The sequence below is a fragment of the Coccinella septempunctata genome, chromosome 7, assembly GCF_907165205.1.
Source record: "Coccinella septempunctata chromosome 7, icCocSept1.1, whole genome shotgun sequence".
NCBI lineage: Eukaryota > Metazoa > Arthropoda > Insecta > Coleoptera > Coccinellidae > Coccinella > Coccinella septempunctata.
This window is the reverse complement of record NC_058195.1, coordinates 6032976-6176643: the sequence shown is the minus strand read 5'-3', so window position 1 is coordinate 6176643 and position 143668 is coordinate 6032976. Positions and strand designations below refer to the sequence as shown.

General features: G+C 35.7%; 13 protein-coding genes, 1 long non-coding RNA gene and 2 other non-coding genes across 22 annotated transcripts; 4 read left to right on the top strand and 12 right to left on the bottom strand.

Moving 5' to 3' along the window:
• Positions 1 to 4787: 4787 nt before the first annotated feature.
• Positions 4788 to 4859, bottom strand: Trnam-cau. The gene has a single exon. It is a non-coding gene; the product is annotated as a tRNA-Met (tRNA).
• A 3058-nt stretch (positions 4860 to 7917) lies between these two features.
• Trnam-cau lies at positions 7918 to 7989 on the bottom strand. Its single transcript has one exon. It is a non-coding gene; the product is annotated as a tRNA-Met (tRNA).
• Positions 7990 to 11050: 3061 nt separating this feature from the next.
• LOC123317230 (ornithine carbamoyltransferase, mitochondrial-like) lies at positions 11051 to 12313 on the top strand. The gene has a single exon (XM_044903649.1). The coding sequence runs from the start codon at positions 11174 to 11176 to the stop codon at positions 12185 to 12187; it is 1014 nt and encodes a 337-aa protein (XP_044759584.1). The 5' UTR covers positions 11051 to 11173; the 3' UTR covers positions 12188 to 12313.
• A 31037-nt stretch (positions 12314 to 43350) lies between these two features.
• On the bottom strand, positions 43351 to 45000 carry LOC123316522 (39S ribosomal protein L38, mitochondrial). Its single transcript, XM_044902636.1, has 2 exons — positions 44751 to 45000; positions 43351 to 44695 (listed from the first exon to the last, which is right to left on the bottom strand). Exons 1-2 carry the CDS (start codon positions 44896 to 44898, stop codon positions 43623 to 43625), a joined length of 1221 nt encoding a protein of 406 aa, XP_044758571.1. The 5' UTR covers positions 44899 to 45000; the 3' UTR covers positions 43351 to 43622.
• Positions 45001 to 46118: 1118 nt separating this feature from the next.
• Positions 46119 to 52901, top strand: LOC123316906 (major royal jelly protein 1-like). The gene is made up of 7 exons (XM_044903181.1): positions 46119 to 46303; positions 49879 to 50014; positions 50281 to 50530; positions 51599 to 51821; positions 52068 to 52254; positions 52317 to 52511; positions 52660 to 52901. Exons 2-7 carry the CDS (start codon positions 49884 to 49886, stop codon positions 52850 to 52852), a joined length of 1179 nt encoding a protein of 392 aa, XP_044759116.1. The 5' UTR covers positions 46119 to 46303; positions 49879 to 49883; the 3' UTR covers positions 52853 to 52901.
• Positions 52902 to 53689: 788 nt separating this feature from the next.
• Positions 53690 to 72838, bottom strand: LOC123316651 (glutathione hydrolase 1 proenzyme-like). 6 transcript variants are annotated; one of them, XM_044902838.1, is made up of 11 exons: positions 72677 to 72838; positions 69464 to 69552; positions 61996 to 62220; positions 57173 to 57393; positions 56794 to 56980; positions 56521 to 56718; positions 56213 to 56462; positions 55103 to 55293; positions 54774 to 55014; positions 54362 to 54475; positions 53690 to 54235 (listed from the first exon to the last, which is right to left on the bottom strand). In XM_044902838.1, the coding sequence occupies exons 2-11, from the start codon at positions 69514 to 69516 to the stop codon at positions 54086 to 54088; spliced, it is 1830 nt and encodes a 609-aa protein (XP_044758773.1). In that variant the 5' UTR covers positions 69517 to 69552; positions 72677 to 72838; the 3' UTR covers positions 53690 to 54085. The 6 variants fall into 6 exon arrangements, with proteins under 6 accessions (XP_044758773.1, XP_044758771.1, XP_044758774.1 ...); XM_044902836.1 differs by lacking the exon at positions 72677 to 72838 and adding an exon at positions 70946 to 71088; XM_044902839.1 differs by lacking the exon at positions 72677 to 72838 and adding an exon at positions 70812 to 70860.
• Positions 59381 to 59964, bottom strand: LOC123316652 (nuclear protein 1). The gene has a single exon (XM_044902841.1). The coding sequence runs from the start codon at positions 59852 to 59854 to the stop codon at positions 59654 to 59656; it is 201 nt and encodes a 66-aa protein (XP_044758776.1). The 5' UTR covers positions 59855 to 59964; the 3' UTR covers positions 59381 to 59653.
• LOC123316654 lies at positions 69561 to 71462 on the top strand. Its single transcript, XR_006538094.1, has 2 exons — positions 69561 to 70040; positions 71005 to 71462. It is a non-coding gene; the product is annotated as an uncharacterized LOC123316654 (long non-coding RNA).
• Positions 72839 to 74589: 1751 nt separating the features above from the next.
• On the bottom strand, positions 74590 to 93784 carry LOC123316304. Its single transcript, XM_044902311.1, has 5 exons — positions 93568 to 93784; positions 83792 to 83996; positions 79784 to 80041; positions 77334 to 77543; positions 74590 to 76059 (listed from the first exon to the last, which is right to left on the bottom strand). Exons 2-5 carry the CDS (start codon positions 83888 to 83890, stop codon positions 74731 to 74733), a joined length of 1896 nt encoding a protein of 631 aa, XP_044758246.1. The 5' UTR covers positions 83891 to 83996; positions 93568 to 93784; the 3' UTR covers positions 74590 to 74730.
• A 149-nt stretch (positions 93785 to 93933) lies between these two features.
• LOC123316306 lies at positions 93934 to 116918 on the top strand. The gene is made up of 9 exons (XM_044902313.1): positions 93934 to 94252; positions 94819 to 94916; positions 98505 to 98690; positions 100716 to 100830; positions 102148 to 102208; positions 107996 to 108128; positions 113914 to 114196; positions 114251 to 114411; positions 116650 to 116918. Exons 1-9 carry the CDS (start codon positions 94154 to 94156, stop codon positions 116855 to 116857), a joined length of 1344 nt encoding a protein of 447 aa, XP_044758248.1. The 5' UTR covers positions 93934 to 94153; the 3' UTR covers positions 116858 to 116918.
• A 197-nt stretch (positions 116919 to 117115) lies between these two features.
• LOC123316309 (procathepsin L-like) lies at positions 117116 to 128253 on the bottom strand. Of its 2 annotated transcripts, none has more exons than XM_044902316.1 (4): positions 127955 to 128253; positions 127750 to 127860; positions 120336 to 120677; positions 117116 to 117717 (listed from the first exon to the last, which is right to left on the bottom strand). In XM_044902316.1, the coding sequence occupies exons 1-4, from the start codon at positions 127997 to 127999 to the stop codon at positions 117154 to 117156; spliced, it is 1062 nt and encodes a 353-aa protein (XP_044758251.1). In that variant the 5' UTR covers positions 128000 to 128253; the 3' UTR covers positions 117116 to 117153. The 2 variants fall into 2 exon arrangements, with proteins under 2 accessions (XP_044758251.1, XP_044758250.1); XM_044902315.1 differs by lacking the exons at positions 127750 to 127860; positions 127955 to 128253 and adding exons at positions 121056 to 121166; positions 121257 to 121568.
• On the bottom strand, positions 123318 to 124584 carry LOC123316313 (procathepsin L-like). The gene is made up of 3 exons (XM_044902321.1): positions 124421 to 124584; positions 123996 to 124331; positions 123318 to 123931 (listed from the first exon to the last, which is right to left on the bottom strand). The coding sequence occupies exons 1-3, from the start codon at positions 124511 to 124513 to the stop codon at positions 123377 to 123379; spliced, it is 984 nt and encodes a 327-aa protein (XP_044758256.1). The 5' UTR covers positions 124514 to 124584; the 3' UTR covers positions 123318 to 123376.
• A 1193-nt stretch (positions 128254 to 129446) lies between the features above and the next one.
• LOC123316745 (cathepsin L-like) lies at positions 129447 to 130365 on the bottom strand. The gene is given in 2 exon segments (XM_044902961.1): positions 129447 to 129989; positions 130345 to 130365. Coding segments are annotated over 2 exon segments (510 nt in total). The 3' UTR covers positions 129447 to 129500.
• Positions 130366 to 130488: 123 nt separating this feature from the next.
• LOC123316312 (procathepsin L-like) lies at positions 130489 to 131760 on the bottom strand. The gene is made up of 3 exons (XM_044902320.1): positions 131599 to 131760; positions 131173 to 131508; positions 130489 to 131108 (listed from the first exon to the last, which is right to left on the bottom strand). Exons 1-3 carry the CDS (start codon positions 131689 to 131691, stop codon positions 130548 to 130550), a joined length of 990 nt encoding a protein of 329 aa, XP_044758255.1. The 5' UTR covers positions 131692 to 131760; the 3' UTR covers positions 130489 to 130547.
• Positions 131761 to 136187: 4427 nt separating this feature from the next.
• LOC123316744 lies at positions 136188 to 140670 on the bottom strand. The gene is made up of 7 exons (XM_044902959.1): positions 140508 to 140670; positions 140091 to 140426; positions 138554 to 139102; positions 138420 to 138466; positions 137437 to 137539; positions 136850 to 137185; positions 136188 to 136785 (listed from the first exon to the last, which is right to left on the bottom strand). The coding sequence occupies exons 1-7, from the start codon at positions 140598 to 140600 to the stop codon at positions 136234 to 136236; spliced, it is 2016 nt and encodes a 671-aa protein (XP_044758894.1). The 5' UTR covers positions 140601 to 140670; the 3' UTR covers positions 136188 to 136233.
• Positions 140671 to 141881: 1211 nt separating this feature from the next.
• On the bottom strand, positions 141882 to 143150 carry LOC123316315 (procathepsin L-like). Its single transcript, XM_044902323.1, has 3 exons — positions 143081 to 143150; positions 142687 to 143022; positions 141882 to 142511 (listed from the first exon to the last, which is right to left on the bottom strand). The coding sequence occupies exons 2-3, from the start codon at positions 142897 to 142899 to the stop codon at positions 141966 to 141968; spliced, it is 759 nt and encodes a 252-aa protein (XP_044758258.1). The 5' UTR covers positions 142900 to 143022; positions 143081 to 143150; the 3' UTR covers positions 141882 to 141965.
• Positions 143151 to 143668: the final 518 nt, after the last annotated feature.

Here is a 143668-nt window from a genome sequence, read left to right as displayed (position 1 = left end):
AACGGGCCTTACTTATTCTGAAATGAAGATAGCATAAATGGCAGATTAATTTGTTGATATTTACCTACATTGAATGGCTTGATCCAAAAGTATAGGTTATAATACATAATTTTGAATGTTGTCTCCGTAAAATTCTCAATATGGTGTGGGTAAAAAGTAACGTACAAAATTCATATCTTCATTATTTACCATTTCGTAGAAAAATGCTGGAAGAAGTCAATTTTTAACAACAAAGACGCTCTTTTTCATCTTTAATTGGGGTGTTTGTCCTTCACCTTTCACCGAGGGTGGAGGGTTTGTGCCAAAAATGGATAGACCATAAGTTGCTCCAGAAGATTGGACGATACCGAAGATATGAATTGTGTGAGTTACTTTTCAACCTCTCTGTGTATCTCCACCCTGTAAATAGTTTCGGAGAGGTGAATTGCACTCCTGAAAGCTTCGTAGTCACGATCGCGATCTAAAATCTCCACCAAGACGCGAACTAAACGATCTGCAACGCTCTGGACGCCCTGAGCTAGAGATGCTCTTCTTCCTACGTGCTTGAGTTTTGCACGACTGGCACTTTTAATCGGGGTATTTCCGTGTACGGTGCTGCGAATAATGGTAACCTGATGATTTCTGCACGTCGAAATAATTGTGAAACGAGAACTGAATTATGTTTCTCATGTTTTGCTCTGGACCATTAGGAGAGGGGTGGAATCTGAGGTCTATGCCATCTAGTTTTGGTATAAGTAGTTAGAAATAATGAATGATTGAATGTATTGTTTAACTGAATAACTTAGAAAACATAAAAGCCAGTAATGATGAATTCGTTAGGAAGAATTTCTAGGAATATTTTTTTTAAGTCAGGACAAGAAACGATCATCTATAGAGTGGTTTTTGTGTTAACGCCTGTTCTCACAGACAATTAAGTAACTATGGGATGAAATTCTGCACCGAATGATACTTACGTGAAGCAAACTATCGCAGAACCTATATTTCCCAGAAAAGACCACACAGTAAAATCAGATAGATGATATCTATACAGTCTATTCAACAAATTTCCAGAGAAAAATTCAGGTAGGTTTGAGTACCGAAAGGACTTCTCTGTTACCACCCTCGTTGTCACAATAAAAGGCAAATATTTACAGAGGCCATTTGGGGTAATTATTCACCTTAACAACCCTAGACACCGCGTTTGAGAATTGGATGGCAATGGTGTCACTAAACGCCTATTCATTTGTTGTTATTGCTTTGCAAACACGCCTTTTGTAGCCTCCACTGTGTTATTCACACTCTACTTTAGGACTTACTGATGACACTGATGTCGGATGATTTCAAGGTTGTTGTGGATAGAGTTGAAATCAGCTCAATACTGAATGAATATGAATGAACTCTCAATTTTTGTCTTTCTTTTTTTGGACCTGTCTACCTGTCCATATACCACAGTCGAAAAGATCCAATTTCTCCTTTGGTCTTGATGATTCGAGGATATATTGAAAAATTCTTAGCCTTACTATAGAACCAAACAAAACTTCAACATCAAAATTTTTTTATTACTCAACATATTCTCCTATTAATTGGATATATTTATTACAGCGAACCTGCAACGTCTCTATACTTTTCAAAAAAAAATGTTTCTTTTTGCTCTGCAAACCAGACCTCCACTGCTTTTATTACCTCCCCGTTGGAAGAAAATTTACGACCTTTTAAACTTTTTTTCAGTTGAGGAAAGAGATTATAGTCGGATGGATAATCTGGTGAATAAGGGGAATGTTTCAGTAATTCAAACCCTAAATCACGAATTATTTGCATGGCAACATAGGATTTTGTTGTGCAGGGGCGTTGTCCTGCAAAATCAAAACACCTTTGGATAGCTTTCCGCGTCTTTTCTCTTCAATTGTTTCCCATAGAGTGGTCAGTAATGTCGAATAGTAATCTCCAGTTATTGTTCTACCCTTATCCAAAAAATCAATCATGATAACTCCATGGCAATCCCAAAAAACTGAAGCAAGAACTTTTCCAGCAGATTTTTGGACACGAAACTTCTCAGGTCTTGGAGAACCAGAGTGTCACCATCGATTGTTGCTTCGTTTCTGTATCGTAGAAATGTACCCAAGTCTCATCCATCATCAATCTTTCAGGAAATCTAGGAAAAATCACAAAACGGTGATCATATTTCTTCGTCCGGTTATAGATCAGGATGGAACCAATCCATTTGGGAGTGTACAACACAATTTCATTTCTCATTCCAGTGAATCATGAATTCCGACACGATCCTATTTCGGCCCATTGTCGATTGTTCGAACAACAAACTCAGAATTACCTTTACCGATAATGACAGAGTCGGTCATATATCCTCAGAGACCGCTCCGACCTTGTCCAAAGTTGGTGTTATGACTAATTTCTTGTATTGTGTTAGGTACTAGGTATTGGGAGTTATTGAATCAAAGCATGATGTATTTCGGAATAGGCGCTGATTGCTGGCAGCCCAGTGAGATAACTGTTGGTATGAATGAAAATGATTAGTTGGCAATATTGAGAAGCTCCAGTAATTTGTCTGAGTTCCTTCTATACAAAGGTATGAAAACATAGTGAAGACAATGGGATAGATTCGAGCTGTTGTTCGTAATTGACTATGATGAAATGGGTAGTTTGAAAAGAATATTATTTTCAGCACCACACACATCGTGAATATGTTCATTCTACAGTACGTATGGCAAGTGAAAATTCATGTGGTGTTGCAGTGTACCTAAAGTTTTCGATAAATCATCACAATACCTGATGTACCGGTAGATTAGGGTAACTTGGGACAGTCCTGTAACTTGGGACAATTACCCTCCTTGCAGATTTCTTTGTTTCTTACCATTTATGAGTGAAGGGACAAACTTATAAGATTGTGTAGCGTCTTTTCGGTTAGTTTAACAAATAATTCCTGTTGAGTTTGCCGTGACCAGAGCGTTTGAATTGACAGGAAAAATTAACGAATTCAGGAGAGTAAAAGGGCGTTTTTTTATGGCCCTTATACTTTCTAGTGTCCTGTACATTTGTTTCACTTTGTGCATGTGTAATTTTTTTCCTGGATACGTGGGATATTGGGATATTAGATATGTCATGAAACAAGGTTGTTTACAAATCATACGACAACACGGATCTCATTCATTTATTTTGTTGTTTCATAGGGTGACTTGGGACAATGCCAAATAGATACAAGCGGAGCATTGGCAGCAGGAAATATGCCCTGATTTTTCGCAGGATATTACTATTTACGTCATTTCTACAAAGAAATCACCAAAGAATGAAAGAAATCAAAGTTCCCTTGTTTTGTTTAGTTTTTTTACATTTGAGTTGCAATATATTTACTTTCGCTGTAATAGGGGTGTATCATTTAAGTTCCTTACCGAATTTTAACTCTATAATCACAAATTCTAATTTTTCAAAACTATACACCGCCCCAAGTCACCTATTTCATTTTAGAGTTGAGAAATATATGGATTTTTCAAGTAGAATCCACTGACCAGCTCAAAATATTTTTTCATTTCGAACAATAACTTAACCGAAGGAGAATCATGAAGATCAGACAAATTGTGAAAGACAAGGATCTTCAAATCTTTCGAGCATGTACAAACAAGCCAAGGACCATTCCGCCACTTAATCCACGATCAAGTCAATCCTATTAGCGAGCCAGGTGTACGTATTCATTATATTTTTATCTGATGTCGCCAACGGTGGTGCTCTTAGCACAGGGTATTCCTGATTAATAATGATGATGTCAACATCTTTCACAATACTAATAACGCGGTTTTGTGCTCATTATTGTGGCGTGGATTATTTGGGATGGACTTTTTTTAAATATTCGGTCAGCAGTAGCGTCCGTTGAATGTTATTAATCAGGGGAGATCAATTAATCAAAATGGATTATCCTGCTGTCACAATATCATCTGGTGGGGGTTTAGAGATTCAGAAAGAATATAGATGGAAATCGGGATTAAATATAGAGTGGGCTCTGTAAGTCTCCAGAACAGAATTATAAAAAAACACGTCAATTTTTGATTCCATAGAGACAATTCGAAACCGTATCGCTTCAACCCCAACCCCTATATTTTGAATAGGGTATATGGGGTAAGTGATACCTCATTTGAAAGGCCTTCCTATTCTGAATTCAGAATATTCAATTTTTGTCATTCGTACAAAAATTTTGGAGATCATAGTTCATTTATTTCATATTTTTCACTGTGTTGGCAATTTTAACCCCTTATTAGTGAAGACTCTATTAGGGGTTGTGAAGAATTGGTTGAGTGCTTCAATGTTTATATTATATAAGGAAATATTCCCATTTTTGGTCAAGGAATCCACTCATAACATCTGGAGATCTATTTGTGAACCATCCTGTAAAAAAAATTATCTTTCATCTGTCATTAAAATATGTATAGCGTTCCACTCATCAATATACGGGTGTATACAGAAAGAAATGAATAATTCATGTTCTTAAATCCTTTTCAAAATTCAGATTAATTATTTCTCTGAAAGTCTCAACGTTTATTAGTACTATTCAAATAACCTTCACAAAGATTGTATAATGTTAGTTATTTGTCACACAACAGGGGTGCCATCGTATTTCTATTGGAACCCTGCTATTTTCGGGTTCTACTAATGCTTCCTATACATGAATTCATCATAGAGAGGTGATAGAATAGCAAGTTGGAGATCCATATATTATATAACGAACGTTCATCAAAATTCGAAGTCAAGTACTCTATTGAATTTTGGTATTTTGTTTTCGAAATTATTTATAAAAAAATGTTTAGCAGAGCGTGGTTTCGATCCACGGACCTCTGGGTTATGGGCCCAGCACGCTTCCACTGCGCCACTCTGCTGTGCTGAAAATAGGGGAAGAAATCACCCTTATAAGTATTCCAATTCTGCTAGGGTAAATATTTATACGATATCAATTATTAAAAAATGGCATGAGTTTATACCTAAAATGAGAACCTATATATGTCACGTGTTGAGTTTGAGTATTTTATCCACATAATCATTTAAAAAAAATTTCACATGATAGACATATGGATTTTCACTATTGAGTGAATTTTATAACTTTATAATTTGGGACAGTGCTTTTATGTTTTTTTTTTCAAATAATATCTATTATTAGAAAACTGTTTACCTTAGATCATGTAGTTTCATATCATGTTTTCATACTTATACATATTTTTGAAAATTATCGAGAGCTTGAAGGAGGAAATTAGTGTTGTAATTTTTAAACAGACTGATTCTTGAAATACTGTTATTTCTGTCGAAAAGAGCAGCATTTAGGTACCACATTCTCGAAATTTTTTTCAAACAGTAGAAAGTGTTTACCCATATACTTCAAATATATACTTTTTATAATTTTTATTTTCAAAATTTTTTATTTACATACAAATTTACATCGTATTATCAAAACTGGTGTCTTCATTCAGCAGAAAAATTCTGACACTTATGTATTTTTAAGTAAAAAAATAGACTGCAAGCTACTCAGCTAGAATAATCTACTCTAGGGATGAGAAGCTGTAACTTCAAAACCACCAAGGGTGCGGCAGTGACATACATAAAAATTTAAAAAAAGGGAACACCCACGAAATCCTTATCTTATATTCCTTAAAAACACCGCCCCAATAAATACCAGGCAGACTTCAAGATAAGACAAAAGTAAAAAGTGCGACCGAACAGGTACTATAATTTGAAGTGCCATAAATATCCTGGCAATGACAAATTCAGGGACAGAGATCTCAATCTGAAACCGCAAACAACCATTTCAGAGAAGAGAAACAATAAATCGATTAACATAAGTATTTAGCGATAAATACCGAGCTGTATAGCCCCCATGTATCATCTATCGATTTTTTATCGGTGGTCACAGAACATTTGCACCAGATAGTAGTTCTTAGAGGTCTGAACTTTCCCATACTCAAAGATATGAGGATTCCGAAACATTGAGTCTATTGTATTTTATACGGCTATAATATCGTTTAACTGTTTGAGAATCAAAATTATAGTATATTCTTTGTTTAGGATTGCATTACTGTATCTGATACTGTAATGAAATGATTACTCAATTACCGGCTATTGAAAATAGCAATACAGGATGAGACTTTGAGTCTCACTAATATTTTAACAGTAGATCCTTGAGGTCAGATGAAACACTTTTTTCTTATACAATTTTTTTAGATTCGCCCTGATAAAAAGATATAGCCATTTTAAGTTTTCATAATGAGCTGTGCCACCATTGGAAAAACAGAATTACCTTCAGAATAACTAGATAAATCTGTGACACTACACATCTGTGGATCTTTAAACAGTGTTGTATTCAGCTAATTTTTCAAATTTCACAGACACTTTTTAATTTTTGAACATCAAATTACTCGAAAACGTGAGTGATATCTTGTGGTCGAAAAAAAAATCATCAAATAAATGAATAACTATACTTCATTCAAATTTATTTTAGCAGTCGGTTGGCCATGAAATAATTTTCTCAAGTTTTTGTAACTAGAACGAAGTTAGGTTGGCACTCATGAAATGTCGTTGATGTCATAACGCCGTTGCCACAACTTATATCAATTTTTATTACGAAAATTCGAATATGCCGAAAGTGATTGAAAAAAGAGACAGGGTTTCAGGAAGTGCAATTTAGAATTCAGGTCCGCTCATTCAAATAGTTATACCCTGATATTCTAAAATCCACAATACGTCAGAAGGTAGCGAACATATTCAATGTAAGAGAATTTATATAATGTTTCATCTGAATCTAAAAGACTTATATTTCAGCTGAATATTTTCACAATCAGAAAGATTGTGAATGAAGAGGATGACAAAGAATTTCCTTCCATTGGGAGACCCAAAAAAGTGGTGGCATTTGAGAATTTTTTATTTGAGTGAAGTAATGCGAAAAATTTACTATAGGATTTTCGATAAATATCATCGGAGAATAAGTTCCCTGAAATGGATTTTTCTATTTTTCATTAGACTTGTCCTATACAATGTAAATGTCTTAAGGTACTAATAAATACGTAATTATTATTTTTACATCAATGTATTAAGATGAATAGCTACAAATACGCGCAAGTTGCCCTGTTACCTACTTGTTTATTCATGTGAAATTTTTGTTCAACGGTGAAGTTTTGCATCTTAACTTGAAACTGCCTTTAATTCCTTTTACTTATATATTGATGCAAGATGATTTTTGTTGAAGAATTTAACATTTTGTAATTATCTGTTAATTCCTTCGGGAGATACCAATTCCCAACAACTGCATCATATGCATTTCATCTTCGGGTTAATATTTTTGAAATTTACAAATACAACTGATGTAAGCCAAAGAAGATGACGAACATTAACTCTCCTCAAGCTAGTGCATATTATGATATTATACTGATCTCTTGTATTTTCCATGCAAATAACTGGATTTGGTATGCCTTCAATCAGTTTGTATTAACTTCAATTATGCTCGTCACATATTTTCCGAAGAGATTCGACATTGTGATAAAATACGTAATAATAGAAACTTTCACGTAGAACGGGCAACAAAGCGTTGATTTAAAACCCAAAAATGTTTTGACAAGCTTCATAACCCCACATTTTCGTACTATACAGAGTGAAATGTGTCAAATTTCCATGGCCAACCGACTGCTAAAATAAAATTGAATGAAGTACCTATATTCCGAAATTCGTTTCATTCGATAAAACCGTTTGTGAGATAAAAATAAAAATAACATTTTTTTAAGGTTTTTCAACAGCCTGTATCTTTTAAACTGACTCTATTCGGAAAAAAATGGTGAGAGAAAAGCGTTTCTTTTGACTTCAAGAATGGTGCATGAAGTATTTGTAGGAGGCACAGGCTCACCCTGTATATTATCACAGAATAATCGGGTAAAATGGTCAAGGAAAAAAGTATTTTAGCAGAGCGTGGTTTCGATCCACGGACCTCTGGGTTATGGGCCCAGCACGCTTCCACTGCGCCACTCTGCTTCGTTGAAGAGGGTAGAAATCACCCCCTTTTTATTTGACGCTGCAGAAATGTGCACTACCTGAGGTAGATTCCTAATTTTAACAGTTTGTTTATGAAAATATATCGAGAACTGACCTACCTATACTTGTATGACTTGATTTGAAATCATGTATTGATATTTAAACAATTTTATGTTTCCCGAAAAATTCTAATACGTTTCTAGATCAACCATTATTGAAATATTTGCATGACGGCGGAGTTGACCTTGTAATTTCAATAGGAGGATGGTCCCCATTATACTCCCCCGCAAATATCGTGCTCAATCTAGGTATGTTGAGCTCGAGATACCGAAAGACTAATCTGCATACAATACAATAATAAATGAACCATTAGAGTGAGTTACGAGGATTATAATAGAATAAGCGACAGACATCGATTCAGAGGATGTATTATAGATTTCGAATTAGTAGGTATAATGGGTCCAAAAAAATTTGAAGAGAGCGTGACGAAATCAGTCTGAATACGTGTATCATTCAGGATGAAACAACGTTCATCATCTCAAAAGATTTATTGAAGGAAATTCCCTTTAAGAATAAACCAGCTTCTTCCACAATAGGCGATGTAGCTACAAATTAGAACTCCCTTTAACATTTGGTGTTTATGAAAAAATGACAAATTCTGGATCGATTTTTTTACTTAATTGAATCTGTGGAATGAAATATACCTACTGGTTGAAATGAATGCTTGGAGAATTACTCATGTTGTTCATGATGGATATGAATAATAAACAATCTATTAATATGGAACATTCGTAACCAAATACTTGTGCTGAGTGTCATTTGTGGCTTGTGACACGAGGGAAATTACTTTATTCGTGATCGGCTTGGAAACATTTCTGGCATTATAGTACAAGTCATAATCATTATAAAGGAAATATCAGAGTATATTCGAGAAAATTATGAAAAACTTGATGAGTATTGATACAGTTATTAAAGACTACGAAAACATACTTCATTTGTTGTACCTAGGTTCAGATTTTTTTTTAATTTTTCTTACTACTCCTGAAGCCGAACTTTTGTTCTTTATATACCTTGAATTCAGCATTATCAATGGATCTAGTAAATACAGCTTATACAGGGTGTCTGTAAACAAATGCGAAGAACTTAGGGAGATGATTCCTCGATGAAAATAAATAGGGGTAGTTCCTATAAATTTTTTCGAAATCGACCTCCCTTCCAAGATACCTTTGGAAAGCGATGACGAGTTGACAGTTTTTAATTTTTTCACAGGTTCTAAAAAACACTGAGTCATAAAACTATACATAAAAAGAAGCACTGAGTAGATGTTACTAACACAATTTTCTTAGATCTCATAACCTTATTATTAGGAGTTGAAAATAACAACCCCTTATGATTTTCCTTCAGAAATTGTTTTCGTGGGATATATTTTCGAAAAATAAAATTCTCTTCAGTTGAAAATTCGTCAAGACCGAACGGTTGCACCTAGATAGATGAAATTCTCAGATTTATTACTATATAGAAGGGTAACTCTTTCTAAATAAGTCCTTCGCATTTGTTCACAGACACCCTGTATAACTGCAAAACATTTTTTTTTTCATTATTTTTAGTGATGATGTACAATCTTCTTTACAATGAGTCACATCGACAAGTGTCTTCGAAAAAGAATAACTACAATTCTTTCAAATCACCAAAAAAAGGGTGAAGCTCTCCTTACCATCAATTCATCAAAACCTGACACTTTTCCAGACCGCGGGCTCTGGATAATGGGCACTTTCAATTGTTTGATAGCCATAATAAATAATTCGAACTTTTCTAAGCACGGGCTACAATTAACGTGTCAACCATTCCTCGGATATACACCTAACCAACACCCGAAAAATGCCAGGACGATTTGTGAGTAAGAATTTAACCGAAATTAAGAGAGCGAAATTACGATGTGAATAATTTTTTTTGGTCAGGACGAATCATTAGATTTTATGGAAACCTATAATTAGGGTAATTGTGGGAATAGGAAATACCGATGGGTAATTAAACAATTAAGAGCATTTTTCAGGGTAACAGAGGGTATTTTATCCTCTGGTATACTGGGTTTGTTCAGCTCAGAAAAATCTCCTATTAGCCACCAGGTAACCTCATAATCCAAGCAGCGTTCTAGATGGGCAATCGTCCATGCCTTTCTCAATTTTCAAATCCCAGAATATGTTCATTGTAGTCCAGCTCAAATGACCATTTATAAAAAGATAAAGTCATTTTAAGTTTTCATAATGAGCTGAGCCATACCTGGAAAAACAAAATTACCTTCAGAATAGCTAGCTAAATCTTTGAGATATTTTTGAAATATATTGAAGGATGTAATATATGTCATGTCTATCTGTGTTTAGAACAGGACAACGCATTGGTAAATTCCACTTAGTGATGTTTTTCTTGGAGGTTCGAAAGTAGTCATTTGTACTAGTTCTCGGATACGAACTGAATAAACAAAATACGATTAGTATTCTTTTAGCATCGTCTACCGGAAATTTTTTCAAGCGTTGCTTACTGCACCTTCCAATGATTCTACTACGTCGTCACGAATTTTCATCGGTAAAACGGTCGCATTTACACCTATTCATGATTTTTGTCACGTAAAAGGATTTACTGAAGAATATTTCTGCAAATGCCAATACATCATTCTTTTTCCGGTTATGAAAGCTCGAGATGACTAATGAAAAATTTTCACAAGGATGAGGATCATTCATAAGAAACACGGTGGAAAATAATTGTTACTACTGATGTCATGAATTCACCTCCAGAAAAAATAATCTATATCGTGCGGACTTATCAGAAGAACCCTTTTCTCCCATAGACAGCCTAAGTTCAAGTTGTTGACATTGGAAACTGTATGTGAGGAACATAAGACTTGACTACCTCGATGACCTGGAATACCTCATGAAGTTCTCATACCCTATCTTAGAACGTTATTGTAGGAATTGTTTGAGATGTCAATAATGTCAGTTCTTCTTTATCGAATGATTGAGTATGGAAATCCTTCTTCCATATCTCCCTTCTTATTTACGACTTGAGAGGAAGAATTTCACAACAGTAAAAAATCAAATGAAAAAGTCTATGTCATTACTGAATTTCTCAGAATAAAAAGAAGAGCCTCAACCGTTCATCACTTTGACAAACAGTTTTGACATTGAGTATGAGACGAAGCATTGTCAACAGACTAAAAACTACCCTTTCACGATGCTGCAGCACCGTAGAGAAAACAGAACATCAACTTTCCCTAGTTGGAAGAAACTATTTAGAACCTATAGATTTCACCGAAAGTGAAATCAAATCACTCTTCTGGACCGCTTCAGAGTTCAAGGCGTTATCAGATAACGAATACAACATCAGAGATTTGGAGAATAAGACAGGAACTCTTTTACTCAGCGAACCAAACATACACTTCCAAAGTTCCTTACAGTTAGCTTCGAAGGACCTCAAAATACCTATGAATGTTATTATCGATTCAACGTGGGAGCAGTGGCAGTTTCCCGAAGATGCTGGTAGAATATTGGGTAAAACTTGCGATGTCCTATTCATAAAGAGCAAGTTTTATCTTAAGGCTAAAGCCTTGGCTACTGGAGCCAAAATTCCTGTCATAATAATTTCCGATACAAGGTATGCCAACCTGAGGGCTCTTTCTGATATTTTCACGTTGAGGGAGAAGTTTGGTTACCTAGAAAACCTTCACGTGTGTTGGATTGGGTCACCCACGTCTCTGATCAACACTTACCTATTAAGTATGCCACGGTTTGGGATCAAGATTAAGTTCTTCTGCTGCCATTTCTTAGGGGAAAAAGTCAGTCCTATTGCCATGTCTAAAGTTAGAACTTTGGGGAAAGAATTTGTGGAAAACTGTCAGGAAGCGTCCAGTGTAGAGGAAGCTCTGAGCCACAGCAAAATTTTGGCTATGGGGTCCAACCTGGGTGGGCAGAAGCAGATCAATCAGGAGAATTGTAAGGAGGCGGACCATGATTTTTTCATTTTGCACAGTATGCCAAGAACGAGGGTGGAAATTTGCCCTACGTTGTTCGAAAGTGAAAGGAATCTCACATGGGCGTCTTATAGAAATTGCCAATGGATTCTGACTGCTTTTCTTGTGAGGTGTTTATCAGATCATAAGCATATAACGAAGGAACCGAATTTTTCTGAAATAAAGGCGAAGTGAGTGTCTAGTAGTTTCTTACTTTGAATATCATGTTTCAGGTTCAAATTTATCGGTTATTTTTTAGTGTTTTGTTGTGTATTTTGCCTTCTTCATTTCTGCATATCTGAGATATCCTTTTCATGGTGCAACACCCTGGCATAAGGTCTTTTAATAAAGCCTGCCAAATAATAATGTTTGTTTCATTAAGAAATACTGAGTTAGTGTTTGTCTCATACAAGTCAAGGACTCACCCTGTAGGGTATATATAAATTCACAAGTTCTCATAAAAACGCAATAAATAATTCTAGGTGGTACATCTTTGCTGGTGAGTTATAAATTTATCGCATCATCTTCGAGGAGCTGAGGTTGAATCACAGTGTAACAATGGCAAAAATATCCAAGGTAAAAAAGGCCGGTTTTATTGGTCTGCTAATCGATCTACAAGTTCGGAATACCTGATTGCTTTACTCGGAATTGATCTAGCGAAAACTGTGTTTTTTACTGGATGCGGTTTCTTAATGAATTGGTCTCGACCATGCAGAGCGCAATGCTTTCTTTTTTCGGCGTTTTTAGAACTTGAGACGTAGGAACTTGCTGTATGAAATTAACTGATTTATGTGGATGTAATATTTTTCCCTACAGGTTTATAATACATACGAGGATGTATTGATATCTAGTTAGCCTAGACCAGTTCCATAGCGACCAAAAATAACTCATTAGAAGTGTCATCAGTGTGAAGTTCGAGGTCAAAAAAGTAAACCAGAATTACGCAATAAATTAAAAGAAAGAAGATGTCCACCGAAATTGTGAAAATCGAAAAATTGGAGTATCGACCCATCATCAAGTACATGTATTTAAAATGGTTAAGAGGTGAGCAGATTTACGAAAATATGCTTAATACCCTTGGTGATCAATGTCCTTCGTATGCGACCGTGAAAAATTGGACTGCAAGCTTCAAAAGAGGTAAATTTTCCATTGAAGATGATGACCGATCGGGATTTTATCAGACCGTCGAATTGGGCTAAAACGGATATCTGAAGCATTGAATATTTCATACGAATGCGTTGATCATATAGTTCACGTCAATTTGGACATGAGAAAAATTGCTGCAAAATGGATCCCCAAATGTTTGAATGTTGACCAAAAGCGTGCAAGTGTAGAAGCATCGCGTTAGATCTTTGTTCGATTTAAAAACGATGTAGACTTCTTAAACCGAATTGTTACTATGGATGAGACTTGGGTACATTTCTACGATCCAGAAACAAATCAACAATCGATGGAATGGATACACTGTGATTCTCCAAGACCTAAGAAGTTTCGTGTCCAAAATTTGATGGAAAAGTTCTTGCTTCAGTTTTTTGGGATTGCCATGGAGAAATCATGATTGATTTTTTGTATAAGGGTAGAACAATAACCGGAGATTACTATTCGATATTACTGACCATTCTACTGGAAAAAATTAAAGAGAAAAGACGCGATAAGCTATCCAAAGGTGTTTTGTTTTTGCAGGACAACGCCCCTGCACACAAATCTAACGTTGCCATGCAAAAAATTCGTGATTTAGGGTTTGAATTACTAGAACACCCCCCTTATTCACCAGATTTGGCTCCATCCGACTATCATCTCCTTCCTCAAAAGAAGTAAAGTTTAAAAGGTCGTAAATTTTCTTCCAACGAGGAGGTAATAAAAGCTGTGAAGGTCTGGTTTGCACAGTAAGAAGAAACATTTTTTTTTGAAAGGTCTAGAGACGTTGCCGGTTCGCTGTAATAAATGTATCCAATTAAGAAGAGAATATGCTGAGTAATGAAATATTTTGACATTGAAATTTACTTTGGTTCTATAGTAAGCTAAGAATTTTTCCATATATCCTCGTATATGGAAAAATTATCAGGATGAACTGATTTGTTTTCACGAAATAAATAAATATCGTCAAAATCTCATAATCGTTTCATGATGAAACTTACAGGTTTATATTTCATCGTGTGATACAATGCGGGGGAACGGAAAAGGAATAGCTTATGCACGGTCCAGCGAGCCGACATCTTTGATGTTACTCTTGAAACTCTTGAACCTTAATGCTATTACCCCATATGCACATTCATAATATAAGGTAAGGATGTCGGTTAGCAGACAAGGTACATCTGCCGGTTACGTTTGCGTATTCATCTCTGGGCCTCTTTAATACGATTATCCACTTCAAAGACGTAGTTTTCAGGTTAGCTCCAGTGGTTTTTGAGTTTTACGTAATGGAAGTCGTAATGAAGTGGAAATTTTGCGGTCTGAAGAGCTTTAAGGTTGTCGATCATTGTGCTTCCAGTAATCTTCTCAGCATGGGCGTGGGATTAAAACTTAGACAAAAAGGGCATTAGGATTTTGTGGGCGAAGAGAAGAACTTTGCCTATGTTGAGCAACGAAAGTGATTGAACCATTTAGGTAATTGCATTGGGTCAGTAATCTGGTTGAGACCTAATACTGACCGACAGATGTTTGGAGTTGTTGTCGCTTTTTGAAGCAAATTCAAAATAGAAGAAGAAAAAACACTGCTTGAACACTTGAGTTGAAATTTACTTCAACTTTCCTACAACTCTATATATTATCATTTCTTTCATTGTGGATCGTTAATTAATCTGTGCAATTTGAAAAATTGGGTACTTCGGCTGAATACAACTCTGTTCAAAGATCCATTGACGTTTATCAAACGAAAATGTAAACAGATATACGTCAGTCGTCAGTCTGTCAATATTGACAAAAGTGAGGTTAGTACCGACCACAGACAAGGGTGGGTAGTATCAACTCTTATACTCTTTGGTTGTACCTTCACTCTGCTCCTGACGCACTTTTTCTACTAGCTACAATCTCCTTCTACGAAAAAGAAACGGTATGCAAATCATCCAGAGATCTTCGTAATCTTCTATATCATCTTCGGGAACCGTTCACCACTGCCCACCTCGAATAACAACCGTGGCGTCATGAAATTTATTGTCATGCAAAATATCAACGTTAATATTCAACAGACTAGAAGTGTGGAAGAACAATCGAAGGTTGGGTGCGAAATTTGTCGTAGGTGGTTTTTCCTTCGAGCCTAACCTACCGAACAATGTCGTGTTTTACATGTTGGCCGTGTTGCTGTCTGGATTTATAATCAATTATTCTTGGTGTATACTGGCTGCCACGGAAAAATTGTTAGCTACGGAGAGGCAGTTTTTTGGAGCATTGTGGAAGATCTGGGATATTTTCTGCTTTTGGATCTCCACACTGATTGCAATTGTGATAATTGCAAAGCTGAAAAATGCACACAGGGAAAAATTCACCCCTGCACTTTGTCATGTAGAAATGGATGAGAAAAACATCGGGATGTTTCAGACGAACTGTTAAAGAATGCTTTTTAATGTGCTTATATGCATTACATTCCATTAGCTTCAATTTTTCCTGACTCCCAATTTTCAGCAGTTATTTGTAGGTACGAGGAAGTATTGATATCTAGTTAGCCTAGACCAGTTCCATGCGTAAAAAAAATTAGAAGTGTCAGTGTGAAGTTTCAGGTCAAAAAAGTGAACTGGAGTTACGCAATAAATTAAAAGAAAGAAGATGTCCACCGAAATTGTGAAAATCGAAAAATTTGACTATCGTGCCATCATCAAGTACCTGTATTTAAAAGGGTTAAGAGGTAAGCAGATTCACGAAGATATGCTAAATACCCTTAGTGGTTAATGTCCTTCGTATGCGACCGTGAAAAATTGGACTGCAAGCTTCAAAAGAGATGCATTTTCCATTGAAGAAGATGACTGATCGGGAAGGCCAGTTTCTGTGTCAGTCCCCGAAAATATCGATGCAGTTCATGACATGATTTTAGCAGAGCGTCGAATTGGGCTAAAACGGATATCTGAAGCACTGAATATTTCATACGAACGCGTTCATCATATAGTTCACGTCAATTTGGACATGAGAAAAATTGCTGCAAAATGGATCCCCAAATGTTTGAATGTTGACCAAAAGCGTGCATCGCGTTAGATCTGAGCTCGATTTGAAAAAGATGTAGACTTCTTAAACCGAATTGTAACTATGGATGAGACTTGTGTACATTTCTACGATCCAGAAACAAAGCAACAATCGATGGAATGGCGACACTCTGGTTCTGCAAGACCTAAGAAGTTTTGTGTCCAAAAATCTGCTGGAAAATTTCTTTCTTTTGCTGTAATGAATGTATCCAATTGAGGAGAATATGTTGAGTACTGAAATATTTTGACATCGAAATTTTTTTGGTAACAGGCTAAGAATTTTTCAATAATATATCCTCGTATAAGACACAAAAATGCTAGTCTAGCTGAAAGGTCTGCCAAATATTCTTTGAAAGTCAGGGCAGAATCAATAGTTGATAAAGCCCATCAGAGTTATGGGAAATAATACCAACAATAAAAAATAAATAAGAATGAATCAAGCAAGAAGAAAAAACTCTTCAACAAAACAGACTAATCGCAATATAGAAAAATCGATATCCACAAGATATCAATGTCGTATGTACGTTTTAATGGAGTTCACCGCATTCAATATACTTCTATAAATCGACTTCGTTTATCGTTTAGCAGTGTTGCTTCGATGGCGAGAATGAATTGTAGCCATTGTCTTCCGCGGTTCGGACCGACTGGGAACAAAACCTTTTAAATGGGATAAATGAAATGTGGTAAAGGCTTTGACCGCATTCTACCGTTTCTCACGCCGAAAATGTGTCTCTTCATTCTACCCGTTGTCCATAGAGTCTTCGAGCCTGATAGCTTTATCCGCAACAGTTTTTTCTTCGGGGAAAATGGAGTTGAAGCCAATAATCCAATCTGGATATACTTTTATTTTCTTTTCGTTATTGATGCCCTGAATAAAGGAGTGATTTGTTGAGAATAGATGATATTTCATTGGCTAGTGATAGGAGTGTGTATCTTGAAACGTAAACTGCCAAAAGTTAGGAGATCTTTCAATTTTTTTCCATCTACAAATGGCACAAAAGTTAAAAGAACGTTAATCATATCAAAAACGTGTTTACCAATCCAACGAAAGTGTTGGTTTCACTCTCCACTGGACGTTTGGCCTGGGGACAAAGTCGATCTGTTCAGGTTCATGGCTCCACCTCCGTGATTTCAATTTTTTTCAGTCTCTTCTTGTCCATGATCAGCCCCCCAGACTGTTGTTAGTACAATTAGCGTATTTTTCTTCCAGTTAATCGCATTGCTTTCGGTCAATCGTGAGTCGTTGCGGAGGAGTAGATGTTGATTATAGTTGATGTTTGGTCAATGCGTGAAATTAACGATTCTTTTTTACTTGTTCGCTGCGGGATTCATTTGAATGTACGGTAGATGCCTTCAAAAACGAAAAAACGTTGAAGCAAAATGGAGATAATAAAAATAATGCCTTCATATTTCAACGCGGATAAAGAATAATCTGAATTAATTCAAATACAAAAAAAGTACAAGGATATATTGAGAAATTCTTAGCCTACTATAGAACCAAACAAAATTTTAATGTCAAAATATTTTATTACTCAACATATTCTCCTCTCAATTGGATACATTTATTACAGCGAACCTGCAACGCCTTTACACCTTTTTGAAAAAATGTTTCTTCTTGCTTTGCAAACCAGACCTCCACAGTTTTTATTACCTCCCCGTTGGAAGAAAATTTACGACCTTTTAAACTTGTTTTCAGTTGAGGAGAGAGATGATAGTCGGATGGAGCCAAATCTGGTGAATAAGGGGGGGTGTTCTAGTAATTCAAACCCTAAATCACGAATTTTTTGCAAGGCAACATGAGATTTGTGTGCAGGGGCGTTGTCCTGCAAAAACAAAACATCTTTGGATAGCTTTCCGCGTCTTTTCTCTTTAATTTTTTCCCGTAGAGTGGTCAGTAATGTCGAATAGTAATCTCCGGTTATTGTTCTACCCTTATCCAAAAATTCAATCATGATTACCCCATGGCAATCCCAAAAAACTGAAGCAAGAACTTTTCCAGCAGATTTTTGGACACGAAACTTCTTAGGTCTTGGGGAACCAGAGTGTCGCCATTCCATCGATGGTTGCTTCGTTTCTAGATTGTAGAAATGTACCCAAGTCTCATCCTTAGTAACAATTCGGTTTAAGAAGTCTACATCGTTATTAAATCGAGCACAGATCGAACGCGATGCTTCTACCCATGCACGGTTTTGGTCAACATTCAAATATTTGGCTATCCATTTTGCAGCAATTTTTCTCATGTCCAAATTGACGTGAACTATATGATGAACGGGTTGGTATGAAATATTCAGTGCTTCAGATATCCGTTTCAGCCCAATTCGACGGTTAGATAAAATCATGTCATGAACTGCATCGATATTTTCGGGGTCTGACACAGAAACTGGCCTTCCCAATCGGTCATCATCTTCAATCAAAAATTTACCTCTTTTGAAGCTTGCAGTCCAATTTTTCACGGTCGCATACGAAGGATATTGATCACCAAGGGTATAAAGCATATATTCGTGAATGTGCTTACCTCTGAACCCTTTTAACTTTACTCTTTTGACCTCAAATTTCACACTGACACTTCCAATGAGTTATTGTTCATTGCCATGGTAAAGCAAAATTTTTTATGCATGGAACTGGTCTAGGCTAACTAGATATCAATACATCCTCGTAATTGATGGTGGATGTCCAGATATGACAAAACCGTTTATTCAACGATGAATAATAGTAGCGTTACTTAAAAAATGCTGTGATTATCGGATTTGAAAGTGTAGAAATGCAACGACTGTCGAATAGAATACGTAGGTACTTCGAAGATTTTCATCATAGAACTGATTTTCACTCCACCAGTCGAAGCAGAAAGAACAGGGCTAGTAATCTGAAACTTTGAGGGTATTTTCAACATTATTTCCATAGCTTGCAGCATGTCGTCTCTCCCAAGTTCCACTTGAAAAGGTATGTTTCGCTACCCATGTTCAAACCAGAGGATCGCTTGGCTGTGTTCAATATCGGTTACGATTGTCCGAAGCTAGGTGAAAGAGCTTCCTCTGAATCACGAACTCAAGTTCCCACGAGTCCCCTCTCTGCCCCGTCAAGATTCGATCTCTAATAGTCCAGCGTTTAACCCATCAACCACCGACCAGACCCAACTCACTGCAGGCTTGGCAAGTGTAAAGTTTACGACTCTGCTGGCACTCGATAATGTAATTAGTTTTTTTGGTGTTTACTCTTCGTTTGTGTGGATACGAAGGTACTTGATGGAATGAATAGAATCTATGCCAGTACGGTGATTTTGAATTAAAAAGTGCCACAATGTAACTTTATGATTAGGTTCATTGAGGTCCTATAAGAGACAATAATGTGGTTTTGGAGGAATGTGTATTGTTTCAACTTTGGAAATTTCTTTTTGCGCTGAATGTGCCACACAAAATAAAATTCCAAATGTAAAATTCTGACTTGCAAGTCGGAATTCTGAGATACAAGTCGGAATTCTGAGATACAAATAGGAATTCTGAGATACAAGTCGGAATTCTGAGATACAAGTCGGAATTCTGAGATACAAGTCGTAATTCCGACTTGTGAGTCGGAATTTTGAGATGCAAGTCGGAATTCTGAGATACATGCCAGAATTCTGACTTGCAAGTCGGAATTCTGAGATACAAGTCGGAATTCCGACTTGTAAGTCGTAATTTTGAGATTCAAGTCGGAATTCTGAGATACAAGTCGGAATACTGAGATACAAGTCGAAATTCTGAGATACAAGGCAGGAGGAGGGCTAAAATAGGTCTAATGACTTCTGTTTTTTTGCTTTTGATCCGTGAATGTGTTTTTGGCTTCTTGGAGGAATTTTGGATGAATGAAATGATATTCTATTTTTCTCTTCGATTGCACCATAGCTGAGCTGTCCCAAAGCTTCGTGCTCAGTGCTTGTGAAAGCACTTGGAGTATTTTTGTACTCCCGAGAATTATGCTCCTTGGAACTTTTCAAAACCTTTCTGAGTGCTTAGTGATTCGGGCACTTCATCGAAATTTCTACATCCAGTTTCATAATCAAGTTCAAAGTCACTTTAAGTTTCGTTTAGTGTCAGTTTCGGTAGGGTTCAAGAAAAGCTTTAAAATTGAAGGGGCTTTAAGTTTGATTATTAAACTGGCCGTTTGTCCTTAGTAATCCCTATATAGTACTCGCGAGAGGCCTTCGGAAATCGTGTCAAGACACGAAGAAGCGATCGACTTATTGTCACCCTACGAGCATATATGAATACTACAGACATATTATATATTATCATATTATCCTGATTCCCCGTAGGTAACGACGAACCCCTCAGAAGCTCTGTGAGCTTGTCGGAATCAATAACGTCCGTTAAAACTTTTGAAAGAAAAGAAATAGGGTAGGCATAGGTTAAGGGTCCAAATGTGCCTATACATGCCTTAAATGAGACAAATCATCTCTACAGAGGGCATTTTGCTCACATGATTTGGCAACAATCGAATGCAACAAAGCAAATGTCATTCGACCAATTCTTTCCTCACTACTGTCTTGCATCTCAGAATTCTGACTTGTAACTCAGAATTCCGACTTGTATCTCAGAATTCCGACTCGTAACTCAGAATTCCGACTTATATCTCCGAATTCCGACTTGTAACTCAGAATTCCGACTTGAAACTCAGAATTCCGACTTGTAACTCAGAATTCCGACTTGAAACTCAGAATTCCGACTTGTAACTCAGAATTCCGACTTGAAACTCAGAATTCCAACTTGTATCTCAGAATTCCGATTTGTATCTCAGAATTCCGACTTGTATCTCAGAATTCCGACTTGTATCTCAGAATTCTGACTTGTAACTCAGAATTCCGACTTGTATCTCAGAATTCCGACTCGTAACTCAGAATTCCGACTTGTATCTCCGAATTCCGACTTGTAACTCAGAATTCCGACTTGTAACTCAGAATTCCGACTTGTAACTCAGAATTCCGACTTGTAACTCAAGTCGGAATTCCGACTTGTATCTCAGAATTCCGACTTGTAACTCAGAATTCTGACTTACAAATCGGAATTCCGACTAGTAACTCAAAATTCTGACTAAGCAAGTCGAAATTTGGATTTTTTTTTGTGTGGCCCGCCAGCGCTTTCGTAGGATACACTAATCAATACAAAAAAAGGATATTTGAACTATTTGATGATAACTATTTTTTTATTGACCTCCTCCACCAATTTCAAGGAAGAGTGAGCAGAGAACGATCTCAAAGATTTCATTTCTATAAGATTTCTGCACCTTTTCATCGGAAAAACGTTATCCGGAGATTGTTCGAAGCAGCAGCCTGATATGAAATATCTATAAACTCTCCTTTCACCGACCAAGAAAGGGATAGAATGAAAATGTTTCTGGATGCATAGCTTGGACCGAAATCTTTTCAAACACCCGCTCCTCGGGCGACAGCTAAGCCTCTCTTTCAATCTTACGCGCATCGCTATGTGACTACATATTCTTTTTTATGGGCCCATGAAAGAAAGGGGGATGCCCCATGAAAGGACCCTGAAAGATGTTCTCATTCTTCTTAGCTTTTAATCGGTTAAAGGGTGGTACACCGTTAAACTAGATTTCTTTGTGTCGGGGAATGGACTGTTTTTTATTCCTAATCTGGCTATTGATGTAATTTGAATGGTCAATACAATTCCCTGAACATCTGACTCGCTTTTGTTGTAGATTTTCGAAGAAGAGAAGATAAAGTTGGAGTTTGAGTTGATAAATGGAGTGGAGACAGGAAAAATTCCATCATCCCAATAAGGGTTGATTATTTCTCTTGAACAAAATCTAGTAATCTGGTCAAAGTTGACATCCTGTGTTACGTCGAGAATGTTAGGTTGCCTAACTCGAGTTTGTGAGGCATTTTTGTCCCTAGAGCTGGCGGCGCCTTTCGGGGAAAAAAAGTAAACAAATATTTCGACTGTCAATCACCAAAACAATAATAGTTTAATCGTAGTATGCTCTAAAAGGTTTTTATAAAATAAGGTGGTCCTCTGATATATCGCACCATGTTTAATCTATATTATTGTTTGTCAATATCTTTATGAGATAATAATGAAGAGTTTCATGGAACAAAACTTCTTATTACAAATTATAAATATTCCAGGTTCAAAAAAATTAAAGGAGGAAAAAAGTTTTGGTAAAACCAGTAGCTGGATGGTGCTCAAACATTCTACACTTCCAGGCATACTTTCGATGAGACTATTTATGATATTTTGAAAGGAACTGGTCCAAATGTCCAGCAGAGCGTTAAAAAATTGCTCCAGATTGTTCATCTGTTGTTCAAGGGAGGTCAATAATTGTCTAGACATCTCTGTCCAGACATGTTCCATGCAATTCATGTCTGGATAGCAAGCTGGCCAGTCCATCCTTTCAAACACTAGCTACAGCGCTTCAATAATCAGAAGAAGGGTCAAAATTTATCCGAAACTGTAGCGGAATGAATCATTTAAGTGAACTCTTTTGTCTATAAGCTAAAGTTACATTAATCTAAGGCAATTTTTCCACAGCACGCGTGAAACAGATATATCTTCATGGATATTCAGAAAGAGCTCGATCAGCTATGGACAATTGGACAATTCTCCTTCATCACGATGAAAACACCCTGTCTAATTCTTCGGAGACCTTAGCCAGTCTCTCAGTCAAGCATAAACGCATGCATAATTCCACAACGAACCGTAAAGTTCATTTCATATTTCTTCCTTCCATTTAATTACCACCGCTCCATTCTAAACAAGATTCATTAGGTTTTAACAGCGCTTCTTTATGTGATATTTTTACACTTCAGTTCGTCCAAAGCGTGTACGGTTATGGAAAAATTGAAGTGAAGCGGCAATTACTTGACTCGTCCATATTCCTTTGTGTCTCGGATGAATCGATTTAACAGGTTGGGTGAAGGATGGTGGATTCATGACGAGGCACCCATTAAGCCAGTAAATGATACTATGGGAATCACATCTAATCCTTTCGCTACAATATTTAAGAATAACTCAGAGGCACACCAAGACAAATCCCCAAGCGGTGTCACTATAAGTACATCAGAAGAGGTCAGAATTCTTCGGACAGTGTCGAAGCAAAATAAATTCAAACTCTTGGATGATTTATTGCCAAAACTCAGTAATGCTATGCTTTCAGCATTCCTCAATTTCGAATAAAGGGAAAGCTCGAAGGAAATCACTCAGTTTTTGAACCATTTTTGACAAAAATAGTCAGATATTACCAATTTCTGCTGGTTCCTCAGAAGTACTTCGCCAATAACGAATTTTTCAGTCGAAATCAGACAGTGGTTTCACTAAAATGCCCAAATTGCCATAAAAACCCAGAAATTCATCCCGCAGCGCTGGTTTCTATAAGTACACCCAAGATTTCAAAAAAAAATCGAACAAAAGTTCATCCGAATCATCCCTTTCATTCTTGGGTCTCATTTATCTCCCTCCGATGTTCTTTCATATCCACAATACCGTGAATTCAAAGATCATACGCTTCTCTCAAGTATAATGCAGAGATTATCTATCCTTTGTGCCTGCATTATTCCATTATTTCGATAGTTATTCTCAGACCCAAACCACATGCTGACTGCTGAAAGATCCTAGAGGAAGTTCCTTGTGTTTGTGTTTTTTTATCTGTTTTATTTTTCAGTCTGATACCTCCTTGAAGGAGAGTAGAAATTGCATTTGGCGTGTTTGAAGTTCCGCATGAACGGAAAGGTTTCGGATTAGGATTTGGGAAGTGATATGTTTGGATTTGTCATAATATTTTCGGTCTAGATAAAGGAGGTGTGAATTTGGTTTAAGCAATATAATCGATGGAATAAATCAGACGTTGAATTTTATGGTTCACTGCTAGGAGACAAATTTTTAGCGTAATCCGTACTTCCTAACTTTACGTTTATAAATAAACGGTCGAAGGACCAAAATATCGTCATTTTTATCAGTTAGTCTAATGGTTTTGGTTTTCTAATCCTAGTGCTGCATGCTGCATGAGAAATGAAAATTTGTTGGTATCTAAGCAGGAGCTCTTAAAAGGAAAATTATACACTGCGCAAAATAATTAACGCACATTCTGAAAATCTCAATTTTAATGAAAGTTAATTGTACACTGACTTTATAACTTATTTTTTATGTTTTCTCGGGAAGGTTTTGAATGAAACAAGACACATTAAATGGAAGAAAAATTCAGGATTTTATCGAATCTTCCGTGAAAGAAGAGAAATGAACAATTTTCAAAATACTGAAATGCTGATAAGTGATTTACTACTTGGTATTTCCACCCCTTGTGTTAATTACAGCTCGGAAACGACGGTTCATACTCAAAATGAGTGATCTTAAAATGTTCTGATCTAATCCTTCCCAGATTTCTCCGAGTTGGATTCCTAAGTCATTAAGAGTAGCTGGATGATTTTCTGAACTTCTCAGCCTTCTATTGAGGTTATCCCAAACCTGCTCAATCGGATTGAGATCTGGACTTCTTGCTGGCCATTCCATTCCAGAGACTTCAACCTCTTCAAGGTACTCCTGAACGATACGCGCACGATGCGGTCTGGCATTATTATCCATAAAAATGAGATTTTCACCAATGTATGGGGCAAAATGGCACTACATGCTCTTCAAGAATGTTCCTTATATACTTATCAGCATTCATAGCTCCATTACCAACGACCACTAGGTCTGTGCGAGCAGTCAAAGATATTCCACCCCATACCATAATCGATCCTCCCCCGAAACCAGTAGTATTCAGGAAATTGCACTGAGCATATCTTTCATGTGGACGTCTGTATACAAGGGAACGTCGATCACAATGGTAGAGGCAGAATCTAGACTCATCTGTGAAGAGAACTCTTTCCCAATCGGCCTCTTCCCAATGGATATGCTCTCTCGCAAAATTCAATCGCGCCCTTCGATGTGCTGGGGTAAGAGCTGAGCCTCTTGCCGCGACACAAGGCCTTAAATCATATTCTCTGAGGCGATTTCTTATTGTCTGAGTGCTAATTTGCACCTCATGAGTTTGCTCAAGCTGAATTTGAAGGAGGCGAGCGGTTGCAAACCGTTGTCTCAACGAAGAAACTCTCAAGTAACGTTCTTGAATGGCAGTTGTTACCCGTGGTCTACCCTGTCCTGGTCTTCGGACATTCATACCTGTCTCCCTGAATCGCTGCAACATTCTGGACACACTTGTATGGAAAACTCCAAACCTTTCTGCAATTCTTGTGTATGTCCACCCTTCTTCTCGCAAAACTACCGCTTGGGCACATTCCTCTTGGGTCAAACTGCATGTTTCGCGTTGCATAGCGATCGAGTGTAGAAAATCAAACGAAAGAAAAACTATTGATCACTAGAATTGATCGTGAATAACTGATTTTAGAATGGAGCCAATACATTCAAAATCTGATAATATCATCTTTTTTGATTCCTGCTAGGAAAAAACATCTGTATTGAAGAAAACCGTTGAAAGTGGATAACATATGCATGCATAATTCTGATAAAAATAATTATCATTGAGAACACCTTCAGCTGTACAATAAATTTGTGATTTCCATAATGTGCGTTAATTTTTTTGCGCAGTGTATAAAAGATTGGCACCATTTTTGGCAGAGAATTACTGCTTTTCTCGCAACTATTCATTTACACTGAATATTCATTGAATCTCGAAAGTATGACCCCACTCATACAGAATAGCTCTTTTTTCACTGAGTCGTTGACTCGTACAAATATTTTTACAGTAGATTCTGATTTCTTGAGGTCAAAAAAAACACTTTTTCCTATACCATTTTTCGAATCGACCTTGATAAAAAGATTCAGCCATTTCAAGTTTTTAAAATGTTACTGTGCCACCCCTAGATAAACAAAATTACCTTCAGAATAACTAGCTCAATCTAGCTGCCACAGTACACATCTGTGGATCTTTTAAACAGAGTTGTGTTCAGCCAAAGTAACCAATTTTTCAAATTTCCCAGATACTAGAACTAGAAATAACTTATTAATAGTTTTTCAACAGCCTGTATCTTTTAAACCGAGCCAATTCGGGAAAAATTTTAAAGAAAAAAAGTGTTTCTTTTGTCCCCAAGAATCTACTGTTGAAATATTCGTACGAGTCAAGGACTCACCCTGTATAATAATGGTCAAATAAACTTCAGAGGATAAACTGGCCACACTGGAATGTAATTTTGCAGGCTTTGGACTCGACTCTGGATTCAGACCAATGTCAAGTGCTGTGGCGCCCAACTCATAAAGCAGAGATAACAAACAGCCCTTGGGAATTCGGAAACCACGCCAAATAACGAAAGGGTCTTCCGGTGTGCCCTCACCGAGGTCCACTTGTTTTGTTGACCGTCGCCGGCCCTCCTAGCTACCCTGGAAGTCAATTAGCACGCGACAAATCTCCGATTTTTATCTTTGTGGAGACAGTCTGGTTTGTTTCCATGAAAGACTGATTGATACGCCACAGACTCTTTTCCTGAATGGAGCCTTGCTATTTATGCTACCTGTCTTGACTTTATGGCACACTTAAATAGCTTTCGACAGGAGCTGTCTACGAAGACAAGTACCTATTGATTGGGAATTTGTATTCTATTTCAAGTTTTTATGAATGAAGGTGATATCAGAGGTCAATTTCTTGTGTCAATACATTTCTGAATTTCTTACCATCATCATATCAGAATAATTGAGTACACATAATCAAAGATGACGAATAAAAAATACCCAAAGCTTATAAAACAAAGAGGTATCATATTGGGTCCTCTATTCCCCTACATATCTCACTCACCATGTATCTATCTATCTGAGAGCATGTATCTTGACAGACATGTTTATATGCTAAAGCCCTAGCTGCACCTGAAATATAACAACTTATTACACTCAACACATGGTAACCATTGAGCGTATTGTTTTCAAGTACTTATATATGGTAGAGTGGGTCATAACCTAAAATAAATACTAATATACTTTGAAGCATTTCTTCGTAAATGTTTCATTGAATTGCGTCAAAACAGCAGACAACTTTTGTGAGTGCTCTATCTATAATTCGACATCATCTTCCTGTTTCTTACTGTTAACATAATAATTCCTTAAAATAGAAATCACTTTTGGAAAATTCATCAGATATTTCTCAACGTAGGTAATATTGATGTTCTCTCGCTTGTGACGACAAGTTAACATCAAAAAGCTTTCAGGAAAATGAACTGGGGAAGAAGGAATAATATAACATAACAGCAACATTCAATTTAGAAATATTGAATTAAAATAAACTTTTCACTACGAGAGTTGTTATGCCTGGTTATTCAAACTGAAAGGGAAATCGTGAAACACATATTATAGAAATCATCGAATGCATTCTTTCCTGGTGGGTACTCATGTAAGATGTGACAAGAACTCAAATAGAATGACAGTATACTTTACATTGGTTCTCGAATATTTCAAAAACATTGCTATAAAACAGTTACTCCTGTGAATGCTCCATAATTTGACATGATCTACACTTTTCAGCTTCTCCAGATTGCTACACTCAACTTAATTCCTAAAAATAGGAATGAACCAACGTGGAAGAATCCATCAAATATTTCACAACGTAATAAGAATGTTTTCTCTCATGTGTCGACGAGTTCACATCAAAAAGCTTTCAGGAAAATGAACTGCTGAATTATATTATAACAAAATAGATATTTAATTTCGAAATATTGAATTGAAAGTTCATTTCATTCCAATGCTGTGAGATAAAGATATGTCAGTATATCTCAGTAAAGATATGTACACCTAACTCAATCAAAACGAAGAAACCAAATATTTGATATTGTTAAACAAAAGAAATGCTACAGGAATACAGGTTCTCCACATTGTATGCTGTATTTCACTCTTCATTTGATTCAAATTTTATCGAATAATGAATCAATACATACACTTGTTCTGAAGAGGAAAACAGAAGCAATCTATGTGGTTCAATAGTTCCTCAACTCAGAAAACGTTATCCCGATCCATTTTATGTCCGGGGCAACGGTATCTACAATGAATTCGAACTCTCTATATCTGCTTGATTAAGGCGATTATGCGGTTTCTGCAATGTAAGAATTCCAGGAGCTGCCATCTTCATTCTGAGAATGAGGGGAATGAATTGAATGGCCCTTCGCTTCCTGCCAGATGGCACTGAGGTATATCCATGTATCGTAGCGACTACTGGAATCGAATAAAGTGGCCATCAATTCGTTTTTCTCGAGATGGGAGTTGTGTGGCACTGACGAGGTCAAATATGAGCGAAACCTTGGTCAGCACCTACTCTTCCACGAGGGAATGGTCTTTCTGATGATACTCTGAAAGATGTTAGTTGGCTAGTTATTATCCGAAAGGTATTAAGTACCTATTTTCTTAAAAGGATTTCATTTATCCCAATGATTTATCTCACATACAAGGAAGGAAATACTTTCCAAACTAATCTTGTACAGAACGCGTCAATGTGTGATGACTCTGTATATTTGGGATGACAAAGGAGAGTATGTGGACAAAATCTTGACGATACCACCAACCTCAACCGACCAATATTATGATGGATTTCCATAGCCAGACTGGTAGGTTGACTGAACCGTAATCCTCTTCATGCATGAATTTGGTAAGCTTTGGCTATTTCATCTTTTAATGCGGTATTTCAGGTTCAATATATCAACGTTCAAAAATCTTCCTAAGCTTCCTTGGGCGTGTAAGCGGCTTAGACAGATGATGGAATTTTCGGTATGGGAATCAATCGGGAAAGAATGAAGATTGGTGACAACAGAAGATAAAAAAGGTTTAACTCCAAGGTCGGAAAGGATACTGATTTTCAGTCAGGTTTCATATCTCAAAAAAGACGAAATATTTCGTCTGGAGGATAACAAAAATCAGGAATTTCATCGATACCTTTTTTTAATTCCAGAATTCACTATACTTGACTAGTACAGATATTTTAACAGTAGTCAAATTTTTCCAATTTTTCCAATTCGGCCCTCTGGATTACCTTCAGAATAACTAGCTAAATCTGTGACACTACACATCTGTGGATGTTTTGGAGAGAGTTGTATTCAGCCAAAGTAACCAGTTTGTCAAATTTCAAAGATACTTTTCGATTTTTGAACTTCAAATTACTCGAAAATGACGCATTATACGAGGAAATATGAGGAATACTTTTATGTTACATTACAACACTTTCAAATATTCATTAGATACTGTCGAACGTAGTTTCAAGAGTTGGGTTCTTTGAATTTTTGGTATTTTTATGGTACGTAATGGTCCTAATGAGAAAACTGGAAGACGTATCACCCACGTCTTCCAGTTTTCTTGTGTTCGAAATACACTGCGCAAAAAAATTAACGCACATTATGGAAATCTCAAATATATTCTACAACTGAAGGTGTTCTCAATGATAATTATTTTTATCAGAATTATGCATGCATATGTTATCCACTTTCAACGGTTTTCTTCAATACAGATGTTTTTTCCCAGCAGGAATAAAAAAAGATGATATTATCAGATTTTGAATGTATTGGCTCCATTCTAAAATCAGTTGTTCTCGATCAATTCTAGTGATCAATAGTTTTTCTTTCGTTTGATTTTCTACACTCGATCGCTATGCAACGCGAAACATGCAATTTGACCCGAGAGGAACATGCCCAAGCGGTAGTTTTGCGAGAAGAAGGGTGGAAATACACAAGAATTGCAGAAAGGTTTGGAGTTTCCCATACAAGTGTGTCCAGAATGTTGCAGCGATTCAGGGAGACAGGTATGAATGTCCGAAGACCAGGATTGGGTAGACCACGGGTAACAACTGCCATTCAAGAACGTTACTTGAGAGTTTCTTCGTTGAGACAACGGTTTGCAACCGCTCGCCTTCTTCAAATTCAGCTTGAGCAAACTCATGAGGTGCAAATTAGCACTCAGACAATAAGAAATCGCCTCAGACAATATGATTTGAGGCCTCGTGCCGCGGCAAGAGGCCCAGCTCTTACCCCAGCCCATCGAAGGGCGCGTTTGGATTTTGCGAGAGAGCATATCCATTGGGAAGAGGCCGATTGGGAAAGAGTTCTCTTCACAGATGAGTCTAGATTTTGCCTCTTCCATTGTGGTCGACGTTCCCTTGTATACAGACGTCCACATGAAAGATATGCTCAGTGCAATTTCCTGAATACTGCTGGTTTCGGGGGAGGATCGATTATGGTATGGGATGGAATATCTTTGACTGCTCGCACAGACCTAGTGGTCGTTGATAATGGAGCTATGAAGGCTGATAAGTATAAAAAGAACATTTTTGAAGAGCATGTAGTGCCATTTGACCCACACATTGGTGAAAATTTCATTTTTATGGACGATAATGCCAGACCTCATCGTGCGCGCATCGTGCGTTAATTTTTTTGCGCAGTGTGGATTCATCAAGTAAATGAAAAACTATATACCGAAATTCATTTCATTCGATGAAACCGTTTGGGAGATAGAACTGAAAATTATTTTTTTATGGTTTTTCAACAGCCTGTATCTTTTAAACAGAGCTGATTGGGAAAAAATGGTGAAAGATAAAAGTGTTCCTTTTGTCCTCAAAAATATACTCTCTAAAAGTAATTGTTTGAGTCAAAGACTCACCCTGTATAGAAAAAAATTTCATGGAACGATTAGAAAAGTGACAAACCATTTTAAAACCCGAAAGGACAAAATTTTCATTTATCAACCCATGTGATATATGAAGGTCCATAACAGAAGAGATATCCATTCTCAAAGAAGCAGTCACTCAAACCTTCAAGAATTATTGGCGAACATGTGATTCCCATCAGTGATGGTTGGATTTATCCAGCAAAAAGACACCTCTACACATATTGAATAACTCAAAGCGTATTACTTCCAAGTCTCAATGTTTTCAAATCAGTTCAACCCTTGTTTCTTGTTTCTTTGGGTCGCATCGTAAATCTTCGAGTAATTTGTTTGGTACTCCATTTGATTCGTTCAATTTCACGCCGCAGTAGGTACCCAATAAGGTGGTATTTGTTCACCAAACAAAACCGAGAAATAGAATTTGCCTTGAGCTTATATTACTCCTCAAGTATGATTTATTTGTATGGTCAGTAGAGACGTTGATTTCACGCCAAGTTGGGCGTTTATGTTTCGTCACGTTTCAAATTTGCAGGACAAATAAACGTTGAATTTATGTTGGGGGGTTGGAAATTGATTGTTCATTATATTTTGGAGATTTGTTGATTGAGTTTATTCATTATATTCGAATTGATTTCAATTCCTGTTAAAGGAAAGTGCAGCTTCAATAAAACAAAGACAGTTTTTTGTTGTGAATTTAACTCTTTTTGTTTGACATTCCATTTGTCCATGCTGTGACCCAAATATGCTCATTACTGATATTGGAAAAACAATCCATTCATTCACAATCATCAATTGATTGCCCCCAATTCTAAATCTGACCCTTTGACTGTTAATTCGAATCCTCTGGACCATTTTATCTCAACGTTCAATTGGTTCACTGAGCACATCCACTCCATATATAATGAGGCCATTAGAAAATTAAAAATTTTATGTTTGGTCCCATCCACTGCGGGATGCTTGTAAACGACAAACAATATAATCATTGTGTAAACTTTAATTGAACATGCGCTCGGTTTTATAGAGGTTTCATTATGTCCTGGATGGATAGACGTCAAACAGTTCTTTCATTAACTAAATTAGGCGGTATCAAGTTGTTGGCTTAATGGAAATCGGTAATCTTTCATATCATAAATATGATATGAGGAGGGAAAGAGAAGAAATGAACGTTTGTGTGAAGATATTTTGAGTAAACCACATTCAGACTCTTCGCGAATGGTCATGGAACATATCGTTCTTTTTCTCTGAGGAGGAATGAACTCTAAATCGTTTTGTTGCTGCCATTTTCTTAATTATATGGCAATATCTACTTTAAACTGTTGAGGAGAATAATATGCAGAATAGAGTTGTCTCAAAGAAACCATTTTAAAAAGCATTCATTTGATATTTCTCGTTCTTTTTAAGTGAAATTAAGTGGTGTCCAAAGGTATGACATATTATTAAAATAAACAAAAAGCTCGAGTTGAAGCTGAAGAACTCAAAACTGCATCGACTAAAAAAACTTGAAATAAGGATGAATAATCACATTAAACTAGACCAAAAATATCTTAAGAGAAAAACGAAAGTCCCATATGCTTGTATTAAGTAAATATGAGAAAACAGAAGAGACTCCTGTAGTACCTACGTAGCGCCTGGCTGCCAGTCATCGATAAGGTGAATATTACACCACATAATTTTCGGGTGGAACCTACTTGACTCTAAACATACCTACTTGAACTTAGATAGATGGTAAATCAGTTTCCTCGGGATTTTTTCCCTAAAATAGATAATAATAATATCTTTAAACCTATCAGAATCATATTCTACGCCAGAGTGGATTTCAATTAACGAATTTTTAGTGCTTCGAATGACTTAATCTTTTCTTGACCCTCGTATCAATATTGTGTAGAAGCGATTTACCAATTCCTATCTCATATGGATAATCGTAACGTATATTTCCGAAGAGCCCCATCCATTTCTAAGAGTTCACGAGCTTAATTTCCTAATATTTTAATCAATAGAAACCTCACAACATCGAATTGAAAACGAGTTCACAAGGGCTTAGGGTTATTGGTCGGAACAAGTCTATGTGAAATTCGTCATCGATTGATAACAATTGACCGAATTGTGTTTGAGTTTGTATGGAATGTCTCCCAACACAAATCAATCAGATATATTATTATACTGCCATTTGAAAATTATCTCCGACTCGTAAAAATATTTTAACAGTAAATTCTTGAGGTCAAAAGAAACACTTTTGTCCTTTACCATTTTTCCCGAAGCGGCTCGGTTTAAAAGATACAGGCTGTTGAAAAATCATAAAAAAATATTATTTTCAGTTCTTTCTCACAAACGGTTTTATCGAATGAAATGAATTTCGGAATATAGTTTTTCATTTACTTGATGAATCTTTTTCGAACACAAGATATGACCTACGTCTTTCAGTTTTCCCATTATGGCCATCACATACCATAAAAATACCAAAAATTCAAAGAACCCAATTGTTGAAACTAGGTTGGATGTTATCTAATGAATATTTGAACGTTTTGTAAAATAAAAGTATTCTTCATATTTTCTCGTATAATGCGCCGTTTTCGAATAATTTGATATTCAAAAATTTAAAAGTATCTGTGAAATTTGAAGAATTGGGTACTTTGGCTGAGTACAGCTCTGTTTAAAAGATCCACAGATGTGTAGTGGCACAGATTTAGCTAGTTATACTGAAGGTAACTTTGTTTTTTCAGGGGTGGCACAGCTCTTAATGAAAACTCACAATGGCTACATTTTTTGATCAGGGCCGAATCAGAAAAAATGGTATAGGAAAAAAGTGTTTCTTTTGAACTCCAGAATCTACTGTTAAAATATTTGTACGAGTCAAAGACTCAAACCTGTATTATGGTTATGTGTAAGGGATACGATAACGTTGAGTTATTTAGCACGAATTTTTCTCATTGTTTTTGGCTTCAGACTTGGCACAAAAAATTTTCTTCTTCACCTCACCAAATGTATCATTTTCATTTCTCCAAACCCTATGAATTTCTCACTACCTTTCGACAAAGGATTCAAGGATTCCAGTTGGTAGCCCATTCATTCATTGTTTGCTGACAGTTGAATGGAACCGTCAAACACTCTCACATGTTTTCGGATAGGAATGGAATCGCTTTAATAAATCGTTCGATGAGTTATGTCAGCTAGGTCGTTTTTTGTTATATTATGAACTCGAAAGTTTTTCGCTATTATTATATCGAATCTCAGACGATTAAATTTGAACACAATGCGTTTTTTCGAAATCGGGGCATAAAAAAGTATAACGAAATATGGTCCTCGCATGCTGGATCCTAGATTTGGCGATAAGGGTTGTTTGCAGGTTGAAAGGAGGAGATTTAGGGTTAGGGGTACCTGGTTCAATTCAAGAAATCTGACGTAGAGTGTTTATCAGTGGGTGAGAGATGTTGGAATTGAAAACGTTTGTGTATATTGTATATATGAGGATACGTTCAAAGGGATCACTTTTGTCGTATTACTTTTTTATTCGGGATGGTAGAAAATTGTACCTTTTTAGCTGAAAGTGAAATTCCTGATGTGGGAGGATCTGATTTTATCAAAAAAATTAAAAAAAGAGGGTAAAAAAGGTGAAAGTAAGCTGTCCTTAGAAATATCCGTTGTTGAGGAATATGAAGACGGATGATATTATGTTTTTCGTTATATATTACGGTGTGTAGCTTCTACTGGAAAAATCTTGTAAAATTTGCAACTTTCAAATAAAGTAAAGAAGGCATTCAACAGTGCAAAACTCTTATCCAAAAGCATCACACAGAATCTGTACTCATCTTTTCTTACCAGAACTTTGCTTAAGGTGCTTCCTGCCCTTCAGAGAAAGGCAGTAGCGCACATTTTCTAGCAAGTAACGCTATAATATTGCTGATGATTGTTTGTCTCTAACCTTCAAGAATTCATAGATAAAAAATTTAATTGCTCTTGCTTTCACCACTTCCAATATTTCCCATCAAGATCGAAGATGAAGAAGCGATTGTAGATCCATTTTCTCAATAGCAATAGCGCCTGTAATGTTAACCTTCGCCAGATCCAATACTTTCAAATTGCAAATGCATTTACGCTAAAATATTCAAATCTAACAGGCGAAGAAGTGCTATGCACCTAATGGGTTAGAGACCGTCTTCGTGACCGTTGGTTCGAGCGTTTCTTAGAAGGCCAAGGTTCAGCTAACCGTTGGTTCCAACATGCAACAAAAATGCAGGCACGACTGCTCATCTTCTGTAATGTTTACCGTGCAAGAGGAGATATCTGATCTTTGCGCAAACCTTTGAGTTCAAAATTGCCAATTCAATATGCAAGGAGATTCAATGAATACATTTTTGATTTAAAGTATCTGATATTATTTTATTATGTACGAATTACCTATACATCCTTGTCCTTGTAAAAAATACTGTGGGTCTTTCATTCTTAAATTCATTTCCACTATTTTCGTTCAGTTTAGAACAAGAAGTTTCGGCGGTTGTTCCCTAGGATGCACCACTTATCAGCAAAAATGTAATAAATGCGATATGCAATGAATTTTACTGTATCATAGAGCATTTCAAACTACAAAAATTGTTAAAAATGGTCGACAACAGCTAAGCTAAAATAGTCTAGTCTCTCTATACAGATTTCCGAATTTGGATAGTCTCTTATTGTTGGAAATATGTAAGGCCCTGTATCTTGAAAATGAAACATGAATTTTTTCGAAATATTTATGAATTACCCTGTATATTATATTTTAAAACATGTGACCATTCTTTGCCTTCCCACAAGACCCTATTTTCATTTATTCGATTTTTTCTTACCGAATCATCTTTTAATTAAAGATTGATAAATAACCTTTGCCTTCAAGAATTGTCGTGAAAATTTTATTTCAATTTGTTTTTCCCGTAGCTACTCAACTCCTCGATCTATTCCAGTTCGTATAATAAATGCCTTCGATAAGAAAATCCAGAAAAACATGGTGAACGAAAAGCATCACTCATAATTAAGATGATGACTTGACAACAGACCCTTCTATTTCTGGTTTCCACGTTAATTGTTCAAAAAATAGGTCTTATGATTTATGTGGAATAAAGTTGGCTTATCACTGACTGATGGTAGGCTATTTTTCTCCGACAGAAGATAATCAGTCTCTATGAAGATGACGAATTAAGTCTTCCGCTATCTTTACCATTTTGGAACCCTAATCCATATCGAAAATCTTTTTTAAATGATTACTTTTAAGGATATATTATCTATTTTATTCGATAGTAATGGTTTCATCCGTTTTTATGCATGATTGTCATACTTCATCACCACTAACGGTTTAGATTTTATAATTTTTTCCACGAAGGTACAAAATTTGCGATTTTCTATAACTAAAAAACGAAACCTTTCATCAACAATTTTTTTGCATATTCGTAATCTACGGTGAGATATCAAACAATTTTCAAATTCTCCATACATTATATGGAAAAATTACGATTTTTTGAAAATTATTTTTGATTGGATTTAATACTAATGGTGGTAGTCATATCGAACCAGGGAGAATTCATGATTTTGTTTGAATGCATACAGATGGAAATTATCGTGAACCTCAAGAATTGTCCTCGGAATAAATGTAACTGATGCATGTTGTTAAAGGTTCTGCTTGCTGTTAAAATTAACATTTGTTTTTTAGCAGCAGGTTAATGGAGTTCAAGACGTTGAACTATTTGTCTCATGTTTATAGTCTAAATTAAATTGCTTTCGTATTTTCTTGCAATGATCTATATCGTAAACGAGACCGTCATAAAATTGGGCTCGCTAACTGAACGGCCCATCAAAAAGCATGCTCTTCAGACTGCTTCGAAATGAATACTTGGAGTGTTAATTCGAATTGTTTTTATGGTAGTTGCGGTATGAAGATTGCTAAGAAATTGAGGGTGTTTGTTGGTATATAGGAGGATGTATCGATATCTAGTCAGTCTAGACCAGTTTCATGCATAAACCATAGCAACGAACAATAACTTATTAGAAGTGTCAGGTCAAAAAACTAAACCAGAGTTACGCAATAAATTAGAAGAAAGAAGATGTCCACCGAAATTGTGAAAATCGAAAAATTGGACTATCGTGCCATCATCAAGTACCTGTATTTGAAAGGGTTAAGAGGTAAACAGATTTACGAAGATATGCTTGATACCCTTAGTGATTAATGTCCTTCGTATGCGACCGTGAAAAATTGGACTGCAAGCTTCAAAAGAGGTAAATTTTCCATTGAAGATGATGACCGATCGGTGAGGCCAGTTTCTGTGTCAGTCCCCGAAAATATCGATGCAGTTCATGACATGATTTTATCAGACCGTCGAATTGGGCTGAAACGGATATCTGAAGCACTGAATATTTCATACGAACGAGTTCATCATATAGTTCACGTCAATTTGGACATGAGAAAAATTGCTGGAAAATACATCCCCAAATGTTTGAATGTTGACCAAAATCGTGCAAGGGTAGAAGCATCGCGTTCGATCTCTGCTCGACTTGAAAATGATGTAGACTTCTTGAACCGAATTGTTACTATGGATGAGACTTGGGTACATTTCTACGATCCAGAAACAAAGCAACAATTGATGGAATAGCGACACTCTGGTTCTCCAAGACCTAAGAAGTTTCGTGTCCAAAAATCTGCTGGATAATTCTTGCTTCAGTTTTTTGTGATTGCCATGAAGTAATCATGATTGATTTTTTGGATAAGGTTAGAAAGAGATGATTCTCTTTCCTCAACTGAAAAAAGTTAAAAGGTCGTAAATTTTCTTCCAACGAGGAGATAATAAAAGCCTGGGAGGTCTGGTTTGCAGAGCAAGAAGAAACACTTTTTTTGAAAGGTCTAGAGACGTTGCAGGTTCGCTGTAATGACTGTATCCAATTAAGAGGAGTGTTTGTTGAGTGAAAAATATTTTGACATTGAAATTTTGTTAGGTTCTATAGTAGGCTGAGAATTTTTCAATATATCCTCGTATTTTCTAGAAGAGCAACTTTTCATGTAATAAATCTCGAAATTTCATCAGTGGAACCGTTTCTTTAGTAGACCTTATATTTTCTTTTGTGAAATTTCAATAATTGGTGCACAAATTCAAAGCAACTATTCGTAATTGCCCCAAATCTATCATCATTTCCTCTCCAAGAGATCCATTAAACATGATTGACAGCTCTGGGCTTGTGCCGGCTCACCATATGTACGAAAAAATTCAAAATACAATGGGGATAACGTAATTATAACGATTATCGAAATTGTAGGGTTGAGGCTTCGGCCTCAGGCCACAGGCACTGTATCGTTACAATACCTGAACGTAACGGCCAATTGGAATCTTTTTCACGATCTAAATCGTTCAGAAAACGTGTTCGACGTCCAGGAAAACGCGCCCGTTCTGGATCTGATAAAATTGGAACAAGGTGTGATTTTTCGATCGGATTTTATGGTGCATGCGGAGTGCGATAGGATATTTTCTTAGTGGGAACTATTCATTTTCGAGATGAAGAAGGTGAGATACAAAGCAGGCTATAGAATCCTCAACATCTGCTTCTTTTGTTTTACTAGCTCAAGAATCTAACCGTAGGAGTGATTTTTCTCTGAGAAAGTTGAAGGGTTATCCGAGAAATTTCATGAATTCGAGATATATTGAAAAATTCTTACGCTACTGTAGAAACAAACAAAATTTCAATGTCAAAATATTTAATTACTCAACATGTTCCCCTCTTAATTGGATACATTTATTACAGCGAACCTGCAACGTGTCTTTTTTTCAAAAAAAATGTTTCTTCTTGCTCTGCAAACCAGACCTCCACAGCTTTTATTACCTCCTCGTTGGAAGAAAATTGACGACCTTTTAAACTTTTTTTCAGTTGAGGAAAGAGATGATAGTCGGATGGAGCCAAATCTGGTGAACAAAGGAGGTGTTCTAATAATTCAAACCCTAAATCACGAATTTCTTGCATGGCAACATGAGATTTGTGTGCATGAGCTTTCCGTGTCTTTTCTATTTAATTTTTTCCCTTACAGTGGTCAGTAATGTCGAACAGTAATCTCTGGTTATTGTTCTACCCTTATCCAAAAAATTAATCATGGTTACTCCATGACAATCCCAAAAAACTGAAGCAAGAACTTTTCCAGCAGATTTTTGGACACGAAACTTCTTAGGTCTTGGAGAACCAGATGTGTCCCTTTCTTAGGTCTTAGTAACTCTGCATAATCTCCACCATACCGGAAAGCCAAAATGATTTGGGAAAGGGTCATAAGAAAACTATTATTCTGCCGATAGAGAAGTGGTACAAAAAGGGTAGCAGACTATGCTAAACTTTTTCTACAAACATAAAGGAAGAAAGTTGAGTGGAGAAACAACCGCCTGGTATCAGAATACCCATCTAGTTTTCAAACGTTTCAAGAAACGATCATTTTTATCTGGACGACCGGCACATACCATATTGTTGGAGATAGCGGCTTCGCGCTAGGTTCAAAGGGACCCATAAAAATTATATCATGATCTGGAGAGCGGCCTGCTTTTTCTCATTCAAAAATAGTTGTTGTCTCCCCGCTCACGATCAGGGGATATGACACTATTCATAAGCGCTTGGCAGATACCATTTTTCAAAGGCTGATCTAGATACCTAGGGATTTGTAGAATTTTATCTGGAGTCCGTGTTCGAGATCATTAATTTGGTTGTTAAGCTGGTACCAGATGGAGGCAACAAAAAGTTACTATTTATAAGGACCTCATGAACACGTGATGACAGGGGAATTAGTTGATGTTTGTCAGGAATTATATCAACATAGCGGCCTCCATTGAAGAAATTGCATGAAATGGAATTTATATTCACTAAACTAAAGTTGATAGACAGTACGGTAGATTCGGGTAACTTGGGACAGTCCTGTAACTTGGGACAATTACCCCCTTGCAGATTTCTTTGTTTCTTACCATTTATGAGTGAACGTACAAACTTATAAGATTGTGTAGCGTCTTTTCGGTTAGTTTAACAATTAATTCCTGTTGAGTTTGCCGTGACCAGAGCGTTTGAATTGACAGGAAAAATTAACGAATTCAGGAGAGTAAAAGCGCGTTTTTTTATGGCCCTTATATACTTTGTAGTGTCCTATACTTTGTGCATGTGTAATTTTTTTTCTGTATACGTGGGATATTGGGATATTAGATATGTCATAGAAAAAGGTTGTTTACAAATCAAACGGCAACACGGATCTCATTAATTTATTTTGTTGTTTCATAGGGTGACTTGGGACAATGCCGAATATATACAAGCGACGCATTGGCAGCAGGAAATATGCCCATTTTTGGCAGGATATTATTATTTACGTCATTTCCACAAAGAAATCACCAAAGAATGAAAGAAATCAAAGTTTCCTCGTTTAGTTTAGTTTTTTTTATATTTGAGGTACAATATATTTACTTTCGCTGTAATAAGGGTTTATCATTTAATTTCCTTACCGAATTTCAACTATATAATCACAAATTCTATTTTCAAAACTATACACCGTCTCAAGTCACCTATTTCATTTGAGAGTTGAGAAATCAAATGATTTTAAATTGTGTCCCAAGCCTCCCAAATCGGTGAGTGACTTGAGACAAGTATATTTTATTTTTTTTTAATTTATATCCGAATTCTGAAGCTTGGTATATATCCTAATCAATAGTCTGAGTCATTAAGCATATTCTTATCTCTTTTTCATATAAAAATAGGTCACCGTTTTGAAAATATGACAAGTTGAATTCAACAAACGTCCCAAGTCGACCGAATCTTCGTTTGAATACTTTTTCGAATTGATTTTAGAGCCAAACATCTGAAAACCAGCAAAACTTTTGAAAGAGTCAAATTTCAAACAGTCAAAATAACATCCAAGTGTACAAACTACCTATCTTCCTATATTGAACTACTTTATGCCACCATGAATATTGTTGAACCCACGAACCTTGATACCTGAAGGACCATTCACACTGGGAACCGCAACTTTTACATTCAAACTTCGAGGATACAACAACTGATCTACCATTCCTATTTTTCATGCGAAAGACCGTCTACAGGTGATACGCCTGGTATATTTCAGGCATAATGAAAAGGTCCTATGCGAAATTAGAGACAGTAGCATTTCTCACGATACTTTTCAGACACACTATACGTGCTAGTCAACCCTTCGTTTACCCCGATTTGTACGGGATGCTGAAAACAGGTGAACTTGTGGGAGGGTGAGAAAGTCTTCCTTGAACATTTCTCATATTTGTTTAGGTATATCTGAAGTGGGTCATACCTAAGAGTTCTACTTCAGAAGGTTGAATGGGAATGGGGTACAGTTAATAAATCAGCGTTTGAGTTGCTGGTTAGCTTTGTTTTAAATGCACTTGTTATGAAATATTGAAAATAAAAGAATGTAACACTTGCATTTTACACTGAGGTTGGCTTATTTGAAACAATATTTACTATAAGAATGACTACAAGAAATCATTATGGGACTCTTATCATTTTCTAGCGCATATTTAAGGCACTTTGTGATGTGCCAAACAAAAAAACAGATATGCTAGTTGGTTGAAAAGAATTTAAAATTATTTTTTCAGGTCATTTTAATTTGGAGCGTTTATTGTTTGAAGTTGCTGTACCAGTTATTGGAACTTTTCTCAAAACCTATATAGTTTATAATGAGATAATTTTCAATTCATGATTAATAGAAATAACCAGAGTAAAATTACAGGAAATAGCAGAGAAAAATTGTGAGAACATTACAGACTATTATGCATTATCATTCATCATTGAACATTAATAAAATCATTGGTATTATCAATAGTGATCGACTTCTTTTTCATAACGCAACTGAGTTGCTTGAAAACACCACGAATCCTATAAAGACTCTAACAGCCAATATACACCTAGAATAGACCTAGATTAACTGGCATTAAGAAAAGAAACTCGCAGATTTATGATTACTCATCTTAGATACATTCACTTAAAATTGAGTGTTTCAAACCCCTTCTTACTTCACTCCATAGACAAAGCAGAAGTCAGGGTTAGAAAGAGTTTGTCTGAATTTTGATCAGAGTTTAAGGTGAAATTGGGCCTTGTTTTCGTTTTCATATATATAGCTACCTCCGTTACTGAGCAGCCTGTAAGAGTGTGAACTATTACCTGAAAGTGAAAAATATCAAAAAAACGTGTGAGTGTCACAAAAGCTGTTATATTTCTCTCTCCTTATTGAGAGACGTAAATCATAATTATATTAGGTCCAAAACCATAGTACCATTTCTGTTTCCATTGACTATAACAGAAAGTCATAGTACACATTGGACTGGAGACTGAACTCAAAAGTTTCTCATTCTTGTTGAAACGTTGGCATCTTCACGCTTCTCTGCAACCTTTCATGATTTCATTCAGAAACGCATACTTATAGGAATGCAAAACAACTTGAAATTCTTGCTTGAGTGATCCAAGTGATAAATCAATATTTTCGACAATACTTATAAAGATATCTAGATCTGCATTCACTTTTCGCTCCCCTGGAAAGGTTGCTTTATTTGACTATGACAAAGGTGAGGGTCTATTAAGGGTTTTAGGAGTCACTTTGGCTATTCAACCTCGAATCATTAAACTAATTCGATTGTAACGCCCGATAAAACATGTGTGACATGGGACGTTATGGTTTTTTGAGAGCGTTCGTGAATATCCCTTGTTCTCTTGCAGTTTGAAAGGAATGTGTAGTTTTGGATGAAAAAGATATCAGACATTCGATGTCATAGTCCGAAAAATGATGAATCAATTCGTTTCATGTTGACTTAACCGCCGAGTGTTGTAAGATCTAGGTCCAGCTCTATTCCATTTTGCCGTTTAAAGATGACATTATTCAACCAATAGCAACAAGGGTGAGTTGAGATTTATCCACTCAGAGAATTAAGTCGACTATTTGTGATTGGAAATATTTTTTGTCACACTTTTCGTCCGTAAACACTTTTCTTCCGCTGTTTGTCGCTTAGATACAAATAGAAGAGTTGTCCTTGAATAAATTTCAAACTGCTGCCATCTCTGCAAAGTCAACAGATTAATATCCGCCTAGCTAGGTGGTATTCAGGCAACTAATAATACATTATAGTGTATTCATGTTCATTCTCGAATTACTACTCAAAATTGAATTGAACAAAAATGCGAGCTTCTTGAGTGAACTATTTGGCGTTACTAAGCTAAACCAAACGGTCTATTCATTTGACTGATATATTAAAATGATATGTTCATGAGAAAAATTGTAACTTCACTGTTCAAACCTGAAAGAACCTATCCTTTAATATTCAAAATCTTTCTGTTATATTTTCATCAAACAATGATTCGTTACTCAGATTTTTCCTAATAAACTATCTGAAAACTCTAATTAATTGCTGAGTTCTGTTGAAGACCACATTCAACTTCATTGAAAAAAATCAATGAAGAGAATCAGGGGTGGACTATGAGGTAGGCCTTTAAAAAATCAGGTATCAGCCACCTCAAATCTTGAAACCAGTGTTTCAGCCTATTGATATCAGTTATTTTAATTAATTTCTTCAATAAATTCAACACATTTTTCTAAGATGATTAATTCATTTATTCAATCAATATTTTTATTTTCAGCAGAATACAGTGTGTTCAATTCTTACATCACATTAACTCTGATGATATTCATTCTTTCATAAATTTTCTTTAAATTTACAAAGTTAATGAAATAGAAATTAAAGGACAGGTATAGTACAATATTCAATTCATCAACTGAATTTAAATACAAAAGTTAGGTTCACTGAAACATAATTCAAAATGAGGAAATTTTCTCTAGAAGCATATATACATTATTTTTATTCATTCAATGTCATTAATTCTACCCCATTTAAGCCTAGACTTTGTAATTTCCAATTTCAACCATGAAGGTATGTATTGTTTGCTCCATGGTTCTGCATTAGGAAATGGAAGAGGAGTTGATAGATCTTTGAATGGATGCACTTTCTGCATCTTCCTCTCAAGAAATTCTTTGTTGATTTTTTTGGGATCTCTGTATTTATCCATGTACAGATTGAAGGGCATGCGTAAGGGGAACCATTCCTGAGGACGAATGTAGGGTGGCTCAAAATCATATTCAAACCTAGGCTCCTTCATTTGTAATTTATCATGATAAAAATCTTTCAGTGATGCCTCCCAATGAGATTGAAAGAATGCTAGGCCTGCTGGTGTCATATGATCCTGATGCTGTCTATAAAACTCTAGAGTAGAGAAAGTTCTTGCTTGTAAATCATAATCGCTAATATCATTACATCTCAAATTGGAAAAGTCAATTCTTTTGTCTTGTTTATACAAAACGAATGCAAATCTATGGTACCCAGTACCTTTAGGTGGGAAGGGTTGTAAATAATTAACTATAGTTTCACCTCCCTCTATATTTGCCTCTGGAATATTACCGACAAACCAGTGCACATATTCCTTCTCACTTTCAGTAAAATGTCCATCAAGATTGGTTAAGATTAATGTCCATAAAGTATCTTTTTCACAGACAAAACTCAATTGAGGTTTCTCTTGGGCATCACTAGGTTTAATCGTATTACCATAGTATACTGGGTGTAAAACATCACCAGAAGAAAATGAGACATTTAAAGCTACTTTTGGATTGAAGTAGGCGTCTCCATAAAGGTCTCTGAATATACCATAGTGATCGGCAATAGTTTTTATAAACTGTGGTGCTACTGTTGCTGACCATTCTTTGTAAGTTTCATCCAAATCAATCCTCAATGTTTTATTCCTAGATTCCTTTTCCATTTTCATATTTTGTCGGACATTTTTCAGAAATTCTATTTGTTTTTGCTTAGTTTTCTCACTCGGTCTACCTAACGGTAATCCTATGTCAATGCGTCTGGACAGTTCAGGGTCTTTATAATTGAGTTCTAGAATAATAGAAATAGTAGAATGTAAAAATTTCACATATATCAGGTTTTTCACCTTCTAATCTTTGATCAATGCTTCGCGCTTTGCCTGGAGGTTTTCCTCTTATATGATGTCCATATCTTTTTGGACATATTTGAAGCCCAATAGCGGTTTTCAGTACTAAATTGGAAAAGCGAAAGTGATGCAGAGAGGGTAGACTCATCTTATTCAAGAGTCATTTAAGAATTAAGATCAGGTAAATCAGGTTGTCTCCGTTTAGGTTTAAAATGTTATATTTGACATTTGATATGTGAGGTTATCCACATGACATATGATCACTCATTTATGGTTAACCAAAGAGATACAGCAAATTCTTTGTTGTTAGTGTTAGTCTTAGGTTTCTGGGTCACTTTCACTGTGGGAGAGAAAGAAAACTATGAAGAGTAGAAAGAAAGAAAATATCGTTGCTTACAGACCTCCGTGCCTGAAATATGTATCAATCATGAAGGTAGATAAACTTCCTTTATCTCCATGGTACCAATGAATAGTTCATGTTTTAGCCCATAGGTGGGCTGACGTTCGGAGGGGTTTTTGATTCAAACTAGGTAGCTGAGTGTACACATGCTCAATATGTCTTAATTAATGTTGAATATGTTTCAATTAAATACCTGTTTTATAATTTTGACCACAGCCTTCTGAACTATAGCCTCTAAACAAACTATAGCCTCTAAACAAACATTTTTGAAGAATTTGCACAAGAAAATCAGAAAAAGATTCGAATTAATGGTTATTTGCGAAATTTTTTTCGATGAAAAATGAGAGCTGATACGAATCTTCATCTGATTTTCAGTTCTCATCCATAAAAGCCTGAAATCAACGACTTATCTAGAAAAAATCGATATTATTCGTCATCTTTTCATGATATAGAAATGAATGTTACACGAAAACCTTACCTACTCAACTTAATTCAGAAAAAGCTGCCCCGGAAACCACCACGCATATCTTTCATATCGATACTTCCCTGTTGGAGAATGTTCCGGAAAAGCTGAGGGCTTCTAGACTTTTCCGCGTTGAACGCAATGTTTTTCAGCGGCTCGAAGAGACTGTAGCACAGTGGCGTATTCAGAAGATTCGTATGTTACAATACAAATAAACTGAATACTTTCACATCAATAATTTTGATGAGGAAGGATCTTCTCATCATTTCATACTGAAAATGAACCTAAAGTTCTTCTTCGTCTAATTTTTGTTGAGCTTAAGAAGAACGACTGCATGATTTCAGATTCATTTTGAATCTTCCACATCTGGTTCGCTAGGTTCAATTCATCTCGCGTACGAAAAGAGAAAAGAGGTGTTTTTTTATCAGTGCATATATCAAATGCTAGGTGTACGGAATAGGATTAGTTTCGCGGGTGTGTCACGCACCGTGACAACCTTCGAGGTCGTTCCCCAAGAGGGGGTAGAGAAAGCACTTAGATACTGAATTACATGTATATTCAGATAAGTGAAACATTAAACGGATATTTCAAATCGAAAGGTTCTGATTGATCGCGAACACGCCTCTAGTGTTCTAAGAATTGCCGGATCTTTTTGTGCGACAGTGGTTACATTCAAGAACATTTTTTGGGGTGAGTATTATTTTTTTACTGAAAAAGCAGAAGCTGAGTCATGTTAAATACCTTTAGATTCGTTTGATCCAGGGCCAAACACAATTGCTAGAAAAAATTGTTAGCATTATGTGGTTGATCGGAAAATTAAGTATGAATCAGAAGTGAGTTAATATAATTCAAGAGAACTCGTAAGTTTCCATTCACCAATTTTCAAGGACACCGCAGATTCATGGAAGAAAACGCAGAGAACGATTTTTAATTTTTTCTGCAACAAAAATGTTAACTGTTAAATAAACAGTAATTCTTTTCAAGCGAAATTTATTATTATCATTGTATTTTCAACAAGTCAAAATTCAACTCCACCCTTGCTCATTTTCTCCTTTGAAACCTCAACGATGAAAGAAAAAATGCCTATGTTTTATCACGAAGGGCCGAATTAAACTGCAGTTGTCGCTTTTGTTCACTTAAACGACCTCAGAATAACCAAAAAATGGATTTTTTCCTGTTTGGTATTTCTTAATATCATATTTCCATTTGCCATCGGAGGCAAACCATCGAACATGAGTTGAATCACAAGAGTCGCCTATGAAACAACTCATAAGTGTCACTTATGGGACGATGCACAAGTGTCATCTGTGCCCTACGACTCACAAGTGCCACTTGTGAGACGAAGCAAAAGTGTCATCTGTGTCCGTCGCATAAGTGTCACCTATGTGACGATCGATGATCAGAGAAAATTTACATCGAATTTCGAAGGTAAAGTTTCGAGTCGTTTTTCTTCCAAGGAAAATTATCGCAGTTCTGAATGTGATGGATATTCAAAAAGAGCACCTCTTCTAGTAATAAATCTGAGAATTTCATTCATTTCGGCACAACCGTTTGGTCTTGAGGAGGTTTCAACTGACCCCATCTTTTTGGGAATTTTTAGATGGTCAACTTGCGAGTAGTTTTTCTTCCAGGAAAATTATCGCAGGTCTAAATGTGATACATATTCTGAAAAAGCAATTCTTCTAGTACAAAATCTGAGAATTTTATCCATTTCGGCACAACCGTTCGGTCTTGAGGAAGTTTCAACTGACCCCATCTTTTTGGGGATTTTTCGATGGGCAACTTGCGAGTAGTTTTTCTTCCAGAAAAATTATCGCACGTCTATATGTGATACATATTCTGAAAGAGCAACTCTTCTAGTAAAAAATCTGAGAATTTCATCCATTTCGGCACAACCGTTCGGTCTTGAGGAAGTTTCAACTGACCCCATCTTTTTGGGGATTTTTCGATGGTCAACTTGCGAGTAGTTTTTCTTCCAGAAAAATTATCGCACGTCTAAATGTGATACATATTCTGAAAGAGCAACTCTTCTAGTAAAAAATCTGAGAATTTCATCCATTTCGGCACAACCGTTCGGTCTTGAGGAAGTTTCAACTGACACCATCTTTTTGGGAATTTTTCGATGGTCAACTTGCGAGTAGTTTTTCTTCCAGGAAAATTATCGCAGATCAAAATGTGATACATATTCTGAAAGATCAACTCCTCTAGTAAAAAATCTGAGAATTTCATTCATTTCCGCACAACCGCTCGGTCTTGAGGAAGTTTCAACTGACCCCACCTTTTTGGGAATTTTTCGATGGTCAACTTGCGAGTAGTTTTTCTTCCAGGAAAATTATCGCACATCTAAAAGTGATACATATTCTGAAAGATCAACTCTTCTAGTGAAAAATCTGAGAATTTCATCCATTTCCGCACAACCGCTCGGTCTTGAGGAAGTTTCAACTGACCCCACCTTTTTGGGAATTTTTCGATGGTCAAATTGCGAGTAGTTTTTCTTCCAGGAAAATTATCGCAGATCTAAATGTGATACATATTCTAAAAGAGCAACTCATCTAGTAATAAATCTGAGAATTTCATTCATTTCGGCACAACCGTTCGGTCTTGAGGAACTTTTAATTGATTTCATCTTTTGGGAATTCATGAAGATGGGAAGATATGGATACAAGGCAGTGGTGATATTTCGTTGGATACAAATGTTGGTTTGCATGATTGCATAATGAACCTAGTGTTAAAGAAATATTAGTTTTTTACATGAAACATCAGTATGAGCCGACCAGCGTAGATTCCTGTCTATATGAATTCAAAGAAATGTCGTACAATCTACTTAGGTTGTTATAGTATCTTAAAAATCTAACTTTAGAAGATCACTCTTATAGTTACGCAGGCCAAAATGCAAAAAGACCGTTTACCTACTTGTGTAATAAACCTTGCACAAGGAACCTATAATTATTCAGCTAATTATTGTGCTAGATCGATTATGCTCACAAAAAATAACTTTGATTGAGTGTAGATTTTTAGAGAGAACTATTTTTAATGAAATGACACCTTGACAACCTATCTATAGGCCGCTGCAAATTTATGTGCATACACTATGTCAATCATGACTAATGAATGCACAAGTTCTAGCCCAGAGCTGTATTGACCATATATCCTGCAAAAAAACATTTCAACTTAACTAGCCAAAGAACCGTCTACATTATGGAGAAATTCTTGCAAATTATCCAGTTTATCTGCAACAATGGCAATGTCATTAGCATAGCGTATATTTTTTATAAGTGTTCCGTTTGTTTTGATCGCTTTCGTTTGTTCATGTAGCGCTGCCTATCTGTTTGGCTTATTCTTTTCAGCGTTCCTACCAGCAGTAATCGAACAGGCCTACAGAAGGCGAAGAAAAAAATGTATATCATAATCTCCAAAGCAGTTGAATAAAACATCCATATGATGATGGTCTTGCTCAAGATTGAATCTTTAAATAGATTGAATAGGTTGATAGCGTTTTTGGCACAAGTTTCGTGTTCAAAACCTCATACATATTTGATGGATAGGTCTGAAGCAATGATATATCGTGATTTCTCACCAATCAGGGTACTAATCAAACGGTTTCCACACCAACTAGAGTACGACGGTTATTTGTCTGAGAACATTATCGAGTATTTTTTTCAGCAGTTGAATGATGGTGGAACATTATTGCGTAAACGGAATGTTCTTTTACCTTACAATAGACAACATTCACTTTTCTTTGTGTTTGATATCGCCCAAACCTTGATATTACTTTTCACCGCGTCCTGGTTTGAAACTCCGAAATATTGTTACAGTTTGGAAAATATTCTGAGAAAGAGTTTACAGAATATATTTGTGTGAAAGTGACATGAACACTTGTGCCTCGTCACATGAGTGACACTTGTGTTTCGTCACAAAGATGACACTTGTGCTTCGTCGCATAGATGACACTTGTGCTTCGTCACAAAGATGACACTTGTGCTTCGTCACAAAGATGACACTTGTGCTTCGTCACAGTAAAATCACTGTTTCACGGTCTTGAGAACTTGGGGTTCACCCTCCTTCGCTCGGAACCATCCTGACTTCCAGAAATCGTTCTGTTACCCCTCATTTTCACCTCTTGTTTTGTCCTTTAAGGTCTAGTAAGCCGATACTAGTACAAAAAGATATAGCAAAGGAGGTGCAATAGGAGATCAGAAGTACTCGAGTCACTTCGTAGCGTAGCCAGTATCTGTCTCTCTGTGTAAATTCACGATCTTTTTCAGATACCATGATGGAAAAATTAATGGTCTTAATGACACTTGTACTTAGTACCCATGCCCTGGATTTGAATATTGTGAATCAATGGAATTTCCTTGATTTCAACCTTCCTTATAATTATAGAGGATTAGGTACATTCAGGTGAGTAGTTAATATGTAAATGGATCGTTTCTTTCTAACAATTGTGTATTCAAACTTCGGAGGCTTTCATACACATAATTTCATTAATATCAAGTTTACTAAATTTTACGCCATTTTCAATTTTATAATTCTATACCTTCAAAGTCATTGTTTGATTGCCTGTACAGGGTGTGCTGTTAAATTTGAGATTCTGATTATTGTGAAGAATAATAATCATTGACAGAAAGCCAAGTAAGTCTAATACAATATTTATTTCTTGATTTCAGACCCGAAAATACAGTGTTCACTGGGTTAGAGATAACCCGTGATCGATATTTTTTGGCTATGCCACGTCTAAGGTCCGGAGTTCCAGCAACACTTGCAACAATTCCACGCAATACTCCTCCTGGTTCAAGTCCTATATTGCAGGCTTATCCGGATTGGTCTTTTCATTCTGCTGGTACTGGTAATGTTAGTAGCTGTTCAGAACTTGTCTCTGTCTACAGGATCAGACAAGATTCCTGCGATAGACTTTGGGTGAGTGTCTCCTGTCAAGAGCTTTGAGGGAATTAATGTGCTTCAATGAAATTGGTTCCAATTTTGGCAGTTTCCGAAAAATTCGGGTGACTTGGGACGATTCTGAAATTCAACTTGTTATATTTCAAAACCGGTGACCTATTTTCATGTGAGAAAGAGGTTCAAATATGCTTAATGACTCAGACTATTGACTAGGATATATACCCTGCCTCATAATTCGGATATAAATTCGAAAAAATGAAATATACTTGTCCTAAGTCACTCACCGAGTTGGGACGCTTGGGACACAAGTTAAAATTCAATGATTCCTCAACTCTCAAATGAAATAAGCCGACTTGGGACGGCGTATAGTTTTGAAAAATTAGAATTTGTGATTATATAGTTGAAATTCGGTAAGCAAATTAAATGATAAACCCCTATTACAGCGAAAGTAAATATATTGCAACTCAAATGTAAAAAAACTAAACAAAACGAAGAAACTTTGATTTTTTTCATTCTTTGGTGATTTCTTTGTGGAAATAACGTAAATAATAATATCCTGCGAAAAATCGGCATATTTCCTGCTGCCAATGCGCCGCTTGTATCTATTCGGCATTGTCCCAAGTCACCCTATGAAACAACAAAATAAATGAAGGAGATCCGTGTTGCCGTTTGATTTGTAAACAACCTTGTTTCATGACATATCTAATATCCCAATATCCCACGTATTCAGCAAAAAATTACACATCCACAAAGTGAAATACATGTACAGGACACTAGAAATTATAAGGGCCAAAAGTACGCGTTTTTACTCTCCTGAATTCTTTAATTTTTCCTGTCAATTCAAACGCTCTGGTCACGGCAAACTCAACATGAATTAATTGTTAAACTAACCGAAAAGACGCTACACAATCTTATAACTTGTCCCTTCACTCATAAATGGTAAGAAACAAAGAAATCTGCAAGGGGGGTAATTGTCCTAAGTTACAGGACTGTCCCAAGTCACCCGAATCTACCAGTAGTTGAAATTTCTTTGGAAACTATCCAGGTTACTTATATGAAGATATACTGATGATTCTGTTCTTTAAGGTCTTGGATTCTGGTGTGATGACGTCCTTGGAAGACTTTAGACCAGTGTGTCCACCTAAAATCATGATTTTTGATCTACGCACCGACCGTGTTGTTCGCACTGTTGTCTTTCCAAGGCAAGTCCTGAGACCTAATTCTCTGCTGACAAATCTGGTGATAGACGAGAGCTTGCAGGGTGCTTGTGACAAGGCGTTCGTCTACATTTCCGATACTGCTTCTCCTGGTAAATACATCTATGTTTGAATTTTACATCACACTAGTCAACTCCACAGACGTTGTCCTGCTATGGAACAGTTATGAAATCAATGAATTTTCACTTAAATGGAATGAATTAAAGCTGTTGAAGACATAAACATTTGACTCGACTACAGCGCCACCTAAGCGGCTGAGTCTCTCTCCAAACCATATAAGATTTTCTTCACTAGCGTCCCAGCCAATAGTCACTTTTCTGATCCCATGCTTGTTCTAGGTATCGTTGTATATAATTCTGCCCAAGATACAGCATGGCGACTGATTCATCCAACAATGTATCCAGACCCTGATTTCTCCGATTACACCATACAAGGAGAAACGTTCACACTGATGGATGGAGTTGTAGGACTGGCATTCTCGCCCAAACTTGCTACCTTATACTTCCAACCATTAGCAACTGATAGGTGAATAATTTTAACTTGATCCATTCACCTAATTCTCACTGTCATTGGTCTTACTACTGCAGAATCTACAGTATTCGAACTTCTGCCCTAACAAAAGGACCACCAGCCGAAAATGAAGCATTACCCATTGAAGTTGTAGGAAAGAAGGCATCACAGGGTCTCGGTTTGACAGTTGATGAACGAGATGACACTCTTTATTTCAGTCCCCTCACTGAAACCTCTCTTGCAACATGGAATCCCATTAGCAACAAACAAACGTGAGTTAATTTGATGTCGTACATTACCCTGATCAAAAGTACAGTCTGTCCCAAAGTCGATGCATCTCAGAAACTATAAAACGTAACGTGTATCGACTATTCTCTGTGGTAAACTAACATATAGATGTATAATTTTGCTTTATTTCAGCTTGGCTGCTTTCAGTCCTAAACTTCTTCAGTTTCCTGCAGAAATCAGATGGAGTAATAGAGATGGAAGTATCTACTTATTGTCAACACGTTTTCAGAAATTTTTCTTGAGGAATGTCTCCGCTGGGGAAATAAATTTGCGACTGATTCAACTCCGACCGAATTCTTATAACAAATACCAACAATTTTTGTGAATTTGACATATTTTGTTGAAAGTCTGAAACTTTAAAAACCAAAAATTTTCGACTAAGTGAAGATAATATGTATTTGTTGGTTAAAAATCATTTTTTACGTTCAGGTGGTAATAAAGTTATAATATTTTTTTGAACGTTATTTCTGTTGATAGATGTTCTATGGTTGCTTTCAGATAAATGCCTTAGAACTGCAGACAAAGCTTATTTACTTGAAGAGAAAATATAAATAATAGTATGAAATATAAAATTTCTAGGTACTTTGAACCACAGCCCTCTTGTGAATATTAAGGCAAATCTAAAACTATTTATCTGCCTAGTTTGGTAGACTGCCAATCAAAAGGGGATTCAACCCACCCCGTCCTGACCCTTCTCTCCCTATTGTAATCAGTACTAGCTGGTGCGCAACCAAGCAATATTCTTGGTTGGCGTGCAAACACGTTGGGAGCAGAATCCAGAATGGTGAACCACCGTGCCTTTTCCCCTTCCTGTACTCTCCCCGCTGGAAGTACGATTTTTGATGGGCGTGCAAACCCATCGGGAGCAGAAAACAGCGGAGAATCGTCACCACTACCGCGGCTTCTTCTCCGACCTCCAAACCGGTAATCTTTGAAGATGAGTTTCGACTCCATTGTCCGCTAAGACAAAGTCATGGTTCTGGCTGGCTAACGAATCCGTAAGATCAGATTCCCCCAAAAACTTCACCATGCTATAAGGACAAGATACATATGCCATCAGACATTAACTTGACGTCCATATAAAAGAGGAAAAAAGTGAAAATTGACACCTTGTCAATTTCTGTCGAGATTCTAACACCACCGTGCAGTAAAATAGAAGAGGTAATTCAAAAATCGCTTTATTATAGAAAGAAAATATTTTACATACCAACAGTAATAAAATAGTATAAATATATTTACAATAAAACAACAATCTTATCATCGATGAATTTTTTCGAAGAATATAAGTAGTTAATGTTAAATAAAAATAAAATATTCAATGAATACTGAACTGGAGATTCGAAGCTTTACAAGCATTCTGTTAATATTGAGCTCTTCGCAATGATTGGGAGAATAGATGTAACTCTAAAAAAATTACGAAGAGATGGTAAAGCATGCAATGAACAAATGTGAGTTTGAGTAGGAGGATATCGACAACTTTTTTAAATACTTCTTTAATACAAAGTCAACTCCATTCGAGTCTTTGGTGTTCCTTCCGCTATCATTTCACGTTTCGGATTCAGTTCAAGCCAAACACTTCTCCTCCTTTTCTGTAATCAGCATTGGCAACAATTTGCTGTGCTGTTTTCAAAAGGGCGCATATAATAGAAGTGGCACTTGACATTCTCTCCGTTTTGTGACCGATCTTCTCAAGTCCTTCGATAATTTGCTGCGAAAAGAAATTGCCATTAAATATTTACATACAGACCTATACTTTTTCACTACTTTATTCCCTTAAACAGCACGTTGTCAACGTCCATCTCCATGAAAAAATCTGTTTGATCGTGAAACTTACTTGTGTTATTCCGTAATCATACTGAACAACCATTGGGTAGAGTTGGTGATAGAATCTTGGTGCATCAACAGCTTCTTTCAAATTCTCTCCGAACCATAAAGTCCTTATTATCACCTATAAAAAAGAAGTCATGAAGAGCAATAATAAAAGTTAATTCAGATGCATAATACTACCCTCTGATATGAATATCAACAAGTGCTACCATCTGAATTGAACTAGCCAATTTGCCATCGTCGAGCCGATGCTGACCGTGGTTTCGGTCTCATTTGACCTCAGCATCTGCTCTTATTCGGTGGAATGTTCTCCATTTAGTTGTCCCGACGATGGCAAAAAGGCTGCTTCCATTCAGATCAGAAGATTAATCTGGGCTTTCTACATGTTAGTCACCCCCTTTACTGTTTTCGATACTCACTTCAGCAACAGAACTGGTTATTTTGCTCCCTCCTGATGCCCCAATTACCAGTTTCACATCGTTGTTCCTGTCCACCACGATGGAGGGACTCATGGATGAGAATGGTCTTTTTCCTGGTTGTAAACCGTTGTTGGGAGAACCTGGTAAGCCGAAATAGTTCTTGAAGAATGGGAATGAAAAATCATCCATAACGCTGTTGAGAAGAATTCCCGTTCTGTTGGATGTATATCCGCAACCAAAACTGAAATGAAAAGGAAGTGAAAGCATGTCAAGGACAGCACAAATATGTGATATTCTTCTGTACTTTTCTCTGATCGATTATTACTCACTAAATGTTCACAGAACTTGTGACTGATACTGCGTCTCCTTCTGCTGATATAACCGAGATATGGGCTGTTCCATGTTCTTCTTTGTTGTAAGTCACTCCACCATAATACTTGGGATCGTTGTTGGTGCTGCTATCGCTAATTTTGTGATGAATAATTTTGGCGTATTCTGTGCTAGTGAGGTTGTTCATAAGCTAAAAATATATTCAATAAGATCGAAACTATAATGAATATTATGAATATAAACATCAGTTATCACATATTTCGATTATTATCTTTGCAATTTATATCTGTGTGATATCTCTACTACTTCTTCTGAGGAATTTATCCAAGCCGATGATATTGCCCTCGCATTTCGTCATTTTACATGTATAGAAAATAATCGATATACGAGGATGTATTGATATCTATTTAGCCTAGATCTGTTGCATGCATAAATAAAATATTGCGTTACCATAGCAACGAACAATAACTCACTAGAAGTGTCAGTGTGAAGATTGAGGTCGAAAAAGTAAACCAGAGTTACGCAATAAATTAAAAGAAAGAAAATGTCCACCGAAATTGAAAAAATTTAAAAGGTCGTAAATTTTCTTCCAACGAGGAGGTAATCAAAGCTGTGGAGGTCTGGTTTGCAGAGCAAGAAGAAACATTTTTTTTAAAAGGTCTAGAGACGTTGCAGGTTCGCTGTAATAAATGTATCCGATAAAGAGGAGAATATGTTGAGTAATAAAATATTTTGACATTGAAATATTGTTTGGTTCCATAGTAGGCTGAGAATTTTTCAATATATCCTCGTACAGATTCAGAAATTTTGAGGAATGACTTTTTCGAGTGGCGTTTGCGTCCTAGCCCAAGAAGATTTTGTTTTCTCACTTGAATAATCATCAAAAACATAGAAAATCGAGCGCAGTTTTTGGTAATTCTTTTGTAGAACATAACTTCAATCCAAAATATCAAGAAGTTAAGCTGTATTCCCCGTTGAATTTCAAAGCGCATTTGCAAAATTTGGGTCTGAAGTTGAAAACCAGGAATAATATCCTGCATAAACTAGCTCTTGTATCATACGCGGTATTGAAGAAGACACCAAGAAGTGTCAGAAAATTATCTACTTACAGAACTTATGTTGACGAATTCCATATCAGCAAGTTCAGTCCTTTTGGCGTATGCATACTTCAGCGCCTCTATAATGCGATGATATGTGAGAATCTTATTATCATCAGTTTCTATGTCTTTTGCCGTGAAATTATAGTTATTCAATATACTCAGTATAAAACCCAGTAGAACACCAGAACCAGGGGGTCTAATAGAGTAGAAAGTATCGCCATCTCTTAGTGGAATACTAACTGGCTCCATCCACTCAGCCCTACAAGGCACTCCCATCATTATTATCATAATTGTTATTTAACTTTAATGAAAATTACGTGTATGAAGATAAATCTTCTTTGGTGAGAATTCCACCAATATTCTGAATATCTTCGGCTACTTGCTGCGCAAGCGTTCCTTTGTAGAAATCTAAGGGTCCTCTTTCAGCTAATATTTTCAATGTTTCACATAATTTTTTGGGCACCACTTTGTCCCCTGCCTTCTTGTATTGCCCGTCTTTTGTCATGAACCACTGCCTGAAAATCAACGTGATAAATGAATATTTGTTTTAAAATTTCTAAGTAAGAGTATCTTGAAATTTGATTAATTACCTCAAATTAGTGTCGTTCGTTATATCGTTCAATTGTAATGACATTTCTTGGTGTTTGCTCATTTCGTAGCCTTTTTCACATAAAAGTATAGAAGGCTGAACAATTTTTGAGAAAGGAAGACGACCGAAACGTTTGTGAGCTTCATAATAACCCATCAGCTCTCCTGGGACGCCAATGGAGAGTGGACCTGAAACAATTGGTGTTTTGAGTGATTTTCATTCGAAAAAATTAAAGATTTCCCAAGTAAATTTGAATTTACAGTAATCAATACGCGAACCACGAAGTCCTGTGCCAAATTACGCATTTAACTTCTTGCACTAACTGTGTACCATCTGTTCTTTTCCAAATAGTGACTGTCCATCACAGTGACTACACTCACCATGCTTTGAAATATTCGGACTGGATCTGAACATTTCTGGATCTGCTTTTAGAGGTGCCCTTTCTCTAGCATTCAACGTGTAGGTTTTGTTCTCCTTTTTGCTGTATATGGTCATCAGGAATCCACCCCCTATACCCATGCTTTGCATCGTGTAGATGCCATTGCATATCATGGTGGCTATGGTAGCGTCTATTGCACTGCCTCCATCATTGAGGATATTTCTGGAAAATTGAAATTTAATTTGGATCAAATTGAATTGAAAAAGAAATTGGGTTTTTTTTTTTTCGAATATCGGATTATTTTGAGTGTTTTTATTTTTTTGCACGTTACATAAACCTATCAAATTCCCAATAATTCTTCAATAACCTTCACGGGTATGGAAATTACGAAATTATCATTTAAAAACACTCCATGCACATTACTTGTGCATGGTACTTTGGATATTTGTTTCCACAAATTCCAGCATAGAATTGAAAAATAAGCTGAATAAAGAAAAAATAAAAGAATATTTCAAAATTTCAGAAAGTACTAACAATCCACTACGAATATAGCGCTATAAACAAAACAATATCTAAATTATCGTGTGATGGAAGGTTCGGTCTTATCAACCAAAATATTATTGTTTATGAAAAAATGCAAGGCATCGAACATGTATTCAGCAGTTTCATCATAGGTCAGAGGAGGAAATTGAATATGCAAATATATTCAGCAAAACACTAAACTCGCGAAATAAATTGGCAAGAGTTGAATATATTTCATAATCATTGATATTTTTCGGCTATTCACGAAAACAAAAGTATATTTTATCGGAAAATTGCAGTTATTAGCAAATTTATGATAACCTCCCTTTTGTTCTATCAGCATATTCAAGCTACCATATAGTCTCTACATCTTAGAAGGAAGAATAACAGCAATAAATTCAGCATGAAAAAAACGGAAACTGTCTTCAATTCACAGAGTTTCGATTCAATAGCAGATTAGAAAATTAGTTAAAACAATCATTCCTAAAATTCCATTTTTTTCGTAGATTACTGTGGATGGCTAAAAACGAAAAAAAATTCAGCTGAATTGACATATATGACTTATTTTGAATCCAGATTGTTCTTCTTCTATACATTTTTTTGATAATAAAGAGTTCTGAAGTACAACGCAGTGACAGCTGTTGTTATATTAGTCCACACCTTTGTATCAGGAATCTTACTCAATCTCCATATATAATATTGTTAGATCCAGCAGGTTAACCTCCTATTTTTAGCTAATCAGCTATTTTCGTTCAAAGATGAGCCTTCACATAATTACTTCCTCTTAAATGAAATCTACACTATTTATAGACTCTATTTGAGGATAACTCAAACACCTCATTAAATCTTCCTTGTCAAGGAAGTGTTATTTCTGACAACAAATTGAATATTTTTTATAAATATATACACTAAGCCAGAAAGCTACACAAAATCTCTTAAAAGATTGGTAATAGGTACCATATAAGTTGATCCAAAAGAATTAATTTAAAAAGAAAAACGGTTTTCAAGATATTTATAATCATGGAATTTCTACTTCAAAAACATCAATAAATGTTGACAAGTTTGGTGTTTCAAAATCAGAATTTCCTGTAGATTAAGAATACCTATTGATTATCCTAATTTGAAAAAGTAGGGTGGCAGGTATCGTGTTTCATCATGTTGAATCATTTTTCAAATTTTTTAAGGGTTATCGATCGATGTCGACTGTCAACTCATCCTGTATAAGTAAAATGGCTTCTGATGAGGAAAGCCACCAATGCAAAAAGCTTTCCAGTAATATATATATAGATAAAAATTCAATGCAATATCTTTCAATCTATTCAATTGAAATGCAACAATTTGTTGTTGGGCTGAAAATTATTCCACGACTACGTATCATTTCAATGTTTCAATTCCCCATTGTTTCCATGGTAAAAATTCGGGATCTTTACAAACAATTCAATAATAAGTCTCATTATTAGTCTTGTATGTTTTAAAACCAAATATATATCGTTGGTAGATTAGGAAAGTGAAATTAATCAGTAAACAGGACACTCAATTCCATGCCACTTCAATGGATTATCACAGTGTCAACAAATGACGCAGTTTGTTTAGCGACAAAAATAACCTTGAGCCATGAATGCAAATAAACATTCACCTTCCCTGCCTTTGAAGGCAACAACCTCTGCAGAATAAATAAAACAACAACTTATCACATACTTAATTTATTATTCAATTAATCAATCATATTCTGTATTGAACAGATTAAAAGCGTAAAGTAACAATCTAAAAAGATCGAGGAAAAATACCCAATAAAATTGATAATTTTAACAGTCTTTGTTTAGACCCACCATATTAAACTGATGGTGCGATGACCTTGATGTTGAGGCCTGTATTCCGACAATGGGCATGTATCATATCACAGTCCTTGACTCGCTTTCGAAACGTCTTAAGTCCTTTTTAACTCGAAAACCACTAGGTCCTACTGCTTGACGTACTTCTTGTTGTGCTCGGTATTGACCAGCTTGGTGAGGATCTTTCTGGAATGTCCACTGGGGTCGAAATGGTTGGTATGGACTGCAGCTTCTTTCTTTGATCTCTGCTTACCGCTGTTACCGCAAAATATCTCTTTATCGTAGGCGAAATTGTAGTGTTCGTATTCGTCGAAATGACTTTCAGACATCTTGACAGTTCACTGGAATTCTCTTGATAATAAACGATTCTAAAACAATGCACAGCACTCTTCGCTTCTTATTGCTTCGGTTTCTCTGTAAACACTGAATCTGCGCCTTGTTCGATGTCGTATTTATACCGTGGCTCCAACGCCAACTCGATAACGGGAACAAAATGCGCGTTTGCTGAAAATTTCAGGTTTGATAGCAACTGTCTGATGATTTCCCTATCAAATTAGACTCCTTTCGTTTGTTTACCACTCCACATCGGTTATTGATGGACCTGCTTTCCGGTTGAATATTTTGGAACCATTTTGAGCGGCCTATTCAGGCCATATTCGGCCATATCTCGAATGTTCTAGAACTTACCGGAGCTCAAGTCAATGAAATTTCAATGGGTTCTCTCGTGCCGATCGAATGAACAGTTTTATTGGGGAAATGAACTTGGAATATTTGATTATCATGAGTCTGCCTTGAGTACACTTTGTAAGAATATTAATATATTTACAGATATATTTTATGGCAATCGTAGACCACTCTGTGAACCCCTTTATCGAACATTACACGTATGTATTTAGATCTTTTACTGTTTCAATTTTTTTCCCGAGGTGATAATTTTCTCTAGTTCTGCTGATAGTCGGATAAATGGCGTTATTTTTTATAGTTGTCTCAAATTATCTTGTATTAGTATCAGTAGATTCTTGAAGTCAAAAGAAACACTTTTTTTTTATACCATGTTTCTTCTGACCTCAAGAATCTACTGTTAAAATATTTGTACGAGTCAAAGACTCAGTCTCTGTAAATCGATAAAATTTTGAGGAATTACTTTTTTGAGTTGCTGTTCAATATTGTATACCTAATAAATATTCATTCAATAACTAACAGTTGTCTTATTCGATAAATTTATAAATTATCCTCTAGCGATATGAGCAATGAATATTTCCTTACAGTCAAATTCCACTGTTATTGCTACTTAACTCTCCTTTTATTGAATCCATTTTCCATTTGCAATAAAATAAAACATTCGACCTAATCAGTTGAAAGAAATTAATCGCTAGGGTTATCAATTCCAATTCGAAATATTTATTGCCATAAAGCGTCTATAAAACACACTATCGCTTTCAAACTGTTTACCATTGTTCGAGGTAAAATGAACCCATGACCCATTTACTATTTTCTTCTCTTCAATGTTGGTTTAAAGGGATTAGAGGAAAACTTTTTAATTGCAGATATCGTAAATACGTTTGAACGAACTGATAGAATTATACAAAGGTATTTTTCTCAGCTATTTTTATAGTTGATTCTCGGAGGATATCACACATTGGTTCGAAATGTAGTTTTCTATAAGGGAATTTGACCTTGCCATATCAAACTGGGCCTTCTGATTTTTAATCAGCATTCGGCATGGCTTCAACATCATACTGAAAAATCCAGCTTGCGAAGTTTTGGGTCAAAATGAGGAAATCGTCATGATAAACACCTGATTCGCCGAGTCTTCAATATTATCGAATTTTGTTGATAAGTGTGATGAAAAACACCAGATTTTTTTCAACTGTTTCCATGTGATACTTGTCTGGTGTGTTACTTATTTCTGATATGATTATTTCTATTGCGTATTTGAACAGTAGTTATCAGTCTCACAAGACAGAACGTGTGCAGAAACTTTTGAGTTCATTGTCAGTGCTTCCACCATGAATATTGGTTCCTCAATATTTGATTATTCAGAAATGTGTAGGTTTATCATAATTTGAATTTCTATCGTACATAATTTGTTCTGGAAATTATATATCGAAATTTTTTCACTTCAGTCCAGGTTTCGTTTAGCAACTACTATATAAATCTATGAAATTTTGTTTCGTGAGCTTTCAATAATGATCCTTGCGTAACTAGTAACTACCGATTTTAATCATTGAGATTTGGGTCATTTCAGATAAACAAAGTCATAGTTCCGCCTCACTGTTATGCGATCGACACTGATGAGCTCTAATACGAGTGAAACTCCTCTTTCGCGACTCTGCTCCGATGGTAGCACGTTCTCTATGATTAACTTTGATTTTAGATCGTTTATAGTCCAATTTCCAGTGTTCATAACCATGTAGGCATGTAGTTAAAGTTGGCATAAAGAAGATCTATGCTAGTTTTTCTTACTTACTTTCCAATTTCTGCACACGGTGGTCCGTCTGCACAAACAGCTGCCTTTGTGAATGTGTGAAGCTTGCTGGCTGATGGTGGCAGCGATTTTCGTGGATTAGGAGGTGACAATTCAGTTCTGGCATCTTTGGTCTTCTTGAAAACCCCAAAGGAGTAAATAATCGCTAGCACCACCACTATGACCACAGCAATTCCGATAACAATGTATGCTGTCCTTACTCTGGGCCTGAATGAAAAAAAAAAACTAAATATGAGTACCTGATTCCATCAATGTGGGAAAATAATATGGTTTGACCTTGAGAGTAGATAGGCTTTGTCTTTTCTACAACACTTTTGTCGTTCTTTTTTTTCTTTTCTTTTCTAAGGCGATGCAGAGGCAAATATTTTGATGAAATATTAATGGAAACAACAATTCCGAAGGAATTGTCGTTCCAGTAATGTGAGCTAGTCATGAACTATCATAGGAAGTCTTTTGTAGTTTTTTGTAAAATATTTTGATATTTAACCAGAGTTTTATATCAGGAATAACTGTATAACAATATTTACGTTTGTTTAATTTCGAACTTTTGCAATCACACAGAAACTGGGCTACAAATTCAAGATTACACTGAAAATAATCAATGTAAAATTGGGAAATTGATCTAGGGTGTGAATTTTCAACATTTTCAAAAGTATAACTATCATTTCCTAAGCAAGTATCATGGATTTACTTCCTTATTTCTCTAGAACTGGTATAACCTAGCGGTTAGGTCCTAGGTCCTCGAAAATAGGTATTAGGAGAAAATTCTTTCAATAAAAAGATATTGATGTCCTTCTCAATATATTTTATTTGATGAAATTATAGGAACTGACCTTGGAGGAGCGAAAATACCACTTCTCTTCGTTGAAAATGAATCTTCCATTCGTGAATCGTAACAGATACAATAAAACGCCTTCACACGTGAAACTACGAGCAACAAACGTGGACTGAAACTCGTGCGGCGTCAAAGTTATCGAAAGAACACGATAAAACCCCCAAATTCGTAGTAAAAAAATGATAAAGTTAAAATAATCGCGTACATTCAATCCCAGGAATAGTTTCGGGATAAGAAGGAGTCAAATTATCAGATTGATGTTCCAAATAGAAATTTTTATCGGTCTCTGTGGTTCATAGGTTTTCCTCAATAAATTGAGGGCAATTTTGGATGAAAATCTCATCCTCTCTACTTCAATCGAGAAGGAATATCCTATACTAAATGTTTGTAAACCTTCTGTCAATTTTGTTTTACTTCCAGACTTAGTGTATAAGCAAGGGTGTAAAAAAATATATACAGAATGTGTCTTTGAATCGTACAAATATTTTAGCAGTAGATTCTTGAGATCGAAAGAAACACTTTTTTCCTATACCATTTTTACCGATTCGGTCCTAATAAAAAGATATAGCCCTTTTAAGTTTTCATAATGAGCTTAAAAATTACCTTCAGAATAACTAGCTAAATCTGTGATACTTGAGATCTGTGGCCCTTTGAAAAGAGTTGTGTTCATCATATGCAAATATGCAGAATACTTTTATTTTACAAAACGTTTAAATATTCATTAGATAGAGTGAAACTTAATTTTAAGAGTTGAATTCTTTGAGTTTTGGGTATTTTTATGGGTACGTAATGGTCATAATTTGAAAACTGGAAGACGTGGGTAATATCTTGTGTTCGAAAAACATTAATCGAATAAATGAAGAACTATATTCCGAAATTCCTTTCATTCGATAAAACCATTCGTGAGATAGAATTAAAAGTAACATTTTTTCATGGTTTTTCAACTGCCTGTATCTTTTAAACCTAGCATATTCGGAAAAAATGCTGATAGAACAAAGTAATGCTTTTAACCTCAAGAATCTGCTGTTAAAATATTTGTATGAGTCAAAGACTCACCTTGTACGTATACGGGGTGTATTTAAAGGTGAAGTTTTTTTTTAACAGAAGGTAGAACTGGTCAAAACAATGTGTTTGACCAAAAATCACCTATACAAAACTTTCAAAATGACAAAGTTGAAAAAACATTGATTGAAATGATAACTGAAATGGATCCTAATACGACCCTAGATAATTTGTTTTCTGAATTATTGCCAAGCAATGGAAGAACCTTATCGCTTGATGACTGAGTTAAACATATGGTTTCGTTCAGGATATTGGTCCATTCGTTTTTTGACGTGGGAATGGAAATGGAAAGATAAGTTTGCCGAATTTTACTCATTATTTAGTGTAACTTGAACGGTCTTATGAAATGGCTCATTTCGATACCAACTGACAAATCTTTGCACAATGGTCATCACAATCGTCTTCTTCTTTGAACCCTCTTACAATCGACAAAAAAATGGGTTGAAATAGGGTCACAATATTAGCATCTTGTCAACATTAACAATAACTGTCTCATGAGATGAAATGTCGTGAAAATAATGCCGAAGAAAATGATATTTTCATCCATCATGTTTAATGTAGAAGTGTGAAATTAATATTTCACTTTAGCTTTTGCATTTGTTATCTACATTTACTCACAACAACCTAGAACATGATGTGTACCTATACTTCATTCAAATTTATTTTAGCAGTCGGTTGGCCATGAAATAATTTTCTCAAGTTTTTGTAACTAGAACGAAGTTAGGTTGGCACTCATGAAATGTCGTTAATGTCATAACGCCGTTGCCACAACTAATATCAATTTTTATTACGAAAATGCCGAAAGTGATTGAAAAAAGAGACAGGGTTTCAGAAAGTGCTAGAATTCAGGTCCGCTCATTCAAATAGTTATACCCTGATATTCTAAAATCCACAATACGTCAGACGGTAGCGAACATATTCAATGTAAGAGAATTTATATAATGTTTCATCTGAATCTGAACGACTTATATTTCAGCTCAATATTTCCACAATCAGAGAGATTGTGAATGAAGAGGATGACGTAGAATTTCCTTCTATTGGGAGACCCAAAAAAGTGGTGGCATTTGAGAATTTTATGTTTGAGTGAATTAATGCGAAAAGTTTACTATAGGATTTTCGATAAATGTCATCGGAGAATAAGTTTCATAAGATGGATTTTTCTATTTTTCATTTGATTTGTCCTATACATTGTAAATGTCTTAAGGTACCAATAAATACCTAATTATTATAATTGTATCAATGTATCAAGATGAATAGCCACAAATACGCGCCAGTTGTCCTGTTAATTGCTTATTCATGTGAAATTTTTCAAATTTATGTTCAAAGGTGAAGTTCATCTTAACTTAAATTCCTTTTACTTATATTAATGCAAGATGATTTTTGTTGAAGAATTTAACATTCTTGTAATTATCTGTTAATTCCTTCGGGAGATATCCATTCCCAACCACTGCATCATATGCATTTCATCTTCGGGTTAATATTTTTGAAATCTACAAATGATGTTAGCCAAAGAAGATAACGAACATTAACTCTCCTCAAGCTAGTGCATATTATGATATTATACCTATCTCTTGTATTTTCCATGCAAATAACTGGATTTGGTATGCCTTCAATCAGTTTGTATAAACTTCAATTATGTTCGTCACATATTTTCCGAAGAGATTCGACATTGTGATAAACTACGTAATAACAGAAACTTTTACGTAGAACGGGCAACATAGCCTTGATTTAAAACCCAAAAATGTTTTGACAAGCTTCATAACCCCACATTTTCGTACTATACAGAGTGAAATGTGTCAAATTTCCATGGCCAACCGACTGCTAAAATAAAAGTGAATGAAGTATATGTATATGTGTGGAACATGGGTCGAATTTTATGGAATACTTGGATTCAGTCTATTCACCACAAACGTGATTATTTCGCAGTACATTCAGTTTTCCTGTCTTATCAAGGTTTTCACGCTTGGAAAAACTGAGATAACAATAAATCGTCTTTTCTCACATCGAGATAACACTCCAACGTTGAATTCAATGCTCCTCAACTCAACAAACAATGTTGTTTTCATACTCACTCTGTATTATTCTCCAGGAGAGACTGTTGAACCTCATCGAAATTTTGCGCTGATTTTCTTCTCGCGAAACTCTTTATGATCTTGCATTTTCTCCTCTTCAGCGCACTAGATACTGACGGGGGCGTGAAGAAACATTTCATGTCAACCATTTTCGAAGGGAATTTTCATCTTAACGAGGAAAGCTGGAAAACTCCATAGCACGCGGTAACGTGGTGTCTATTGAATCGATGCCGCATTGTCGATTTTGCGCAGGCGGTACGGAAAATTGGTGGAGGCAACGGAAAAGCCCTGGGAAATCCTCATAGGGATATACAGGGGAGAGTGGTTAACTAAAGGAATTTCCACCAAGAGAAGATAAATGAATGCTGCAGCTTATCGCACTCATTAAGGGCTACTCAATGAAATTTAACAATAGATCATCGTTAGAGTGAATACGAGGATGTGTAGTATCCTTTTTAACTCTACACCAATTCTATTGATGCTGAAAATATGGCTGTAGCCGACAAAATTTGCGGCAGACAACCTCATATTCTCTGAAACCTTGTGATGCTTATTGTCATCAAAAAGATACTCTTGTATTATGCTCCAAACCCAAACGTTTCCAAGAAAATCAGTCTTCAGGCGTAGCAAACAATTCAAACATATCTGTGAACTTCTCAACCCTAGGTGTAGGGGCTATCACCCCTAAATTCTCAATGGGGAATAGGGGGTGAGCTATACCTCAATTGAAAGATCACTTGACCTTCCACATGTTTACTATGGTTTGCAAATTTTTATTGATTCCTTGAAGTAGTTACAGGAGATGACAATTTGAAAACTTGCCAGGCCAATTATGTCTCAACAGAGATGCTTTCAAAGGAAGTGCCGGAACAGGTCAATTTTTAAAGGGAAGGCGACATATTTTGAGCAAAATTGTAAGCCGAAATCTCCTCAAACCTAGGTGTATTGGCTATCACCCTAAATTCTCCATAGGGAATAAAGGGTGAGCTAAACCTCAATTGGAAGACAATATGTCCCTCTACATAATACTATTTTCTTCCAATTGAGGTATAGCTCACCTTCTATTCCCTATTGAGATTTAAGGGGTGACAACCCCTAGACCTAATATTGAGGAGATATTGTGGCTTATAATTCTGCTAGAAACATGTCCCCCTCCAAATAAAAATTGACTGGAAACATCCTTGTCGAGACATAATTGGCCAGGCAAGTTTTCAAATTGTCAGCCCTTGTAACTACTTCAAGGACTCAATGAAAATTTGCAAACCATAGTATTCATGTAGAGGGTCAAGTGATCTTTCAATTGAGGTATAGCTCACCCCCTATTCCTTATTTAGAATTTAGGGGTGATAACTTCTACTCCTAGGTTTGAGAAGATTTCGGCTTACAATACGGCTCAAAAAATATCCCCCTACGAATAGAAATTGACCTGTTCCGGTATTTTCCTTGAAATCATCCTTGTTCTGACATAGTTGGACTGGCAAGTTTGCAAATTGTCAGCCTGTATACTTTCAAGAGTATTTTATGGTACATAATGGTCATAACGAGAAAACTGTTAGACGTGGGTGATAGCTTGTGTTCGAAAAAGATTCATCGAATAAATGAAGAACTTAATTCAGAAATTCATTTCATTCCATAAAACCGTTTGCATGTGAGATAGAACTAAAAATAACATTTTCTATGGTTTCTCAACAGCCTGTATCTTGTAAATCGAGCCAATTCGCAAAGAATTCTAAGGGAAAAATTGTTTCTTTTGACCTCTACTGTTGAAATATTTGTACCACTCAAAGACTCACCTTGTATAGTGGATAATTTTATTTTCTACTTGGTATAAAGAAAGACCATGTCGAATATTTCAATGAAATATTATTGCGAGAACTACCCATATCGATCTCATCTTAAAAACACCACTTTTAGTCCCTTAGTTACTTATAGCATCACCTAGTGATTCTAAATCCTAAATCTACATAAAATTCTTTAAATTTCACCTGTTTCTGTTCCTGACCATTGGCTCTGTCTCACCCGGTATACTACCACCGGTTGCACCACTTTTACCTCTTGCACAACAAGTTGACATGACTATTATAGTCTGAGCTTGAAGGTACACCCACTGCTAATGGTTCTATTCAATTTAAAGCAGCACCATCGCTTTGCTTCATTACCATACCACGTATCAATGGTAAGTCGCTAAACAAACTAGAATTTTTCTATTCGAGCCTAATCATTATGACACATCGTACAAATAATTATAGATATCCAACATCATCATGAGTCTGGAATTTTTCAGGATGTCTGTTCAACGTGGTCTATAATTTTCCAATGAAAACTTAACGTCGGAATGCCCAAACAAAATGAGTTATAATTAGACAAATCGCGAAATTAGTGTGCTAGCTGATTTTCGCACTAGTTGATTATTCTGCCTAGAAGATGAGGAGCTATAGGAATTATGTTAAACTGTTCTATTGTGTTTTCTACTACATAATTCACTCCATGTTAGAGAGAAGTGTGATGGAATTTGCCGATAAAAATCGATTGAAACAAGCATTAAAAATCGATTATTATTGTGCATTTGTTGGTTTGGCATAAAATGGTTTTATAATGATAAAAATTGCGTTATCTGGGATGGAGCAGTACGAAATATTGATGACTCTTTTGCAACACTAGAAAAAATCTTGATAGTGTAGGTGCAGAACAGAAATTTCAAATTATTTCAGACATTGGTTAATTTTTTGGAGTATTTCCTTCCATTTGTTATAGGTTATACAGGGTGTATCTGAATAACACCGAAAAAATTTGAGGGGTGATTCTTTGGTGAAAATTAAGGTGGGTATTTGGTATAGAATTTTTTGAAAATCTTCCCTCCGGAAAAGTTACACCCCTCCGAAGGTGAACAAAAAAATTTTATTCTCCCTGTATAGCTGAAGTCACTAATAACCTTGGTTAATCATCATTTATCAATGAAGTCAACCCTGAAGTATGCTCAGAAAAGGGTGAACTAATAAATTCTCTAAGATATTTTTTCTCACAACTTTTTTTGTACGAAAATTTTCAAAAAACACTGCTATACATCCTGTATATGAAATGATTTATAACCTGTTGAGGCTCGGAACCACAAAGCTTGATCATGGAATCATTGCTTGATTGGTGGAGATTGATTTACAATCAATAATCCAATTTATGAACTCGGAATATCATTCTTGATTCAATTATAATGATTATATGCCAATTCAATAAGTCTCAATTGTTATATTCAGAAATTCAAAAGTTTCATGTATATTCAAGCATTGATCAAATTACCCTTCAATTCGAATAGATACACAGTTATTAGTGTTATCGATGGAAATCAGTATGGCACTACTATATGGAAAATGATGATTTTTATTCATTCGATCTATATCACATCGCTCCATATGACAGAAGTAGTTTGATCAAGACAATTCTACAATACTCATGAAGAAACCATTTTCACTTTTTCCATACTTACAATCTCCTTCGTCCAACACTTCCATCTACTACGTTCAAAGATGTTATGGTCATTCTAAGCACTAAGCACTATGAATGGCCAAGAGAGTACTGAAATCAATAAAATAAATGTTATGGACAATTGCCTTAATTGGTTGATTAGGCATTCAACTATTTCTTTCTTCGGATTAACTATGGAAGGTAACAACTAGATATCGATCCTTTAATCTGGATGACAGCAACTTAACTCTTAGAGAGTGAATATTTCCAGAAATTTTTCCCTATTGAAAGGGAGTAAAATTTTGTTTGCACTCTATAAAAGGAGATACTATATTTATGAAATTCAAAAAGATTTTTCATTTATATTTCGTGCAAAGTTCTATGGAAAAAAAGAGAAATAAATCACTGCATATTTGAAGAATAGGTGAATTTATTTGATTTAAACTAATGAGAAAAATAAGGTAAACACGTGTTTCAGATAACAGTTTGTATTTATATCATGTTGAAAGAAATAAACGAGTAATATCGATTATCTAGTATTGCCAAACTAATTGACAGCAATGAAATGAATGATGTAAATAGTTCATGGAAGTGAAAAGGTAGTGTTAAAATAAAAAAGATGATCGGTTATGGTGATCGTGTTATTATTCATGAGGAAGTGTGTAATATTTTCAATGATTTGCATCCTGAATCAAATCATGTTGACTGGTTACTAAAACATTAGATACAACATTGTATCATAAAGACTAGGTGTAGAATGTTGCCTTCATGCAATGATTATAACGTTTTAATGCAAATGGGGTGGAAAAAATTCTCCTAAAACCAGGAGAACGATGAGATTGCAAAGCATTGCAAATGATTAAGAGGGAACTTCTATAACAAGAAATAACACTGAACCATCATTGAAGTTCTGTAGCGAACAATAAAATGATTTCTCGTTTTCCAAATTTCCACTAAAATCAGTATGTATTTACGAATTGATAACTTCAAGCTTTTTTGTGATCTCTTTCTCGAATTAAACATTATTTTCTTTATTTCAAACTTCATCCCAGCCCTGTATAGACCATTTATTGTGCACTCTAGTTTCTACAACATACAAGATGTAGGTTTTCCGAGTAACACTGGAAAGTACCTGTAATATTATCCTTTCTAGGAATGGATATTGCCATTTTTATTATATTCTGGATTATATTCGATATGAATATAGGTTTTTGATGAAACCATTTCAAAATTTTAGACCCCATCTTTTCAACTGAAATTTTTGATAAGATTCTTCACACAAGCAAGTATTGAAACTGAGATTTCGTAGTTAAATTGTAATAAAAAAAATTGGACCCTTGACCGTCTTGAACCTTTTCCCCACCACTTACAATGCTCAAATCCTTGAACAGCCTTTTACTTTTCAATCTCTAAATGCTAAATGAACGCTCTATCGTAAGATTTCTATAGCACCCTGTATATTGTTGGGAAAATTACACAGCATATTTCTCACAAAATCACTTACTTTTGAAAATTTACAAAACAATTCACATTCTTCGAAACTGAACCACGAACGATTTCTAGGTACTGAAAACCAATCCAGACTCATGCAATGTTACAGAATGAACCTACTGTGGACACACCTGCAAAGGTAGTGGTCAAACAAGCACGTGGAGGAACTATCAGAGAGTTATCGAGAAATTTAAGACCACTAGGTGGGTACACATAGGATGGATTAGCTCGATCCGACAGTTCATTACTTGTAATAAGGTCCTTTGATGCGAATTCGGAGAGCCTCATTAAAAAAAACTCAATTTATGGTTCCTTGTATTTCACCAAGCTGGTTTCAAGAATCAGCTGCGAGATAGCTAATTAACCATTAGTGTAATTTGTGTGTTTAACGTAGGTACATCAAATAGAGATGTAACAATAACAAATTATGAAAAATTGGAGTTATTATATCAACCTCAATTAGAGTGTGACAACTATAATTGTTAATAACGAATACCATAAGCGTAAAGCATTAAAAGCTATGTACCTAATTCATGTCCTTCATCCTTCAATTTTTTTTTTCTTAAGGAGCCAATAAAAATATTTTTGTTTTTTATATTTGACAGGAAGAAAACTACGTTTGATCGTTGATATCAACGATCCAAAATCACTACTGGAATAGCCACTGGATGAGTATTCATAATTCCACTACGTAGCTACGCCACTGTCTTTTCCATTTCGAAGATATTTACCTGGTGCCATCCTTCATCCCAACCCTGTGTAATCAACGTTTTCGTTTCGCTTTTAAGTACCTATGTGTTTTATTATTCAGAATAACGAACAAAGTCCGCTCTGAAAGTTGAAATTTCAATATTTTTTTCTGAATTACATGATTTTTCGCTATAAAAATTACGCAAGAATCATTAAATCCTTTTAGGATACTCCATAAATAAATCATTTTCATGTACATACTGTCAATATAGAAAATTCATTATTCATGAACATATCCCAACCTTGGAAAACCAGCATTTTTCACTTGGTAATTATTTTATTGCAAATTTCTGTGATTCACTCTGGTCGTTTATTCATTCAAAAACTTATATGTTATTTCTAAGCGCAGTTAGGCAATTTATGTTTAAAGAATTTGTTACTTTGTTTTCAGTTACACTACTACAAAAGGTATTTCCTCAATCTTAATTGAATTTTGCTAATAATTAATGAAATGAATAATTTTGGATTGAATAGATGATTTACTATACATGAGATTTTCTATACAGTGCATGATTAGCAACATTTTAATATTTTTTATTTCCAGTAAGTATCCATATTTGACGAAAATGCTATATAAAAATTGAATGATATTAGGGGTTGAATGTTAAAGAGAAAAATAAAAAAACTACTAAAAACTACTACTGTCAGGTCTAAAAGTGAAAAAGTGAAATGGTTTCGCAGGAAAATTTTTTTATAGGGAAACTGTTTTCAAATTAGTATTAAGGTAATATTATTCACTAGTTCAGGTTCGAAACTATTTCGGGGCCAAAATTTTTCTGTATAATTTATAGAAAAATTGAAATCAATTTTCATTCGCAATATATGCAGGTTTTTACCTGCTATTACTGTTTAAAATCTGATAATTAATAATAAATTTCCTTCGAAATTTTGCCAAGATTGTACTGATGAAAGATTTCATTAAAAATAAATCTTTTGCCAAAGAATATTTGAGGAAATTTTTTTATTCTGATATCAAAATGAAATTTTTACTCACAAAATAAGTTATTCCTATGCACCCACAGCTATAAGATTTATCAGCACGTTAAAATTCTCACAAGCATGTCACAATATTTCAATGATTCATTCATTCCTAGATCGAGAAGCACTAAACATCGAGTACAATAGGTTTATGGTCATTGTAACCTTCGAAATCTCGAAGAAAAATGCATAACAATACCATTACGATATGTTATGTTTAGCAGTTACCTGTTTTTTGAGATGTTCCACACCTGTAGGATATGTGTTATCGTCATTTTTAGCTCATCCCAACTATCTATTCAATATTGTGGTAGCATCATGAATATTTTATATATTTATTGATTATTTATTTAAGAAATCTATTTCGATCGATTCGATATTTCCATTTTATCAGTTATGAGGGTATTAAAGGGATCATTATTCAATAGTCTGGATTTCTTATTCACATTTATTAGCAAAATCACATATTTCGACACTTCAATTATAACATCTTGAATGAATTTCACTATCAGTATCTAAAATAAGTGATGTGGACGAAAATGAAGAATATCAACAACTAATCCTGACTAGATTCGAATCAAAAAAATTCAAATGATCCTTATACTCTTCTAAATGCTAACTCTCGTTGAAATAAGGTAACCATAGCGCTAACATCTAGTTAAATTATTAAATTAATACTGATTTTCAGGATATGTTTAATCTATCTTCCAGTTTTGATTGTGATATTTTTACCCTGTGAAAGTTGTTAATTCATTTTTGGACATGATTCATTCATGACTATCTTTTATCCATTTTTTAGATTTTCGAAATGATCTAACGAATTAATTACGAATAGTGGAATGTTTTTTTCTACTTAATGACTAAATGACTTCATATATTATATAAATTCACAATATACTCCCAACATATCAATATATCTATAATTTGCAGGATATCAACAAGTGAAACTATCATCTTATAATCTGAAATTCCTAGATTCATTTTAGTCTTCATTGATTTGATAAAAACCAGGAAAGGTGATTCTGGTCAATGGTGATATATTTTAATTTTATTTTGAATGAGGTTTTCACCACTCCACTCCACCTTTTCAAGGATTTAAATTTTGATTGACAAAAATGATGAACAATTTGCTTGCACAAGATGGGACAAAACGACTTTGGAATGTTCTACAATTTTATTTTGTGAGGATTCACTAAAGCAATAATGTTTGATGCTGAAATGATCTGTCAATGCTGAAATTCAGTGAAGAATTTAAGTATACTTTAATAGTTGGTAGAAATTATTTTTGCTGTTTAGAGAGGCAATAAAATAGAATAATATCATTCTTTACTAAAGCATTGAAGTCGTTATTCTGAGATACGAGCCATAATTCGGATATTAAAGTTGGAATTCTGTGATGCAAGTCGAAATTTCAAGATACAAGTCTGAATTCTGAGAAATTCTGGTCAACAAGTCTGAATTTTGGAAAACAAATCAGAACTGTAAGTTGAAGAAAATTCTAATACAAGGTAAAATTTCAACTTGAAAGTCAGAACTTATATCTCAGAATTTAGACTTGCCAGGTAGAATTCTGACTTGAAACTGAGAATTCTGACTTGAAACTGAGAATTCTGACTATAATCTGAGAATTTCCACTTTTCAGTTAAAATTACAACATTCACCTCATAATTCTGACTTGCATCTCAGAATTCTGACTTTTATCTGAGAATTTCCACCTATCAGTCAAAATTCCAACATTCACCTCAGAATTCTGACTTGTATCTCAGAATTCTGACTTTTATCTGAGAATTTTCACTTGTCAGTTCTTCTCATAATTCTGACTTGCATAATTTGGCCCATCCTATACGATTAAAAATACATTTCTTATTGTTCAGAAGTTAGCAATATTCAACGATATGTTAAGGAAATATGATTTATAGCTTCAGTATCTTCCTGATCGATTTCGAGTAAATGTACTCACAGATTAATTATAAGATCGTCCCTGTTTTAACATAAAACAAATATCTATTTTACAGAAAATAATGCGTATCACATAGAGCAATCTGAGAGAGACTAGAAAATAATGACTAGTTAAAGCACAATTTCATGTGTAACATTCACAATAGTTTGTTTGAGGATTTTTTTTCTTCGGTTATCGTCTTTCATGTACTTCTTCTGCAGAGGCCACGATAGCAGTAAATGCTCTTCGGTAGGTTCAGGCTCCAATATAGTCTTTCTATGGTCTAACGACATGAAAATTTTTCCGCTAGATGTATCGGACGTGTCAGACGAATCGCTTTCTCTACCAGATGAACAACTGTTGTGCAGAAGGGGTTTGGTAGTTGGATTGAATTTGACGTCGTCGAATTCTGATTCTTCATACTTGTATTTCATTTGCCTCCATTTCTTCTCCAGAAGGCTTGTCGAGGAAGTTGAGTAGTTCCTGCTCATGTTATCCTTAGCAGGGGAATTAGGGTTAGATTTCTCACTCTCCTCCGAAAAAGCTCTGGTTATCAAAATTCTCGGAGATCTCTTAGGCGTTCCATCCAAAACGTTCTTCATAACAGCCGCCTTCTTAACACTTATCTCTTGTTCTCCGACAGTGAATATCTTCTGCAGAATCAAATGAGCGGTGGATGAACGAGTGGTCGAATTCTTCTTCAACTTAATCGAGATCTCGTCCTCAGTAATAACGGAAACAGGATCAGCATCTGAGGGTATTTGAAGCGTGTTACAGCTCAGAGTTTGTTTCATTTTCTCTGGAATCTCCTCAGTCGTTGACAGGTTCAAACTTGAATTCGAATAAGGCCTCCAGGCTATATCGGAGGCTATTCTCTTGATCTTGGACTTGTGGGGACTCATGGTGTTCTGTACGTCCAAGAAGGCTTCAGACAGCCGCCTCTGCAGTGATGGTTTTGAAAAGAAACCAAGAGGAGTCAGCGAGGGTCTTCGTGACCCACAGGTAGACGGAGTTCTGGCTTGAATTTCTTGATTGACCTCGCTCTTGGTTTGCTTCTTTCGCAGGTAATTTTGGAATGTTTTACGAAGTGTTTTGTTCTTGACGCCGTACAAGAAACCGTTGACTGGTATGGACGAAATCAGAAGGACTGTTGCTGTGGGGTAAAGGTATGGGTGTATCTCAATTTTCTCCCTGCTTCTCGTAAACGTTTCTGCTAGAGCTTGCCATACCACTAGGACGTAATAGGGAAAATATAAAATCAGGAAAGATCCTAACAGTTCGAAAACAGCATGGATGGCACTTTTTCCCTTGAATTTGGGCGGACCACCTGAAGTTGGAGCCGTCACTGTTGGGACGAAGAAAGGGTTTCTCTGATGAGTGATTGTAACCTGAGCCGAAAGTGTAACTTCGTAAATTGCTGAGGCAATTCGATGTCGGTGATATCTTGCTATCATCAATATCTGAAAAAACGATAATAATTCATTTAATGTTTTACTGAGGTGATAGTTAAAGGTAAATGATATTCTAACATCATAAACTCAACATCCATATACACGTTTCAAAAATGAATTCATTATTTATTAAGAGAAAACACAAATTGGTGCAATGTACACTGCGCAAAAAAATTAACGCACATTATGAAAATCTCAAATTTATTCTATAACTGAGGGTGTTCTCAATGATAATTATTTTTATCAGAATTATGCATGCATATGTTATCCACTTTCAACGGTTTTCTTCAATACAGATGTTTTTTCCCAGCAGGAATAAAAAAATATGATATTATCAGATTTTGAATGTATTGGCTCCATTCTAAAATCAGTTGTTCTTCTACACTCGATCGCTATGCAACGAGAAACACGCAATTTGACCCAAGAGGAATGTGCCCAAGCGGTAGTTTTGCGAGAAGAAGGGTGGACATACACAAGAATTGCAAAAAGGTTTGGAGTTTCCCATACAAGTGTGTCCAGAATGTTGCAGCGATTCAGGGAGACAGGTATGAATGTCCGGAGACCAGGACAGGGTAGACCACGGGTAACAACTGCCATTCAAGAACGTTACTGGAGAGTTTCTTCGTTGAGACAACGGTTTGCAACCGCTCGCCTCCTTCAAATTCAGCTTGAGCAAACTCATGAGGTGCAAATTAGCACTCAAACAATAAGAAATCGCGTCAGAGAATATGATTTAAGGCCTCGTGTCGCGGCAAGAGGCCCAGATCTTACCCCAGCCCATCGATTGAGAAGGTTTGGAACAACCTCAATAGAAGGCTGAGAAGTTCAGAAAATCATCCAGCTACTCTTAATGACTTAGGAATCCAACTCAGAGAAATCTGGGAAGGATTAGATCAGAACATTTTAAGATCACTTATGTTGAGTATGAACCGTCGTTGCCGAGCTGTAATTAACGCAAGGGGTGGAAATACCAAGTATAAAATCACTTATCAGCATTTCAGTATTTTAAAAATTGTTCATTTCTCTTCTTTCACATAAGATTCGGTGAAATCCTGAATTTTTCTTCCATTTAATGTGTCTTGTTTCGTTCAAAACCTTCCCGAGAGAACATAAAAAATAAGTTTTAAAGTCAATGTAGAGCTAACTTTCATTAAAATTGAGATTTTCAGAATGTGCGTTAATTTTTTTGCGCAGTGTATCTTCAACATTCGAAGAGTACTCTAGTTTTTATTACTTCTAAACCTCAGTATAAGTCCAACTGGAACAAGAGAAACTTATTTTACCTTCAAGTTGCAGCAGATGATGAGTGTGGCAGGTATGAGTAGTGTGAAGATTGTGTAAATGGCAGAATACATTAGAACACCTCTTTCGTATTTGTGACTCGAAGAACAAGTCGTTAATCCCTCGATGTAGCCATAAGGGACAATCTTCAGAAGTGGTGGAACACATAAGGCTAGAGAAACTATCCAACCAGTACTGAGCCCGAAGAATACCTAGAAAAAAATTATTCAGGTTTAATAACAAAACGGAAAAAATATTTTATTGGACAGAATCAAAGCTCCGCAGACTTCTGTGGCATCTAAAGGCAACTCTAAACCGTTTTCGGGATCATTGGCCCTCATCAGTACAGTGTAGCGCTAAATATTCCAACCGGAGGATGGGGCGACAGTGAAGTCACAAGAAAATCTTAAAATGTATCAAAATATTCTAACTGAATTCAACTCTACGAACTATTATATCAATCCCTTCCATTGAACGGATACATTTCAGGTCATGCCTAACCTAGTTGATATGACACGTAAATTGTTGAGTAATGTATGAAATTCTGATAGTGATAGTAGATAGCATTAATGTCAAATTCTGAGTCATTGATATGGCAGGTTAAGCCAAGAATGAATTTCGGTTGATCTTCATGTTGAATACAGAATACAGAAATAGTTGGAGCATAATATGTATTCGTATAATTTTACGAAGTGATTAAAATCACACAGGGGGGTGTAAGTATGGTTCAATTATTTTCAGTCAATGTTAAGATTTGTTCATAACATAGGTGACTGTTTTTTTTCACGATTTTTGTGAGATACCTATTGTACAGTCTTTTTGTTATGACATTCAGTCGGGTTTATGCATATAAGGTTGTTAGGACAATAACGTTATCGCACTTAAGAATTAAATTCAGATGCATACCACCTGCCGATATGAATATGAACAAGTGTTACGATCTTAATTGAACTAGCCAATTAGCCATCGTCAAGACAACTACATGGAGAACGTTCCAAAGAAGAGGAGGAGATGCTGACCACAGTTTCGGTGTCCCTTGACCTCGTCAGAGTAACACACATCCTTCTCCTATGGAATAACGTTTGTAATTGAAGGACCCACGTCATGATTAACCGTAAGACCAGTGCTCAACTATCAAGACACTCATTTTTTATTCTATCAGTTACTTACATCGATTCATAAGACCTTTTTTCTTATTAAAATCCACAGAGAGCTCTTCAATTTCCGCTAAATCCCACTGAAGATACCCAATGAACGTTTCGAACGGAAAATCTTCAACTTTCCATCGAGTTTAATACCCTCCAACTTGAATTCATTCCGTTTGAGAACCGTATAACATTTCTCGTGAAATAAAATGGCTCTCATCTCAATTTGATGTATTTTTGATGAGAACTTTAATGGCAGCCTCTATCGAACAACGCGAAAATTCGAATAATGCTCTGGAAAGGTTTTATCTAATGAAATGAAATTCGTTTGACGAAAATGCCATCAAGCCGGGAATAGGCATCCATCAAGTGGATGAATGTGAGCTCGATGCTAATTGAAGCTCACGATGAAACGAGCCAAATTGATTTTCCCCCAAACTCATTATCGAAATTAGTGTAAGAACGACGACTACGAACAACAGATGGTTTTCTATTGTTGGTAACACTGCGAGCAAACTGTTTAACGGGTTCCTCTTTATTCAATCAGAACCCCTTGAAAGGGGTCCATATTCGAGAATTATAAGATGATGGAGTGGAGTTCAAATACGGAAAAACGTAATGCACTTAATATTCAATCTTATTAGTTCAATTTTCTTTCATTTTGCTCCATTCTGAATATCATTTTGTTAGCGTTGGTTAAGCAGATTCGAGCATTTTGACTTACTTGAATAACTCTGTGAGTTTCACGAAACTTAAATTGCCCGATTGAGTCAATCGGTTTACAGAATTCATCATAACTTTTCCAGTCCTGAATATGAATAATTTAGAAGCAGCAATTGAGTATCATTGAACGAACGTATGTAGGTCAGATTTGATGCAAAAATAATATTCTGTATGGTCATAACTGGATAATCGATTGAAAACAAATCTATATGGATACATAAATCAAGCGCTGATTGCCTGATTAAGCTTTAGTTAATACACAACACAATCAGGAAATTAATGAAGTTAATTCAGAAAGATCTTCAGACTATTTTAAAGACCAATAGGTAGATACATGAAACACATAGTCAGATGGACTCAACAGATTACTCAAGAGATGAGTTCCTGAGCTCGTTCTTCTTCTAACAAACGTGTTCACCATGGTTTCAACCTAATTTGATCTCATCAGAGCAACACAACTCCCACCACAATGAACACAAATATATAGTGTATCATATGAATACCATTATTTTCATTTACTTGTAGGGATACTTTTGTCGGCTTTAGTTTTACTTTACCGTCGACGATCATCATCAAAAACTCACCTTCTTTTTGCTGACAATATGACCGTAATGTAGGGGAGAGGCAATGGCATAATATCTGTCACAATTCAGCCCACAAATGGTCCATACCACCAACGGATGTAACAGTGTGAAGAAGAATCCGTAGAATGTACAAAAGGGCCCTGAGGATATCCAGTTGTCGACGGTGAAACTTGGCACGCAGAATATCAGGAATAATAGTCCTAAAACAATATTGAGGAGGCCCAAATGCAGCAGGAGTATATGGTTGACAGAGGAAATCTGCAAAAGTGAAAGTGACGAAGTTAATCAGTGGATAATTGAAGAATAATAAGATCATGCCTTCATTTACGTGAAAGGAATTACTTATTTACGCAGTATAATTGATGTTGCCTCTAAAAACAACAAAAATCTATTGAACATATAGAGTGCATGCACTGTCATAAATGAGTTTTCTTAAGTTTTTGTAATTAGAATGGAGTAACCAACTATTTTTATGAAAATGAATGGACGAAATAATATGAGATGCATCATAATGTGCTTCATTGGATCTGTTAATCATAAGTTTCTACTGAAATACCCGAGTAGAATTCGAAAAAAGTGAAATATGATATTTGACATCTTAAGTGCAGCATTTGCAGAGTTTCTGCATCACAAATTCCAATTAGATAGGACTGATAGTGCTCACGGGAACTAGTAGATTGGAAAATAAATCCTCATTACATTTTCGTAGATTATTTTACATGAATTTCCCTCGTTTTTACATCCCCGTGCAATTCCATAAAAATTGAATTATGTTGCAAGTTTCTGCTCATCCTAATCCAACTAAGCGGCTCCATGCAGGAGGCTACCGATGGCATAAATTCGCAGTTTAGCCAGAACAGAGCAACGCAGTTGACCGAAAAATCCATAATGAAAATAAACGACTGTGAAAATGAGCAGCTGGGGAAAGGAAACTTCGAAAAATTTGCCCAGTTGGAGTGTCTGCCAGGCTACATATATTTTTTCGCCTCGTTTCAAATATAATACGCATAAAAGATCGAATACGAAGAAGAAAATCCTCTTAAGCTACCTCGAGGACTTATCTGGGTGTTGAATTCGTATATGGAAAGGTGCAAATCTTCGTATATGACGTAAAGAGGGCAGAAATAGAACTCATTGACTTTCGACAGAAAGCTATACGAGGATATATTGAAAAATTCTAAGCCTACTATAGAATCAGACAAAATTTCAATGTCAAAATATTTTATTACTCAACATATTCTCCTCCTAATTGGATACATTTATTACAGCGAACCTGCAATGTCTCTAGACCTTTCAAAAAATGTTTCTTCTTGTTCTGCAAACCAGACCTCCACAGCTTTTATTACCTCCTCTTTGGAAGAGAATTGACTACCTTTTAAACTTTTTTTCCGTTGAGGAGAGAGATGATAGTCGGATGGAGCCAAATCTGGTGAATAAGGGGGGTGTTCCAGTAATTCTAACCATAAATCACGAATTTTTTGCATGACAACATGGGATTTGTGTGCAGTGGCGTTGTCCTGCAAAATCAAAACAATTTTGGATAGCTCTCCGCGTCTTTTCTCTTAAATTTTTTCCCGTAGAGTGATCAGTAATGTCGAATAGTAATCTCCGGTTATTGTTCTACCCTCATCCAAAAAATCAATCATGATTACTCCATTACAATCCCAAAAAACTGAAGCAAGAACTTTTCCAGCAGATTTTTGGACACGAAACTTCTTAGGTCTTGGAAAACCAGAGTGTCGCCATTCCATCGATTGTTGCTTTGATTCTGGATCGTAGAAATGTACCCAAGTCTCATCCATAGTAACAATTCGGTTCAAGAAGTCTATATCGTTTTCAAATCGAGCACAGATCGAACGTGATGCTTCTACCCTTGCACACTTTTGGTCAGCATTCAAACATTTGGGGATCCATTTTGCAGCAATTTTTCTCATGGCCAAATTGACGTGAACCATATGATGAACGCGTTCGTATGAAATATTCAGTGCTTCAGATATCAGTTTTAGCCCAATTCGACGGTCTGATAAAATCATGTCATGAACTGCATCGATATTTTCGGGGACTGACACAGAAACTGACCTCCCCGATCGGTCATCACCTTCAATGGAAAATACCTCTTTTGAAGCTTGCAGTCCATTTTTTCACGACCGCATAGGAAGGGCATTGATCACCAAGAGTTTTAAGCATATCTTCGTAAATCTGCTTATTATTTAACTCTTTTAAATACAGATAGGTACCTGATGATGGCTCGATTCTCCATTTTTAGATTTTCACAATTTCGGTGGGCATCTTCCTTCGTTTAATTTATTGCGTAAATCTGGTTTACTTTTTTGACCCCAAATTTCACACTGACACTTTTAATGAGTTATTGTTCGTTGTTATGGTAACGCAATACTTGTTTAGGCATGGAACTGGTCTAGGCTAACTAGATATCAATACATCCTCGTATTATACATATTTTAAATTGATAGCATCAGAATCTGAGGAAATGTCATAGGAATCATCTCTCGCAATTCAATTGCAAAGTTTTTATCTGGTCTTCTATTGAATGAATTGAATTCAAACATGGCAAAATTTCATTCGAATTTCTAGGTTTTTTTCACCAATATTCAACATCATAATTAAAATAGGAAATACATTGTTGAGTTGGGTTTACAAATATCTTGATTGGCTGGGCTTTTGAAAAAAATACATAAATGCAATTCAATTAAGAGAATTTCATTGTGATTGCTGTTTCTTCAGATAAGTAATTGATTTCAAGACCCAAAGTATTCGTGAAAACATCATCAGAGAAATTCAGATTGTTAACTCACTGATTTTTTGCATAAATAGGTGTAAATTTAAATGAGTTCAGTCACAATTGAAAAATTTGTGTTATCAGTTTCATCCACTGAACGTAAACGATGATGGAAGTCCTTCACATGAATATGCACGAGATTCATTGTGGAATCAATTTCATGCCATCCGAAATCTGCTAAAAAATCCCCTTTTTTTTTACCCGTACGAGTCCTATCCGCTCAACTATGGAAATATAAACAACAGCTGCGTCAATTTTTAGCTGCCCTTCGCTGATTGATAAATTTCGCTCCACAGTTAGTGGAATCGAAAAATACTCTGGTGAAATGGGAATTGTAACTCGAAAAATCATAAATAACCGCAGTTGCAACCATTTGGATCCATTTTCATGCCGGGAAATTCCCACAGTCTACATTTGAGAGTTTGTACAGTGTGTCGATTTGAAAAATTTTTTTTGTAGACAAATCCATCAATTCCAATGGAACTCCTTCAATTTTTTGTAGGAAAACGCGAGATACTGTCTCATTTTTGACACTCTATATCTCAAAGAGTTTGAAATAGTAATAGGAATCACTTTTCTGGTGAGTGAGCACCCTGTATATCCAGAAGTATTTATGCGGTGACGATTGTTCAAGGGACCTCTCTCCAAGAAGAAACACTCACTATTTATACGGAAATTATTCCTTCCGCTAACCTGCGAGAGAAACAGGATGTTTCGTAGAATTCAATTTCCTTAAAATAAACATTAAAGTTTTCATGGCGAGGCAAACGAGGAAATATATAGCTTTTTCATGGTGTCATTCAATGGAGTCGAACCTTAGTGGCATAAATGTGTTTGACCCTTTTCTGGATACTTGGAGACGCTTTATGTGTAAGTTTGTTAGACGGCAAACAAGTTGAAACTTCCCTGTCTCTCCTCTCTGACAGAAAGTTTAGGAATCGTTCATTTATCATAGTTAGAACCCAATAAAGAGTTTGTGTTGAGGTAATAATGAAAAAGTATTGTGTTTCCTTTAGTTTCCATTTTTGGGGAGATGTCTCTAAGCAGAGGCAGCTCAAAAAAATGATAATTATGTATATGAAAGACCCACACTACTTTTTAACAAGGAAAAACTTCTTAAATTTTTTCCCAACTCATTTACACCCCCTATATTTGGAAAATACTAACATAAAACAAAATGATGTTCTATATGATCTATGGTACTTTCTTACCTGTCTTGTGAGTATTATAGCCACAATAACTAAACCATTGAGAACTGGTCCTATTATAGAGATTAGAGTGAGTGGGACAGTCAGAAATAAAGATAGCATTCCTACATGGGCTTTCCATTCACCTCACATCTTCGCAGGAAAGAGGCATAGTCGATAGAGAACTTATCCTTATCCTGCAAAATTTGAAGATGTGGCATCCAGTACTCTGAAATGAAAGATAAATAATCAAATTCATGTGAAACATAGGGAATATCAGTGAGAAACCACTTTCTGACATTAAAACGACAGAAAACTGAAATATATTCCAAAACAATGTTTTTCTCATCAACTTGTGAGTATTTTAAAGTAATCTGTTCAGAATATCTCATATATCGAGCGATATTTTTCACCTGGCACATAAATTAAAACTTTATATACTGGCCTGCCTTTTTTTTTAATTTCTGATTGGATATAAAAATCCTGTTAAATATCAGCTAGAAATTTGCCCTGATAACGAAAATATGGGAATTCATAGTCTTTCATAAATCACCCTCACTCTGAGAGCAATATCTTTATGGGACCTTAAAGCCCCTTATCCTCATTCAGTTTTAGTACCTCTATAACCCCTTCTCTACCTTCATGCCACCTGGTATACTCGACCTGAAAATGAGTTCTTTCAACCTCAAACTTTTCAGCACTCAAATTGAGATAAATCGTGGCAAATGACGTTCGTTCAGAGGTTGGTTTCAACAGAGTAACCCTGTTTAACCTTTTTAATTCATACATTGTTGTGGTTTTTCCACATTCTCATTCTCTTTACCCTGCTTAATATAATTCGTGGAACTCGAACCAGTCTTTGTTCGAGTATACAGTATGTAATTTGTTTTACGGAGATGTGAGTTTTTGGCGAGATGGGATTGGAGGAATGAGAACAACCCCTTCTTTATTCCTGATGAGTGTTAGGAGGGGTAGAATATGAGATTTTCGGGCACGTTCCTTGTCTGTCAATCGGATTATCAACTCAACTTGTTCTGAGGCTTCGTATAAGATCAATCAATAAATATACAACCCACAGAGTATTTCTTGTTCCCATAAATAAATCAAATAAATACTGCCTTCGAGGTAGACTCGAAAATAAACCTAACAAATCTTGTCAAGATCGATAAATACTCAATTCTTGATTCCATAGATGGGGAAGTTGTTGGACCAAGAAAATGGAAGATGCTTTTTTCCCTGAGAAAGTTCAGAGTAATTGTTCTTGTAAATCTTGTGGAAGCTGCTCGTAAAGTCTCCATCAGTCTCGTTCATTCTCATCAGTTTGAGTATTTCCTGCCAAGTAGAACAAACATACATTTCATGTCCCAATATAAAACATCTAGGTTTTTCTGATCAGCGGAGTTGTACATGAAGTTTAGGGGACTAAAATGTGGCCACTAAGGGCTGTTTTTCGATCATATCTCCTGGGATATGTAAGTGGTATAAAAATTGCCCTATTAGGGCCTATATCTGAAGCCATTCCAGCAATAAATTATTCGTTTGTTGCAGTTTTTTCATAATTGATAGCTTTTAGAATCTATCTCTCGTGGCCTACAGAAGAATTGTGACAAGTATGTTCTTGCAAAGTCATCTTAGGTATTTCGAATTTGTTCTTATCGAATTCCTTTTTCACTTTATCAATCACTAGTGAGTGAAGGTAAACTGAATTATTTGGTACCAAAACAGAAGATATATAAACAAGTATTGAAGGTACTCCTTGAAGTCAAGAGGTGGTGGACGTGGTGGTGATAGAATCCAGAACATTAAGAGCAACTTCAGAGCAGTCAAAAATCGGACTAGAACTTTCTCACAGGTTTGATGCGCATTGATTGGACGCGTCCGCATCAAATGTTCCCCTATAAAGCAAAGTTTGCCTCGTTTTCCATACGATGGATGAAAAAAAATGAATCTTATCTACTGAGGATTAATCATTTCTTCAGTAGGGAACTTGAGCCCATACTGAATGGAAAATAGCTACGACTTTACTACGGTGAAATTGGCAATCCACCTCCATACTCGACACTGCGATAAAAAGAATGGCTTTTCTATGGGGATAAACGGATATGCCGCCGAAAGGAGATTGAATGAAATAGGCGTTAGAGGATCTGACGATTGGAAAGGAAAAATTTTCACTCTATCATATCCGTATCTGAACTCAACTGTTAGGAAATGAAAACTGGCTTTCAACAACTCAAAATCCTCGAAAACTGTTCGAATTTATAATATATCACGGCTCTACGTGACTCTTTTCCAAGTGTGAAGAAAGTATACCCCAATCACTTTTATAAAAGTAGTCACCGGCCCATAGAAATTTGTCACAATATGATTTCACTTCAGAAAATGAATGAATTCGAATGTATGTAATGAATATAACTAACGTTTATACAGACTGATTGAAGGGACTTCTTATCTAGTTATTTGCATCGAAAGTACAAGAGGCCAGTTTAAATATATTTCAATTTTTGCTATAGAGCAGAATTATATTATTGACACATAAGATGCAGTTGCTCAAGAGGAGTTAATGTTGGTTTTCCTCTTGGTATCAAACTATCTGTTTCAAATATCATCGCCTTGCTCTAGTCGAGTCCACATCCAGAACATCTTCAAGGATTACCCAATGCTGCAGCTGTTTTTTCTTCATCGGATCTGAGGCAATTTGTAAGGATATGTTTCACCGTAAGGTTGTGGTTGCAGGTGGTACACTTCCTTCTAGGTGGTGTTTGTGAGTTATGACTGTGGTCTTCTCAAACTGATTTGCTCCAGACTAAGATCGTTTCTTCGCAGTCGTGGAGCTTTGATTTTTGTTAGAATCAGCGGGTTTGCCATGATTTGAATGCCTCTGGACTTGTAGTTCTAGTTCACATCTCCTGGCACTTGAAGATCCTCTAATGGTGTTGATTCTGCAGGTGCTATCATCTCTCTCACTTCCAAGAGCTCCTATATGAGATGGCACCCACAAAAATGCCACCGAAGCATCTCTCTCATGCAGTCGATGTATAATACTTAATATCTGGATTACTAGTGGACAGTTTCCACTTTGAGAGAAACACATCGTTTGTCTATTTTATCTATTTATTCGTGAAAACACTATGTCGAAACTTGAGGCAACATGTTTCGGTCGAGAAGATTATTCATTACCATGGCTATTTTGAATTATGTACTGAAGATCGAAACTCTTTAGGGAAATTTCCTGAAATCAACTTGAATGGTCTGGCTTTTTTCTGGTCTGGAATTTTTGAAAGTTACTCACAAACCCTATAGCGTGCCAGTTTACAAACGCTTGTTTTTTCATGTCAACATTTTCAAGCGGAAAATCCAAATGTTGGTTATCATATCAACCCTCCATGGGTAAAATTATGAGCTTGCTGGTGATCTGCAGATAACTGCGACACACAACAGCGTGCTGACAAGGAGAATTTGGAGCATTCTGTCATATCATCCGGGTTTTCATGCTTCCATTCTTAACGAATTCACTGTAATCAGTTCAGTCGGCTTTTTCGAGCGTTTCCATCTGTGAACTGCGAGGTTCACTCTAGGAGTTATCTCAGCATAGTGCTCCGAAATCTTTGCTGTTTCTTGCATATTTCATGCAGCAGTGAAGTTCTGATAATTGGATAGGGCGAATGAGGGCGAAGCCTTTCCAGTTCCAGTTCTCTCGCGTAATTCACTTATGTATAGCGGCATGAACTTCTTCGTTGCGGTTTAACCACTTACTATTTCTTCAGATTCTCCGGATAAGTGGTGTAATTTTTGTTCGAAGAAGGAACACAGGAATCTATTTGGATTTCTGCGTTGTCCTTCTACTGAATGAAAAATTTCGATTCATAGATTCCCTACGACAAATGTCCTTCAAACACTTCTGCAGGTTCTGCAGATTGCAAAGAATGATCCCCAACTACCTAGTCCTGATGAAAAATGCTCCTCACAGCATAGTTTTCTAATCGATATTCAGCGGGTTATGAAGAGATGAAAAATACCTATTTAAGGAAGAAAGAGACAGCTACTTCGTGGCGAGCAAAGATTATAGAGTAGAAAGAAAGGAAACGAAGCGACTAAAGTGATGTGAGCGCCGTCTGTGTTTCAAATGTGTTTTTAAGGCCCTTAGACTTGTTAAAATTTCAATTCGTATGAAATTTTGCGAGATGTAAGAGTCAGATGGCCATTTTGATCAAACAGGTTTTGAATGTTTTGATTCTCGTATCCATAGACAACCTCGTATCGCCTTTTGTTTTTCAAGCCCGTTCTAGTTTCTGATTATTGAAATTTTTGTCTAATTTCTTGGAAAACCTCAGAATATCGATCGAAAACTATTGTATGGTGACGAACTGTGGATCAAATAAAACGAATTTTATTAAGGAAAATGGGAATGTAAGTATTAAAACTGGTAACATGTGACTTGGTCACTCATTGATTTTTATTTTCAGTGCTACGAAGTGGATAAAATTTTCAGGGCGTAAAAGCCTGCAAACACTGCTGACTACACCATGTGCAATGAACATTTTACTGCAAGTCGATTGAGAACTGTTCATCCACGTAAATTGTTGTATGCAGAAGCATCCCTTACATGAAGGGCTCATTTAGGGGAAATTAAGACTTTTATTCGTCCATTCAAAGATTCTCAATTGCCTTCAATATATTCAGAAATGCTAAAGTTTTATGGATTTCGATTTGGTAATAGGGTTATTGTCAAATTGTTGTTTGGAATATCAAAGTTTTATGAAACCTACTGTGAGTGTTTTGTTCATTCGTCAATCAATTTGTATATTTTGTGTCATAAAGAGACCATACCATGAAAAAATCATAAAAAAGCATGAAGAAATTATACTGACGGGCTTGAATACAGGTCTTGTATACCTCTGTAAGGTTTTTTTCAATTGTGGTTCTGAAAATTTTGTGAATAATATGTAAGTAACGGAAATGGTTATCCTATGACAGTAAATTGAATACTGGTTCATATCAATTTCTGATATAAATTGTACAAATTCAACTCAGTTCAATAATTCAAAACGTTTTCACAGAAAAAACACCTTTGACGTACCTATAGCAGATAACCATGTATTTTTGTACCCTAGTCATATATTTCAAATAAAATTTTATCACATCCAACAACGTATTTCATTGATACCAATCGATTCCAAACAATGCTCAGATGAAAACTATCATCCTGGTAACAAAACAAAACCATCCTTTTGTTTTGTCGCTCAGGATGTTTGTTTTCTGGTCTCAACAAGGTCAATGTTGAAATTCAATACAAGGAATAGAATTTCGCGCCCCTCAATTATAAAACAGAAAACTGTTATCAAACAGTTTTTCTTTATTGATAATACGTTTTCAGCGCCATCTCATTGTCAAATGTGTTTTCACTGGCCAATATGTAGTCGGTTTTTAGTACTAGCGATATGGGGGCGTTTCCTATCTTTCTACTCTATAATCTTTGGTGGCGAGGTTATAGATTATAGAGCGTTCCACTAAGAAATATTGCTCGGGTTTGAGCTAGTGAGATTATAAGATAGACTAGCGCCACCTACCATTGGGTAGGAGAATTGGCCAGACGAATCCAATTTACACGAGCTTGCATTTTTCAGATTCTCACTGCCTCGAATATTTCTGGCAGGACATACCAGTGATTAGACATTTTACCGATTGAGCCAGGTAATTCCAATGAAAATTGGGTTATTTTATTATTTATGCCGTGTGGTTGTTCTATTCTCAGACGATCGAGATGTTTCGTGTCGAATTATGAAACATTAAATGGGTCACGTCAGGCGTATTCCCTTTTTAGATGGATGTTTATGGAATAATAAATCGTTCTGTTCGTTTGGAACGGAGAACGACAGATATTCGAGAGAAAAACCCCGTAAACTTTTAAGGGATGGGGGTGAATTGAACTCTTCTTGAATGAGAATATCTAGTAGGTACCGCTTTTTATTCAGGAAAGCTTGCTGAATTTTTTTCTGCTGAATTTCGGTAGATTCGGGTGACTTGGGACAGTCCTGTAACTTGGGACAATTACCCCCCTTGCAGATTTATCTGTTTCTTACCATTTATGAGTGGAGGGACAAACTTATAAGATTGTGTAGGTGTAGCGTATTTTCGGTTAGTTTAACAATTAATTCCTGTTGAGTTTGCCGTGACCAGAGCGTTTGAATTGACGGGAAAAATTAACGAATTCAGGAGACTAAAAGCGCGTTTTTATGGCCCTTATACTTTCTAGTATCTTGTACATATGTTTCACTTTGTGCATGTGTAATTTTTTTCTGGATACGTGGGATATTAGATATGTCATGAAACAAGGTTGTTTACAAATCAAATGCCAACACGGATCTCATTCATTTATTTTGTTGTTTCATAGGGTGACTTGGGACAATGCCGAATAGATACAAGCGGCGCATTGGCAGCAGGAAATATACAGATTTTTCGCAGGATATTATTATTTACGTTATTTCCACAAAGAAATCACCAAAAAATGAAAGAAATCAGAGTTCCCTTGTTTTGTTAAGTTTTTTTACATTTGAGTATATATTTACTTTCGCTGTAATAGGGGTTTATCATTTAATTTCCTTACCGAATTTCAACTATATAATCACAAATTCTAATTTAACAAAACTATACACCGTCCCAAGTCACCTATTTCATTTGAGAGTTGAGTACTCAATGGATTTTTCTTGTGTCCCAAGCCTCCTAACTCGGTGGGTGACTTGTGACAAGTATATTTTATTTTTTTTTAAATTTATATCCGAATTCTGAAGCATGGTATATCCTAATCAATAGTCTGAGTCATTTAGCATATTGGAATCTCTTTCTCACATGAAAATAGGTCATCGTTCTTGAAATATATATTTTTTCGCTGCGGAAAAGACGTGTAAAGAGTCCAAGGGTGAGCCAACACTTCGTACTGTTAACTTGGAAGCTCAGCTTCAACCCACACCGTCCCGGCCCATCAATGCTAGCTGATGCGCAAGCTCGTGATCCACCAAAATCAAAAAAGGAGAGACTCCCCATACCGCATGGGTTCTACCCGTGCTATGAGTACGATTCTTGGTTGGTGTGCAAGCCCATTGGGAGCTGAAAGCAGAGCGGAGAACCATCTCTCAACGCCATTCCTTGTTCTGCGACCTGTTACTTTTGAGGCTTATGAGTTCCGATTACAACAATACAGCAAAGACACAAAGATGACCTTCTTTGAGAGGGTCATATGACAACAACAAGCTCCTTTTCCAATCAAATCTGACTTCGTCCCTGAAGGGAGAGATGATAATTTAACTTCTATCCAGAAATCATTCTCATATCGAAGCCCTATCAGCTTCCTGCATAAATGGCTTTCTGCTTGATGACGTCCCGTCTAATTTTCGTATAATTAAAGACCCATTTCAAGATACGACATCGCCCTGCCATAAAGCGGCTACTGAGCCAAATTTTCCAGGAAATTAACGAGCCTGAAGAACAAACTTATCACGTTACTCCGAAATTCAATTGTTGCGAAGAGCAATAAAATGGAGTCATTCGCAGAGGGCAAATATTGCGAGACTTGAGGGTTTCTGTGGAGTTCGCGATTTTGAGCAGACCTTCAGATAAACAGTTTGAAGTTGGGATATTTGCCCAAGTCTGGGATGTTTGAATCTTGTATGGACGATTTGTTGGTTGGAATTTCATCGAGCATATCCTGAGAGCAGTGGACCTATAACGGAATGGGATTTTGTGTAAGTAGGTACATGGTATACAGGGTGCTACATGAGTGAACGGGCAAATGAAAACTCTCTATAGAGGAATACCGATCTCAATTTGAAAAAACCTCATTTGGGTATTTTAGGAACCTCGTTTCAGATGTAGAGTTCGAGTTTCTAACATCTGATCTATGTGACATACACTAAAGCATGTTCCTTCAATAAATGCTGAAAATCTTGTCCATTAACAAACTGACAAACCTTCTTCTGGTTTGGTTTTAAAAACTTTGCTTTTCGAGTACTTACACCTATAGAAATAGTCCATATACTAGGATGCATTGATATCTAGTTAGCCTAGACCAGTTCCATGCATAAAAAAAATATTTCGTTACCATAGCAACGAACAATAACTCATTAGAAGTGTCAGTTTGAAGTTTGAGGTCAAAAAAGTAAACCAGAGTTGCGCAATACATTAAAAGAAACAAAGAAGATGTCGACCGAAATTGTGAAAATCGAAATATTGGAACATCGAGCCATCATCTGTGTTTAAAAGGGTTAAGAGGTAAGCAGATTTACTAAGATATGCTTAATACCCTTGGTGATCAATGTCCTTCGTATGCGACCGTGAAAAATTGGACTGCAAGCTTCAAAAGAGGTAAATTTTTCATTGAAGAGGATGACCGATCGGGAAGGTTAGTTTCTATGTCAGTCCACGAAAATATCGATGCAGTTCATGACATGATTTTATCAGACGTCGAATTGGACTCAAACGGATATCTGAAGCACTGAATATTTCATACGAACGCATTCATCTTATAGTTCACGTCAATTTGGACATGAGAAAAATTGCTGCAAAATGGAACCCCAAATGTTTGAATGTTTATCAAGAGCGTGCAAGGGTAGAAACATCGCGTTCGATCTGTGCTCGATTTGAAAACTATGTAGACTTCTTAAACCGAATTGTTACTATGGATGATACTTGGGTACATTTCTACGATCCAGAATCAAAGCAACAATCGATGGAATGACGACACTCTGGTTCTCCAAGACCTAAGAAATTTCGTGTCCAAAAATCTGCTGGAAAAGTTCTTGCTTCAGTTTTTTGGGATTGCCATGGAGTAATCATGATTGATTTTATGCATTAGGGTAGAACAATAACCGGAGATTACTATTCGACATTACTGAGCACTCTACGGGAAAAAATTAAAGAGAAAAGACGCGGAAAGCTATCCACGTTTGTCTGTTTAGTCGAATTACTTTATAGGCAGGTGCCACCACCTAAACATTCACATATCAGGATCATCCAGTTCAAGAAATACTTCAATTTCATCGTCATTGAGTAAATTAATTTTTCTCGCCTTTTACTTTTTCTCCAATGGCAAATATATTGATTTTTTCCATTCAAAAATGATTTCAGCATCACACCAAAATGGAAAAATATTTTTTAACAATATTTTCAAGTGAACTGTCAGTCATACTAAAAAGAATATGGTGATTAATATTGTGGACCAGCTCACATTGTAATGGTGAATACAAATAATATTGTTAATTTTTTTTCAATAGAAAAATTCATCATGGTTGCTATAGGACAGAACAAGCTTTACGGAGCAAAGTCTTGACATCTATCAGGTCGATTAGAAGGAAAATTGTATAAAATATCTTAACAACAATAGTTACCTCACATTGAAAGATCTGAATAGTCCCAAGAGTTGATAGAAATCGTTAATAAATTGAAGAAGACGTAAACGATTTTTGAATACCGAATTATACATCTGATGGTGTGTTTGAGTTCGGATAACCCTGTATATAACTTGCCGGCAGGAATAAATAGCTTACAGTTATCTACGTCGAATAAACACGATCAAAGTGGATTTATGAGATGGAACAACCAATTTCAACTTGGATAATATAGACTTAACTTACAAATGAAGATATAATCCGTCCTTTGACAAAAGAAACCGGGTTTAAACTCCATCTAAAATACGAGGTTCCCTCTAAAAAAATTTATATGGAAGCATACTCGTGCGAGATATGCCCTTTGAATATTTTCCTTGTACTCACTCAGCAAAAAATTCACGATGAATTCACCGAACATACCTTACTCATTGTACATCGCTTTTTACCAAAACGATGAGAATTCCTTCGTTAGTAGGACATTTCGAAACAGAAGAGAGTTCGTTCCATTTTCGTCGGCGTTTTTTTTGTAAGCCTTGCTGCATGTCTTTCGGAAGTAGAACGCCCAATTCTCTATGACATAACGAAAGGAGAGAAAGCAAAAGAACGAAAGAAATCATTTTGCGGTTAGCTGCGAGCGAAACTGAATTCCTCTATCGAGAATGAAGCAATTTAATGATCGTAGCTCGTTTATAAATTCATCAATTCCAAGGTCCACTAAACCAAATCGGGAATTGGTTCAAAAATGTATTGCAGCGTCGGCAGTTATTATTATTGCTTCAACGCAAGATATTGCAGGTTAAGTGCTGCGCACCTGTATATTTCTTGAATGATTATGAAAATTAGGAACGCTTTATGATAAGACGTGAATATTTCCATTAGTTCTCGATAGTCTTCCAATTGCTATGCCTTTTTATTTATCTTATCTCTGAGATATCCATTGTGCTGCTACTAATGCGAGTTGTAGAAGGTGCTGTGTTGTTTGTGCTTCGGTTGTGAGTGTGTCGAAATGATTTTGAAGAATCTGGAGTTTGTGGATGAGCTGGATGGCGAGCTGGGGGCGCTGATCCACGAAATAACTCCACATTTTGAGGAGAGTTTGATTAGGGTGAGTTAGGTCGAGGAAAACACTATATAGTCAATATATTCATTTGGATTTTCAACATTAACATATGCAGAGAGGAGAGATTAACTCTTTCCGTTCAGCAATAAAATATTCATCCACTTCTGGCACAAAAAGTTGCCAATAAGTGATCTGCATTTATCACAAACTGTAGGCACCGAAGATATACATGTTGTGTGTTACTCTTTACTCACTCTATGTCATTTTGGTACTGAAGAAGTCTCAGATAAATCAAAACTCTCTACGGAAACTTAGCCATAGAGGAATTGGAATAAATCCAGCATAACTATCCACAAATGAAATACTGCTTAATTATTTAATAGGTCGTAAAAAAGATGTTCATATCACAATATTTAATGAGTTTATTAATTCACTCGCAAATGATTTATGTCACTGACTCAGGGCTTGGTGATATATTATCCACTATATTATCGAATCTGTTAATAATTTATTACTAGGTACCTTCTTCATTCGCCTGTTGTATAGTTAACGACTTCAATGTTTTATTGTGAATGTCTGACTGCATGTAAAAATGCATTTTTATATTTCAGGCATTCAAAAATGATACTTTGTCATACCATAGACAAGAGAAAAAGCAATGCTTCCATACTTTAGACGATGTTATACATCCCATAGGAGAAACAATGATGTAAGTGATTTCTGAGAACAATATTCAATTCCTAACGGCAGAAAAGTCAACTTCCAGGTACTGCAATGTTTCAAGCCTTCTTGGCTCTCAGAAGAGAAATTATTCACATATTACTTCCAAAAGTAAAAATCTGATAACGTTAGAAATTAGTGATTGGCTCCAAAATAATGTTTGGATGTTTGGAGTATCAATAAAAGTAACCGTAGATGCAAATGTGATACATATTCAGAGAGAGCAACTCTTCTAGTAATAAATCTGAGAATATCATCAATCTCGGCTCAACCGTTTGGTCTTGACAAAGTTTTAACTGAACCCATCTTTTTCAGGATTTTTCGAAGGTCAGCTTTCGAGTCATTTATCTCTCAATAAAAGTATCCGTAGATGGAAATGTATACACATTCTGAAGGAGCAACTCTCCTGGTAATAAATTTGAAAATTTCCTCGATCTTGGCGCAACTGTTCGGTCTTGACGAATTTTTAACTGAACCTAGCTTTTTCAGGATTTTTCGAAGGTCAGCTTTCGAGTCGTTTATATCTCAATAAAAGTAATCTTAGATGTGAATCTGATACATATTCTGAAAGAGCAACTCTTCTAGTGATAAATCTGAAAATTTTCTCTATCTCAGTGCTACCGTTCTTTCTGGACGAATTTTTAACTGAACCCATCTTTTTCAGGATTTTTCGAAGGTCAGCTTTCGAGTCGTTTATCTCTCAATAAAAGTAACCGTACATAGAAATGTGATACATATTCTGAAAGAGCATATTTTCTAGTAATAAATGAGAATTTCATCCATCTAGGTGCAACCGTTTTGTGCAACAATTTTACTCAATTTGCATGCAATCTCTTGGGCTCATAGAGGTCTTGTACAAATGAATATTCACCGAATACTCAAGATGATTATTGAATCAGAACTTCCATTGTCTTGAGAAACTGAACATCTCCATCCAACGTTCCATTTCTCTGACATCCTATCCCCGTCAATAAAGTTCATTTCGAACCTATCCACCAGCGTATCATACTGAAAATAAACATTTCCTGCAGCAACCTCAATTTTTTCGTCCTGTCAATTCAGCCTACATCAAACACACTCACCGGTCCATCCACGTACTCTCCTGTTTTCAATGTTTAACAAGACGATTTCGCAGAATGTGTCCAATTAGTTTCTCGAGAGGACACACTCTCCTATGAATGACAACTTGAGTGGTTTTGTTTGCTTGGACGAAGGTGACATTGCCTTCTTTTGTTCTGTCTCCCGCAAGGTTTCTCAGATATGCTGAATAAATATCTTGCAGGAAAAAACCGGGATTGCAGATGTGTCCCAGTTATTTTCCTATGGTAATTCGGAGATTTGGAAGGACTGGGTAGATAGATCGCATGGGAGTATCGATTGTTCCAGTTTATTCGACTGGATTGGATGCAACGTAACGAATTTAATAAATTCAGGAATGCCACAAGATTTTGGCGAATCTCTATACAGAAAGTGTTACATAACGTGCTGGATGCCAATCCCACGAAATGAGAAAAACACTCTTGAAAATGCCAAGTTGAATTTAAAGCTTAAGGAATAGTCGCAGAGACTAAAGAGAGATTTAGGTCACATCTGTTTTGCTAGTGGAGTTTCAGTTTAAATGAATAATGCTTAACAATTATGCTCCTAGAATTCATCGTGCGTAATTCCCTAAACTGGGAATTGTTACATCAGGGTCCAAATTTGCACCAAAATCCTCAAACAGAATCATCTCATACATTCATCATTCAGTATTTTGCAAATTTAAGGCAATATTCCGAAGACCCAATGTGCGTCAAAAACATACTATTCCTTGTTTCGATTGGTTGAACTGTTTTCTCTAAAAATGAATGATAAAACTCATCGAACAATATCTTTATCGAGATGAGACTTGGTATTTCATTGACGAGACTTTTCTCGGTCTCGTAGAGGTTTCGTAGTCTCGTTAATATTTAAATAAAGGAGTTTGCTTGCGAATTTGGAAACTTTGGTATCATTTTTTCTCATTCTTATCACTTTTTTTCAATTTTTTTTATACAAGATTTCAAAAGCTCGAAAAAATAATTTGCATGGACAATTTTATCACAATGATCGAGATCAGATTCATTATTTTCACTCAACTGCAATAAACATATTAAGACGGACGTAATTGGTGAAAACTTTCAGGTTATGTTTATGTAGAATATGAATGAAAATTTCCTAAGGCAATGTCCAAATAGTATACTGCTACTTCAAAAGACTGTTTCTTTCATACATTGTCCAGTGTAATGTCAGGTGCCCTCTCAAAATAGATTCTTTAAATTTCCCCAACTCAATTCATTCAAACAGTTTATAACATGGGCAGATTTTGAATTAACTAGATGGTAGCTAATATGAATGAAACGGCTTGAAAAAGACAAAAAATTAATAACTAAAATGAATGGAATACAGCTGAACCCTTCACAATTCAGTTATGTGAATGAAAGGCTTTATACAGGGTGAGTCTTTGACCCGTACAAATATTTCAAGAGTAGATTATGGAGGTCGAAAAAAAGCCTTTTTCCATTTACATTTTTTTCGAATCGGCTCTGTTTAAAAGACGCAGGCTGTTGAAAAACCATAAAAAAATGTTGTTTCTAGTTATACTTCACAAACGGATTTCTCGAATGAAATGAATTTGGGAATATAGTTTTTCATTTATTTGATGAATCTATTTCGAGCACAAGATATCACCCACGTCTTCCAGTTTTTTCATTATGACCATTACGTCCCATAAAAGTACAAAAAATTAAAAGAACCCAACTCTAGAAACTAAGAAATACGTTATCTAACGAATATTTGAACGTTTTGTAAAATAAAAGTATTCTTCATATTTTCTCGTATAATGCTCAGTTTTCAAGTAATTTGATGTTCAAATATTAATAAGTATCTGTGAAATTTGAAAAATTGGGTAGTTTCGGCTGAATACAACTCTGTTCAAAGGATCCACAGATGTGTAGTGTCACAGATTCAGCTGGTTATTCTGAAGGTAATTTTGTAATTCCAAGGGTGGCACAGCTCATTATGAAAACTTAAAATATCTTTTTATCAGGGCCGAATTTGAAAAAATGGTATAGGAAAACAGTGTTTCTTTTGACTTCAAGAATCTACTGCTGAAATATTTATACGAGTAAAAGACAAACCCTGTATAATAAAGGTACTTAGATTTAAATATTCCGCTTTCACAAAACGTTATGAACCACCAGACTACAAGACTGCCATTCAGCTTTTAATAATAAGATGCGACTTATTTTTTCCTTTCCTCTGTGTGTTTACCGTCAATTCTCCACAGCCTCCATCATTTCGTATCCCAATAATCCTCGTGAAACTTCCTCGACGAATTCCAGGGGTGTAATTAAACGTAATCCGAGACTTTCAAAAAGAAATCGTATACCGAAAAACCTCCTGAGAGCTTTGACGCCGGCATCATTCAAGCTGCCGCTCTGATTCCATTCTCCGAAATTGCACCTCTTTGCTCATTCATCTAATTACAAAAGTAATCGAATCATAAAGCAGTTTGAAGGTGCGGGTAGAATCTGAACTAATAGTCTCTAATTTTCAGCGAACTGCGAAATTTGCAACTAGCTTGGGTCCCCGACTTCAGAATAAATCAATTAAGGGCGCATTTGGGGATGCTCTGTTTGGACTTCCAGTTGAATCTGGGATCCCTGAACGTGGAGGGGGAGTATGGGGCGAACAACGCCAGATTGCAGGAGTTTCTACCTGTTGCACATGAGGGAAGAGCCACGTGAGTATTTTGGTTGCATTCGGTTACGTTACAATAAAATAATACGAGGATGTACTGATATCTAGTTGCCTAGACCAGTTCCATGCATTAAAAAAATATTGCGTTACCATAGCAACGAACAATAACTCATTAGAAGTGTCAGTGTGAAGTTTGAGGTCAAAAGAGTAAAGCAGAGTTACGCAATAAATTAAAAGAAAGAAGATGTTCACCGAAATTGTGGAAATCGAAAAATTTTGGTATCGAGCTATCATCAAGTAGATACCTGTATTTAAAAGGGTTAAGAGGTGAGCAGATTTACAAATATATGCTTAATACCCTTGGTGATCAATGTCCTTCGTATGCAACCGTGAAAAATTGGACTGCAAGCCTCAAAAGAGGTAAATTTTCCATTGAAAATGATGACCGATCGGGAAGGCCAGTTTCTGTGTCAGTCCCCGAAAATACCGAAGCAGTTCACGACATGATTTTATCAGACCGTCGAATTGGGCTTACTGATATCTGAAGTACTGAATATTTCATACGAAGGCGTTCATCATATAGTTCACGTCAATTTGGACATGAGAAAAATTGCTGCAAAATGGATCCCCAAATGTTTCAATGTTGATCAAAGGCGTGCAAGGGTAGAAGCATCGCGTTCGATCTGTGCTCGATTTGAAAACGATGTAGACTTCTTGAACCGAATTGATACTATGGATGAGACTTGGTTACATTTCTTCGATCCAGAAACAAAGCAACAATCGATGGAATGGCGACACTCTGGTTCTCCAAGACCTAAGAAGTTTCGTGTCCAAAAATCTGCAGGAAAAGTTCTTGCTTCAGTTTTTTGGTATTGCCATGGAGTAATCATGATTGATTTTTTGGATAAGGGTACAACAATTACCGGAGATCACTATTCGACATTACTGACCACTCTACCGGGAAAAAATTGAAGAGAAAAGACGCGGAAAGCTATCCAAAGCTGTTTTGTTTTTGCAGGACAACGCCCCTGCACAAAAATCTCATGTTGCCATGCAAAAAATTCGTGATTTATGGTTTGAATTACTAGAACACCCCCCTTATTCACCAGATTTGGCTCCATCCGACTATCATCTCTTTCCTCAACTGAAAAAAAGTTTAAAAGGTCGTAAATTTTCTTCCAACGAGGAGGTTATGAAAGCTGTGGAGGTCTGGTTTGCAGATCAAGAAGAAACATTTTTTTTTGAGAGGTCTAGAGACGTTGCAGATTCTCTGTAATAAATGTATCCAATTAAGAGGAGAATATGTTGAGTAATAAAATATTCTGACATTGAAATTTTGTTTAGTTCTATAGTAGGCTAAGAATTTCCCAATATATCCTCGTAAAACCAATTAAACTCTCCATTATTGTCTCAGAGGAAAACTCTCAATTTTATCAATTCATGAAAAGTATCTCTTAGAATGCCAGGAAAATGTTGCTGTGTTGGTGAATACGATTTCTACACGTGAATTATTTTTGCTGTAAAATTGTAATCTATTGTCGTTCAACTAACAACCTGAATGTTTTTCCCACAGCAACAGCTTTTGTAGGCATATTTAGTCGTATCGTTGTATTTCGATTCTTAGTGTATGTCCCAATAGTTATGAATCAACATGTTTATTATCACTGAATGCTATCTCATCAGTATGATTAAATTTTCGATTAAAACAACTTATTTTTTCGTTATTCTGAAATCTTGTATAGAAAAAAGTGATATGCATAAGAAGAAATGATTGCAAAATTTTCAAATTCGGAAGCAAAACTTTTTCATTCTCCAAAATAATCAGGAGACTACTGCGAGACTCATAAGAGACTCGTGAGAGACTGGAGACGAGTTTGGGCGATTAATATTGATTTTCGCGATAAACGGTAGCATCAAAAGAATGACGTTTATGTTACCCGTCAAAAAATCATAACCCAGTCCATTGCAATATTTATGCTCCGTCTGAAATTCCATCGCTATCTTGATAGCTGTCGAACGACACGCTCAATTCTTCCATTAAAATCTTGATTGTTGGCTTCTCTTTCAGAATCACCTTCAATAACATGACGGCAAAGGGCAGAGTGGGGTTATTCATCAACGACGATTCTTTGTTGCCGGAAAATAACGATACAGTTTACGAGACCAGGGAAGTTGATATAAGGGTAAGTAGTAAGATGACGTAGATGGCTTCGAGGGTTGACTTCGATTAGCGTTTGAGTGGTTCGTTTTGGTGCTTTAAGAGAATTAAGGGGGGAGGTGGAGGTGAAAATGAGTTGGGAGGGTGGATGAAATATTACCAGGCTATATCGGAGTTGGAGAACTTCTTGCGAAATGCGAATGTTAGGAAGTACGAGAAAATATTACAAACTTTGTTATTTCAAGGGGTACAAACTACTTTTTATAACTTTTTTGGCTTCTATAAATCCATCTGAGTATTTTTACTCCTCACTTCTCTATCCCTATTGTTGATACTTCTTGAGATATTAACGGTTAAAAAAAAAAAATGTAGATCCAATGAAATAGGCATAGAAAAGATATTTCATATTCTAGGAAGCTGAAACTTTGTAAATATCTCACTGGGATCTAGAGAATGAGTTTCGTGTAGAAAAAACTTTGTTCGTAATATACAGCGTGTTCCAAAAATCTTCATCCTACCATCCGATATAGAAAAAAATTGATTTTTCAAACAGAACATCCTATTTTTAATCTGATACTTACAGAGAAAATCAAAATATATAGAAAAATGCTCAATTCAGTTGTGAAAATTAATCTTATATCATATAACCTAATGCAGGCGAAACAGTTGAACCTCGAGATTGATGGTATATGACCAACCCTATATACGTCACCTAAACGTAACGGTCCATTGGTTTGATTGGAAAGCGATTTCATTGAATTATCCCATGTCTCAGGTATCCCCAGCTAATTCAATATCTTCACCCTTCGGAAATGTGATCAAGATTTAACCCTAATTACTTCGGTGCTGAACTAACACGTGTGCAACTCCACAAATTTATCAAATTCCCATCCACAGGGGTTCAAGGCTCGATCGAAAAGTTATGTTTTGGCCCGGTTATACCAGTGCATCGGGAAGGGTTGCTTTTCTGGTCTAACACCTACTGATATTTGTTATTGGTTGTTGTGATTATGCAAATTAGTGGTGATCCCAACAGCAGAGAACATTAAATATGCATACTGAGTGGGGTAGAAGTGTTTATCGTTCGAATAGTTATCTGGATTGGATAGTGTTTGATCAGCTATTTCGTGCATGCTATTGAACGTTGCAGTATGTTGAAGGCAGATTGTAGATCGCATATTGCTTATACAGTTTCGTTCAAGATTCCAAGTTTCAATAAAACATGATTTTCTTTAGTGTGTAGTAAAGCTTTGTTAAATAAGTATTTGTCCTACTGTACTAGTGCAGTTGGAAGTATGCCATTGGTCCAGTAACCATCAATTTCATTGAAAATATCTTTCAGGTGAGGTATCAAACCACCAACTCTAGATACATGGAAACTAAGATCTCCAGAAATAATGTAGGTATGTCTTGAGTGTATAAAATGTTGTACTTTTCGAAATTTTCATTTTTTCATTCGTTCAGGAGTTTGTGTTGAGCTGTGTTTTTTTTTTATTTCGTGTTTCACTGATCGTTGCAACTCAGTTGATTTTGAAAATTAGATAGTAGAAAGAAAAAAGAGGGTCTATGATGTATGCATTTTCAGCGATGGGCAAAGCGTTGGTAGATTCTAAAAAGATGTATGTAAAAAATTGTTAAGTGTACATACTCGAGCGTGTCAGATTGAGATACTGCATATATGCCTTACGTGTCTCTGGTAATACATTTTTGTTTATCTGACACTTTGCGTGGTGGAACTGGCCGTACTGAAGAGTTGAAAATGGTAGAAGATATGTTAATTGGACTTAAAGGAAGCTACTTTTCAAATGATTGACAATTCGGATGTGATGCAAAGTCACAGCGGTCCTTCAAAAATGCAAAAAAAATCGTTACTTGTACATACTCCAGCGTGTCAGAGTTTCATATAGATCGTTAATCTCGGTGAAGCAGATGTGTTAACCCATTAATCTGACAATAATCAGAGGGGGGGTTTCTTAATCTGACAGATTGAAGATGATAACAAGACATTTTTTCTAAATAACTCCCTTCCTGTACCTCTAATCGTTTCTGTATTCATTATGAGAGTTGTAGATAATAAAATTCTATAGAACTTTTGTCAGAAGCAATTTTTCATACCCTCAACCGTTTTCGATCTAGAGAGTGATAAGGGCGAGGAGCTTAGCCACACATGCGAAAGTCCAAGGTCACTATAGAAATTCAGTCTAATGTACATTCATCGCCATTTATCTCAGAAACGTTCAAACGTAGAATGAATTGTTTCGGACAAAATTTGTAGGAAATGTTTTGCTCTACAACTTTTATAATGAATGCGAAAACAATTTGAAGCCCAGGAGAGGAGATAATTCAAAAAAACTCATATTTGTGAGCTTTTACGGTCAATTTTTATTGTTTCGGCTTGATGAGACTGTCAGATTATTATTTTTACGTTATTTTTGAATCATTAGCTTCAAATTAAAAAAAACCACCGCGCTGGAGAATGTACACGTGACTTTTTGCAAGTTTGGCACCCTCCCACAAATTTTCGTCACGTTTAAATTGTTAGATTAAGAGAATATATACTTTTCAACATGTAATTTACCATATATATCTTAACTTGACACGCTCGAGTATGTACAATGATCGTTTTTTTTTTTACTATTCTGACAGGCTGTCCTAGACAATTCCCCCTATATACAGGTCTAATTTTTGGCAGATTTTCAATCAAAATTGAGGGTTAGAACGAAAAACAATACCTGACTGATGAAACTGAAAAAACTAGGAGATACAAAACTACTCAGATACTATTTCAAACGGTCACAAAACTCCTGTACTTAATTTTTGTGGAGCAGTATATATGTTACGGCTAAAGATAGGTGTGAACATAAACTTAAGATTAGCCGGCTAATCTTAGGTTTAGCTTCGGATATTCGCTAATGTTAGTTTCTTCTATCTTTAGCCGGCTAAACTTAAGTGTAACCACAGCCCATCGGCTAAAAATGTCGAAGCTAATAGAAAAGAAGAAAAGTATTGACAAGGCTTGTGGGGCGCAAATTTTTGGCAATTAAAATTTTTTTAAGAAATAGTAATATAATCAAGCTACTAATGCAATGTTTTTTTTTTGTATTAATTTCGCATATTTTTAATAGCAGAAAAGCAATATATTTGGCAGTTGAGAAATTGAGAATGAACATATATGTGTTTCTACCTTGTCTCAACGTATTCTTATTAGCGAATCTAAAAATCTAAACCCCTGATGACAAAATTTGAGACGAACATGCTATTTTGAGTGTGAGGAAAAACTGTAGAGTAAATGGTTATCTTTCATCTTTCATCTTGTTGTTATTCATAATTTGCAAGGGAATTCAACGAGAAAAAGGGAGACAATGATGTCGCGAACTTCTTCATCAAAATACGAGCTTTTTTGCATATTTCAATCCTAAAAATTGAAACAAAAACGTGGCCGCGAGCGTTTGTCTTCTACCATCCGACCATTCAAAAGACCCTCCGCATATCCATCGAATACATTTTTAGCCGTTTCGTTTTGGGTAATGTGCACATTAGCCGGCTAAAGATGAAATTCCCTAATGTAGATGAATATTTTATCCAACTTTAGCCGGTCCTCGAATATAAACCTAAGTTTAGCCGGCTAATCTTAAGTTTATGCTCACACCTATCTTTAGCCGTAACATATACACGACATGACATATACAGTCCCTGGCCAGTTTATTAGACGCACTGAGGATTTTTTTTATATTTACTGGTATTGCCCGATGAAAAAGCAGAATATTTGAATTTTATTTCCACAGAATGTCAGTTTTATCTACGACTCTCATTAAATTGTTCTATTTGGCATTTATTTTTGATGTTGTAGTATTAGTACTTAAGTATGAATCAGTACTATGTCTTCCAGTGGACGTCATGCATTCTGCAGGTTCGGACGTTATTTCGATAATCCACATATGAAATCATTATCTTCGAATGCAGCAAACCGAACAATTCTGCATTGATAGTATGAAACTCTCATAGCTACACAGGGTGGCTCAGCAAAATATTAGAATTTCATGTTTAATCATCAATAAATCAATATTTTTTATTGAATATGATATATTATATGTGAAAACCATTTACAGAAGAAGTATATGTAACATATACATTCAATTTAATAATTCAATATTGAGATTTTGCATCGAATCAATGCGTCTAATAATATGGCCAGGGACTGTAGGTCAAGTACCCACCTCTCTGTCCATTCCAGAGATTTTGACGAATTCCGGGCAGACCAAAGCAGCTTTGTCGAATACTTGCCAGTAAAACAATCGTACCTCCCATTTCACGACAATACGAAACGAATAAGAATTGTTATCATGAAATGCCAATCGATTCCTTCTATTACTTTCGGTAAGAACTTCGTAGAATGAGGGATTATGTGACAAATCTCGAATGTACAACTCGATGATATCATCGTGGAGTTGAACGGACAAACAAGGGGAACTAGGGATAGAAACATCCTTATAAACCACTTGAAGAGGACGATTCACAAGCGGTCGATTCCCCTTAAATCCGCTCTCCAAACAGAGTTCCATACAGGAATACCTCAATGTGAAATGTTCGACCAAATAGGGGAAGTCTCACAGTCCTGACGATGGGTTGCTTTTCAGATTAATGAGAAAATGGCCTCCGACTGAAATTATCATCTCTACGGCCTGAAAGAAGGCGGCAATTTGCTTGAGAGCTCTCTAGAGATCGAATAGAAGAGAGTAGCAGTTTATTTTCCATATCACTGGCACATACGAGGATATATTAAAAATTTCTTAGCCTACTATAGAACCAAACAAAATTCAAATGTCAAAATATTTCATTACTCAACATATTTTCCTCTTAATTGGATACATTTATGACAGCGGACCTACAACGTCTCTAGACCTTTCAAAAAAAATGTTTCTTCTTGCTCTCCAAAACAGACCTCCACAGCTTTTATTACCTCCTCGTTGGAAAAAAATTTAGGTCCTTTTAAACTTTTTTTCAGTTGAGGAAAGAGATGATAGTCGGATGGAGCCAAATCTGGTGAATAAGGGGGGTGTTCTAGTAATTTAAACCCTAAATCACGAAGTTTTTGCATGGCAATATGAGATTTGCGTGAAAGGGTGTTGTCCTGAAAAAACAACACCTTTGGATGGTTTTCCGCGTCTTTTCTCTTTAATTTTTTCACGTAGAGTGTTCAGTAATGTCGAATAGTAATCTCCGGATATTGTTCTACCCTCATCCAAAAAAATCAATCATGATTACTCCATGGCAATCCCAAAAAACTGAAGCAAGAACTTTTCCTGCAGGTTTTGGACACGAAACTTCTTAGGTCTTGGAGAACCAGAGTGTCGCCATTCCATCGATTGTTGCTTTGCTTCTGAATCGTAGAAATGTACCCCCAAGTCTCATCCATAGTAACAATTCGGTTCGAGAAGTCTACATCGTTTTCAAATCGAGCACAGATCGAACGCGATGCTTCTACCCTTGCAAGCTTTTGGTCAACATTCAAAAATTTGGGGATCCATTTTGCAGCAATTTTTCTCATGTCCAAATTGACGTGAACTATATGATGAACGCGTTTTTATGAAATGTCCAGTGCTTCAGATATCCGTTTTAGCCCAATTCGACGGTCTGATAAAATCATGTCATGAATTGCATCGATATTTTCGGGGACTGACACAGAAACTGGCCTTCCCGATCGGTCATCATCTTCATTGGAAAATTTACCTCTTTTGAAGCTTGCAGTCCAATTTTTCACGGTCGCATACGAAGGACATTGATCACCAAGGGTATTAAGCATATCTTCGTAAATCTGCTTACCTCTTAACCCATTCAAATATAGGTACTTGATGATGGCTCGATACCTCAATTTTTCGATTTTCACAATTTCGGTGAACATCTTCTTTCTTTCAATTTATTGCGTAATCTGGTTTACTTTTTGACCTCAAACTTCACCACACTGACCCTTCTAATGAATTATTGTTAGTTGCTATGGTAACGCAATATTTTTTTTATGCATTGAACTGGTCTAGGCTAACTAGATATCAATACACCCTCGTATAATACACTTATATACATCAAAGAAAAGAAAACATCTCAGATGTTGGGAGCATATAAGTGCAAACTTTCTCGAACATTCTCAACGTCATACATATCCTAAAAGAGTGGACTAAAAGAGTTACTCTTGCAGTAATAAATCTCGAAATTTCATCCACCTCAGTACAACTTTAAATCACCCCATCTTTTTCTGAATACCAATCACTTTTGACGATTTGTTTCCTTTACTGGTAACTTGCGTAGGCGTCTCTGAATTTTCTGGTTAGAAAAATTCGACTATTTTGGCTAGAAAAATATTTGAGTACATCCAGGATCATTACTGGTTTCTTTTTAAGGTCAAAAAAGAAAAATTTTTCCAACAATGATTATTTATTTTTGATCTGACCCAAAATATAAGCCTTGATCAGAAATGAAAGAACGAAGATCAATGAAAACGTATTAAATTTTCAATAAAGCCATCTAATGATCAAATCTCACTCGAATATTCGTCGGTTGCTGAATGGAAGTAGATTTAATTGAAAAACTTCACACCGCAAAAGGGCAGAATCCAGTAACTTTGATGTTGGAAGTCCAGCAATTTTTTTCATTCATCAGTCGGTTGAAACATGGAGTTTACGTAACTAATGAAAAACTGACAATTTGTAGGAGTTGACGTTAATTTAGGTTTTGTCGGCATTAAGTGGCTTGAGTTTTTTATTCCAGTCGGAAGGAATGTTATCAGATAAAAGCTCACAAAGCCTTTGTTCAGGCAGAGTTCGTTATTTAGCTGAATGTATTCGATAAAACTTGAGCAGGATGTTCAGAATGATTCACACAAAAAAGCAATGTTTTCTTCCAGGAAAACCGGGATATTGATTTAATAATATTCTTTTTTACTTCATCAATAGCTTAACATCTGAAAAAAGGAATGGATCATGAAAAAACAATGTAGTATTTGAAGATATACCCAGAATAGTCCGAATCAATACAAATCATTTCGCAGATGCATATTCGGTCCATCAACATCCCAATTTATTCCAACCTTGGCTTCAAAATACATTTTCATTTAAACTTCTCATCTTCAACCCTAACTTCGAACAGCTGACAAGTAGCATTCCTTCCATTTCCTCATACACGATTTCATATTTCAGAAGAAACTCTGGGAATATCAATGTGGAGTCAGTTGACACAAATCCTGACAGGATTACTAAGTAGTCAGCTGAAGAGAGTGCTCTCAGAATTCTCCCTCAGTGACCTCTTTGGGGATAAGATGGAACATTTTAGGCAAGTATGATCGGAATGAGATTGAATAATGAATAATCACACAAATGTGCTCCAATGCGCAAGGTCTTTTTCAACCAGACATTGGGCCATTTGTTTAGAACATCTCTAATTCATTGAATATTATGCTTGCTACGCTTTTTTGTGTTTTTTTTTTCAAACTCTACTGCAAATGAATGAACAAAGAATTAAACTCAATTCCACAACTATTAATCCAGCTTATGGATGACAACAGCTTTTTCCTCGATTTGTTATTCATCTATTCCATGAAAAAGCCATAGGACTACTTTTTTTTATAACCGTCCTATGAGCAAACGCAATGTGAACTTGAAGAAATTGCTGTCTAAAGGACATTTCCACAAGGAAATGTGTTTTGTACTTCATTCCAAGGGCACAATAGCTTTAATTTGAGGTGTTTCAGGCATTTATACAGGGGGGGGGGCTTATATATTGCCACAATACAACAAAATAAAAAAAATCACTTGCTGTGATTGTGTGAATTTTTATATCAGAGTTCTATCTAAGTTAATATGAAACTTTTGTCGAAACCAGAAGTTTAGTGAGGAATGAAATTATTTTCTGGTAAACCAGAAACAGAAAGAATGCTGAGTTTTCGTGAAAAACACCTCATCTAACTCACCTTCGTTTAGTTTGCATTTTCCCCTATATGTTGAGCATCAACTGCAACAAAAGAGAAACATCAGCTCAAATAATCAGGCGATCAATTTCATAAAATGGGATGAAAGATATACCTTATACAATGCATATGCAGATATGGTAGGCATGTCATATTAAAAAGTGATATTTTCTGTTTGATTTCTCTCAAAATATTCAAATTTGAAAACAAAATGCAGCCTAACATGAGTTTTTCCCTTCAGAGTGAAAAAAATGGGATTTCTTGTATAGGAAACACAAACACTGAATAATTGGATCAGGCAAATTTATAAATATATAAATTTATTTGATACAATGGTATCAATTATGCTCATCAGCATATTATTGATTTTGTTTTAGCATTTCTGCTGCAACTTTTTTCTTTCACTTTGCATTTTGTCAATTTTGTCTTGTAGGTATATATAGGTTCATATTTTGGTGGTTTCCTTTTACTCTGTACTTGGATTTGAAAAGTTTATGAGATGGCTGAAAATAATAATGTGGAAGGTTCATAGTTGTATAGTTTTCGAAGGCCTATCTTTGGAAAAAACTATTGAAAGATTACACGTACTCCGATCACACAAAGTACAGGGTGGGCAAAATTCGTTGTCTACTGAAAGGATCTCGAGAACTATAGCAGCCAGAAGAAAACGGATGACACATTTCCGAGCTCTTTTTTGGAGAAACAAAGAATGGTGAAACCGCAGCCTCCTACGGTACTTCGTTTTTGAGTTTGACAATTTCCTAAAGTTCTCATAACTTTTTGTTTTTGAAGTTACAAATCTGAAACTTGAACCTTCTACAGACTTTTTTTCACGTAGAATCCACTGATGTGGCCAACATATTTTTTCGTTTCTAATCATTAGGTGAACTTTCAATTTTTTAAATGCAAAGTTTTATTGAATTTGTTATTTTCGAATTGGAAAAAAATCTTTTTCAGTAGATTCTACGTATTTGAAAGTGCCTAAGAAAAATCCAGTTCCAGTTCTGTAACTTCTAAGACAAAAAAGTTATGAGAACTTTTCGGAATCGTCAAAATCTCAATTTTTGTTTATAATTATAAACAAACTCGAACTCTCAAAATGATAAGCCGATTCTGTTTTCAAATTTGGATTAGTCATAAAAAAAGAGCTCGAGAATGTGTCATCATCGGTAGACAACGAATTTTGCCCACCCTGTACTTATACTCAGTAATCTAAATAAAACAAATGCCATAATATTAAGCAGTTTCATCGCGAAACACATTTACAACAACCCGAAAACCGTTAATTGATGTTCATTATCCTGGAAACACACCATTACATAAAGCTACGACCCATTTGGGCTAGATATTCGATAGTATTCAGAACCATCCAGCATGGTGATGCTGTATCAATTATTGCTCTCTCCCTTCATTTATACACCTACAACAGAACTCTACTGATTTCAGTGGAAGAGGAATCTGTCAACGTTTTACAAGTGTGGTCATTTATTATTGAGATTTCGGAGAATTTGAATCCTATACAATAAAATGCTATTCACTCACAACTGATTCCTCCCACCTTCACATATATGGTCTTCCCCATGAAATGAAACTTCAAACCGAACACGAAGTAGCTTTCAACCTCGCACAACTACGAACTGACACAAAATTAGAGCATTATCTCCCGAAGGATCACCTTGAAGGTGTTCCAATTATCCCGCTAGAGGAAAAACCAAAGGGAGGCACATTTTGCTGACACGCAGGATATTAAAAGCTATTTTCAGAGGATCGCCCTCCATTTTCCACCCCCACAATCACATGAGCGAAGACTGAAAAAGATTAGTTTTCTTTGGAATCTGCTCGCGAGCACTATTCAAATCCGGCCATCAAAGAAAGTGAACTTAATGAAAAAACCTCCTGCCACGAAACAAATTCCCGCTGAAAAAATTTCATCTCATGGTGTGGGCTGATTTGATTGAAGCTGCAGTAAACGTTTTCCGTTCAATTATATTGATAGCGGGAGAATATTGGATTGGAGGCTGTCTGGCTCTTTTGTTAGGAGATTCCCCCAGTCTTGAGAAAATAAATACTGTTTGGAGGGAGGCTGCTCTAACCATAGGTATTTTTTTTAAGGGCAACCCTAAATGATTGTGCCACAATGGATATTGTTCAACTTATTGAATTAAAATTTTGATTTCTTCTCTATTCTGAGAGATACAATAGTATATAACATTACTAGCAAGGTAAGAGTGTTTTCACTGGCGAATGGAGGATATAACTGACGAGCCGCAGGCGAGTCAGTTACCTGCTTGAGCCAGTAAAACCCGTTACCTTGCGTGTATTGTTTTATATTTTATTTGTTTCTCATTTGTAAAAAGGTTAGATAAATTCCGAAAAAATCTCAATAATTTGTCGCAAATGTCTTAAGCTATGGAAGCGTTGCCATGAACATGTCTGTTTATTTTTCTTTACATTTGTTTTGGCGAAAGCGAAAATGAATGTACCAAAAGAAATTATAGAGGCAGCCAGAAGTGTAGCTTCAAGTTTATTACCCGCAAAATCAGCTTCAAGGTACGAGCGAGAATACGACGACTTCAAAAAGTGGCAAAACAAAAATAGTGTGATTGGGGTAACTGAAGATGTTTTGTTGGTCTACTTGAATCAACTATCAGCTAGATTCAGCCCTAATACTTTATGGGCAAAATGGTCTATGCTGAAAAGCTGCTTGGAAATGAAAGAAAATGCCCCTGTTCGCAGGTTTGTTTTCCTTAAAAAATTTATTGAAAAATATGACGTTTAGTTGTCATTTGCAGATTTCAAAAGGTAATAGCGTTTCTGAAAAGAAAAAATGAGCGTTATACGCCAAAAAAGGTCAAGGTATTAAGTAAAGAAGAGGCTGAACAATTTCTTTTACATGCTCCTGATGACCAGTGGTTGCTGGCGAAAATTGTAACAATATTTGGGATTTTTGGATGTTGTCGATGTGACGAAATTCTCTCCTTAAACATGAATGATGTAGAAGATATGGGAAAATACGTTATTGTGACATTGCAGCAACAAAAAATTTAACAACAAGAAGATTCACCATAACCGACGATGGCTGCAGCTTCAAGCCCTGCATGTTATACAGAAAATATGTGAATCTTCGACCTCCTGGAACAGAAAGCCTAAGATTTTTTTTGACATACCGACATGGACAGTGCATTTCCTTTAATGCTGGCCAGCACACTATTGGTGGTGTCCCAAAGCAAATAGCGAAATATTTAGGTTTAAAAGACCCAGAGTTATACACCGGCCACTCTTTTCGCAGAACTGGAGCCACTATGGTTGCGGATTCGGGTGGAGATACTTTAGCACTAAAGCGTGCAGGAGGGTGGAAGAGCACCGAAATTGCGATGAGTTATGTCGATGATTCGGTCAACAAAAAAATCGAAATGTCTAGCAAATTATTTGGTAGTAAGGAGACTACAAATGTTCTGTAGTCCTAGAGTTCAGCAGTTTCTGAGTCAACAGATGGTTCATCATCATCAGTATCAACTTTTTCATCATCAAAAATCTATGTTACTGGAAATACCAATTGTACCATGATTTTCAACATATATGACGATAAAACAAAATTTTCTAAAGTGAATAATACTACTAACTGGTAAAAATTTTGCAAGTTAACTTTCAGTTTTACAAGTTAGTGACTTGATAAAATAAACTTTCTGGATTAATATTGTGTTTTTGGAAACTGACGTTTACAAATGAGAAACAAATAAAAAGTTTTTTTCGTAAGATAGTGACTGCTAAATTACCTCAAATGAAATTATCAAAATTGGAAAATAAATGGCTTATTCAATACCCTTTTTTCATCTTTCATCGATTACTAACCTACGAAAAAGGTACATTTTCAATAAAACTTCAATTTCAATTCAAAATATTGATACATAATTTCAAAATGCATTACCTCTGTGAATAAAGCTCAATTAAGAAGAATCACAAATAAAATATGAGAAAAAACACAAAGAATAACCATCCGTTGAAAAACCACATGTATACTCAAATCGAACTACAAAGTTTTTTCGCATATCACTCTTTAACACTTGACAAAATGAAGTGAAGTTCAAAAATCGATATTTCTAAGAATACCCAAATTTATGCATGGACGATGACCAATATTTCTAGTTTCCAACTCGATCTTGATCCCTAATTAACATTTATATCTTGAAATTTTCCATCTGTGAGAGGGCACAAGTCATAACATATACATCTCCTAAAATGTATGTGTTGTGAATACACAGAGTGGATCAGATCCTGAAGAGAAATTCATTTTATCCGTATTTCTTCATGTGTTTTGTCGAAAAATCCACGAAAATTGAAATTAAGTACAGCAGTATCTAATTTTAGAGAATAACGAATGTCAAACACGTACTTTCAATATGGTTTAGTTACGAATTTATGAAAATAAAATAATCTCAATTTCAGGAGACATGTTGCATCAAAACGAGCTTCGTGAATATTCATATCTTTGAGTGTTATTATACAGTGTTCTCCTCTCAACAGCATGAATCGTCTAAATTGTATGATCAGAGCACAAGTCTATATTATGACCTTTGATCCCAAATATTCAAATTCGGGAACTCATTTACCTCTCGACATGTTTCCATATTCATGACAGTGATGTTTGAATACAAGAACTTAATTTCAGACTATTTATCTGAAACTGTCAAGTCTAGTTAACTTGATTGTTGATCGTTATTATATGTGGTGATACAGGATGTTTCAAAATTCGATATAATAATTTTGGGAGCGTATTCCTTGAATAATTCCAAGGATGAATGTTATACAGGGTGAGTCATTGACTCGAGAAAATATTTTAATAGTAGATTCTTGATGTCCAAAGAAACACTTCTTCCTATACCATTTTTTCCGAGAGAAAAAAGTTTTTCTTTTGGCCTCAAGAACCTACTGTTAAAATGTAATAGTCAAAGACCAAGCCTGTATAAATATAGGTCCGCAAACTCTAAATTACGAAGTTTCAACAAAAATTTTTCATTTTTTTTTCAGTTTTTTCTTTGTAGCTCCTGAAGTTTCTGACATATTTGACTCAAATTTGAAGCATGCATTGATCTGAACATTCGCTGTTGTTGCCATCCAATGATTTTTAAATTTTTTCTCCATTATTTTCAGGAAACGTGAAAAGGAACTCATACATAAGTCGAACCGACTAGCAGACCACCTGTTATGTTCTGCCAAAGATTTCATCGTACATAATGACTTCCGTGAAGTGTTCACACCAAATTACGATATCATCTTCAGAGGCAAGCCCACGAGCATCAGTCTTGGTAATTTGAGGACTTCTCAGGGCGATCTCAAAGACCTGTCGACATTAAATCGACAGAAATGTTGGAGCTGTTATGCGAACGACAAGGAATTAATATTTTTTGGATTCTTCTCGCTGAAAATTTTCAAAGTGAGTTCGCTCAAGGATCACGCAGCATCTCTTATTCCTCTCTTCGTATTCTAGCATACTTATCGAGTTTACGAAGCTGAGTTTGAGTCAACCAAAGTTTCAGGAAGTATCAATATGTCCGTCCACAGAAATGGCATACTGTTCAGGGTCAAATTCTTGAGGAATGACACTACGTGTGAATATGTCATGGAGGCTGTGGAGCTTCAGGATGTAGGGTAAGTATTGACTCATTTGCCCTAACAAAACTACGTGGAGTTTGACGGAAAATTGCGATGCCAGCAATTTCATAACTTCTGTTGGATAGTAGGTAAACCTACGCTTACTGATGAGGTATCATCTCTTGAAGAACAATGCTGACAAAACATCATAAACACCATGCTTAAAACTCAACAGAAGGAACAGAGCTATCGATAGATTTTAGTGGTGAAGGAAATGTTGATTCGTCCAACCGTATGTCACAGGAGATCGAAGAAATTCGGGAATACATGAGTACTTTTGTATAATAATGATACTGGATGTCTATAGCTCCGATACAATCGAGCAGAACCTACCCTGAACTATTGTGAAGCATATAAAAATACTGCACCATTCATTTCTCATGGTAAAGAGGATTTTTTTCCAAACAGAATCTGAATCAAAGCTCCGAAAATGATCTGACTGTTATTTTATCCAGCTATAAGTAATAACAGGAATCTAATTAATTCCGAAGTGTCAGTGTATCACTTCTGGCATCCCACAGTACGCGGTGGTCGAAATCAGATTGCACTGAAGCAATTAAACGTTTCTACGGTGGTTTGTGCTTCGGTTTCCGACCATTAGGGAAACATCAGCCAGAACGGCTTCTAATTATACGGAATTGTATAAGTGACATTCGGATTATCTTTCATTGGTTCCATTATGTGACCTCATCTCTTAGTTTCCGGTTGTAAACTTTGAACATATAAATCAGTCGGATTTTTTAGTGGATCACGTATTCAATAGCTAGAGAAATTGAATTTCATTTGGACTCCAGAATTATACGAGGATGTATTGATATCTAGTTAGCCTAGACCAGTTCCATGCATAAAAATAATATTGCGTTACCATAGCAACGAACAATAACTCATGAAGGTGTCAGTGTGAAGTTTGAGGTCAAAAAAGTAAACCAGAGTTACGCAATAAATTGAAAGAAAGAAGATGTCCAGCGAAATTGTGAAAATCGAAAAATTGGGGTATCGAGCCATCATCAAGTACGTGTGTATATATTTAAAAGGGTTAAGAGTTAAGCAAATTTACGAAGATATGCTTAATACCCTTGGTCTGTCCTTCGTATGCGACAGTGAAAAACTGGACTGCAAGCTTCAAAAGAAGTAGATTTTCCATTGAAGATGATGACCGATCAGGATGGCCAGTTTCTGTGTTCATCCCCGAAAATATCGATGCAGTTCATGACATGATTTTATCAGACCGTCGAATTGAGCTAAGACGGATATCTTAAGCACTGAATATTTCATACGAACGCGTCCATCATATAGTTCACGCCAATTTGGACATGAGAAAAGTTGTTGCAAAGTGGATCCCCAAATGTTTGAATGTTGACCAAAAGCGTGTAAGGGTAGAAGCATCGCGTTCGATCTGTGCTCGATTTGAAAACGATGTAGACTTCTTAAACCGAATTGTTACTATGGATGAGACCTGGGTACTTTTTTACTATCCAGAAACAAAGCAACAATCGATGGAATGGCGACACTCTGGTTCTCTCCAAGACCTAAGAAGTTTCGTGTCCAAAAATCAGCTGGATAAGTTCTTGCTTCAGTTTTTTGGGATTGCCATGGGGTAATCATGATTGATTTTTTGGATAAGGGTAAAACAATAACCAGAGATTACTATTCGACATTTCAGACCACTCTACGGGAAAAAATTAAAGAGAAAAGACGGGGAAAGTTATACAAAGGTGTTTTGTTTTTGCAGGACAACGCCCCTGCACACAAATCTCATGTTGCCATGCAAAAAATTCGTGATTTAGGGTTTGAATTACTAGAACACCCCCCCTTATTCACCTGATTTGGCTCCATCCGACTATCATCTCTTTCCTCAACTGAAAAAAGTTTAAAAGATCGTAAATTTTCTTCCTGAGAGGATGTAATAAAAGCTGTGGAGGTCTGGTTTGCAGAGCAAGAAGAAACATCTTTTTTGAAAGGTCTAGAGACTTTGCAGGTTCGCTGTAATAAATGTATGCAATTAAGAGGCAAATATGTTGAGTAATAAAATATTTTGACATTGAAATTTTGTTTGGTTTATAGTAGGCTAAGAATTCTTCAATATATCCTCGTATGTAGTTTTTATTTGTCACTAGCACAATTTATAGGGATTGACTTCTAGACTGTAACATTCTGATTGCTCTTTCTTGAAGTCACTTATCTCTTTGTGTTCAATATTTCGTTGAAATTTTCAATGACGATTTTTCATTTCAGAGATATCGATGTGGACATATCCGGACTTGCTTCACTTGGATGGTTACACCCCAGAGTCGTTTCTTGGACCATTGCCAACTTCAGACATCAAGGAAAGAGGGTTTTGGAAAAGCTTATAAAAGAATCATTTGACTATGCCATCGAAGAAATGAATAAAGCTAATGAATACCCAGATACTGTCGAAAAGTTTGATAATAAAGTTACTTGAAGAAAACTGCTCGTGACTTATGGAATTGACTTCATCTGATTCATCAAAATATAACTCCTTTGCATCTGAAAAAAACATGAAAATATTCGTCCACAAATATTATTGAGAAGCATATATTTTTCTTTTTAGTTGGGAATTGTTGACTTTTGTCAGAGATCTTGGTATTATGAGGGCATTACTGTTTTTTCGTTATTTGGATGACTTATTCTAGATTTCCTAGACATATCGTCTTCAAGAAATAAAAAAAACTCGGAATTGTAACTGTAAACTGTTTTATTTCACCCAGCACAAAAATTCTAGGCTAAAACAGGGAACGTTGCCATACTAGCGATACCGCACCTATTATTTTTATTCCTCACTATCCTGAAATATCCGTTTTCACCCCAATCTGCACCAAATACGTTCTTAACGATGTAGAAATCGACTCCGTTCTCCGTTCCATAACCAACAGCCAACGCCGTGTGCAGTATCTTATTACTGTCGCAAGATTCGTCGTCGAAAATTCCAGATTTATATCCCATTAAGTTGACGGTGAAATCCATACCGACAGATATGGGACCAATCTCTGCGATGGCGTTTCTAAGGGCCTTCTCCGAGCCTTTGGAGACTTTCATGTAGGTCTTCAACTGGGCAACGCTTTTGGTTTGGTTGAAACCACACACGAAGGTTTCGTGACCGACTGGGGGATAGTCCTTCTCTGTCTCTATCCCATGCTGTTTGACGTATTCGTAACAATTTGTGACTAGACCTCCGGAGCATCCAAGATTTCCTTGTTCCCTGGTGCAGTCCACGAGGTTTTGGACGCTGATGTTTGCAGATATGCCTTTCACGATCTTCAGTTGTCCCTCGATGGCTTCAGCCTGAAAGATATATCTATAGTTTCACGAATCCACAGTTCTTAAGACAAGATGATTAAGACGAAGAAAGAGAAACTGATAATAGACCAAATGTTTTCATGCTTGAAGAAATATAAATTTAGATTTACTTAAATCTCGTGTTTTTTTCACTTAGTGTATCCTTTTCCTTCACCAAGATATCAACAAATTTATTGAAATCATCAATTCAGTTTTCACTTTTTCATTAACTTCAACTGTGGACAATTACCGTAGAATGCAGAACGTCCTAGCAGATTTAATTAACGAGAAGGAAGAAGAATTAGGAATTCATAAATTTGAATGAGCTGGGCTGAAGAGGAACAGTTGAAGGATTACTCGGATAAAATTCAATTTTGAGTATTCATGAAAAATTGCAACAAAAAGCGGACAGAAATAATTTGTTTTCTCTTAGTCGCCGTTTGAATATCTGTGCGGAGATATACAGGGTGCTCTGTCACTACGTGAATGAAGTATATGAAGACAAGTCAGAAATGCTGTAATTTCTTTCCTTGCGAAGGTATGGGTCCCCGTATGATTGTCAACAAAATGATCAAAGAGCAGAAATCGATCATAAGTGGAGCAATTTTCAGCTACTGAACTCAAAGATAGGATAATGATTACTGTCAGTTACTGTCAACATTTATTGCAGCTCTCGAATTCCATTAAGAAAAATGACGCTATGACTGATTAGCTGCTCAACTTCAACAGTCAGTCGACTGGCGTTAAAACATCGAAAAATCTTATTGTATTATGCAGGGTGACTTGACTTTTTGACAGGGTGACTACTAACAGTAGATTTTTGAGGTCAAAAGACACACTTTTTTATTATACCAGTTTTTACGATTCAGCCCTGATAAAAAGATATAACCATTTTAAGTTATCATAATGAGCTATGCCACCCCTGGAAAAACAAAATTACCTTCAGAATAACTAGCTAAATCTGTGACACTACACATTTGTGGATCTCTCAAACAGATATCGATTAAAATTTATTTTGGGAGGATTTTGCATCTCTTCACAAACCTTTTAGGGCTTTCACTCCCAATCTCTGAAACAAAATCAATTAAAAATGAAATCAACGATTTGCTCCTGCGTGAATTCTTGCACTAATTTGTCAGGAGCAAATTAACTAGAAAAAATTGTTGCCTGACAATGAACTCAAAATAAATAACGTTGAAATTATAATTCTTCGTAACGTTTCGGAGTCTATATCAGACTCCTTCATCAGACGAAAAAATCTACTTTTGAAAATCTTCTGGAATTGTCGCTTTTTGTCTGACAAAAAGCGACAAAAAACGAAAAAATCTACTTTTGAAAATCTTCTGGAATTGTCGCTTTTTGTCTGACAAAAAGCGACAATTCCGAAAAAAGTAGATTTTTTCGTCTGATGAAGGAGTCTGATATAGACTCCGAAACGTTACGAAGAATTATAATTTCAACGTTATTTATTTTGAGTTCATTGTCAGGCAACAATTTTTTCTAGTTAATTTGCTCCTGACAAATTAGTGCAAGAATTCACGCAGGAGCAAATCGTTGATTTCATTTTTAATTGATTTTGTTTCAGAGATTGGGAGTGAAAGCCCTAAAAGGTCTCTCAAACAGAGCCATATTCAGCCAAAAAACCCAATTTTTCTAAATTAACAGATACTTTTTGATTTTTGAACATTTTGAAATTACTCAAAAACGACGCATTACACTAGAAAATATGAAGAATACTTTTATTTTACAAAACGTTCAAATATTCATTAGATATAGCGTCCAACATAATTTCAAGATTTGGGTTCTCTGAATTTTTGTTATTTTTATGATATGTAATGGTCATAATGAGAAAACTGGGAAGACGTGAGTGATATCTTGTGTTCGAAAAAGTTTAATCAAATAAATGGAATACTATATTCCGAAATTCATTTCATTCGATAAAAACGTTTGTGAGAACTAAAAATAAAATAACATTTTCTCATGATTTTTCAACAGCCTGTATCTTTTAAACCAAGCTGATCCGGAAAAAATGGCAAAAGAAAAAGGTGTTTCTTTTGACCTCAAAAATCTGCTGTTAAAATATTTGCACGAGAAAAATACTCACCCCGTAGATATAGACAAAAATGAAAAAGACTCTATTCGTCAACCTTAACAAAAAACAACATTTTCCTAAATAAATTCCGAACGAAAAGAAGACTACTTTTGAACGTTAGTATTTTTCATCCGCAGACATTTTTCGTCCGTTGTCATCACGTCAGTAAATTAAGATTGTGGTTTGAACACTAGTTCCCATAATAATCAAGAATGGAACTACAGAGCTGGGGGAAATGGCAACTTCGGCCACGTAGCCGAGGCCAGCAAACTTACTTTTATAGAGGTATATGAGGTCGACAAAAATGCACGTCAGCATAAAACTGGGGGAGTAATTTTTTCTCTGACTTGAGCGTCAATCAAAGTTGCTGCACAGTTAAAAATAATACATATCTAGTAGACAACGATGAATAGTGAATTCAAAACAGAAATAACACCCCTGAAGATAAATCGATCTCTCTTGATAAATATTTGTTATAGTTGGGATTGTTGAGGAATAAACAGAAAACCTATATGTATTAGTGTTTACTTACCGCACTGATAGCATAGCAAGGAGCACATATTCCCTCATCCCTCACGTGACTCACAGCCCCCTTCTCCCTCCAATCGACGTATTCCACCTGTTTCGTGAAATCATCCCCCGTGTACTCCCCACCGTCGATGTGTTCGTACTCATATTTCAGCAAACCCTCTTGTACGTAAATTGCAAATTCTTCAGGCGTCAAATCTGAAAATTTGTTGATGCCCTTGGTGTAGGTCACTTTTCCCTCTTCGAAGAGTTTGTTGTGCTCGTAGAAGTGCTCTAGGTTCTTCCTGAATACCATCTGTCTCTTGTAGAACTGTATGTTCGATCTGTATGATTTTTGGTACTTTTCCTACAACGTTTTCAGTAATTTTATGATTCGATGGTTTGTAGTGGTAGGACGGGGAGAAAATATAATTGTAATTTGCCAACGTTTCGATCATATATTTCTGATTTTCCTCAGGGCTACAATTAAAAAGGGGGACAGTTCTCACTAATCAATCATTTGATCTGATAATTTCACTGAGGCAGTCGAGTAGAAGAACTTTTTAGAGAGGAGAAAATTCCAAGGTGAATTTATACAACAAATATAATTAAGTTATCAAAATTACAAACATTTGACCAAATAACAATGTTCAATGAAAACCTAATGAAATTCCTCAAGTTACAATAAGAATACACCGATATACTCAATGTTTCCTCAAACAGAATAGTAAAATACAATTCTCACCAAAAATTTCACCCATTCCTCATAAACCACCTCATCAGGAAGAAAAGCCAACGAGGAAATGATACAGGCCGCAAATATTATCAACTTCATCTTGCTATAAACGTTCGAATTCTGAAAACAGAAATATTTCAACAGATAAATCAGTTTTTTTTATCAAGTACCTACGCAGATTCTTCAAGATCATTATATGCAAGTACTCACCTGATAGGATGATTTCAATGTTATTCGGCAGATAAAAGAAGACATCTATATATACTATATGAATATTTCAGATTTGGAACCTTATCTGAATTTACTTTTGAGGAATTGTTCGCATTTTGATAGAAGTGGGTACTTGTATAGGAGGCAATGACATGTTTTTCTCGAGTCTTTCTTCCAACAGCATAATCAACAGAGTAGATGGTTATAATATGAAAGCCTTAGGCTGATACTCGAAGAGCCGTTCGAAAATAAGTTTTTTCAACAAATGAAAGAAAGAAATGAACACTGATTTTGAGTGAAGATCTAAGTCAGTAAACGAAATGTAATATGTATGTGATATTTCGACAAGCAAAACAATATAGTTGACCTCTTCTAGTTTGGTGATCTTCATCCACATGGAGAATTGCCATCATTATAGATGCTCCTTCAATAATATTCTATTGTTAATCAATTCTACTCTGTGATGGTAGTTTTCATAAAGGAAGCGAAAGTTGTCGAGTTAATCAAATACAATGAGTTGTACAAATGTAAAGAGTATATTTTTCAGTAGAAAACAACGGAAAAAATTATCAAATCGGCGTGAAAAATTGGACAACAAACGAATTTCACTCATTCCTAGAAATGATAAACGATAAAACATATTGATTCAGGAAAAGGACTACAAGCTTTTTCACCTTTATCGCTTTGCGATATGTATTTATCGCTACTTTTGATCTTGAGGTCACACCAGTGCATTCGAATTTATTTTTCATGCTACTGAATTCAGTTTTTGTTCGTCTAAAGATATACACATCCAAATTGAAGAAAAATATTAATATTTTGATTTTATTTCTGTCTTGGAAAGAAAAACTTGATGATAACTTGAAGACTTCTACAACTTATTTCACGTAACAAAATTTTGACTTATATAGGAAAATCTCTTCTTTGCTTTTCTTAGATTTCATCACATGTAACTGTGAGAGTCTGTACACTGAAAAAATGTAACAGCAGCAATGAATGCAATGCAATGCAATGAGAATATTGTTATCATACTATACCTATGTCTGTGAAGAACATTCCACTTCTCACCATTCGTCTCACCACAATGAAATGTCACAAGTTTTTTTAATTTCTTTCTCGTTTGTTCAATTATCTACTGAATAACCACTGATGGTATATCTATGGGAGATGATACCCCAACATAAGGGTCCTGTAGCGTTCCTCGACCAACTGAAGAACAGAAGAATCATCACTTGGAAGACTGGACCTGGTCGAAAGACCCTCCCAGTCAAAAGCAAGATTTGGCTATAATTAATTTGAGTACTGAAGGAATTTCTAACGACGAGGGTGATCCTCCACCAAGATCAGCAGAAGATTTTTGACACAGAGATGATATTCCTCCCAGTGCAATTGGAGGACAAGTAATGTGCCTATAATTATTTTTTTTTTCATTCATCATCAAGTCTTCGAATGAGTTTTGATGAAAGCTTTATTATTCACTTTTTTTTCTAGTTTACTGCTCTGTTTCTTTGTTTCAGATATTATTTCGAAATGGAAAGAGGATAATAATTTGTTATATCAATGGAAAAGGAGCCCTTCAGTATTAAAAGCTTATTCTGTAGACAAATTTGTCATCACTACACTACTCACGGGGAGACAGGGTTTTTTTACTGAGGGTTTTTCCTAAGCTCTTATATGATACTCCAAAGTATATGTCCCCGTTACACTAATCTTAACTGAAACTTACCAAAAATGTATTGCTTACATTCAAAAGAATATATATCTATGGTTGAAAATGGCAGTAGGATTAGGATTAAAATCTTGTTGTTGTCTATGCTAATACCTAGAAGAAAGGGACCGACAACAAATTGGTCTCTTTCTCACTTCTTAGTAACAAAAAACCCATTTGTATAATAATATATACATTTTGTAAACATGACAAGTCTCAGTTTAATTTTTCACAACTAGCCGTGTAATATGGGCTTTCCTTATAACAGTAACTAATCAACTATTTCAGTATCAGTAATCATTACCATCAGTGAAAATTTTTGTTCGAGAAGTAACGAAAAAAAACTATAGGAATAATGCAAAAATAATCATTTATTCATTGGAATTTAAAATTCAGAGTAGGGTGACGGTAATTAAAGAACAGGGTAGGTGGCCATGCTGGCGATACCGCATTGGTTTCTTCCGTTTCTGTTCAACCTGAAGAATCCTTGTTCTCCCCATGATGCTCCCCAAGAGTTCTTGACGATGTAGTAGTTCTGTCCGTTCTCGCTTCCATAACCAACAAGAAGAACACCATGGTTCAACGACACGGAACTGCAGGTCTCGTCATTCAAGATTCCAGAATCGTACAGTTGAAGATCGAAGGTAGCATCAATAGCGACAGAGATGGGTCCTACGGTGGCAACAGCTTCCATAAGATCAGATTCGCTTCCAGATGGGATGTTGACGTAGCTGGAGAGCTTGGTGACTACTTTGGAAGGATCAGCTCTGCATGATCTGTCGTCTTCTTCGTAAGGGTAGTCGGATTCACGTTCAATTCCATTGTCTTTCACGTAGTCGAAAGCAGCAGTCATCAGACCCCCGTTGCATCCCATGTTACCTTGGTCCCAAGAGCAGTCCACCAAATTTTGTTCACTGAGGGAAACCAAATTTCCTTTCATTCCCAATTGACCTTCCAGAGATCCAGTCTGTGATAATATATGAGAAAATCAATAAGTTACCCTTTCCAACATTGTTGTCTTGTATACTCACAGCACTGAAAGACCAGCAAGATCCACAACCACCTTGATCTTTGACTTCAGTTACAACGTTCTTGGTTCTCCAGTCAACTGACTGAGGAGCAACGAATCCTTTGGTGCTGTTGAAAATTGAACCAACGACTTTTGGTTTGGTAGCAAGTCCTTTGTTAACATATTGGACGAATTCGTCTCTGGTCCAGTCGGCAAATTGGTTAACACCTTTTGTGTAGGTTGTTTTGCCTTGTTCGAAAAGAGCATTGTGCTGTTCAATTTCGTTCAGATTGTTTCTGAAGATAGACAGACGTTTCCTTGCTTCTACGGGAGATCTGTAGGTTTTACCGTATGTGGACTGAAATAATTCAGATAAAATGAATTTTTGGAGATGAACCCATAAAATAATCAAAAAAGTCCAAAAAAATATGAGATTCGACCACTCACCTGGAACTCGCTCCATTTCCTGAGCACTTCATCATCTTGTATGGCATGGGCACACACCACTGCGGCAAACAAGAAGGCTAATACCACTTTCATTTTGATTTTTGTTTTTATCGAAATACTCTATTCACCTGATCGAAAGAACAATCTGTGAATGAAATATTTTCGAAAATTTCACGATTTTATAGTTATGGAAAGGGTATTATCATTCCTAATCAATCTAGTGAAGATTAATATTTTAAGTGTGAGATTAAGTGGAAAAAACGCTATATCTGATACAGAACTAGAGGATTTCTGATTCTATTGTTAATCTATCAAAGTTAATGCTACTTTGTTGATAAACCAGGAGTTTTTTATATCTGCTGTCTTATTATTGCCTTCCTGGATATCAAGTAAACAATTTTTCGACCCAATTCACCTGGTATTTCGATGAGTTGATTCTTGTTCGAAGAATTAATTCTATCTATGTGTTGATATACTAATTATGTCCACTGCCAATGACAATTCATTCTCTTGAAATAAGATATTTCATAGCAATTATAAATTCTATATACTGATTCGTATTCATGTTTGGACATGTTGAGACAAGGATTTGATTCTCTTCATAAACTTTTTAGGGTTTTCACTCCCAATCTCTGAAACAAAATCAATTAAAAATGATTTGATTCATTATATTTTTACTGTTGAACGTACTACTTTTTTATTGGCCTCAGATTGTTTGGATTCTTGTAATCTAACTGAATGAAAAAAAATGCTTTTTGCACGTTGGAAGAAGCCATTATTGAATAGCTTCTTCCCTCTCAAAAGTACTTTATCAAATTATGATCGATAGATTAGTATCGTCATTGTCTACACATTTTCATTTTGAAGAAAAAAGGTGATTCAAAGGAATATCAAATTATCCTTTTATTTATACAGGGTGTCTTTGGCTCGTACAAATATTTTAACAGCAGATTCTTGAGGTCAAAAGAAACACTTTTTTCCTAAACAATTTTTTCCTATTCGGCCCTGATGAAAAGATATAGCCGTTTTAAGTTTTCATAAAGAGCTATGCAACCCCTGGAGGAACAAAATTACCTTCAGGGTTACTAATAGCTGAATCTGTGACACTACGCATCTGTGGATCTTTTGAACAGAGTTGCATTTCAGCCAAAGTATCCAGTGTTCCGAATATCATAGATATTTTCAATTTTTCAATATCTTCAATTCATTGAATTTTTGGTATTTTTATAGTACGTAGACCTGGGTGATATCTTGTGTTTGAAAAAGATTAATCAAATAAATGAAAAACTCTATTCCTAAATTAATTTCATTCGATAAAACCGTTTGTGAGGTAGAACTAAAAATACCATTCATCGAAGAATGATTTGAACAAAGGAAATGGATACTTCTTCAAGTGGATTATGAATTGTCTGATGAGGATATCAAAGTATCAATCAGTCAATCAGGGAGTTTCATAATTCATTGATTGTCCTACGATTCAATATCAAAAATAGCTTGTCTTCAAGCACTTCTCGATATTGCCTAAACAGATTCGTAAAAATGTGTGCAAAGTTCTAATCTATTGCTAATGTGTATTTCCAATTGTACAAAGTAACGATAAAACTCGTGAGAAATACCCATCTGACAAAACATGACATTTAATAATAATTTCTATTGATTGTCAGTTGTTTCGTCACGTCATCATGTCATGATATTCATGCTGTCGCAGAGTATGAATTCCTTTCGTGAAAAAAAAATAATACATATATGGTAAATTAGCTGTAATATGTATTCGTTTATTACAAATAAGTAGGAAAAATAATAGCTATTTTCATGGTACCTAACCCTAATTCAACCAATGCTCGGTCAGTGGTCGAATATTACCCTATCCATTAGTTCAAGATATTTTCAAAATATCCTAATTTCGATCATATTTGGCTAAAGTTAACAACAGAAAAAGCACATGTATATTTCCATGTTTTTTTCAAAGACATAGTTCAAATAAAGCTGCAAGCTACTACCAGATGATCCTGAATATAGAATTATGTTTGGTACGATAGTCTGCATGCTCTTGAATGATTTGATTCAAGTATAGCCTTTGCATATCTTGTTTTTGAAATTCGTGAAGATCTGACTGATACTAGATTTCGACCTTTACTACCATTCTCAGTGAAAATTTCTCGCTCGATGATAGATAAAGAACATTTTTGGATGTTTCTTGTGACAACGATCACGCAATACAAAATACACAGTTCAAAATTTAATTTCTACAACAATGTTCATGTAGATTAGTAAAAAATTATTCGTAAGGAATGCTTCTGCTCAAGTTATTGCCATAAGCAGTCTTGAAACAATGTTGCCTAACAAATAATATAACATTGATGAATATAAGTATGAGGAAATGAGGTAGAATCCCATGAAACCATTAGATAATTGTCAAATATTTATTAAGGCCAAACTGAAATTCATAAAATTATTACAAAACTGGATAAGATGCCATGGAAGCAATTCCACATTGGTTATTGATCTTCTGCAATCTGAAGTAACCTCCCTCTCCCCAGTTGGGACCCCATGAATTCTTGACGATGTAGTATTCTATTCCATTCTCGACTCCGGAACCAACCAGGAGAACACCGTGGTTAAGAGCTTGGCTGCTGCAAGTGTTATCCCTCAAAATTCCACCGCCGTAGCTCTGTAGAGTCTCTGTAGCATCAATAGCAACAGATATTGGACCAACTGTGGCAAGGGCTTGCTGTAGAGATTGTTCATCTCCGTAGGGAATGGTGTAGTAGGTAGAAATTCTGGTGATAATCCTTGAAGGATCTGGTCTGCAGAGTCCTACTGATTCTTCGTAGGGATAGTCCTGTTCGCTAACAATTCCATTGTTTGTTGTGCTCGTAGAAGTGCTCGAGGTTCTTCCTGAATACCATCTGTCTCTTGTAGAACTGTAAGTTCGATCTATATGATTTTTGGTACTTTTCCTACAACGTTTTCAGTAATTTTATGATTCGATGGTTTGTAGTGGTAGGACGGGGAGAAAATATAATTCTAAGTAATTTGCCAACGTTTCGATCATATATTTTTGATCTTCCTCAGGGCTACAATCAAAAAGGGGGACAGTTTTCACTAATCAATAATCATTTGATCTGAGGATTTCACTGAGGCAGTCAATTTTTAGAGAGGAGAAAATTGCAAGAATTTATACAACAAATATAATTAAAATATCAAAATTACAAACATTTGACCAAATAACAATGTTCAATGAAAACCTAATGAAATTCCTCAGTTACAATGAGTTTTCACCGATACTCAATGTAGCCTTAAACAGAATAGTAAAATACAATTCTCACCAAAAACTTCACCCATTCCTCATAAACCACCTCATCAGGAAGGAAAGCCAACGAGGAAATAATACAGGCTGCAAATATTATCAACTTCATCTTGCTATAAACGTTCGAATTCTGAAAACAGAAATATTTCAACAGATAAATCAGTTTTTTTTATCAAGTAGGTACCTACGCAGATTCTTCAAGATCATTATATGCAAGTACTCACCTGATAGGATGATTTCAATGTTATTCGGCAGATAAAAGAAGACATCTATATATACTATATGAATATTTCAGATTTGGCACCTTATCTGAATTTACTTTTGAGGAATTGTTCGCATTTCGATAAAAGTGGGTACTTGTATAGGAGGCAATGACATGTTTTTTCGAGTCTTTCTTCCAACAGCATAATCAACAGAGTAGATGGTTATAATATGAAAGCCTTAGGCTGATACTCGAAGAGCCGTTCGAAAATAAGTTTTTTCAACAAATGAAAGAAAGAAATAAACACTGATATTGAGTGAAGTTTTAAGTCAGTAAACGAAATGTAATATGTATGTGATGTTTTGACACGCAAAACAATATAGTTGACCCCTTCTAGTTTGGTAAACCAGAGAGAGAGAGTTGCCATCATAATAGATGCTCCTTCAATAATATACTATTTTTAATCAATGCTACGCTGGGATGGTAGCAGACATTTCCCAATGGAAGCCAAAGTCTTTGAGATAATGAAATACAATGAGTTGTATAAATGTGAAGAGTATATTTTTCAGCAGAAAACAACGGAAAAAATTATCAAATCGGCGTGAAAAATTGGACAACAAACGAATTTTACTCATTTCTAGAAATGATAAACGATGAAACATATTGATTCAGGAAAAGGACTACAAGCTTTTTTACCTTTATCGCTTTGCGATATGTATTTATCGACACTTTTGATCTTGAGGTCACACCAGTGCATTCGAATTTATTTTTCATGCTACTGTATACACTTTTAGTTCGTCTTATGATATACACACCCAAATTGAAGAAAAATATTAATAACTTATAGCATGATGATCCCGAAATAGAAATGAGAATAAAGAGTATTATTAGAAAAAACTACAAATAAGGAAGTCTTTTAGCGAATAATCAAGTATAGCAAGGCAAACATGTATTAGTCAATATCTAGAATATAACTTCTTTAAAACCCATTTTACTGAAATATAAGGAGAAAAACTTTTTAAACTTCAGTAGAAAATCTCATAATCTTTTATCCACATCGACATGTTTCTATAAACACCATCATCACTTTCATCAGAATGTGAAAACTGTAAATAGTAAAAGTGAAAATACAAAATCAAGAATAGTATGTTGCTTTATATTGTGAAAGCTTCTACTGCCTTTCTTATGAAGTTTCTCTTACCCCATTTTTTCTATTCAAGTCTAAAAACATGGGACCGCGAACGATTTGTTTTGTAGGTACAGGGTGTTAGAATATTTTGAAGTTTTCCTCTTATAGTATCTACAGTTCACAAGATATTCAACTAAAATTTGACTTAAATATTGAAATTGATAGTTCACACCATGTGACCATGGTTTTGATAGCTAATCTGCAGGGTGATATTTCTTCTGAAACACTGTCTCCTGTTCCTCCAGAACAATCAGCCGCTGTTTGAAAAAATGTAAAAAGAAGCTCTGGAAAAATCCAACTTCAGTAGACAAATAAATATATGGAGTTGTAGATAATTATTTATTATTCATACAGAGAAGTTACAGTCTCACATAGGATTTCAAAGAACTGGATATGAAGCCATGGTGGCAATACCACATACGTTCCTACCGTTTCTCATCATCCTGACATAACCCTGTTCTCCCCATGAAGCACCGTAAGAGTTTTTGAGGATGTAGTAGTCTTCACCATTCTCGCTTCCGTAACCGACAAGAAGAACAGCGTGGTCTATAACCATTTCTTGGCAGTCAGGATCGTTGAAGATTCCAGATTCGTAAAGTTGGAACTCAGACGTAGCATCAATTCCAACAGATATAGGTCCTTTGGTAGCAACAGCTTCTAGAAGATCGGCTGGGTTTTCAGATTCGATGTCGACATATCCAGAGATCTTGGTGACAACTTTAGAAGGAACAGCTTAACATGATCCGTAGATATCTTTGTAGGGGTAGCCCATTTCGCTTTCAATACCGTTGTCTTTAATGTAGTTGAAAGAAGTAGTAAGTTCACCCCCAATGCATCCACCGTTTCCATATGAAACAGAGCAGTCGATCTAGTTCTAACGGCACCAAGATCAGCAGAAGATTTTTGACGCAGAGATGATATTCCTCCCAGTGCAATTGAAGGACAAGTAATGTACCTATGATTATTTATTTTTTCTTCATTCAAGTCGGATCCTTTGTTTCAGATATTATTTCGAAATGGAAAGAGGATAAAAAAAAATTATATCAATGGAAAGGAAGCCCTTCAGTATTAAAAGCTTATTCTGTAAACAAATTTGTCATCACTACACTACTCACGGGGAGACAGGTTTTTTTTTACTGAGGTTTTTCCCCAGGCTCTTGTATCATACTGCAAATTGTATGGTACTATTTGTAATTATTTGCACAATTTGTAAACATATATACTATTTCAGTGTCAGGTTGCATAGAATAGAATTTAATTTTATATTCGGAAGTTGAGTCGGTATAGATATTGAGGATTGAAATAAAAACGAATGACTATCAGTAATAATTTTCGTTCGAGAAGTAACGAAAAAAAAACTATAGGAATAATGCAAAAATAATCATTTATTCATTGAAATTTAAAATTCAGAGTAGGGTGACGGTGATTACAGAACAGGGTAGGTGGCCATGCTGGCGATACCGCATTGGTTTCTTCCGTTTCTGGTCAACCTGAAGAATCCTTGTTCTCCCCATGATGCTCCCCAAGAGTTCTTGACGATGTAGTAGTTCTGTCCGTTCTCGCTTCCATAACCAACAAGAAGAACACCATGGTTCAATGACTGGGTACTGGTACTGCAGGTCATGTCATTCAAGATTCCAGAATCGTACATTTGAAGTTCTTCGGTGCCATCAATAGCGACAGAGATGGGTCCTATGGTGGCAACAGCTTCCTGAAGATCAGATTCGCTTCCAGCAGGGATGTTGACGTAGCTGGAGAGCTTGGTGACTACTTTGGAAGGATCAGCTCTGCACGATGCAACGACTTCTTCGTAAGGGTAGTCGGATTCACGTTCAATTCCATTGTCTTTCACGTAGTCGAAAGCGTAAGTCATCAGACCCCCGCCGCATCCCATGTTACCTTGGTCCCAAGAGCAGTCCACCAAATTTTGTTCACTGAGAGAAACCAAATTTCCCTTCATTCCCAATTGACCTTCCAGAGATCCAGTCTGTGATAATATATGAGAATATAAATAAGTTACCCATTTCAACATTGTTGTCTTGTATACTCACAGCACTGAAAGACCAGCAAGATCCACAAACACCTTGATCTTTGACTTCAGCTACAACGTTCTTGGTTCTCCAGTCAACTGACTGAGGAGCAACGAATCCTTTGGTGCTGTTGAAAATTGAACCAACGACTGTTGGTTTGGTAGCAAGTCCTTTGTTTACATATTGGACGAATTCGTCTCTGGTCCAGTCGGCAAATTGGTTAACACCTTTTGTGTAGGTTGTTTTGCCTTGTTCGAAAAGAGCATTGTGCTGTTCAATTTCATTCAGATTGTTTCTGAAAACAGACAGACGTTTCCTTGCTTCTACGGGAGATCTGTAGGTTTTACCGTATGTGGACTGAAATAATTCAGATAAAATAAAATTTTTGGAGATGAAGCCATAAAATAATCAAAAAAGTCCAAAAAAATATAAGATTCGACCACTCACCTGGAACTCGCTCCATTTCCTGAGCACTTCATCATCTTGTATGGCATGGGCACACACCACTGCGGCAAACAAGAAGGCTAATACCACTTTCATTTTGATTTTTGTTTTTATCGAAATACTCTATTCACCTGATCGAAACAACAATCTGTGAATGAAATGTTTTCGAAAATTTCACGATTTTATAGTTATGGAAGAGGTATTATCATTCCTAATCAATCTAGTGAAGAATTTTAAGTGTGAGATTAAGTGGGAAAAACCATAGATTAAATAGATGGATCATAAGCTATTTTCCAGACTGTTCATTCTTCAAATTATTCCCACTTCAAAAAACCACCAATGAAATGAATTTTCGCTTGTTTTCCCCTCCAGATCGCTTTTAAAATTTCTAAGACGGCGTGTGTATTTCTAATTGTCAAAATATTATTTCAATTATTCACGTCGTAATATTTTGGAAAATAAGCAGCGATGTGCCCTGAAAACGTGTGTTTGAAATAAAAGTGCAATTTATACAAGAAAGAGGAAAGCGATTTATTTATTCTGGTAAGTTTTTGATATTTTATTCTTGTTTGAGATCACGACTTTATGAAATCAGGGGAGGGAGTTAGGGCACGCCAGGGTCGAATTAAGTTTGAATCCCATCAAATGATGGAATTGAAATGTTGAGTTTATACAATCAAATAATTGATTTCAATTTTAGATTTCCCAGAAATGAAACCAGACGACGGCAGTGGAGAGTTGCACTGGGTCTTGAAAACAATTTACACTTCTCTTGTAATTTATACTCCAGACTTTAGTATAATGAGAGTAATCGACTTTTACCGTAAATTTGAAAAAAGATGCCATCCCGAGTGAGGTAAGATAGGTAGTTTACCACTTATTTAACTCGCTTTATTGTCTGATTATCACTTTCTTTGGAATTTTGCAAGTGATTTCTGACTACTTCTGAACTTGAAATTTATAGTAGATTTTTTCTTATTATATCATGCTTTTTAGTATAAACATTCTTCCTGGTTTCGAGATGAACAGTAGAACGAGATTTTAATTGCTTCAATAATGTTGTAATTATAGCCAATACTGTGCCAAACCTGTAATCAGTACTGGAGTTTTTGAGGAAAATGCAAGGAAAATGGGAACAATATCAAGAAACACGAATGCCAGTTCAGGATTTGCAGAAATGAAAGCTTCTTGTAGTTCAAGGATAAAACAAGTGAGGTACATACCTACCCAGGGAGGTATACAAAATTTCTTATAAATTGCTATGGCAAATAGAACTCGTCTTAGGAATGAAAATCCATAAAAATGAGCTGAGGTCATGTTTGGAACTTTTTGTGAAAATCAAAAAAGTTTCCTTTATTTCTAAAATGTATTTCAATGTAAAAATTATGCTACTACTGTAATTATGATTATAATAATGACCATTCAATTAGAGCTCGGATATTCCCATCATTTTTATGATTTATTGAATGAAAATGTCTGTTATCAGGATACCTCATATTTCGAAGTAAAACTTCAGTTGAAAAATTGTTGCAGGAGACAAGCGGAGAACAGAAATTAAAAAACAGCTAATTGACGTCAAAAAAACCGATTTAAGATTAAGAGTGAGTCGTCAGTACTTCAAGAAAAAAGTTGCTGCCCTACAAGCAGTTCCTAACTCATTGGAAAGAAAAATTCAAGATGAAAGCTTGGAAAGCTTTGCTTAAAAGTTACATTATTATTGAGTTAGAGCTTACAGTTTCGTAAAATAACTCTTGATTATTATGCACTTCAACACCAAAAAGCACTTTCGAGGTGGTATAAAAATTTGAAGGGGGAATCAGGTTGTTGAACTAGGTATTTGAGTTGCTGAAAAACACTGCTCTTTAGTTTATATGCAATATAACTTAATTCAATTTAAAACTACCCGTAAAAAAAATATTGATGCTTCATCTAGAATTGAGGGATTCTTTTATGAGTTACTGTATACAATAAAAAATAATTTCCTATTTCACAATCATTGGTTCATGTTTACAGTATTACATTACTGTTTCATTCCGCAAAATCTGTACGGAAGACTTGAGGATTTCTTCAATGAACAAACTCTTTTAGATTCTCATTATACAAATTCCATAAACTTCAGCTGCTTCCACTTCTATTGATTTGAGAATTAACCATTCTAAAGTGAATTTTTTTTATGAAAGTAATTTTTGGTTTCCAGTTTATGCTTAGTGAATAAAATTTTAAATAATCTGTATGTAGGTTAGGGTCATATTGACTATTTGTGTATGGTACAATTGTATTTAAAATAAATTCTTTTTTACATAAGTTGTTTTGGTATTACATATTAGTTCTACATCCCTTTGATTAGTTGTCATAAGAAAAATACTCGAAATCTTTGCATTGAAACATATTTCCATTCGATATAAAATTATTGCCGACTACCTGAAATATTCACAGTGTGACTAGTTCTGAATCCGCCCCTGTCCAGTTCCCCCACCCAAGATATCCAAATTCATATTTATGGCAGTATTTTGTGAACGCATTTTTGTCGAGATGCTCTATCTCCTGTTTTATTAATCTATGGGAAAAACGCTCTATCTGATACAGAACTAGAGGATTTCTGATTCTATTGTTAATCTATCAAAGTTAATGCTACTTTGTTGATAAACCAGGAGTTTTTTATATCTGTTGTCTTATTATTGCCTTCCTGGAAATCAAGTAAACAATTTTTCGACCCAATTCACCTGGTATTTCGATGAGTTGATTCTTGTTCGAAGAATTAATTCTATCTATGTATTGATATACCTATTATTTCCACTGCCAACGACAATTCATTCTCTTGAAATAAGATATTTCATAGCAATTATAAATTCTATATACTGATTCGTATTCATGTTTGGGCATGTTGAGACAAGGGTTTAATTCATTTTATTTTTACTGTTAAAAGTACTATTCGTTTATTGGCCTCAGATTGTTTGGATTCTTGTGATCTAACTGAATGAAAAAAAAAAGGCTTTTTGCACGTTGGAAGAAGCCATTATTGAATAGCTTTTTCCCTCTTAAAAGTACCTTATAAAATTATGATCCATAGATTAGTAGATTCAACGAAACATTAAATTACCCTTTCATTTATACCGGGTGAGTCTTTGGCTCGTACAAATATTTTAACAGCAGATTCTTGAGGTCAAAAGAAACACTTTTTTCCTAAACCATTTTTTCCTATTCGGCCCTGATAAGAAGATTTAGCCGTTTTAAGTTTTCATAAAGAACTATGCCACCCCTGGAGGAACAAAATTACCCTTAGGGTAACTAATAGCTGAATCTGTGACACTACGCATCTGTAGATCTTTTGAACAGAGTTGCATTTCAGCCAAATTATCCAGTGTTCCGAATATCATAGATATTGTTAATTTTTCAATATCTTCAATAGTTGGATTCTTTGAATTTTTGGTATTTTTATACTACGTAGACCTGGGTGATATCTTGTGTTTGAAAAAGATTCATTAAATAAATGAAAAACTATATTCCTAAATTCATTTCATTCGATAAAACCGTTTGTGAGGTAGAACTAAAAATACCATTCATCGAAGAATGATTCGAACAAAGGAAATGGATATTTTTTCAAGTGGATTATGATTTGTCTGATGAGGATATCAAAGTACCAATCAGTCAATCAGGGAGTTTCATAATTCATTGATTGTCCTACGATTCAATATCAAAAATAGCTTGTCTTCAAGCACTTCTCGATATTGCCTAAACAGATTCGGAAAAATGTGTGCAAAGTTCTAATCTATTGCTAATGTGTATTTCCAATTGTACAAAGTAACGATAAAACTCGTGAGAAATACCCATCTGACAAAACATGACATTTAATAATAATTTTTATTGATTGTCAGTTGTTTCGTCACGGCATCATGTCATGATATTCATGCTGTCGCAGAGTATGAATTCCTTTCGTGAAAAAACAAATAATACATATATGGTACATTAGCTGTAATATGTATTCGTTTATTACAAATAAGTAGGAAAAATAATAGCTATTTTCATGGTACCTAACCCTAATTCAACCAATGCTCGGTCAGTGGTCGAATATTACCCTATCCACCCTATCCTATATTTGGCTAAAGTTAACAATAGAAAAAGCACATGTATATTTCCATGTTTTTTACAAAGACATAGTTCAAATAAAGCTGCAAGCTACTACCAGATGATCCTGAATATAGAATTATGTTTGGTACGATAGTCTGCATGCTCTTGAATGATTTGATTCAAGTATAGCCTTTTCATATCTTGTTTTTGAAATTCGTGAAGATCTGACTGATACTAGATTTCGACCTTTACTACCATTCTCAGTGAAAATTTCTCGCTCGATGATAGATAAAGAACATTTTTGGATGTTTCTTGTGACAACGATCACGCAATACAAAATACACAGTTCAAAATTTAATTTCTACAACAATGTTCGTGTAGATTAGTAAAAAATTATTCGTAAGGAATGCTTCTGCTCAAGTTATTGCCATAAGCAGTCTTGAAACAATGTTGCCTAACAAATAATATAACATTGATGAATATAAGTATGAGGAAATGAGGTAGAATCCCATGAAACCATTAGATAATTGTCAAATATTTATTTAGGCCAAACTGAAATTCATAAAATTATTACAAAACTGGATAAGATGCCATGGAAGCAATTCCACATTGGTTATTGATCTTCTGCAATCTGAAGTAACCTCCCTCTCCCCAGTTGGGACCCCATGAATTCTTGACGATGTAGTATTCTATTCCATTCTCGACTCCGGAACCAACCAGGAGAACACCGTGGTTAAGAGCTTGGCTACTGCAAGTGTTATCCCTCAAAATTCCACCGCCGTAGCTCTGTAGAGTCTCTGTAGCATCAATAGCAACAGATATTGGACCAACTGTGGCAAGGGCTTGCTGTAGAGATTGTTCATCTCCGTAGGGAATTGTGTAATAGGTAGAAATTCTGGTGATAATCCTTGAAGGATCTGGTCTGCAGAGTCCTACTGATTCTTCGTAGGGATAGTCCTGTTCGCTAACAATTCCATTGTCTCTTACATAGCCGAAAGCTGCTGTCATCATTCCTCCGTTACAACCAAGGTTACCGTAACCTGAAGAGCAGTCAATCAAATTTTGCTCACTGAGAGATATCAAGTAACCATTCCTTCCTAACTGTCCTTCGATAGCTCCAGTCTACAACAGAAAAAAGTGAGATAAGTGGATACATATTCTCGTAAAATGTTCAAAATTAACTTACAGCACTGAAAGACCAGCATGATCCACAACCCCCTTGGTTCTTGACTTCCGTAACAACACCAGCTGATCTCCAGTCAATTGAACCGACGTTAGCGAAGTTTTCACTCTTATTGAAGACCTCGCCTACGATTACAGGTTTGTTGATCAAACCTTTGTTTACATATTGTAAGAACTCCTCTTTGGTCCAGTCAGTGAATTGGTTAATTCCTTCGGTGTGCATTGTTTTTCCTTGGTCGTAGAGAGCATTATGTTTTTCGATCTTTTCCAAGTTCTCCTTGAATATGGCCAAACGTTTACGGGATTCTACTGGGGATCTGTAGGATTTTCCATATTTGACCTAGAATATTATCGGAAATAAGGACCTACGTTTACAAAAGCTGGGGTGTTTTTTCTGTGTAGTTTCTAATTTTATTATTTTTAACTAACCTTAATCCGGATATATTTTGTAAAAAATCACTCTATACAGTAAATGAAATGAAATAATAAGAATTAAATGAAAGAACAGATAGCAACAGGCAAAATAAGAATACAAAATACTCAAAAAAAAAGGAAACATGAATATGGATATTAAAAAATTTTTTTGTTTACCTGGTAGTTTTGCCATTTGTCTAGCACTTCTTCGTCGCTGATGGCAGCCACGCAACCGATCACCACTATGCATATAAGTGCGAAGACTTTCATTTTTGCTATCCTGGTTCACTTTGGAATATGAGAAAAACAAAATTTTCTGTTGCTTATATACCCTGATTTCATGATGTAGATTAGATGAATATGTTTGCATAGTACTCTTTTTCGATAAAAATTTTCATTATTTACCCAAAATAAGAGATTTTTGATTGGACCCAAAATTGGCTCTTCAAACTGATTCATATTGATCACCTATACTTGAGCTGATAAGGAACTTTGGAGTATGATTTCGAATATCGATTATTTTTTTGTCAGTTTGAAGAGTCGTCCATCCAAAATCCATTTTTTGCTCCATTTGAATAACAACGTAGCATGGCAAATATTTCCGAACACAAAGTTCTTTCTGCGTTCTGTTTTATTATTAACAATTTTGAATAGAAATGATTTCCCAATACAAAGGTCCAGTGGCAATCTTCCAACACCTGAAGAACAAAAAAATCATCACTTGCAAGACCGGACCTGGATGAAGGACCCTCCTGGTCAGTGAAATTGTTATGTATAGAATGACTATCTATGTCTTTTTAAATCATCATTAAGTCTTCGGATCAGTTCGAAAAGAACTATATTATTCACAGTTTTTTCTTATTTTCTGTCAGGCAGAGTACCCGTTGATTTTGATGACTGAGTAAATAATTAGATCATCGAAGAGGCTGTGAAATTACTTTATCCAGTTTTTCCTCGATCAACAAATTCATCGAGCTCGGTACAACTGTTTGGTCTTGACGATTTTTTGACTCAGCACATCTTAATGGGAATTTCTCGAAGATCAACTTTCCACTCGCGCATCTCCCAAAAAAATCACCCTATATCCAAATGTGGTACTTATTCAGAAAGAGCAACTCTTCTAGTAATAAATCTCGAAATAACATCGAGCTCAGTGAGACCTTTCAGCCTTGACGATTTTTTGATTAAACACATCTTTTCGGGTAACCTTGAAACGTCATATATATAAAATACTCAACTTATTAAATGTTTATTACTCATATGACAATTGTTATCAACATCACGAGAAGGTTTACAGTGCTGGGTAGGAAGCCATGGTGGCAATTCCACATTGGTTATTTTTCATTTCCAGTCTAAAGTAACCAGCTTCACCCCATGCAGCACCCCAAGAATTTTTGATAATGTAATAGTTGATTCCATTTTCAGTGCCGTATCCAACAGCTAGGACTCCGTGGTTCAAGGCTTGACTGCTGCAAGAAAGGTCCCTGAAAATTCCCCTGCTGTATCTCTGTAGGTTCGCTGTAGCGTCAATAGCTACAGATATGGGCCCCACACTAGCAATAGCTGTTCTTAGCATATTTTCGTTGCCAGCGAGAATCGAATAATAGGTGGAGATTCTAGTGATAACTCTTGATGGGTTTGCACGACAGTATCCGTTAGATGCCGAGTAGGGGTAGTCCTGTTCACTCTCAATTCCATGATCCCTGACATAGTTGAATGCTGCGTTCATGAGACCACCACCACAGCCCTTGTTACCATAGTTTCCTGAACAGTCAATTAGGTTTTGTTCGCTGAGTGACACCAGGCGACCTCTTCGACCAAGTTGTCCTTCGATAGAACCAGTCTGAAATATTGAGGTAATGATATAATAATGTCAAAGTTGAGGTTTGGAAGCATTGAAATAATAAATATTAAAGGAATTTTTCATGATTTTGTATTCAAATGGAAATAGCTAATACTCATGTTGCATACTACTGGCCAAAGCTTCTTAGCAACTAGTGACCTTATGACCTTGATTCCTAAGTTAATCGCGATGAAACGGCCTTCTTGACAAACTTTTTGTAACCTCCACAATCAAAATGCAGAAAACGTACGACAACATTGGAATTGGAAGATCCAGAAAGTATCTGAACCTCAATTAAAATCATTAACACCTTCTCACTGGGTTTCTTGAGGGGATTGTAGCTTCAGAAAGCATCCAGGAATTGTGGGAGGAGTGGGGACTGAGCCTTGAAGACCTCCCAGATACATGGGTTCATTAGAGCTCTGGAGTTAGAGGACCAGCTGTAGATGGGCACGGGTGAGTGATAGACATTAAAGTTGCACTGTAGCTCCCTTTTAAAATGAAGTCCTACTTCCCTACTATTATATAATGGGAAAAGAATCATTGAAATGAGCATTCTAAAAAAAAAATCCTTCACACTAGGTCTTCTTAGGTGTTTTCTCCAAAATATGAGACATTTATCAACCTTATCAGTAGAAGATTTCCTATTTGAAGAAGTAATGCAGCAAAACTTATGGTGAATAAGCCAAGTCACTCCTTCGGCAAATTGAAGACGATAAATTTGAAACATTAGGTGACTATGTGGCAAACTTGAGGATGCCAACAAAATTCTGAAAACTACTGAAACACTCGTCTGCGAAAAACAACTCAGTCTATGACCAGAGTATGTCTTAAATACCTTGTATTCCTAATTATAAGTTCTGTCGAGTGGAAAGAAGTTCAAGAATGTTTGTAATTTTGATTTCATCCCCAATTCTTAAGGTTTGTTGAAGAAAAGAGTCCTCCATAATAAAACAGTTTTTCAGAATGAATTGACGAATAAACTCACAGCACTAAAGGACCAGCAAGATCCACATTGCAGTTGGTTTTTCACGGGAGTCACAACTCCAGCAGTTCTCCAGTCAATTGATGCAAGATTTTCAACATTCTCAGTCACGTTGTAAATAGCCCCAGCCATTATTGGTCTGTCTATCAAACCCTTGTTAACATATTGTAGGAACTCCTCTTCTGACCAGTCTGTGAACTGATTTATACCCTCGGTATGGGTTGTCTTCCCTTGTGCAAACAATGCGTTGTGTTGCTCAATTTTTTCCAAATTCTCCTTGAATATTGCCAAACGTCTACGTGCTTCCACCGGTGATCTGTAGGATTTACCAAATTCTTGCTGAAAATTGGAAAATGTTGATGGATTAGAAGAACGTCGGAAAAAATAAGAAATTATCTGTCTGCAGCCATATTCACTTACCTTGTACATCTCCCATCTATCTAAGAGTTCCTCATCACTGTTGGCAGACACAAAACCAATCACAACTAAAATTATCAGAGCCAAGACTTTCATCTCATCAATTTTTGTAAACGAAGATTTCAAAAATAGTTGAATACGTCTCGTTTTCAAATTGGAAACCGAATCTTTCGATTCTAGTTTATATACCAATCGTGTAAGCTTTAGATTACCACATTTTTCTCTCAAATCGAAACTGATAGCATTGTTGAATTTTTCGGTGGAATATAGTTCTATTTTAAGCTGCGAATTGATGAAATTCACTGAGAGGGTGTGGAAATCAATTCCTCAATTCCTCTGAGAATCGTTTTCATACACATGATTGATATATTTCTCGTATGTAATGAAGCAACAAGAAACAGTTTTTGACAGTTTTCAACCTCGAACAATGGCCGAACTGTCCTCAACAAAAATTTGTCTATCCATTTCTGGTACAAAAAGTTGAGGTTGCCATTTAAAAAACTCAACCACCCTCCATCCCTTGAAGAGATTGCATGACAAGCTCCTCGATGAATCTTTCGGTGATTTGAGATAAAAATTGACCAGATCGAGTATTTTTCTACAGTAGGTGAAATTTTGTGAGTTACTTTTTACTAACTTTGTAGGATTATTGTTAATTCATTTCGAATTCAATGACAAGCCATGGAATTGCTTAATGGTACCTATATTATTTTTACACGTCTTTTTTGCCAATTCCTTGTGAATCATAATGTAATATTTTATTACAACGTTCGAAAAATATTTTGTATTTGGAATTGTATCTGTACTCATTTTTAAATCCTTTCGAAAGAAAAGTATATCATATATCATCAAGGGTATATTTTTTCTTTTGGAATAATAAGAACAAGCCTATTAGATACAATGATTTATTGAATTCCTTTACATCAACAACACTTGGCAATCAGATATTGTTATTCAATTTGAAGTTTCTTCATTTTGTAATGGTTGAGGGTGATGTGGTTAATTCATGATCAATAATTTTAACCTTACCAAAAGAAAATAAGCCTAACTTCGAGAGCCTATGATAAAAAAATTAATCTTGAATTTAACCTCGAATTGAAGGGCTAAACGAATGAATCTGAAGTGTTGATAAGAAATCTCATTTCAGATAACCAGTTTTAGCAAAAGTGTTTATGCCTTGAATATTTTGTTCGATTATTGATAACTAGTCGTTAAAATGTGCCGAATGGTACCTACCTGTTGTGGCTGAAGAAGCAGTTGCCTCAATACTCGGTAAATGTAGATACAATCCTTATGCAGCAAAACTTACATATTTCTTATGTCGCAAAATATTTATTCCATGGGTAGGGGAACTTCAAAATATCATTTTTCTATGTATCAGTGAATATATATAGATTGTCTATTATATCACATTGTTAATCTTGAAAAAGTAATAAATTCTATACAGAAAAAATGTTTTTATTACAAAACTGGGAATGAGGCAGTAGAAGATATACCGCACATGTTGTTCCTATTTCTTGTCAGCCTAAAGTATCCCTGTTCTCCCCAATCATCCCCCCAAGAATTTTTAATAATGTAATAATCTGTATTATTCTCTCTTCCATAACCTACAACCAGCACTGCATGGTTTTGAGTATCGTTTCTACAGCTGTTATCGTCCAAGATGCCTGCCTTGTATCTTTGTAAATTTTCCGTAGCATCTATGGCGACAGATATAGGACCAACAGAAGCGATTGCATCCTGTAGAGCATCCTCGTCATTCGGAGATATTTTAACGATTTTGGAGATCTTTGTAACCACGCTAGAAGATTCAGCAGCACAAGATCCATCAGCTCCAATGTAAGGATAAGAAACCTCGCTTTCAATACCATTCATCCTGACATAATCGAAGGCTATGTTAGGGGAACCTCCCCTGCATCCACTGTCAGGTGAACAGTCAATCAGGTTCTGCTCACTGAGGGAGAAAAGGTTTCCTTTCAGTCCTAGTTGGCCTTCTATTGCTCCAGTCTATAATATAAAATGGGTGTATGTTTCTAATCAAATATCCAAAAGTGTATGAGCCTTTATAGGGCAAAGGATGAATTATCTGTACAGTGTGGGTCTTGAAAGTCTGAAGTGAAGACCAAGAAACACATCCTCAAAAACGACTCTATTGACTTTATTTTCGATCAGATATACTTACAGCACTGAAAGACCAGCTAGATCCACACATTCCTTGATCCTTCACTCCAGTCACTGCGGATTTGTTTCTCCAATCGATATAAAGTGGTGCCTCTGATCCATTAGTTTTCTGGTATATTTCCCCCCAGATTTTTGGCTCATTTCTCCATCCCCTACTGAGGTAAAGTAGAAATTCCTCACTCGTCCAATCTGTGAATTGGTTGATGCCTTCCATGTGACTTGATTTGCCCTCATCATAAAGAGCATTGTGCTTTACTATTTTTCGTAGGTTTTCTTCGAAAATTGAATATCTCCTATGTATCTCGATAGGGGATCTATAGTTTTTACCATATTGTAGCTGAAAATATGCATTTGATATTCTTCAAAATGTTATTATTGTATCTACTTCAACTCACCTGGAATTTCAGCCATTCCTTCCTAACAAACTGATCTCTCAAGGCTTGAACTTGGAATAAAATTAAAAGATGATCCTTACACTCATCATTTTTCACGAAAAGAATTCGAGAGGAGCTCTTATTATTACGGTGTTTTTACTGTTGCATTTTATGTCATATAGATTATTTTCAACCAGTATTTTTCAGCCATAGGAGATTGCAATGTTTGTTTTCTCGATAAAACGATGAGAAATTGGAAAATTGTATTTCGTCATCGAGTTACGTGTTTCAGCATTATATTTTCTTGGGATATATATATATAAATAGGAATATAATAACCAGAAATTTAGAAATATTTTATTTTAATCCTTTGTGTGTTTCGAAATTGAGCTCAAAATTAATTATAATACTAGAATTTTCATAGAATCATGTATGAGGACCTCCTATTATGATTATATCATTTTTTATGTAACAGTTTTTGTTGAGAAATATGATGTACAAATTGTAATTTCTATCCGGAGAAAAGTTGGTGAAAAAACTTGACTATACTTTGGCAAGAAGAGTGAATGTTTGAATACAAGCAGGAGGACGACAAAAATACACAACTGC

Bases quoted from the DNA above. Each gene is read 5' to 3' on its own strand.
- LOC123317230 (XM_044903649.1), top strand. From the start codon at position 11,174: ATGAGACGAAGCATTGTCAACAGACTAAAAACTACCCTTTCACGATGC.
- LOC123316522 (XM_044902636.1), bottom strand. From the start codon at position 44,898: ATGAGTCTACCCTCTCTGCATCACTTTCGCTTTTCCAATTTAGTACTG. The intron at 44,696-44,750 runs GTGAAAAACCTG...CTATTATTCTAG, and splicing joins CATTGATCAAAGATTAGAAG to AACTCAATTATAAAGACCCT.
- LOC123316906 (XM_044903181.1), top strand. From the start codon at position 49,884: ATGATGGAAAAATTAATGGTCTTAATGACACTTGTACTTAGTACCCAT. The intron at 51,822-52,067 runs GTAAATACATCT...TGCTTGTTCTAG, and splicing joins TTCCGATACTGCTTCTCCTG to GTATCGTTGTATATAATTCT. The intron at 52,255-52,316 runs GTGAATAATTTT...TTACTACTGCAG, and splicing joins CAACCATTAGCAACTGATAG to AATCTACAGTATTCGAACTT.
- LOC123316652 (XM_044902841.1), bottom strand. From the start codon at position 59,854: ATGTCTGAAAGTCATTTCGACGAATACGAACACTACAATTTCGCCTAC.
- LOC123316651 (XM_044902834.1), bottom strand. From the start codon at position 66,131: ATGGTTGACATGAAATGTTTCTTCACGCCCCCGTCAGTATCTAGTGCG. The intron at 56,463-56,520 runs GTAATTTTCATT...AGTGCCTTGTAG, and splicing joins GAAGATTTATCTTCATACAC to GGCTGAGTGGATGGAGCCAG. The intron at 55,294-56,212 runs GTAAGTAGATAA...ATATATTTTTAG, and splicing joins AATTCGTCAACATAAGTTCT to CTTATGAACAACCTCACTAG.
- LOC123316304 (XM_044902311.1), bottom strand. From the start codon at position 83,890: ATGCTATCTTTATTTCTGACTGTCCCACTCACTCTAATCTCTATAATA. The intron at 80,042-83,791 runs GTAAGAAAGTAC...TCACTTTTGCAG, and splicing joins CTATAATACTCACAAGACAG to ATTTCCTCTGTCAACCATAT. The intron at 76,060-77,333 runs GTAAAATAAGTT...TCGTTTTTTCAG, and splicing joins TCATCTGCTGCAACTTGAAG to ATATTGATGATAGCAAGATA.
- LOC123316306 (XM_044902313.1), top strand. From the start codon at position 94,154: ATGATTTTGAAGAATCTGGAGTTTGTGGATGAGCTGGATGGCGAGCTG. The intron at 94,253-94,818 runs GTGAGTTAGGTC...TTTATATTTCAG, and splicing joins TTGAGGAGAGTTTGATTAGG to GCATTCAAAAATGATACTTT. The intron at 94,917-98,504 runs GTAAGTGATTTC...TCTAATTTTCAG, and splicing joins CCCATAGGAGAAACAATGAT to CGAACTGCGAAATTTGCAAC.
- LOC123316313 (XM_044902321.1), bottom strand. From the start codon at position 124,513: ATGAAAGTGGTATTAGCCTTCTTGTTTGCCGCAGTGGTGTGTGCCCAT. The intron at 124,332-124,420 runs GTGAGTGGTCGA...GAATTATTTCAG, and splicing joins GGAAATGGAGCGAGTTCCAG to TCCACATACGGTAAAACCTA. The intron at 123,932-123,995 runs GTGAGTATACAA...ATATTATCACAG, and splicing joins CTTGCTGGTCTTTCAGTGCT to ACTGGATCTCTGGAAGGTCA.
- LOC123316309 (XM_044902316.1), bottom strand. From the start codon at position 127,999: ATGTCTTCTTTTATCTGCCGAATAACATTGAAATCATCCTATCAG. The intron at 127,861-127,954 runs GTGAGTACTTGC...TTCTGTTTTCAG, and splicing joins CATTGAAATCATCCTATCAG to AATTCGAACGTTTATAGCAA. The intron at 117,718-120,335 runs GTAAGTAAACAC...TATATCTTTCAG, and splicing joins CTTGCTATGCTATCAGTGCG to GCTGAAGCCATCGAGGGACA.
- LOC123316312 (XM_044902320.1), bottom strand. From the start codon at position 131,691: ATGAAAGTGGTATTAGCCTTCTTGTTTGCCGCAGTGGTGTGTGCCCAT. The intron at 131,509-131,598 runs GTGAGTGGTCGA...GAATTATTTCAG, and splicing joins GGAAATGGAGCGAGTTCCAG to TCCACATACGGTAAAACCTA. The intron at 131,109-131,172 runs GTGAGTATACAA...ATATTATCACAG, and splicing joins CTTGCTGGTCTTTCAGTGCT to ACTGGATCTCTGGAAGGTCA.
- LOC123316744 (XM_044902959.1), bottom strand. From the start codon at position 140,600: ATGAAAGTCTTGGCTCTGATAATTTTAGTTGTGATTGGTTTTGTGTCT. The intron at 139,103-140,090 runs GTGAGTTTATTC...TCAATATTTCAG, and splicing joins CTTGCTGGTCCTTTAGTGCT to ACTGGTTCTATCGAAGGACA. The intron at 137,186-137,436 runs GTAAACAAAAAA...ATAATATTCTAG, and splicing joins ACAAATGGCAAAACTACCAG to GTCAAATATGGAAAATCCTA.
- LOC123316315 (XM_044902323.1), bottom strand. From the start codon at position 142,899: ATGGAAGGCATCAACCAATTCACAGATTGGACGAGTGAGGAATTTCTA. The intron at 142,512-142,686 runs GTAAGTATATCT...TTTATATTATAG, and splicing joins CTAGCTGGTCTTTCAGTGCT to ACTGGAGCAATAGAAGGCCA.